The following is a 143,830-nucleotide window of genomic DNA, read 5'->3' as shown; positions in this document are numbered from 1 at the left end:
CAGCAGGAAACAGGGTCCTGACCAAGCTTGCCTCCCTGTGATTTGTATTTTGCTTTCTTGGTAGGGTCACCAGCCTCTACTCATCGCCTGAATACCTTTGCTCCATTTCAGCTGCCTTTGCAACATTGTAACAACCCAGCCCAAATGAATGTGTGTGGAAATCTTAGCTGGAGAATCCGAACTGGGTGTTGCTCAATGTGTGGAAAAAATTCAGTGTGTTTCCTCTCCGAGGAATTCAATCCACACGGGGCTCAGTCCATCAGCTGCGCTGAGGCCTGGGCAAGGGCAGGTGCTGGAGGGCTGGGCCAGGATCTGCCCACCCTGCCCCCTGACCTCTTTCCAGCTGTGGGTCACCCCACACAGACATCACGCTCCCCTGGCGATGACACCAAAGCCCCAAACGGAAGAGCCCCGTCCTGGGTGGCTACTGTGTCCAATGCAGGGCGCCCTGTCTCCTGGGGCTGAGAAGTCCTCTCCCCTGAGGCGGCCTCAGCCACTCCCACGCAACAACACAGACTTCTCTCTGAGAAGAAAGGGAAGCCCCGGCAGCAGGTGCTGGCGTGTGAAAGGTAGGGGCAGTGGGGAGGGTGAAGAAACCGATGGTCCAGAACCAAGCCAGCAGTGGCTTTATGAACCCCTTTCCTCTCGAATGCATGCATTATGGATCTGATGGCGCTGCTCAAATGTTCACTGAAGTCTCATTTCCTGTGATGGAATGAACTGTATGCTGTATAATTAGGCATATAATTAAATGCAAATTTTGGAGCTTAGGAAAGTATCGGGACGAAACTCCCTTCAGTGCTGGCATGAAAAAGTTTAATGCGTTGAACTTTTAATGTGTGTGAATCTTACCTCTACCTGGACTGACCATGGGGGAGGGACGTGTAGGATGGGGCAGTGCCAAGTATGGGTGTCCCTGGCCCCTTTGGTCTCTTCTCCCAGGCTCTGCCTCCAAGTGCGTATTGAGGCTTCTCCTGGACACTGTCTCCTCCTCCACTGGCACAACCTTCTCCTCTGGACACTGGTCACTTTTCTCCTCACTGGACGCCTCTGGCTGGAGAGCTGTAGGGGTCAGAATGGTTCTGCCACGTCTGGTGTCCCCGAGGTGCCCCAGCCAAGCTGCCTTTCAGGGATAAGCGGGAAGATGCTGGCTTCGGTGTCTACGCTTGGTTGGTGGATGGCCAGCTGCTGAGCTGGGAGGGGTGATGGCCCAGCCGGAGGCAAGCCCCGAGGTGGCGGTGGTGCAGAGGGAGTCTGCTGGAGAGACTGTGTCCAGGAGACCCTAGGGTGGCCGGGGTCTGTCCTAGGCCAGCCTGAGCCACTGTTGCAGGGAGTTCTGTGGGAGCTGAGCGGTTTGGAGAGACACAGAGGGGACTGTCACTGCTGCTTCCAGGAACGTCTTGGAGGCTGGGGCCTTTCTTTGGATGAGACTGTGCGTGGAACTGTGTGCATGAGGCTCCAGTCCCGCTTTAGAATCAGAAGGAGGACGGCTGATTGTGAGGATGGGAGCTCAGGGTCAAGAGGGAAGAGGCAGGAAGCAACGAGAAGAGAGAAAGGTTTGAAAGCTTCACCATCGCAGGCAAAGAAATAGAAATAGTATGACTTGTCTATTTCCAGAACAAGGTCTGCGATGACCTATGATAACCAAGCTAGTTCAAGGCTTCCAGGTCGAGATGATGGAGGGCCACACGCCTTTGTCTTGTCTCCAGCCTACAGCTCCAGTAAACGATAGCAAAGGGATGGCTAAAAGTTATACACTCACAAAGAAAAGGAGAACGGGAGGGGAGGCTTCAGAGGATGAGAGATTTCAACACACGTGGGGAGGGTGGAGAAGGCGGGAGGTGTCTGGTGGAGGAGCCTCAACACACTTGGGGATGGTGGAGAGGGGGGAGGTGTCTGGGGCAGGGGGCAGAGCCAAGGAGGGGGTGTCAACCCCATGGAGCCTGGAGACGCCCGGGACTCAGGGTGCCCATATGGAGAAGACCACGGCCCTGAAACAGGGGTGTTAAATGGAAGTGCACCCCTAATACCCACTCCTTGGAATACCTGGCATTTGATACTGCTCCCCTCCCAGACCAGCCCACCTCCCCCTGCAAATTCAACCAACCAACCAACCAACCAACCCATCGACCATGGGTTCTGCTCTAAGGAAATTTAATGAGTTGTTTTGGGAGAACTGAAGTTGGCATGGCCTCTGCTGGGTACCCCAGAGCCAAGCCCTGGCAATGTGACATTTACTGATCCCTCCTCCGGACCCGTTACTGAGGTCCTGAGGGAGCGTTTGCCCCAACTTGATCACCCATTGTGAAGTCTGCCAGCTGCCAGCCCCTTTCCCAAGCAGTGACTATCACCCTGTTCCAATAAATGAACACACAAGCCAGTAATTTAAGGAAAGCTGGCAACGTGAAGAAGAGGAACAAAGAAAAACACTCATAAACAAATGCAGAAGAAAAGAGCATTCAGAGACGGACGTGGCAGCCATAGAGGGGTGCCACTCTGATGCCCCCCCCGAAAGATGGCAGCTCGCCAACAACTCTGGCTGGGAGTCTTCAGGCCCTGCGCCACCTTCAAGCTGATGCTCTGTGCTTCACTGGCACCTGCAGCTGGTGAAGAACAGCGGTGGTACAAAGCTCACCGTTTCTGGCCAGTGTGGGATACCAGATGATGTCTGCCCCCGAGCTCCCTGATGGGCTGGATGAGATGTCCTCAGAGCTGCGTGGTGGTCTTGGGCTTCTCTTACCCTGTCTTCCTCCCTTCCGCTTCTCCTTTCACAAGAGCCAGACCTGCATCACCATCTGAAGGCGCTCCTGCTTCCTCCCGTTCCCTCTCCCTCTTGTTTTTCACAGGTGTGATGCCCAATAAATCTCTTGTCTGCCTTTGCTTCTGCTTTGCAGAGGATCCAAGAATTGGGACTAGATCACTCACCACCTGGCCGGCAAGGGAAACCCCATCCCAAGTTGTATGTGGGCTGTGGATAGTCCCTGGCACAGGTGGTGGCCCAGATGCCAACAATTTCAATGGTGGTGACTTTGGAGAATGTTTCCGTGAGGGGATGCCCTGACTAGTGTGATGATCCAGTCTGTTGAAAATAGGGAGGCAACTGCACATGAAGACAAAGGAAATGGCTGGTTATGACTGCCTTGCATTCAATACTACATTCCTCCCCCAACATGTCACTGAGACCCATCTATTTGGTGGTGGTATAACCAATGTGCTGGGTCCTCAGAGTGTAGAGAAAAGAGAAGACCAAGTAGAAACCTCAGAAGCTACCCCTTCCTCCACTTCAGCCAAGAGTGTGAACCAAAAACAGTGTCGCATTCATGTGAGACCAGCAGAAGAATTGCCCATCTGAGTCCAGCCTAAATTCCTGACCACAGAATTACGAGCAAATAAAATGGTTGTTTTGTTATGTTAAAAAAAAGACAAAACAAAACAAGAAAAATTAGTATCACATTGTGGAAGGCATGTAGGTTGGCATGATCAGTGCTGCCCTTGAAAATTTTAAGAACACAGGGTCGGTGGTCCCACTCATATCTGTTTATGACCCACCGAGTCATGAAGCTGGGTGTATCGAGGGTGGTCCTTTTTAACATGGAGATGGTACAGCTGGGATGGAGCGTGAGTGGGACCAGAGGGCATGAGTAAGTGGTGTGAGCAGGTGTCCGGAGCACCCACCACATAGACCAGTGCCAAGCCCCGTGGGCATCTCCGGCCATGTGACCTGCTGGAGGAGCAGGGAGAAGCCCCAGCTTCACAGATGGGTGGGTTGGCATCTGGAGGCAAGATGGAAAAGCTTCTGCATCCCTTGAGTTCGTCATCACAGGCTTTACTGCCAACAAGTCTCAGTACCTTCTAACTCCATCTTCCTCTGCTTTGCAGATGATCCAATTGACACAATCAAAGAAAAAACACAAAACACAACAGTGAGAACAAAACAAGTAAAAAGAAATAAAACAAAAACTCAAACCCAAACTCAGATTCATTAGTGTTTTCAATGAATTTTTTACAAAACAGATAATGCATCCATGAAACAGGAGCACAGGGCTATGAGAATAGAACAGTCACAGCAAGAGAGTTCTGCAAGATTAAAAATATAGGAAAACATTTAATTCAAGTGTTAGAATTAGAAGAAATGTCCTGGAAAATAGTGCAAAAGACAAGAAACAGAGATTATGGGAGAAGATCCACAAAGGATCAGTCTTGTAGCTCCGTCGCCTGATGGGCAGTTTCAGAGACCCCTAGGGGGCAGCACTTTCTGCTCCTGATGGGCCAGTCACTGTGGCCTCCTGCTTCCCAGCCTCCTCCTCTCTTTGCTGTAGTGACTCTCCTGACCAGTAAATTTGGGAGGGTCACTGGGCCGGGCAGCCCATCTTTCTCCCTCTGGGAGGGAACTGCCTGTAGGGTACCATTGTCTCTCTGTCTCATTTTAAAAAGTCTCATTTTAAGAATACGTTATTTCGTCTTATTTCTCAGAGGTTTCAAATATGGTTTCTCTAAAGATTAATTCTTCTCTCTTTATTGTTTCCTTTTTTTCTACATTTGTTGATTTTCCTTGGTCTTTGACTTTCGTGCAGGCACATATTTAAATTTGGGGCCTCGGGATCCTGGTGGAAGGTCCCTGTGTATGGGTGACCTGGAGGTCAGCAGTGTGCTGGTTAGAGACCAGCCCCCCCATCTGTCTCTGCAGCTGACCTTCCCACTCCCCAAACGGGCTCACGCCCTAACTGGACAAGGGGGCCCATGAAACCCCTTCCAAGGGCAGCTCTCTCTATTGGTTTCCTGACGCTGCTGTGACAAATCGTCACACACTTGGTGGTTTTAAAACAACAGAAATTAACTTTCTTGCAGTTCTAGAGGCTAGAAGACTGAAATCCAGGCGTCAGCAGGGATTTCCTTCCAGAGGCTCTAGGGGAGGAGACTTCCTCACTTCCACTGCTTCTGGTGGCACCAGGTGCTCCTTTGTTTGTGGCCACATCACTCTGGTCTCTGCCTCCATTTTTCTCCTCCTTCTCCCTGTGTCTCTCGTCAATCTCTTATAAGGGCACTGATCATCGCATTTAGGGTCCACGCAGGGAATCCAGGACGTTTTCCTCTCAAAATCCTTAGTAACATCTGCAAAGGCCTTTTTCCAAATAAGGTCACATTCTGAGGTCCGGGGGGTCAGGACATGGACATATCTTTTGGGGGAAACACCATTCAACCCAGTATACTCCCTAAACTTCCAACACATCCCCTTTTCCAGCCTAAATCCCTGGAGAGTGAGTTCTCTGCAGAGTCTTACAGAGGAAGGCAAGGGACACAGCCACTTGTTGCATCTCCAGGGGGCCACTCTGCTCTGTGACACTACAAGGAGGCATAATAAACTGTGTGAAAGAGGGGCATCTTTCAACTTTTATTCATTCAGCAGGTGTTTACATTCTGTGTGGCACGGAGTGGGTACAGTGGCAGACCAGCTTCTCCTGGATATACTTCTATGGCTCCCTTTGGGTGATGCTGGTGCCTGAATCCTTCTCCAGGCTTGCAGACCTGTGGCTGGACCTTGACATTGGCTTTTCTCCCTCCTGGGCTGGCCATCCTCTGGGGTTGACCAGTTGTCTGGCCATCAAGCAATGCCTTGATATCCCCATGGGTCACTCATTGAACACCCAGATCCCAGTGAGGAAGCATGGGTTCATTGCCCTTCCAAGGTGGACATTTCAACAGAGCAGAGCCTTCCTCCAGAGAAGGGGCCAGCACGATAAGTTTAGGCCATGTAGTCAGTCAAAAAGGGTCCTTTTAGGGAAGTAAGTACTCCTTAAATTATAGCAATAAAAACACATGTGAACACTTAAAAGGAATGGTAGAAATAAAAGAGCAGAAACAGGATAAAGAAAAGGGGTGGGGGAGAGTGGAGCAGAAACACTGCATTATTCCTCAGAAGTGCTGACATTTTCTGTTTGGGGCCTGTTGCTTAGTGAAATTCCACAACTGGGGCGTCATTCCTTCTGGATTCAGGCTTGTCCAGAAACCTCATGAGACCAACGGCTTCTACTATTTTAATATATGGGTCAATGGAAAACAGTTGGAAATCTGGTTGTTGGTTAAAATTTCACTGGCCAGGCCCTGTTTGAATAGACACATTTATACTTTAGTTGATGCTCAAATAAATTACACCATGAGGCAGTTATAAAATTTGTCAGAAAAAAATTTTTTTTGGGGGTGGAAGGAGTGGAAGACTCATTAACGTGGAGCTGAAGGGGCACTGGAAGACCACTGCCCCACCCCCGGCCCCACCGCGTTGCTGGTGAGGAGCCGAGAAGGGGGCCCCACGCTGAGGACTGCTGACAGAACTGAGACCCAGCCTCAGGTCTCAGGATCCCAGCCGCCCCCCTTCTGCGACAGAGGTCACAACCGGCCTGAAGCATGTGTTTCGTTTCAAAGAAAATGTGCCCCAAGCTTTAAAAATCCAGATGTCACACAGAGTGAGACCTCCAGCTTCTCCTGAAGACCTAGAAGTTCTGGCCGCATGGGGCTGGCACCCCTGTAAGGCAGTGGGATGGTCTCCTTTGGTCCCCTGGTTCCCACCTTGCCTTAACCACATGGAACTGTAGAACCGGGCTGTGGGAGAGCATTCTGGAGAGGGGTGGTGCCAGAGAGAGGGAGGCCAGCATCTAGGAACCCCAGACTTGTCCGTGGGAGGTTTGTACTGCATGTGGACATTCATACGGATACACAAGCATATATGTGTATTCATGTTTGTCTATGTGTGTGCCTATCTACCTATCCATCTATCTATCTGTCATCTATCTATCTATCCTGCAGGTATAACTGGTATATCTGGAGCCTGCCTGGGAACCTGGGCTCAGGTGTGTGGACCCCCTGGGTGAGAAGAGCTGAGGGTGATCTCCTTAACCCCCCTGGTGTGCCAGATGGAACCTGTGGGGAAGGAAGGACATGGCCAGCCCGCAGTAGCTGGGCCTTGGCCTGAAATCCTTCAGGGCTCCAGCAAGCTATGGATACCTCGACCAGCACTTCCAGAGAGGAAACATCCCAGTAAAGATTGTACAGAACTGGTTTCTGAGAAACTACTTACTATATTTAATTAAACAATAAACCGATTAATATAATAATATATATTTAACACTTATAATTGTATAATATATAGTATAAAGTTATATTGTATATGTATTGTATTATATGTTATTATGTATAATATATAATAATATAATAATTGATCATTTATATCCTGACATTTTTCCTAAAGCAATTGAGGTTCCTTAGTGTGCACACACATATCCTTTTACAGAAAGCATTTAAAATAAGAGAAAAGGCGAGATCAGCAGGAAAAAAGGGTTACAAGATAAAGACCAAGAGAGGTAATTTTTTTTGAAAATTAGTTATAGAAGGAACTAATCACATGGCTTCTGAGACAAAATTCTTGAAGTGTCAGTCTGTAGCAAGGGGTCTTAGTGATGCCTTTTTGCAGCTGGGCCCTGAAGCTGCTGAGGGCATGGTAAAGAAGGCTCTTGGTGGGGTCAGGCTGACGGAGTCCAGGAAGGTGGGTTTCTGTCCCTTGGGGTGGGGTGAAGGTGGGCTTCCAGACTGAAGAGCCACAAGTTCCGTCACCCCTCAGAAGGTGCCTCTGAAATCGTCTGATCTCAGGTGGCTTGAAGAATCACAAGAGGGGATAGCTTATCGTGCCACTGTAAGTTCCTTTTATCAGGTTGGGATAGTGAAAGTGATTTTTAAAAACCTGTACATTTCATCGCACTTTGCCATAACTCATGGCAGAGTTAATGGAATAACATACGTTAAGGTTTCACCGTCGGCCTCGTTCAGTTTTGGTTCCATACCTCCTTCTGATGCATTTCCTAACAGGATTGTCAGGAGGATGGATCGTTCCACGAAAGAAGAGCTGTGAGCTTTTCAGGAGGAAAGCTCTCTGTACCATGGAGGCTGTGATGAGGAAATCTAATCAGCAGAACAGCTGACGCTGAAAGTGTTTCGAAGTTTGAAAGTTCTTTTTTCTGCTGGCACATTCGGCTCCTCTCTGGCCAAGGGCAACGGGCAGCCCTGGTCTGGGGGGCACAGAAGGGCTCTCCCTGGATAAGGGCTGTTCTTCTTTGTTCTTCCTCCCTCTTTCCTTCCCTCCCTCCCCTACGGGTGCTGTAGTATTTTTATTTAAATAACACCATTACATGCCCATAGCATTCCGTTATGCAGATCAATTCCAATCATTCTGACATTACTAACTTAAAACAGAGATGTATGACAAAAATAACCCAAATTACAGACTCACTTTTTTGGGTCTATTCCTGTGTTTTATTATATTTTAAGTTCTGCCTGGGCTGGGGCCGTGTCATCAGCTCCGAGCCGCCACTGGCAGATAGTAAATGTCTGGTAAATACTTAAGGATTCACGACGCATCGTTCTGATGCACCTGCCTGGGCCCCTCCTCTCAAGGATCCCTCCTGCGAATGACCTCAGCAGCTGTGGTGTCTGGAGAAGGTGCCAGCTCTCTGCACTCCTTCTGAGGGACTGGGGAGGGCATGACATGCCCGCCTTGGGATGTGAGGCCTGCTTTCTTGAGGGAAGCAGCCTCCACCTTTGTCCGGCAGACACAGCCCCTCAGGCTCCTAATGGGATGAGGGAGGGCAGGGAGGGAAGCTTCTAGAAGACACCCCGAGGTCTTTGGAGTCACTGTTAGGTTCCAGTGGCCTGATGGAGATGACACGTGAGGCCTGGTCCCCCTGCAGGGCTTCATTCATTATCTCCTGGGTGATGTGGGGACAGAAGAAGACACAAGGATGAGGGACAGCTGGCAGGACGGGAGCATCCCCAGGGGCTGTGAGAGCCTCCAAGTGTGGCCGGTACAGAAGCACGGCCATCCTGGGCGCCATGAGCCACTTATTCCAGGTCCAGCTCATCCCAGGACCTGCCACCGCCCTCACGTCCCTGCTGTGCAGAAATTCTCATAGACCTCTGCACCCACCGTGCAGCTCCAGGGCCCCTGTCTGCTCGCACTGTCCCCTCCGCCTGGGATGCCCTTCTCCACACTGCCCTCCCCTTTAGAAAACTCCTACACATCCTTCCAGACCCGGTTGGGGTATCTTCTCCAGGAAAGCTTTTATGACCCCACCCCCCGGGGGCTTGTCAAGGATGCAGGTCCCAGAAATGACTGAATTAGGGGTGGCGGGTGGCCCTTGAGGGGAGCTAGCCTTTTTAATAAGTTCTCAGGTGATTCCGAGGCGCAGCCAGGTTTATTATCACTGCCCTGCTCAAAGTTGCCCGCAAAGGCCATTCGCATTTATATACTTATTTTTTGGATAGACTTAATCAGTTCTTCAAACTTTCTCCCTGGAAACGAACTTTCAACCTCAGATACTGGATAAGACACCCCCAAATGAAAATTCTGGGCATGAAAAATCGGTACCTAGCTGGTTTGACTGTGATGGTCTCTAGGAGGTGAATGGATGGACATTTGGTGTCTGCCACATGGCTCAGAGCAGGCCGCCTACATGACACAGAGTGGACATCAATGGGCACCACAAGGGCTTTCTTCAGGCAGGGGGTGTCCCAACCTTCGGGTGTGTTAACGCACACACATAATCTGTACGACACCCATGTGGACAAGTATTCCCCATCCCTACTTTACAGAGGGGGAAACAGACTTGGGGAGGGTCAAGACCTGGCCCCATGTGGCTTGGTGCAGCTGGGATTTGATACAGACATTCGGGCTCACAGCTGGTTTAGGGCTGGCTCCCTGGAAACAGAGACTGAGATGGATTCTCCTGCAAATGACTGATCAAGGGGAGGCCCAGGGGACACATGTGAGGGTGGGAGGATGGAAGCAGGGGACAGGGGAGGAAGGGAAGCCTCGGTGTGTTCAGGGACATGCAGCCCCGCGGCCTTTCACCGTCGAATCTGTCCTGTATCACTTTGCACCCCTGCCTCCATCGGTCTTTGGCTTTGGGCCTCCCCTCAGGAGTGGGGTGGAGGGGCACAACTTCCTGGCACTTCTGGGGAGGTGGCTCCCATTAATCAAGGACAGAGAGAGGTGCAGGTGAGAGAGAACCTTTCTCAGCCACACCTGCAGCCGCTGGGAGATGGGCTTCCGCAACCCGACACAGGGACCCCAGGGGCTGGGCAGGGAGCCCAAGGTGTGGCTGTAATAGCCCTTATCCCTGAGTACTGCAAAGAAGTGTCACCCATCCCAACAGGTCCAAGCCTGGCCGGCGCAGTTCTTGAGAGGGGAGCGCTTCTGGGGTTTTTTCTGGGCTCTAGCATCTTGACTGTGGCAGCCAACAATAGATCTGATCACCAGGCATCTCTCTACTGCTACCTGGAGGGAATTAGAAGGTGATGAAAGGATGTCCTGAGACTTTTCAAGCCCTTGCTCTGTGCTGAGGACCACCTTGTCTATGTTTAGTGTCTCTAGCCCTGGCAGGTCCTGGCACAGGCAAGCCCTCAGGAACAGCTTGCTTGTATGAGTGAACGAATGAGTGAATGAAGCAACGCCTCCAGGCTTGTTGCCATCAGGTCTGGCCATGCTGCTGCTGGGGGGGCAGGTCTTGATTTCTGCCCCTTCTCAGTCTTTCTGGGCAGGACTGCAGCCCGCCCACCCCGTCTCTCAGAACTCGGCTGGCAGATCCCATGTACGTCCGTGTATCTTTTCAAGTGTTCCCCGTGTGCTTCCTTAGGAGGCAGGGCTGCTGTGCGGGTGAGGAGTGGCGGGGCAGCTTTTGCATCGTCTCAGCTCACGGCTGGAGGCGTGAGGTGAGGAGAGGGCGAGGTGGGGACCCGCGGGCACGGTCACAGTGACTGTTGACAGTATCTAGGCTGTAGCAGCCAGTGGAAAAAGGATTTCACCGTTGCCTGTAAACCATGAATCAGTGGCCGCTCTGGCCAACGGCTTCCTCAGTGAGTAGCCCATTCATTCTGCCCCGGAGGGAGGGCTGAGGGGGCACTGAAACGGTGTGCCTGTGCCAGTTCTGGTGAACGGCTGTCTGTCTGTCTGTTCCGCTCCAGATGCTTCATCGACCCCAACCCGGCACTCGGCCCCTCCCGGTCTGTGGCTGCGGTGGGCGGGTGGGAGGTGAGCTGGCTCTCCTTTGCTTGCTTCCACCCTTACTCACTGCCCAGTCACCTTCCGGTGTCCCCACCCACCTGCTGACGGTCTCTTGGTCCTGCGACAGCCTCTGCAGGGGCGGGGAGCCCACCTTCCTCCCCGTGGTCTCCCATCTCTCTCCAGCCTCCCCGTAAAGGGTGCCTGGCACTCCCCGCTCCCAGCACTGTCTGTCAGCAGGGTGCTGGGTGCAGAGAGGGGAGAGCCCGTGTCCAGGGCACAGAAGTGACAACGCTGGGAGTTGAGCACAGACCCACTGGCAGCCCCCGGTTAGGGGCGGGGTGCTCTGGGGGTGCAAGGATGGCTGCCCAGAGGAAGTGACCATCAAAGGCAGAAAGGACAGTACGAGGGGCTGTGAAATGGCAAAGCTCGTTACCTGTTACATCTGCTACAACGTCCTGGGACCTTTGAAACTCTTTCATTTACCCCTCTCCACCACCCCCCACGATAACCCTGTGAGACCAGAAAGATGGGACAATTACTCTCATTTTACCAGAGAGAAAACTGGAGCTCAGATGGGGTAACTGGCTCAAAGTCCCCTGGCCAGACAGTGAAGAGCTATGTCTACCATGCAAGCCCCCTTGTTCAAGCCAGAGGTGGTGCCACTGCCCTGCGCTCTGCCCCGCACTTACTGATTGCTTGGTTGATGCACAGGATCTGTGTTATTCTGTTCTGTTCTATTCTATTCTATTCTATTCTATTCTATTCTATTCTATTCTATTCTATTCTATTCTATTCTATTCTATTCTATTCTATTCTATTCTATTCTATTCTCCTCTCCTCCCACACCTCCCCCCAGCTCTAAGCAATCACTAATATTCTTGTTTCTATAGATTTGCCTATTTGGACAACGCATATAAATGGAATCATACAATATGTGGTCTTTTGTAGGAATGGAATTGCTGGCTCATATGGTAACTCTATGTTTAACCTTTTCAGGAACTGCCAGCTGTTTTCCCAAGTGTTCAATAAATTGGTGAGTTTTACATTCTTATCAGTAGTGTATGAGGGTTCCACTTTCTCCATATTCTAACCAGTACTTATCATCTAAGCTATCCCAGTGGATGTGAAGTGATATCTCATTGTGGTTTTTTTTTTTAAAGAAGGTGAAATGCTCCAAGGAGCAATTCTTTTTTTTAAAAAATAAATTTATTTATTTATTTATTTATTTTTGGCTGTGTTGGGTCTTCGTTTCTGTGCAAGGGCTTTCTCCAGTTGCAGCGAGCAGGGGCCACCCTTCATCGCGGTGCGCGGGCCCCTCACTGTGGCGGCCTCTCCCGTTGCGGAGCACAGGCTCCAGACGCGCAGGTTGAGTAGTTGTGGCTCACGGGCCCAGTCGCTCCGCGGCATGTGAGATCCTCCTGGACCAGGGCACGAACCCGTGTCCCCTGAATTGGCAGGCAGATTCCTAACCACTGCGCCACCAGGGAAGCCCTCATTGTGGTTTTGACTTGCATTTCCCTGAAGGCTGTGATGCTGGGTATCATTTTATATACTTATTGGCTATTTGTATATCTTCCTTGGAGAAATGCCTGTTTAGATACTTTTCCCATTTCAAAATTTAGATTGTCTTTTTGTTATTGAATTTAAGAGTTCATTATATATTCTAGATACAAATTCCTCTTCATTCCTTATGATTTGCAAATATTTTCTCCCATTCTGTGGGATGTCTTTTCACTTTCTTGAAGATGTCTTTTGAAGCACAGTAATTAAAAAATTTGATGAGTCCTATTTATCTGTTTTTTTCTTTTGTTGCTTGTTCTTTTGGTCATATCTAAGGAACCACTACCTAATCCAAGTTTGTGAAGACTTACGCCTAGTCTTTCTCTAAGAGTTTTTATAGTTTTAGCTCTTGGATTAATTTTGAGTTAATTTTTGTGTATGATGTATATGATATGAGATAGGGGTCAAATTTAATTCTTTTGAATGTGGATACCCAGTTGTCCTAATACTGACGATTGGAAAGACTATTCTTTTCCCTTGGAATTGTTTTGGCACCTTTGTTAAAAATCAATTGAACATAAATGTAAGGGTTTATTTCTGGACCCCATTCTATTCCATTAATCTATATGTCTATCTTTATGCATGTCCCATACCATCTTGATTACTGTTGCTTTGTACAAAGTTTTAAAATCAGAAAGAGTGAGTCATCCAGCTTTGTACTACGTTTTCAAGATGGTTTTGGCTGATCTGTGTCCCTTGCAAATTTCTATGAATTTTGGAATGAGCTTGTTAATTGCTACGAAGAAGTCAGCCGGGATTCTGACAGGGATTGCACTAGGTTGGTTTGGAGACTAGCGCCACCTCAATAGTATTGAGTCTTCCAATCCATGAATGTGGGATATCTTTCCATTTATTTAATTCTTCCTTAATTTCTTTCAATAATATTTTGTAGTTTTCAGAGTGTAAATTTTGTACTCCTTTTGTTAAATTTATTTCTAAGTATTTTATTCTTTTTGATGCTATTGTTGATTGCTTGGGATTATCTGCTTAGATAATCATGTCATCTGTGAACAAAGACAGTTTTATTTCTTCCAGCTCAATCTGTGTATCTTTTATTTCCTTTTCTTGTCTTATTATATTAACTATGACTTCCAGTGTGATGTTGTTAGGAATGGCGAGGGAAGATATCCTTGTATTGTTCCTGATCTTAGGGGCAAAATATCCAGTTTTTCATCACTGATTATGATAGCAGTAGATTTTCTGTAGTTTCCCTCTATTCCAAATTTGCTGGGAGTTTTTTTTGTTTGTTTTTTCATGAATAGGTGTTGGATTTTATTGATTGCTTTTTCTGCATCAATTGGTATGATCATATTATTTTTCTTCTTTAGCCTATGGATTTTCAAATGTTGAACAGGCTTGCATTCTTGAAAGAAATCTCACTTGGTTATAGTGTATAACTCTTTTTATATATTGTTGGATTACATTTTTTTTTTATGCAGAACCGTTTGTCTTATTTTATTTATTTATTTATTTTTTTTCACACACATACACTGTATTTTATTTTTACAAGAGATAAATAGACTGACACCAAGCACTGTAAATGGATGACCACAACAAAAGCAACAATGATTGCAATTACCAAACACGAAACACACTCATACTATGTCATAATCCAGTAATCCTCCACTGTAACAGCTCTTTTACTTTGCAGTGAAAATTGATTTGTATATTCTTTGCCTCTGAGTCCTTGTGGGATTTTTTTTTTTTAATTCAAACAGAAAGTCACAAAAATTTTAATCATCCTCATCAGTTCACTCAGTCTGTTGGATTAAATTTGCTAATATTTTGTTGGGGACTTTTGCATGTATGTTCATGAGAGACATTGGTCTCTGGTTTTCCCTATAATGTTTTTATCTAGTTTTGGTAATAGGATCCATAGAATTGACTTAATAGAATTAGTTCTGATGTATTCTCTCTGCTTCTATTTTCTGGAAGAGATTGTGGAGAATTGGAATCATTTCTCCTTAAATGTTTGGTAGAATTCACCAGTAAAACCATTTGGGACTGGTGCTTTCTTTTTTTTGTTAAGTAATTAGCTATTGATTTCATTTCCTTAATAGATATAGGCCTATTCAGATGATCTGTTTCTCCTTGTGTAAGTTTTGGTAGCTTGTGTTTTTCAAGGAATTGGTCCATTTCATCCAAGTTACCAAATTTGTGGACATGAAGTTGTTCAAAGTATTCTTTCATTATTCTTTTAATGTCCATGGGATCAGTACTGATGATACCTCTTTCATTTCTGATAGTGGTAATTTGTGTATTCCCTCTTTTTTCCTGGTTTCCAGCTTCTAGCTGGCTAGAAGTTTATCAATTTTATTGATCTTTTCAAAGAACTAGGTTTTGTGTTGATTTTCTCTATTTTTTTCCTGTTTTCAATTTCATCAATTTCTTCTCTAATTTTTATTATTTCCTTTCTACTTAAGAAGAAAATTAAATTGCTTTTCTTTCTCTATTTTTCCAAGGTGGAAATTTAGATTATTGATTTTGGATCTTTCTTCTTTCTTGATATATGCATTTAGTGCTACAAATCTTCCTCTAAGCACTGCTTTTCACTGCATTGCACAGTTTTTTATAAATTATACTTTCATTTTTATTTAGTTTAAAATGTTTTAAATTCCTCTTGATACTTCTTTGACTCGTGTTATTTAGAAGTGTGTATAATCTCTAAATATTTGGAAATTTTCTAGCTATTTTTCTGTTATGGATTTATAGTTTAATTTTATACTTTGTATGATTTCTATTCTCTTAAATTTGCTAAGGTGTGTTTTATGGCCCAGAGTCTATCTCTCTGAATATTCCATGTGAGTTTGGGAAAAATGTTTATTCTGCTGTTGTTTGATAGAGCATGTTATAAATGTTAATTAGATCAAGTTTATTGATAGTGACATTCAGGTTACCTATATCTTCATTTATTTGATTGATTAATTAATTACTGAAGGAGGGGAATTGAAGTCTCCAACTATAGTAGGGGATTTGTCTATTTCTCCCTGCAGTTCTATCAGTTTTTGCTTAGTGTATTTTGATGCACTATTGTTAGGTACATACATGCTAAGGATTGTTACCTCTTCCTGGAGAAATGACTCCTTTATCATTATGTAATGCCTCTCTTTATTCCTAATAATATTTCTTGTTCTAAAGTCTGCTTTGCCTGAAATTAATATAGCTAACCCAACTTTCTTTTGATAAATGTTAGCATGGTATATCTTTCTCTAACCTATTACTGTCAATTTACCTGTTTTTATATTTAAGTTGGGGTTCTTATAGAAAATATATAGTTGGGTCTTTTTTAAAAATACACTCTGACAATCTTTATCTTAGCTGGATTAATATCTACCATGTTTGTAACTGTTTCCTATTTATTGCACTTGTTCTCTATTTCTCCTCCCCACCCCCATCCCCGGCCATTTTTATGCCTTCTCTGGTTTTAATTAAGAATTTTATATAATTTAATTTACTTTCTTGCTTCAGGATATCAATTACACATCTTTTTAAAAAGACTTACTGGTTCTTCTAGAGTTTACTGTACACATTTACAAATAATCTGAGTCCACTTTCAAATAACACTATACTGTTTCACAGGCAGTGCAGTTATCTTATAACAGAGTATTTCCATTTCCTCCCACCTGTCCCTTATAACATTGCTGTTATTTATTTCACATCCATATGCTATAACCACCTAATATATTGTTTCAATTATTACTTTGAGCAGTTATCTATTATATACATTAAGAATAAGAAAAATAAAATATTTTGTTTTACTTACATTTGTTCTTTCTCTGACACTCTTCCTTCCTTTATGAATAAATAAGTTGTTGATATCCTGGCCTTATTAAGCCCAAGGGATAATCTCTGGCTCGTATTGGAAGAACATTAAGAAAGCCAGGTACTATGGTAACAGAGGAATGGGGAGCAAGGGCTAGAGGTGATGGAGCACAGCAGTCTGAGGTTATGGGCTCCAATGGGGCCATGGGGCCAAGTTTGCTTTGTTGGGTGCTTCCCTCCTGGGATGTGGGTGAATTCAGGGTACTGACAACCCCCAGAGTCCTATGGGGCTGTTCAGCAGCCTTTGCTAAAAGTTCTTGCCAAGTTTGGGACAAACTCATGCTTATTTTGGGGCTAATGGAAGAGAATAATTTTGCTCCCAACTCTATACTTATTCTGACTTTAATTTTTGTACATCAGACTTGGGCTACCTACATGTTCATTACCTGGGAGACTTGTGACCCCAAACGATCTTCTTAAAAGCTGCATCAAAACTTCAAATGTCTTACTCTTGGATATGAACCCAGGGCTAGAAAGCTAGCAAGGAAAGGCAAAAAAACTCATTTCTTTTCCCAGGAGCATTGCAGGGATGTGACTCAGAGCCACTTAGGTGTTGCAGATGACATGAGGGAAAAACCAGGGTGTAGTTGTTCTGTGAAAGAAAAATCTCATCACAGTGTATCTTCTGATAAAGATTTAAATAGTGAAAAGCTGTCTACATTTGGAGGTTGAAAGTAGGCAGGATAGAGAAAAACTCAATGTTCTTTTCAGGCAGTTTGTGGTTAAGGGTGAGAGAATGTATCAGCCCACAGGGAGAACTGCAGAAAAATGAGAAAGTCATCAAGAGGAACCCTGTGACTTGCAGGGCTGGGGAGCCTGGAGCCTGCGTTCCAGGGCTGGCTCTGGAGCCAGATCTTCCTGTGGCCTGACGAGTCTTTTCTGGCCTTGGTTTCCTCACTTGTACAATGAAGAATTTGTGTTAGATGCTCTTTCAGGAGACCTTCAATTCTCAAATCCCCTAATGCTATGGATTGACACATTTTGACGTGAGGTGAGGTTTTCCTTTTTCTGTTGCACCAGTGGTTTGAACAGACTCATGGGACTAGACTGAAGAGCAAGTTGAGTGTAAGCATTTGTCTCCTTTGCTGACCGACAGCATCCAATTAAATTGCAAGGAGAAGTGGTTTTGTTTGGCAAGGCATTCGTTTGCACACCAGGAATTGAGGAAGCTTGATTTTCTTCCAGCTCTATTCCAGAACTAATCTCAGCAGACATCAGGATATTTTAAGAGGAGGGAGAAGGGAGGAGTTTTGAGAAAAAGTTATGAATGGAGGAAGAAAGCACAATGAGGGGCTCGGGCTGTGGGACTCTGTCTGTCTGATTCCCAAGCACCCTTAGGACTGAACTCTGGATCCAGTTGATGTCTTTCTTTATCTCCCCCCTTGGAGGAACGTATAGGGGCCAACTGCTTGGGTACAAATTTGTGCCCTACTATTTATTAGAAGGGTGAACTTGGGCGAATGTCTTAACTGCTCCAAGCCTCAGTTTCTTCATCGGTAGATGCCAGTTATGACAGTGGTATCTTCTGGGGTTGTCATGAGGTCAGAGGAGGCAAAGCATGTGATGCCCTTGGTGTTGGGTCTGTTCAATGCTGGTCATTATCACCTGAGGGTGCAGACATCCCCACAGATCTCTCAGACCCTATAGCAGATGAGGTTTCCTGACCTCGAGCCCCACTGTTCAGAGACTGGGCCCCCCAACAGCGACCCAGAGAGCTCAGCATATGCTGATGACTCAAGGACACAAAATTGGACATATTTAAGGAAAAGAGAAAGCACAGACTATCTTCCACCATCTTTGGAGTACATACCTGTTGCAGTCATACTACTATCCTAGTCTAGTAGTCAGCTCTGCTGTGATAACAAACAATCCCTGAATCTTAGGGCTTTCAACATTGAATGTTTAATTTTTTTGTCATGTTGCATAAAAGTGGCTATGGGTTGGCTGTAGCAGCTCTATTCCATGTGTCCTGTAGCTTGGAGAAGCAGCTCCTGTCTTGGACACACTGCTTTTGTAGCCGATGAAAAAAGAGTTAGAGGGCTGCAGAAATCTGTGAGGCGTTTCTTCTATATCATGTCCTCACACACTCCACTGGCCCAAGCTAGTCATGTGGTCTAGCTTGACAATGGGATGAGAATTATAATCTGCAAGAAGGTAGATGCTGTAAATCAATGACCATTGGAGGGAACACATACTCTTCTACTGGGGAAGAGGATGAATATTAGGGGGACAATTATATACTCTACCACACCCAGCATGTTTTCCTCTCTTTCTTGTAAACAAGGGAAAAACAGAGAATACTGGGAATTTCAGATAGACTTTAAATGGTGGAGTGGGCTGTTCATTAGATGGAACCCTTACATTTAATGCAGTACCTACTGCTTACTAAGCGGTTTGTTGAGTTAAATAATGACACAATACAGATGTACTCGAGAAAATCACTAGTAGCTGTTTTATGTGTGTTGTTTCAAATATTTTGAAACACAGAAGCTGCAGTGAATTTCAATGATAAAACAAGGTACATTTGGGGAGCAGCTCTCAAGATTACATTTTGACCTTCTTTTCTCAGCAAGGAAAATTCCTTGGAACACAGAAATGGCAGTTCATTTAGAATTAATGAAAACCAGATATTTATAGCAATGTTTAGAAGGGTTTGGAACCCTTCCCTGAATAAGCCTTTTGTCTTAGAAGAGTGATTAAAGACACTTTTTGAAGACAAAATGGCATGGCACAGCTAAAACGTCTCAGTCCATGTAAATATCAGACGTGAGTTGTAAACAGCCCTGCTCTCTTTGGCATGCCGCCATGCTCCGTATGCAGTATCCCACGCTACGCCATGAACATTCGCTTCAGATCACCAGGGAGGAGGTTTGCTATTGGCTTGTGATGAGGTTGGACTCTGTTTCACAAAACACAATGTTTTAATCATGACAGAGACTCAGTTGTAGAAGAATAGATGAGAGAAAAGCATTTTAGATGGAGGTTCTCCTTGCTTCAGCCTCCTGTAGGGCAAATCCTTGAAGCTCAGACCTCAGACACAGTGAAGTATCCTTTGGTTATGTTCAGGTTATTACTCATAATTACCTGCTAAGGCTGTTTATGAAGGGTGTTGAGTTTTGGATTTTAAGAAAGTGTGTCAACACTTCTTTTTTTAAATGATGGAAATGTGTATATAAATTTATGCCCCGAAGTTTTGAACTTTACGCCAAAAAATCCATTCCTCCAAATCAAAAAGTAGTACTTTGGGACATATAAACTTGATGCTGTTGTTAGGGATCCTGCTCAGAATTTTCTACCCTTTAATCATCTTCAGAAATTTTGGAAACCAAGTATTAAACCTAGAGCTAAGTTATTTGATTTTCTTCCTGATTTTGTTTTTCTCTCTTTTTTAAAAAGGGGAGAGAAAAAATTTTTTTTAACAAACTAAATCCAGCAACCCTTTGCCCTACCCTTCCTGAAACCATTTTAATTCTTTTTTTCTTTCTTCTGATATTTGTCTCCATCTACGTGTAATACTTGTACTGTTCGTCTCAGCTTTTTCAGTCACAGGTATCTTCTGACTTCCTTCCGTGGAAATGAGTACTCAGCTTTCTTATGTCCACCATTCCCCCGCCCTATTGATAATTTTATCATGTGTTTTGCTTAAACAGTTCTTCTGTGTTTATGTTTTTAGGAGAGTTACTAGTGACCTCTTCTTTGTTGTGCTGGTCTCCGTACCTATGCATATTTCTTCCCCAAACTCCTTTCAATAATCACCCAACACAACATGAATCTATCTGTTTCCTAAGTTCCTGGGGGCCTCCCTTTTGGACCTCACCTTTTGTTCTGGTCCTGGCCCGCTAACTTCCAAGCTGGTTTTACAAGCTCTTGTTTTACACCAACTACCTGGAAATGCCACTTTCCTGACTTTTCTGTTAGCTCCCTGTCTCCCAGAGCCCTTGTTTCCCTCTTCCTGGTTTTCTTTCTTATTTTGGTGGAGCACATCCTTTAGTAGACTCCTGAGAAAAGGTACTGGAAAATAATTTTCTGAAATCTCACCTAATGGTGTCTTTGCTCTTACCTTTGATTAGTTGGGTGTGGCATTTTAGGATGGAAATATTTATTTTTTTCCAGACTTTTTTTTTTAATTTTAAAATTTTAAAATTAATTAATTAATGAATTAATTATGGCTGAGTTGGGTCTTGCTGCGCGTGGGCTTTCTCTAGTTGCGGCGAGCAGGGGCTACTCTTTGTTGCAGTGCTCGGGCTTCTCATTGCAGTGGCTTCTCTTGTTGCGGAGCATGGGCTCTAGGCACACGGGCTTCAGTAGTTGTGGCTCGTGGGCTCAGTAGTTGTGGCTCGTGGGCTCAGTAGTTGTGGCTCGTGGGCTCTAGAGCTCAGGCTCAGTAGTTGTGGCGCACGGGCTTAGTTGCTCTGTGGCATGTGGGATCTTCCCAGACCAGGGCTCGAACCCATGTTCCCTGCATTGGCAGGCGGAGTCTTAACCACTGTGCCACCAGGGAAGTCCTTTTCCAGACTTTTGAAGGCATTTCTCCATTGTGTCCCTGTTTCTGGTATTATTTTTGAGAATGTCTGCTAGGTCTTCTGATTCCTAATCCTTTGTGTAAACCCCCAATCTTTTTTCCTTTTTGACTTTCTATAAGTTTTCAGGATCTTCTCTTGATTGTCAGTGTTTTGTGAAATGTGGCAAGGATGTGCGTTGGCAAGGATCTTTCTTCATTCATTGTTTCATTCATTGTCCAGAAACTCAGACCCTCCAATTCTGGGAAGTTTTTTCATATTATTTATTTGATAATTTCCTCCCTGCTGTTTTCTGTTCTTTCATTCTGTACTTCTATTTCTTAGATTTTGGGCCTCCTGGATGGGCCTATAATTTTCTTGTCTTTCCTGTTTTATTTTCTCTCTCTTTGATTTTTGTCATACTAGCTGAGGGATTCCCTCTTGTTAATTGTCCAAAAACTTCTATCGAATTTTTTAGTTTTGCTATGATATTATTTTGCATATTACCACAATCAAGCTAATTAACACATCCATCACCTCCCATCGTTACCATTTTTTTGTGTATGTACTGAGAACACTTAAGATCTGTTCTCTCAACAAATTTCAAGTGTCCAATACGGTTTTATTAATTATTATCACCATGGTGTTCTGATCCTCAGAACTTATTCGACTTATAACTGAATTTGTACCAATATCTCTCCAACATCTCCCCATTTCTCCCAACACCCAGTCTCTGGAAATCACCATTCTACTCTCTGCTTCTGTGAGTCAACTTTTTTAGAATCCACATATAAGTGAAATTTGCTATGGTATTTTTAACTACTAAACGCTTTCTTAGCCAGTAAATATTAAATATTCTCATTTAAAAAGTAGCATCCTTTTCTTGTTTCATGGATGCAATATCTTTTCTTGGATTTCTATGAATGCTCACCATTACTCTGTAGAAAACTTTTCTCTGCTCCCTACATTGTCTTTGTTTCCTATAAGTTTAATTAATTTATCTGTGTTCAGGTAAGGGGCTTGTTGAATAATGGGTTCCACAGTGGGGTGAAGACCTGCCTATCTTCTCAGCTTTTTTTCTTGGTCCAGTGAATTTAGTTATGGAGGAACTTTCCGGTTTTCTGTTGGGAGGGTGTAATGGGTTGAACTGTGTTTCCCAAAAAAGGGATGTCCAAGTCCTAACCCCCACTGCTTCACAATGTCACCTTATTTGGAAACAGGGTTGTTGCAGATGTCATTAGTTAAGATGAGATCACAGTGGAGAAAGGGGACTCATCCAATTTGACTGGTGTCCTTATAAGAAGACAGAAGCACACAGGGAGAAGCTGTGTGATGGCAGAGACAGAAATTGGATGGAGAAATGCCTGGGCACCAGCAGCTGGAGGAAAAAAGGGGGGATCCTCTCCTAGGGGCTTTGCAGGGACCATGGCCCTGCTGACAACTGGATTTTGCACTTCCAGCCTCTAGAACTGAGGGAGAATAAATCTCTACTGTTTTAACTTTACTTACCACGTCCCCTGATGCTAGTTCAGGGTCTCGCCCTTGCCCTATTCTGTGCCCGGTGTCCCTGGACCTGGAGTTCATTGCTCTTGGAATTAAACTTCCGGTTCCTCTTGGGGTGAGGAAGGCGTGAGTCTCAGGGGGCAGGGATCTGGGGCTGTGTCCTCCTCACTCAGACTCCCAAGTAGCCTCAACTCACTCTTGAAAAGTAACTGGAACCTCCTGTTCCTGAAGGACCTGCCTCTGCACACCAATGTCCCGTTCTCAAGGGCCGCAGCCAGAGGTCACAGCTTCTAGGAATCCCTGAACCTTCCCAGACGGAGACGAGGGCGCCCTCTCCTGGCCTCCCCAAGCATTTTCTCTGGGCTCCCTTTAGGTCTCACTTGGACCATAAGATCCTGGAGGGAAGCCTTCCTGTCAGATGCATCCCAGCTCACCTCCGCCTCCCAGCAAAGTGCTTTTCTACACAAAGGCCCCTCAGTACATGTCTGCTGAATGAATGAAGGAATGGAGATGGCCTGAAGCTAAAATGAGGAGACATTTGACTTTATGACTAAGGCTAAGATTGTTAAAGAAAGAACCAATCCACCCATTCTTTATGAATGGAAATTTATATCTCAAAGCTGGAAAAATGAGTCAAAATTGGTGTCGTCTGATAATTATAAGACCAAACATCTCCTTGCTAGAAGTTTTGAATTCCAATCAACTGCAAAAACTTTCTTGGCCACTCTCACAGTTGGGTTTGCCATCCTTAAAATGAATCAGCTGAGCATGGTTTATAGCTCACGAAGTTCTAGGAAGAGTGCTATAATTTTAACTGGGAAATTTTACACAGATTTTCCTAGAGCCGGCTCAGTGCTGGCAGATTACCTCTACTCAGTGCATCTTCTTATTCCCCCAAACGGAGCGGGTTAACATGTTCCCCCAAAGTTACTTATTCAAGGTAAGTATAAAATTCCTCCTGTTAGGCAATTCTTTGCAACAACGTGTATTGTTATGAGGTGTTTCCCGTGCACTTAAAGTTGAAAACTCTGTTTAGGATGCAAAGCCCTCCCCCATATCTTGCTGGGTGGAGGCTTTGGAGAATCCACTGAATCTCTAGTTTCCATGGCAGGCTTTTGAGTCTATGTGATACTCAGTGACAACACTTTCTGTCTGTTTGATTAGAAAAATGGCTTTAAGAAAAAGCAAAGAATTAATGGAAAAGAATCTGAAAAAGAATATTTATATATTCAGATATATATCTGAATCATTTTGTTGTAAACCTGAAACTAACAGAACATTGTAAATCGGCTATACTTTAATTTAAAAAAATCAAGGAAAATAAAGACGGGGTACATTTTTATTGCAGCAGACGTAATCATAGACTTGCCATGGTCATTATTGCAACGGTCTGACTGATCTGCTAGCCTAGGACATAAATTAGAAGGTTGCCCTGTGAACAATTTTTATTAGTGCATCAGGCAAGACTCTTTTGGTTGCAAGTCTTGAGATCCTGACTCGAATTAGGGTAAAAATGAATAAGTTTTGGCTTACATAATCAAAGAGAGAGTTGAGATGTGTAGGATGAGACCAAACAAGGGGGTAGGCTCAGTCTTGGGACATCTGGAACCAGGAAGCTGATGGTACTCATTCTCCTTCTCTCCTCTCTGCTTCCTTCCCTCTGGCTGCCTTCCTCCCCACGGCAGGAAATGCGGCAGCTTCTGGGATCCCGAGATGGGCCGGCTCTAGGTGCGAGCTGGAAACCCCGGGGAACGGCTGTTTGGACCACTTGTGTCACATGCCCATCCCTGCATCAACCAGCGGAGGTGGTGCTGGCAGGTTCGGCAGGAAGATGGCGGCTCCCTGTTGAAGCACATGATGAAAGCAGGGGAAGGGCCTTTCCCACAATAAGGGAAGTGCCCGTCTAGACAAATGACATAACAGATGTCCCTCCACGACCCGCAGATATTTTCCTTTGTAGCCTGCTATACTTCATTTATTTTTATATTTTTTATTTAAAAAAAATTTTATTGGAGTGTAGTTGATTTACAATGTTGTATTAGTTTCAAGTGTACAGCAAAGTGAATCAGTTATACATATACATATATCCACTCTTTTTTTTAGATTCTTTTCCCATATAGGCCATTACAGAGTATTGTGTTCCCTGTGCTATACAGTAGGTCCTTATTAGTTATCTATTTTATATATAATAGTGTGTATATGTCAGTCCCAATCTCCCAATTTATCCTTCCCCACCCCCCTCTCCCTTATTACCTGGTAACCATAAGTTTGTTTTCTACATCTGACTCTACTTCTGTTTTGTAAATAGGTTCATTTGTACCATTTTTAGATTCCACATATAAGCAATATCATATGATATTTGTCTTTCTGTGCCTGACTTACTTCACTCAGTATGACAATCTCTAGGTCCATCCATGTTGCTACAAATGGCATTATTTTGTTCTTTTTTATGGCTGAGTAAGTATATATGTACCACATCTTCTTTAGGTAGCCTGCTGTATTTTAGTAATTGGAGGTGAGATGTCATTTAACTTTAGACTCAAAAATTGCTGCAACAGCATTATTTGAACAGTAGACCAGAGTTATGGGAGGATTGCATCAGGGCATGTGTACCAAGTGCACGGGGAGCAGGGCGAAGGGGCAGTGAGCCCACCATGTTTTTTATCCTTGCCCCTGAGACTGGGGTTGGATGGGGCTGAATCTGGAGGTGGAGAGTCTGAGTTTGCAGCCCGGGGCCAGGGAGGAAGTAGAGGCTGGAAATCAGGCCGAGGCAAATGTGCTGGTCCAGCCCCAACTCCCCAGGGGCTGACGCTGGACCGTCCCGGACACCTTGGTGCACAGCTGCCCTTGGTCTACAGATGAGGAAGCTGAGCCGCCCTGCCCAAGACCTGCAGTTCATTAGTGGCAGAGAAGGACTAGGGCCTCGTTCCTAGCCGGGCGGCCCACTTTCCACGGTGCTGCTTATGGAGGCTGAAAACCGGCATGGGGATGGAATGAGGAATCCCAGCCGCCCTCCAGCTGCAGGGTGAGTGGAAACCTCAAAGCCTCCCCATTGGTTGGACTCACAATCCTTCTTCTCTTGAAATAGCAATGCCTCTGTGAAAATTAATGTGCGGTTGTTGACAATGTGCTTTTCCTTTTAGTTTAGGATTCGTACGATCTTTTAAGATCGGGACGTAATTATGCAGAATTGGGATGCTTCTTTTCCCACAGTGCTGTAGTCTCCATGTCTGCTTGTTATCTGCCAAAGCTGTGGTTGCCTGTTGGGAAGAGCTTTTTGGTCTCGAGCAGCATCCTGGGGGCTGAGGAGTCGGGGATGCTGGCTGTGACCCAGAACAGGCCTTTCCAGTGTGGAAGCCATTGAGGCACCTCCCGACTTGTCAAGGGACCATGAGCTCAGAGGACCAGGCCCCCGGATCACATATCTCTGAACTGGAGACCAAAGTCACAATGGCGGACTTCCGGCTCCCATCAACTCTGTTAGGGCTACCAGTGTCTATTATGGGAGGCTGGTTGTTATGACAATGGGGGTTGAGGGTGGCAGTAGGGAACTGATCTGAGGGGGGTTATTAAAGATGTAAAGTGGAAAAGGGCTCAGCTCACATGCACTTCCAGAAGCTCACTCTGGTGAGCTGGTTGTGAATCATTCAACCCCTTCCTCCCAAGGCATCTGCCAGGGAAATTTCTTAAGATTCTCATGAGCTCCCTGGGGATCCTTCTCAATGGAGATCCAAGTTACAATTTCAGGGTCGTGCGAGTTGTGGTATGTACATTCTCCTCTCCATCAGCATGGACTTATTATGTTGAATTAAAAGAAAGAGATGGCACTTGAGGAGAAGTCATTTCACATTTCTTCTAAAAATGTACTAAAATTCCATTTAAGTGTAGACTTCCACATGTACGATAGTATAGCTGAGACATGGCAATTCACTGTAAGAGTCTGTATCCGTGCAGGCTGACTCCGTGTGTTTGTTAGTGTGATGAAGTCTGCAAATGGCAGAGAGAATTTATCAGTAGTGCCAAGAGAGAAGTACAAGAAGAACAGTAAAGGCCATCTTCTTTTTTTGGTTTTCTATGGTTTTTTTTTGGCCACGCCATGCGGCATGCAGGATCTTAGTTCCCTGACCAGGGATCAAACCCGCACCCCGTGTAATGGAAGCATGATGTCTTAACCACTGGACCGCCAGGGAAGTCCCTAAAGGCTGTCTTCTAGGGAAGAGACCAAAGGCAGAGAGGCCACCAGTTACAGAATAATCTATGTATGACTGAGCCAGAGACTAATTAATACAATATTACATCTACAATCCCATTTGGGCATAGTGCTATTTTCGTTTTGTTCTGTCATATAAAATATATAAGCACAGGCTGTTGGAACTGAAAGAAGCTTTAGAGCTGATGTAATACATCTGTTCCAGTCGGGGTTCCAGGCAGGAAACAGAAACCGCTTTTGCTACTGTGAGTAGAAAGGAATTCTTCACTAGGAATTATCAGGAAGGGCCAGAGGAGTGGGTTTGAGGCGGGGCCTCCAGTAGTAATTCCCAGGGCATCCCAGCTTGATCCTCTGGCCCGTTCTGGGAGGGAGGGAAGCATGGGGCTGCACTGCAGAGCCTGAGTTTAGGATCACAGCGGCAATCCAGGGGTAAGAGAAGGAAGATGGGGGAGGGGCATTCCCCAGCCACCACCCGGATGCTGGGCTGAGGGGTCTGACTGCCGCTACTGCCTTCACAAATTCCCTTCAACTCACCCTCAGCACCTGGGAAGCTGGCGTCTCCCTTAGACCTACCACACACATCCCAGCCTCTCCAGCAGAGGCAGCTTCCAGCAGGAAAGAGCAGTCCTCCAAAAAGGGTGCTGTGTTCCAGCCTTGGAAGGGGTCTGGGAGGGGCTCCCTTAGGACCTCCGCACTATACTTGACAGGAGGGAAAAGACCAGCTAAAGTAGTAGAGAAATCTCCATGCCTCTCCCCACCTTCCTATATATCACAGCAGTGCATAGGGAAGCCCTAACTACAGTGGAGCCTGGGAAATGGTGTTTGTAACTTTCTAACTTGTGCAGAAGGAAATGGGAAGAGGTACCCAGGTTCAACACAACATTTAAGAAGAAACTGGACTGAGAGATTCTGTAAGGTCCCTTGGGTGGCCAGGCCCAGACCCAGGACCCTTGATGTTGAGGTCAGTTCTCACCTTTGAGATGGTTTCCTCTTGGGACCAGATGGCAGGAGGAACTGGTCATTTCACCGAGAATCCCAGATCCCAGTGATTAAGTGAGAAAACCATAGGAGCCATAATGCTCTCTCTGGTGAGTTCAAGGGAGGATGTGGGAGGTTTTCCACCAACGGCTGCCAGCTTCCAGAAGTTTCTGAGGCCACAGACAGTGTTGCCGAGGGTCTAGATTGTCAATGATTAGTTACAGTTAAATATTACAGAGAACCGTTCCTGCTTGAGCAGGGGTTTTTATTTCTTTAAGTCTTGTTCTAAACGATGCATCACCCTTGCCATTGAAAGAGTAGAAATTCCTAATACCAAGGAATGTGTATTCCTAGCTATTTTGAAAAGCAATAGTTGTATTGGTATTTGGGAAAAGGAACCACTGAATGGAAGTACATAGGCCACGCTTGTTCCATTAATCTCTCTGAGCAGAGCTGCTTGGAACAGAAAGTTGTAATCAATCGTTGCCTTAATTTGCAGCAGGCGATGTGCCTCGGAGAAACGGTTCTCTCCAGAGCTGAACTTGCAGATGCCAACGGATGAAGTGGCAGCACATGTCCCAGCTCCTTGGGTCCAAGTCCACGCCTGCCGCCTGGAGCAGGGACTCTGGTGGGAGACGAGCTGCCCTGCGTGAGAACATTGTCTTCCCACACGTCACACAGGCAATGTGGCTCCTTCTCAGAGCCTCTGCTCATTTCTTCTTCCTCTACAGGTGATGGACAGGGAAACCCTCAATTCAGGTCTCCATCCCCATTCTGACATTCCTCGAGCTGAACCCCCAGGGTGTAGAGAGGGGGTGAGTCTTCCTGTGGATGAGTAAGGGGGCCCTGGAGCTGCAGGAGGGGAGCAGGCACTGTCTCTCCTGTACCATCTCCCCTTCCTCCCTAAACCGGAAGGACATCGTCTGTGCAAAGGAGTTAATGATACCTTTACTCCTCAGACTTGGCTTTGGAAGGATCTCCAAGTCAAAAGCATCCTTCAGATGTCTCTCTCTTTTTTAAAATTTTTATTGGAGTCTAGTTGATTTACAACGTTGTGTTAGTTTCTGCTGCACACCAAAGTGAATCAGTTATACATATACATATATCCACTCTTTTTTAGATTCTTTTCCCATATAGATCATTATAGAGTATTGGGAAGAGTTCCCTGTGCTATACAGTAGTTCCCTGTTAGTCGTCTATTTTATATATAGTAATGTGTGTAGGTCAGTCCCAATCTCCCAATGTATCCCTCCCTCCCCCTTACCCCCTGGTAACCATAAGTTTGTTTCTTCAAATGTCTCTTGATATCTCACATGAATGGAATTTTCAAGGGGGGGCCATGTGATGGGTGAGCAGTGAGCAGTTTGGGGGTGTCCACGGTCAGGTTCTGATCTGAGCTCTGCTACGAACCCAGATTCTTCTCATATGTAAAATGAGACAATAATCTCACTTAAGAAAACACGACACATATCTCTTTAACAGGTGGAGATGTTCTTGGTGCAAGAGATAATGCATATCAAAGTGCTGTGAAAGGTACAAAGCTTTGCCAAAACACAAATTCTTTCTCAAGAATTTTCCTGTAAATCTGAGCACGATAACCATTCTTGTTCCCCTTGCATGTGTCCTGGAATTGGGACCATTAGCTTCATGATCAGAATCATTATATACAGAATTACCAAAAAAAAAAAAAAGTATTCTTTTTTTTTCCTTGTCTTCTCACCGGCAAACAGAACTTTGGTTAGCAGAACGCCAAGGCGATTTTAACGGCTGGTTTTTTATATTTGAAAGGGGAGGTTATTAGGAGAAGCCTCAATTCAGAAACTTCAAGAAGAAATGGGAGGGCGTGGTGAGGGGGGAGGCGGGAGACTGCATTTCCTGTTTTCCTTTCAGATGGTGTTGGAAAACACTGCAGCAAAACCATGGAGACCCACGGGAACATTCCAAAATTCATTCTCTTTGTGGCCAGGGACCCAGCCCCAAAGGTGATGAGTAGAAGGGGTGGATTTTTTTTTTTAAGAGTTGAGGTTTGCAGGCGTCCAGCTACGGGCTCGTAGGATGAAGACAGCCTTCCGAGGTGACATCAGCCTGTGGCTGGGCCAGAAGCAACAGAGTGAGAGTCTGGTTTTCATTTACAGTGTGGGGCAGGCCCGAGTGGGGAGGGGGAGAGGAGGGGTCGGAGGAGGGGTGGGAGGAGCGAGGAGCTGGAGGGAGCCTTGGCTGTATCCCTGGACACGGTCCAGTTTGGAGCTCAGTCCTCCACCGAAGGCCGCTCAGCTCTCCCGCTCACCAGCCCCCCGCAAGGACCACAGGGGGAGTTTTCTGCCTGCTCGGGGTCCCCTCTCCTGCAGAAGGAAAAGGAGACGCAGCCAGTGGGAAAAACATGTGTCAGATCCGCACATAATTGAATAGCGAAGCCCAGGGACACACACTTCTCCAGGTTTGCTCAGGGTAAGTGCCACTTCGCCCCTGTTCCCCCTGTGTTGGGTTTGTGGCCAGAGGGAAATGCTTTAAGCCCCGCTGACCATTTCTCAATGGCTCTCAGGTTCGCTCCCATAGAGTCTGTTTTCTGTACACGCTGCTGGTCTCTGGAAGACCCAGCCGATTTTTCTCTCTCAGTTTGTGCCACCTGGGTTTCCTTAGCTGGGCCGAGGCCCTGCTTGCCCACGAGTCGTGCCGTGCCCCCCGCTACCTCCCCCCCGCCCATCACCCTCTGATCTCCTGACTGCGGTGCTTTTCGGCTCACGGTTTATTTATTTGACATAAATAAACTGAAGCTCAGCTGGAATCTGAGAATCTGCTTTGTTCGCAGAAGTGTCTTTCCGAGGATTCGAGAGCTACCTTGGGGAGACCCTGAGTTCTCCCACGTCCCTGGGGCGTGGGCTGGTTGGGTGTATCTGTCACCTCCGGGGGATCGTGGTGACTTTGGTGTCCAGGAACGGGGCCAAGTCAAGAGTTACTCAGCTATTACCATCAGGGCTCCATCTTTTCAGGAATCTGAAGTTACTGCTGGAGCCTTAGTCCTCTGGGGCTGCTTAAAGGAGCTGCAGGGGTCAGAGGAGGAGAAGGAATTTGGTGTTTGGGCAGCACTCCCAGTGGCTAGGGCAGGGCCCCTAGGGCCACGGGCTGGCCTGTGTTGCCCAGAAGTGGAGCAAGTACCAAGCCCGGAGGCCGGGAGTCCGTTCCCCAGCCAGGAGGGTAGGGCTAGGGCCCCCTCGCCCTGGATGGAAAGTGTCCTCTGACAGTTGCCAATCTACTCTGGGGACCTGTTTCAGGGGCTACCGTGTTGGAAAATTAGGACTGAAGCAGGGGTGGGGTCCCTAGGAGGCCCCAGAGGAGTACTGGGGGGTGTAAACAGAAACTGGCATTTCACAGCCAGCCCAAGGAGCGAATTGAAAGGCTGGTCTGGACCCCAAGAACAAACTGCTGTAGACGGAGGGGAGTGCCCCCCCCCAGTGGGGACTCAGAGGAGCTGGCCCATGCCAGGCTCCACACAGCTGCCTCCACACGAGAACCGTAGGGTCCTTGAGCTGCAGGGGTGCTCAGAGCTCATGCAGATAGACTATTCTCACACTGGGGTCCCCCAACTTCCCAGGGGACCCATTCTTAATACTTCAAAAAACTGAAGTGGCTTTAAAATCAGGTATTTTTTGTTCCTAAGCAAAATGATGTTGAAAACCACCAGTTGGCTGTTGGACATTATTGAACCTTCTGAGTTCTTTGCTGGGCTAAAGATAAAGGAAGAGATTCTTGGTTAGAAGGCACTGAGGTGTGGTTCCCTGGCTTTAAAGATGAAGGCTCAGGGGCTCTGAGATGCTCAATTACTTGCTGAGGCCACAGCACCAGTAGGTGGCTCAGACAGCAGTAAAGTCTTTACCATTTCAGGAAAGCAGATGGCCCAGCACTGGAGGATCCTGAGCTAATTTACATCTAGATTTGGAACATACTGTTTGATTTGTTCTCCCAGAAGACAGCGTCCTCCTATCATATTCTATTAAAAGCGATGGGGAAATTGGATTATGCTTCCTGGGGCCTCTACCAACTAACAGGGAAAGAAGTGCCAGAGAAGAGAGCTGGTGCCCAGGGACCGACACTGGCTTTATGACCAGAGTAGCTGAACAGGCATCCCTCATCCAGGCCACCTCTGGGGATGGGGGCCTGGAGGGACGGCACCAGCGTTTTGCTTCATTCTTTCTTTTTTAAATTTAATTTAATTAATTTATTTTTTATACAGCAGGTTCTTATTAGTTATCTGTTTTATACATATTAGTGTATACATGTCAATCCCAATCTTGTATGGGCTTTGCTGAGGGTGAAGGCAGAAGGGTGGGGGGGTGAGCGATTTTGTAGGAATTCAAGCTATACGAATGGTCTTGTGGTCTTGATCTCTTCTTTGAGGAGGCAAGGGTTTTCCATTACCATAAGGTTTATTTTTCTCTTTCTCCACTCACGGCAGTGAGGAAACCATTAAGAAGATACCTGGTGGAGAGGAGGACTTGGGGAAGAATCCCATAGCAGGGTGGTGAGTGTGGGTGTCCTGCCCTTTTCCAGTGGGGTAATTGGAGGGTGTAGCTACTCCCAACTTCCTGGGAGGCAGCTGGGGAAGTCTCTAGAATGTTAGCCCTTGGCCCGGGCTCTTCCAGCACTTGGGAGGGTGTGTGCCTCACCCCACCATGCTTTGTGATCCTTAGGTGATGGGATGTATGGTGAATGTCCAAACTTGGGGTCTTAAGGATACTTCTGATGTAAGGCAAGAAGAATTCCTATCTTTCTGAATACGAATTGTTTTTATTTCTGCACCTCCCTCTATTTTCAAAGTGTTGAGGATTCACTGCATCTCATTCTGTCATCATAAGTGCCTTCTGTGATTTTGTGCCTTAGAACCTAATTCAACACTGATGGTAAAGTAGGAAGAAACCCCTCTCTTCAACTGATGATTGATGATGGATTCGTGACTCAAATGAGGCTCCCCATCTGACCTTAGTTTTAGGTTAGGTGGTTACAGATGCCGCTGCTTAAAGCCAGCTTGAAATCAGACCTCCTTCCCTTTTGAAAGTTAGTAGACTTTTGCCCTGGAGGCTTCATCTGTGCTATTGGTCAGAGTATTTAGACACCTGGTTACAGGGGTCTTTGTCATTACCCACTTTAAAAAAAAAAAAAAATTAATTAATTATTTTTTTGCCTGCGTTGGGTCTTCGTTGCTGCGCGTGGCCTTTCTCTAGTTGCGGCGAGTGGGGGCTCCTCTTTGCGGTGCGCAGGCTTCTCATTGCGGTGGCTTCTTTTGTTGTGGAGCACGGGCTCTAGGCGTGCGGGCTTCAATAGTTGTGGCTCGTGAGCTCTAGAGTGCAGGCTCAGTAGTTGTGGCGCATGGGCTTAGTTGCTCCACGGCATGTGGGATCTTCCTGGACCAGGGCTCCAACATGTGTCCCTTGCATTGGCAGGTGGATTCTTAACCACTGCGCCACCAGGGAAGCCCTCATTACCCACTTTTATGTGAAATTCCACATTTAGGATTTAAAATACACTGGCAGGTCACGAATTCTGTTGCATGAGACTGTCTTGCAGGAATGCTACTCACTTTAGGCAAAAGTTTTATTTGAAAATTAGTTCTCGTCACTGTTCTTTTTGGAAGAAACTGAGGATTTGTTATCTCTTGGAGAAGAATCGTGGGCTGGTTCCCATCTGAATGGGACTTTGTGTCTCGGGCAGCCTTTCCACGGAAATCCACAGGAGCAAACTTTTCTTGGTGTCTTAGCTGTGGAAAGCAGGCTGTAAAAACCACACCACTGTTACATAAATAGTTGACGATTTGAGGAGTGACCTGGCATTTAAAAAAATCCTATTAGTAGCTCTCACTGAGGAAAGGAAAGCTCAAAATGATTCAGGTTTTCAAGTAGGGAAGCTTTAAAAATTTCCTGCTCCTTCAGACAGCCTTGAGCGAGACAAGGAAAGGTTCTTTTCATCCGCATTTCTAGATATGGATTCCCTCTTTCCAAAAATCTGGGAGGTAATCCTGCCCTTTCAAGAAAAGACACTGCTTGTCCCCTCTAAACCATGGGTGATGACCGTCTCACACTCAGGGAGCGCCTGCAGCACCCTGATTTACAAAGAGGGGTTCTTTTCAGGAATTCATTATATTAATTTTTGAAAACGTAATTTTAGTACCTTCTGGTCTCATCAGACTATTTTAGGAAGGAGAAGAAATTGTGAAGTAGCACCTTCGTCCTGGTATAGTCTTTCCTGAAAGTGTAGAGGAAAGATGCATCGTCCTTTAGAGGACAATGCATCCCTCTGAGCTCCAGAAAAATCTCCGTGCATTGTAGGGAGTCCCTGGGGTGGGGTCGCAGGGAATCTGTTGATACACATCTCAGCAGAGCTTGTGGGTCACTCTGGGACTCACCTGGAGACTGTTTCAATACATAATTTTTAAAAATGTGACTGTAATATCTGAAGTAAGTGTACATTTAGAATTTTATTTTTTCCCTATGCTCAGGTATGCATGTATTGAGGTGAACTTCTGCTTGCAATGAAGCATTCTGCTTTCTAAAATACCTTCATGACAAGGGCATGAACCAAGTGAGGACTTTTAAAGGAAACATTTTACTGATATCTACTGAGAAAAAAGTTTAAATTAAATGAACAAAAAGGTGTTTCAGAACCAGAGCAAGGCTGCCTATTTGTGCAATGTTGTATCCCTGTAGGAGTTTTGAATTTTAGAACTGGAAGAGATGTTAAGATGAACTAATCCAGTAACTCCCAAACTTTTCCTTACCTGCCCTTGGTCTATGTGTCTCATATTCCTTTAAGCTTAATAAACCCCCTTGTGCTCCAGGGCATGGAGCTTTGCGTCAAGGGAGGGGAAAAAAATGACTAAGACTTAGGCCCTGCCCTCTGGTTGGCAAATATATGATTTCCGTTTGGCTACTGGAAATATCCCCAAATTACTACCTTGGTGGATGCTCTCCCCACACCCTTGACACCTCAGATGAAGAAATGGAACACAGGGAGGTGAATTGCTAGTTTGAGGTCCCAGTACTAGAAGGAAAGCAAAATCAGCATTTCCTGGGCGCTCCTGTACATGCTCATGTGTTCTCACAGGTAGGTGTCTAAGGCCAGGAATATCAAGGGAGTACAAGTCTTCAAGAGTATACTTTGGAGTTTCATGTGAAGAAAGGCACTCTTTGCCATCGACCAGTCTTTTATAGAGTAGCATATTTTGAGTTTGTTTAGCAGAGAGGTAATTGTTGTTTCAAAAAATCTGGAAAGAGAAAGCAAAGCAGAAAAATAGGACAAATATGAAAAGTTCTGCCAAACCCTCTCCCAAAGGCAGATTGTTAGTCTTTTGTAGGGGTCTGGCTGCATTTTGTATAGTGTAATCCTGCTGTTCTCCTGAATTTTAAGACTCATGAAGTACAGAGAAACATTTGCGAGGTAGGAATGGCTAGGGAATGGTACAATGGCAAATGTTTCTGTCAGATGCCTCTGGTTTGACCCATACCTTCAGTTTTCATGGACCCAGAGCATCGAGAATTGGCCACTGGATGGAAGAGCTCGTGGGTTGGTTGCATTTCAAAATTAAGAATTGAACAGCAGCTGGAGATGACTCAGGTCTCAAGAGAAGCCATTCCAGGAAACTGGTTTTTCTCTTCTGGAAACCTCATCAGTTGATCCAGCAGTGCAGTGCCAGCACCTAGAGCCAGCTCAGCTAAGCCCACAGACTGCCCCGCCGTGCACTGCGGGGCTCTCTGTTTCTTGTGGGGACAGCAGGAAACCCACCGGTGGTCAGAGCCTAGGGTAATAGATGGAAGAAAGCGGTCACAGAATCACTGCCGGTTAGAGCATCAGGCCATCAGCCTCATTTTACACATAAAATTAGTGAGGATGGGAGAGATTAACTGACCTTTACTGATAGAGACAGGAACTAAGTAGAATTTTCCCCAGATATTACACTAAATACAGTGTGGGTGATATTTTATCTGATGTTTCAATGTAATTTAAAAAAAAATCTCTTAAATAATTTCCTCTTCTAGACTTGATCACGAATCAGACTAGAAAACAAAATGTTTAGTTTCTCCTTACAATAGGAGGACATTTTAGCCGCTGTGTTTGAACAGTTCTACAATGGAACACCATGGTTTTGGAGAGGCCAGTAGCCCCAAAAGTCCATGGCCAAGGCAGGAAGGGAGGATTACGCTGGGATCTACCCTGGAGCCGACGGCACTGTGTGTGTCACGGGGCAGGAATGGAATGGGTGTTTGTACAATTCCTTTTGAAGCGTCTTCTAAGGCATTCTCTGCCCTAACATTAAATCTGAACTAATCTCTGCTTAATGTTTATAATTAGCAGGAAAAATGGAGGAAATGCTTTGTCTCCTGCTTTATATTTAAGGGGGTAAAATGTCTTTTACATGTGCATCGTGGTGTCTAGCTTTTCCAACTATAGCAGATATGGAACTTTCTGCTTCATGTTTATTATCTTGGACCCTAGGAATGTGTCTTTAAATAAATTTCCAAATATCTGGGCAGTTAATCTGGAGGTTCTTCAAGTTGCCTTTATGAGGAGAAGGAAGGTAACCCCGGATGGTGCACGGGACATCCTCACGTGACCTCATTCCGGGAGCAGGCTAACTTGCCAAGGCACAGCCAAACCCTCCCCTCCTGGATTGCTCTGTTCTAATGCATGAGCTGTTGAACAGACATTGTTTATTAACAAGATAGACACTTAAAAAAAGTTGAAGTATAGTTGATTTAAAATACTGTATTAGTTTCAGTTGTACAGCAAAGTGATTCAGTTATACATATGCATGTATATATTCTTTTTCAGATTCTTTTCCATTATAAGTTATTACAAGATATTGAATATAGTTCCCTGTGCTATACAGTAAATCCTTGTTGGTTATCTATTTTACATGTAGTGGTGTGTATCTGTTAATCCCAAGCTCCTAATTTATCCCCTTTCCCCTGGTAACCATAAGTTTGTTTTTTATGTCTGTGAGTCTGTTTCTGTTTTGTAAATAAGTTCATTTGTATCATTTTTTAAGATTCTACATATAAGTGATATCATAGGATATTTGTCTTTCTCTGTCTGACTTACTTCACTTAGTATGATCATCTCTAGGTCCATTTGTGTTGCTGCAAATGGCATTATTTCATTCTCTTTATGACTGAGTAATATTCCATTGTATATATATATATACACCACAACTTCTTTATTCATTCATCTGTTGATGAATACCAAAAGTCTACAAATAATAAATGCTGGAGAAGGTGTGGAGAAAAGGGACCCCTCCTATACTGTTGGTGGGAATATAAATTGGTACAGCCTCTATGGGGAACAGTGTGGAAGGTCCTTAGAAAACTAAAAATAGAACTACCATATGACCCAGCAATCCCACACCTGGGCATATATCCAGAAAAGATGAAAACTCTAATTTGAAAAGATACACGCACCCAATGTTCATAGCAACACTATCTATAATAGCCAAGACATGAACAGACACTGTTTTACTTGAGCCAAAGATCTTGGGTCCAGTACTCAGTGTCTAACAAGGATACCAGTAGGTGGCAGTGAGACCAAGTCGACACACAGGATCAGAAGACTTAAGTTTTGCTATCACAGAACACACCTTCAGAGCCTGGGTCAAGCAGATAATTGTTTACAGATGTGTACACGTGGCTGATATTTTCGTCTCTAGCACAATTTCATAGAATGGAAATGCGAGATTCAAGTTGTAAAATAAACTGTAAAAAAGCAGCTTCCGATGCATTTCTTTGGAGGAATCTTCTTAGAGTTGTTCCAAATTGTTTGCTTTTGAGGATTCCCCCAAAGCTCTTTCAAGTAGCAATAACATGTTAAATTCCGCTCTCCTCCTTCGCTAACCGGAGGAGAATAAGTCCTCTCTTAGCTTCCTCTCTGGGGACAAGAATGGGGGCTCTTTTCCCAGGATTCAGGCAAGAAAGAGAAGAAGGGTAAGAAAAAGAGAGAGAACTAGGGTGGCTGCAAGCTAGAGACCCCTAGGGTTTACTGAAATGTGACTTTTCATTTCACGGCAGGTGGACATAGTTCTGTCGCTGTGGTCTTCCAATATTTCTGCAGCTCCCACTTAAAATGGGACAGTTAGGAGTTAACAGAAGTCCTAGAACTTGTTAGGAGGACCAGCCTGATTCTAAAAAGCAGTGCTTGGAGAAGACCAAATAAATGACTTCAAAATGGGAGCTCTGGATGTATTTAAGTCTTTGTTTGAAAAAGATTGCCTTGTGTGCATGTGTGTGTCTCTGTCTTAAAAGAGATTTCCAGACATGGAAAATGAAAAAGCTTCTGAGGAGACTTAATGAAAACTAATTTCATGGAATTGCACAATGGCTGGGGAATGTCACTGGACTCTGAATACAATTTTGAGTTGAAGGCCCATGTAGAGCAGTCTTCATAATAAGAGGTATTTTTTAAGTTTCAAGCGGACAGCTACAAAAAGGAAAAAGGCACCTCAAATTCTTTTCAGAATGAGGCCGAGTAAAAAAAGGAATGACTAATGCTCAATAGAAAGATAAGAATTTAATGAAGTTCTCTGGTTGAATCTATTGCCTTTAGGATAGAATCTGTGACACAAAGCAGCTTGACACCCCACCCAACACAAGGGTCTCAAGCAGCCAATTTTGACTTTTTTCGTATTTGAAAGAACAGCAGCAGACAAACGGAGTCTGTTGATGCAGAATCTGTGGTTTGTCACCACCAAAGAAATTTAGTGTATTTTTTCCCCGAAAGATGTCGGGAGTTTCCTTGAGATTGGGGCCAAATCCGGCATATCCTCTTAGGGTTTCCTGGGGTTCTTCCCTTGGGCTTTGGAAACACAAATTTTCATTAGGATTCTGGTTCAATTTTTTTAAATTTTTAAAAAAATTTTTTAATGTGGCAGTGGGCAAAACACTTTGCCTCACCTGCTTTCAGTTTCCCAGCTATAAGATGGGGGAAAATGCAGCCATTGGGCTACTGGGAGAAGGGCATGAAATCCCACCCACGAGACAGGGGCCCAGCAAATATGACTTGTGCTCTCTTGTCTCTATTTCTTGGGGGTGGGAGGGAGAGTTAAGGAAGAGTAATGGGAGGGTGGCTTGTTCCCCCTTATTAAAATGGACAAACTGGGTGATCATTTGAGGAGATGCTATTTGACATCTTTTAAATCTAAATGAAAAAATTCTCCAAGCTTTGTTGCCAGGAACTGCAGTTTTAAAAAGTGGGATGCCATGACATGGTAAACACTAGGAGAGATTTAATTGCAAACAAAAACATTAACAAATATTCACCAGCTGGTCTAGGAATGCTTGAGCCGCATGACTGGCTCCTAAGCCCTGTGGCAGGAAAAGTGTGTGGATCTAAAGGCCTTTTCCCCACCTGGGAATTCAGCTCAACTGAATATGAGAGTTCATTAATCATCAGTGGAGCCTGGATAACTCATCATCCAACAAACATCATTTTCTGTCCTTCACTTTCAGAGTTGGAAGAGCTTCTCCCCTCTGCCCTCCTGTGCCCTCCTCTGCCTTCTCCTCCCCTCCCCTGCTTCCTCTCTCCCCTCTTTCCCTTTCCTCAACATCTGGTTAGGTTTTAGAAAAGATAATTCCAGTGCACTGAATGTTTTTTCATTACTTTGTGTCCCAATGAGAAAGAATTCATTTACGGGTCTACTCTTTTATAAGATTAAGATCTTGGAAATAAAAATCTTTACATATAATTTTCAACCAATTTAAAATTCATTTTCCTTAGAGAATAATTGAGGTAACTCCTTAATGCCTCAGAAAGACATTAAGACTTTGTTCTATCATGATTTTGATTTTATTGAGCTCTACCAAAGACTACCAGATTTTGGAATTTGTTAATAGAGATCCCACACAGGGATATAGGGATAGTATAGGGATAGTATAGGGATAGTATAGGGACAGTATAGGGATACTATAGGGTTAGTATAGGGATAGTATAGGGGCAGTATAGGGACAGTATAGGGACAGTATAGGGATAGTATAGGGATAGTAAAAACAAAACAAAACCAAAACCAAAACCAGTGAAACCTACTCATTGCACAACACACCCATGTTCTCTGTCAAGGTTGTCTGCAGAGAAGCCTGAAGCTCGTCCCATCCCACATTCAGCAGTGGTCATGTCCTATTTCTTCCACATGGATTACATTGTCCAATGCTTTGCAGTGAGGTCCTATACTATTTTTTTGCCCTCATTCCAAAACAAAAATACTACTTTAAATCCTGCCTCTTGTGCATGGATCAAATATTTAAAACAATTGAACTGGACCTCCCGGAAGAGTTGCATCAAATCTTTTTCTCGAAGGAATGGTGCTTGAACTTTAGTGGGGAGTTAGAATAGAGGTGGTTAGAATCACATGTGAACTTGGATGCTGTCCCCAGAGACTCCCACATACACAGATACAATGTTGTACACTTTTGGGGGAGGTTGACAGATCCTTTGAAATCTGTGGATCCCATATTAAAAAAAAAATCTGTGGATCCCACATTTAAAAAAAGTTCTTGACCAATTAGAATATTACAGGCTGTCTTGGAAAGGACAGTATATATTTCTGGAAAGAATCCAATAAAACTTAAATAATGTGGGCGGACAATATTCCCACAAAATAGTTTTCTAGTAGGATGCTTGTTGCTGGTAAAGAAACCTGATGTTCAATTTTAATGGAAAGAATCAAGAATAGCATATGTATGATGTACTTTTACATTACTCTAAAGTGTATATCCTCAATTAAGAAAAATAACAAAGACCACAAATACTGCGTGTGCTTTTTTTTTTTTTTTTCAAAAGGCAGATTCAGGAATAGGTCTAGCAGAGTGTGGGGAAGAAAGGTGTGACTGGATGGAAAGGCCTAGAAGATTCCTAGAGTAGAGCATGGTCTTGCAGGATTTCTAGAGAGCAATGGGGCAACATTGGGGCGGTGGCTTGGGCATTCATCCTCAGTGAAGAAAACAGACCAACCAGCCAAGCGTGGGTTTCTACACTGCCTGAGGGAACTCCCTTGAGCACTGACCAGGACTTGGGGGCGCTGTGGAACCAAAGCGCTGTGAGCTGAGGACTGCCCTCCTATATCCTACAGATCCGTGCCTAACACGTGTTGGCCATTTCAAGCCAAGAAGATTGGGCTGTGTTTTTGGAATGTCACCATTATCACCACTGGCTGTCACTTCATTGTAGGAAGAAATACGTTCTCTTGATGACTGGCCTTCTGATCATCAAAAAAACCTTTCCTTCTCACTGTTGATACATTTCCAAGAGAAAGTTGTATTGACAGGTGGTTTTGTATTACATGCTGGGGTTGTATCTTCAAGCTCTCAGAATTTGAATCACAGGGTAAATTTGTTTTATCACAGGTGATACTTCTGGTTTGACCTCCCTGGAAAATCCAAAGCAACAGTGGGTCTTGGAATCCATTCTCTTGTTTATGGTTTTGTCTTTTTCTATCCCACCAATTTGGCTGACTGGGCTGGCCTGGGGCCCACACTCTGTTGTCTTGCTGTTCCTCACAGCTGGGCCACAGGATCTGGACCCCAGCTCCTCCCTCCGGGCCTGATCTCTGGCAGGAAAAATCATGGGACTGAGCCCATTTCATCCACGTCCCTGGGTGACAGCTTCGATAAGGGGCTGCCTTTTGCTCTCCTTGGCCCTCCGTGCATCTTGCTAAGAAGTCCATCTAGACACTAGTCCCTGGCCAAGGCCAGGTTGCTAATTAGCCAGACAGATTTTCCTTTGCTGTCATTATTTCTGTTGCTCTAGATGGCAAGGTTGAGAACCTTAGACCACCCTTAACATTGTCTTCCTTAGCAATGTGGGGAAAATGGGATTCCTGAATTATATATACAATGGACAACCACAAATAGAATCACCAGGCCCATGGAAGGCCTATGGTGAGAGGAAGGTCAAGGTAGGAAGGTCAAGCAGGTACAAAAGCCTAGGCCTTAGGCGGAGCTGATTTCGTAGCTCTAATGACAGTAGTTGGGGTAGAAATAACTTTTGTACCACATCTCAGTGTTCATGTTAGATTTTTTTCACTTTCCTGGGACTGAAGTCTTCTTCCTCAAATCTTAATATTTTGCTGCCAAATACTTCTTTTCTTCTTCCTTTCCAAATATTATTTAGGAGCAAGGACAAATGTTGTGTTATTTAATTATAGGGGCACATACATATGCTTTAAGAAGATATGTGCAGTTGTATTGTTTTCCTGTTTTAGCTCTTAAAGACTCATGCCTCAAAAAAAAGATGCCACATTTATACCATTCCTGTTAAACTGATGGCTACATTTTAGGTGTATGTAGTAACCCATACTTTAAAAAATCTCAGGTAACTTTTCCTATCTTTTTAAAGATTGTAGTAAAACACACATGACATAGAATTTACATGATTCTAAACTGTATATCCTCAATTAAGAAAACTTACAAAGACCACAAATATTGCATGTGCTTTTTGTTTTTTTCAAAGGACAAACTCAAGAATAGGTCTAGCAGAGTGTGGGGAAGAAAGGTATGATTGGATGGAAAGGCCTGAAAGATTCCCAGAGTAGAGCAAGTGAGCAAATCTTAATCATTTTTTATATTTATTTTTACTTATGGCTGTGTTGGGTCTTTGTTTCTGTGCGAGGGCTTTCTCTAGTTGTGGCAAGTGGGGGCCGCTCTTCATCACGGTGCGCGGGTCTCTCACTGTCGCGGCCTCTCTTGTTGCGGAGCACAGGCTCCAGACGCGCAGGCTCAGCAGTTGTGGCTCACGGGCCTAGTCGCTCTGCGGCATGTGGGATCTTCCCAGACCAGGGCTTGAACCCGTGTCCCCTACATTGGCAGGCAGATTCTCAACCATTGCGCCACCAGGGAAGCCCCCTTAATCATTTTTAAGTGAATAGTACAGTAGTGTTATCTACATGTACCTTGTTGTGTAACTGATCTCTAGAACTTTTTCATCTTGCAGAACTGAACCTCTGTACCCTTTGGACACTAACTCTCCTTCCCACCTCCCCCTCCCTCTAGCAACTACCATTCTATTTTCTGTTTCTACTAGTTTGACTATTTCAGATCTCCCACGTAAGTGGAATCTTGTGGTACGTGTCTTTTTGCGACTGGCTCATTTCACTTATCATGATGTCCTCAAGGTTCATTCATGTTGTAGCCTATGACAGAATTTCTTTCTTTTGTTTAAGGCTGAATAATATTTCATTGTATGTATATACCACATTTTCTTTATCCATTCATCCACTGAGGGGCATTTATATTGTTTCCACGTCTTGGCTATTATGAATAATGCTGCATTAAACTTGGGTGTATATATATATATCTTCAAAATCTTGTTTTCAATTATTTTGTATACATACCCAGAAGCTGGATTGCTGGCTTATATAGTAATTCTATTTTTAATTTTTGGAGGAACCTCCATACAGTTTTCTAAGTGGTTGCAGTGTTTTACATTCACACCAACAGTGCCTAAGAGTACCAATATTTCTACATCCTCATTAGCACTTCTTGTTTACTGTTTGTTTGATAGTGGCCATCTCAGTGGATGTGAGGCAATATCTCATTGTGGGTTTTTGTTTGTTTGTTTGTTTTTGTTTTTTTTAACATCTTTATTGGAGTATAATTGCTTTACAATGGTGTGTTAGTTTCTGCTGTATAACAAAGTGAATCAGCTATATGTATACATATATCCCTATATTCCCTCCCTCTTGTGTCTCCCTCCCACCCTCCCTATCCCACCCCTCTAGGTGGACACAGAGCACCGAGCTGATCTCCCTGTGCTATGCGGCTGCTTCCCACTAGCTATCTATTTTACATTTGGTAGTGTATATATGTCAATGCTACTCTCACTTCATCCCAGCTTTCCCTTCCCCTTCCCCGTGTCCTCAAGTCCATTCTCTATGTCTGCATCTTTATTCCTGTCCTGCCCCTAGGTTCTTCAGAACCATTTTTTTTTTTAGATTCCATATATATGTGTTAGCATATGGTATTTGTTTTTCTCTTTCTGACTTCACTCTGCATGACAGACTCTAGGTCCATCCACCTCACTACAAATAACTCAGTTCCGTTTCTTTTTATGGCGGAGTAATATTCCATTGTATATATGTGCCACATGTTCTTTATCTATTCATCTGTCGATGGACACTTAAGTTGCTTCCATGTCCTGGCTATTGTAAATAGAGCTGCAATGAACATTGTGGTACATGACTCTTTTTGAATTATCTCATTGTGGTTTTGATTTTCATTTCTCTGATGCTGAGTGTTTTTTCATATGCTTATTGGCCATTCGTATGTCTTCTCTGGAGAAATGTCTATTCAAGTCCTTTACCTATTTTTAAATCAGATCTTGTTGTAAAGTTGTGGGAGTTCTTTATGTGTTCTGATATGAACCCCTTATCAGATATATGGTTTGTGAATATTTTCTCCCATTCTGTAGGTTGCCTCTTCACTCTGTTGACTGTTTCCTTTGCTGTGTAAAAGTTTTTAAGTTTGATATAGTACCATTTGTCTGTCCTTGCTTTTGTTGTCTGTGCTTTTGGTGTCATATGGAAGAAACCATTACCAAATCCAATATTATGAAGATTTTCTCCTATAGTTTCTTCTAAATGTATAATAGTTTCAGGTCTTACATTTACATTTTTAATCCATTTTGAGTTAGTTCTTTGTAAGTGGTGTAAGGTAAGTGTCCAACTTCATTTTTTGCATGTGGATATACAGTTTTTCCAGCATCATTTGTTGAAGAGACTATCCTGCCCCCATTGTGTAGCCTTGGTACACTTATAGAAGCTTATTTGACCATATACTTGAGGGTTTGTTTCTCGGATCTTTATTTTATTCCATTGGTTGACATGTTTGTCTTTATTCCAGTCCCATATTGTTTTGATTACTGTAGCTTTGTAATATGATTTGAAATCAGGAATATGAGGTCTCCAGCTCTATTGTTCCTTTCCCAAGTTTGCTTTGGCTCTTCTGGGTCCTTTGAAATTCCGTATGCATTTTAGGATTTGTTTTTCTATTTCTACCAAAAAATGCCCCAGAGAGAGAGGTTTTTGATTTTTATTTATACTGATGATGATTACTTTTTCATGCTGTAATTCCCAAGGCCGCCTTCTTAATCTTCAAACCCTAACAATGAACTGTAAATTATGATGGTAACCCAATTTCTGCAGATGAAAATATTTAGGTTTCTTAAACCAAATGGGATTTCTCGCTTGACTGTAGTCTATAGTACATAATTTTCAATATCAAATAGTACTTCTTGAAACTAAGGGCAAGAAAAAGTAACCAATAATTTTGACCAGCATGCCCCTCCTCTCTAATGCTGTTACCCAAGGCTCTGACCAGGGAACCCCTGCCAAGTCTGGGTAAGGGTAAGAATAATCGTTGATACACATGCACAGCTGTAGCCAGGACCAGCTCCAGAATCTGTGGGCTCGATTCAAAATGAACATGAAGGGTCCTTGTCCAAAAGTTATTAAGAATTTTAAGACAGCAACAACAAATCATTAAATCAAGCATGGGGTCTAGTGGGTCTGTACAGGTCATATACCCAAGACCTAAGAAAGAGTTGGGGGAAACCAGAGCCTTGGATCAAGGGGAAGAGAAAAGAGGTGATGTCCTGCAAGGGGACCTAAGCTCAGATGGAGAAGACCTAGGCCAGTTCTCTGGAGGGTCATAAGGAAGAGCCCAGACCCTCAAGCTGCTCTCACTGGAGATTGGGGGGTGAAGATGCTGACCTGAGGATTTGGTGTGGGTCAGGGTGCTTTCAGATGTGGCATGGGGAGAAGGTGGTGTTTGCTTGAAGGGAAAAGTGATGGTGACACAGCCTACTGCGCCCATCCAGACTTGAGCCAGGCTGGCTGGAAGACACAGACCTACTAGAGAATGGACTTGAGGATATGGGGAGGGGGAAGGGTAAGCTGTGACAAAGTGAGAGAGTGGCATGGACATATATACACTACCAAATGTAAAACAGATAGCTAGTGGGAAGCAGCCACATAGCACAGGGAGATCAGCTCGGTGCTTTGTGACCACCTAGAGGGGTGGGATAGGGAGGGTGGGAGGGAGGGAGACGCAAGAGGGAAGAGATATGGGAACATATGTATATGTATAACTGATTCACTTTCTTATAAAGCAGAAACTAACACACCATTGTAAAGCAATTATACTCCAGTAAAGATGTTAAAAAAAAAAAATTTGCATGGGAGACCACGCTATGTGGCCGTCAGCCCTCATGACTGGCTTCAGTCTTGCTAATTCAGTATCCCAGGGTGTGCTCCATCCTGCGATTGGAGTTGGACACACAGCAGGTTTTTGTTGGAGGGAAAGTGCTAAATATTAACAGAGAATGAGGGCAAGATTCAAAATGGTCCCAGCTGCCATGGTTGTTTTTGCACACGTTGTGATTTGGACGAAACCCGTTCCCTCCCTGAACGAAGCTTCCCTGCGGGATTCCTTTAGACACGATTGACAGTTAGGCTGGGCGTCACCAACCTGCTCCTTTGTGCCTCTGAGCACTTTCTCTCCTGACCCTTTTTCATTCTGCCATTTGTTTCGTGATATACTATTTTTGCCTGCCTCAATTTGAGAGGAAAAAATGTTGAACTGCACAATTTTTAGCTATGGCCAAAGTCCTACAATCACTAGATTCAAAGATTCTCCTGTCTATGTTTAGTCAAAACTATTTTTCATAAAAGGGATAAATCCTTGATTCATTCGTTAGTAATCGGAGAGTCAAGACCTGATCATTCTCCTTTGTCCTGTTTTCTCTTGTAGGTTCTCACTTGGTGCTTAGACAAAATCAAAATGAGGAAGCATCGGCATTTGCCTTTCGTGGTCACCTTTTGCCTTTTTTTCTCAGGCTTTTCCTTTACTCGTGCACAACAACAAGCAGGTAAGATCCAGAAACATCTCTTCATTTCATTAAAAGGAACAGTATTCTCTGATTTTAGATCTTACACATCATGTGCTGAATATAGAGCTTAGATAAGCTTTGAAGAGATAACCAAGCCATTGACTACAGGATGTTCATTTATTTTACAGACTTTTTGCTCCTCTTTATCCAGTGAGAGAGAGATTCTTTTTACTGAAACTTGGGTTTGATATCTTGGCGGTGGTTGGCAAGTGGTTGGTTTTTACCTTGGGTGTGAGCAGGAAGTTTGTGTCAAAAATATTTTACCATCTGAAGAGCTTTTCCACATTTCTCGCACTGGTTGATGTCTGAGCACATAAAACCCAGAGAAGACAATGGTTGAGAGTAAAAAATTAATTTTCCCTGACAAAAACAAACACAAATGTCACCATTTCTTTCTCACTCTGGACAGGAAAAGACATTTTTCATCTAGAATCATCAAATCTTTAAAATATCAGTTTCCCCAAACTACTTAAAAATAGATCCCCCCCCCAAAAAAAAATAGATCCCAACCAATCCTATTAAGAACTTGCTCACAGAGTTTTAGAAAAATGAGAAATGGTTCATGTATTGTGAGCTGGGAAGGATTGACTTGGGTCCCTCTCCTTTGCTTGGAGAGCTGAGCTTCTGATGGAGATTCTCCCTCCAGACCTGGTAGTTCTTAGATGGTGGCCTGGTGAGGACCACCTCAATGCCAGGGGAGCATGGGTTGGGGCATTGGGTCAGCCCCAGGTGAGTAGAGTCCAGGGGCCTGCTGTGTGCAGCCAGCCTGGCCCAGTGCAGAAGGGCACTTCCCAGCCACCCACAGCCTGGAACTTTGAGTCTCCTGCTCCTACTTTTGACAGAGAACTGGATTCATCTTTGAAAGAGATGAATACTGTTCAGCATCTAAGAGGGCTTCGATGGCTCTGAAAATGTAATGACGAGTTAGGGTACCTTTCTTCATGCTAAAAAGTCTGAAAAAAATGAGACTTTGCCTTTCCCTACAGTTATACAAGTCTTCTTCACTTAAGATGTATTTATGACATTTATTTTTAGGGCAAATTACCCAAAGCATGGGAGGTAAAACAGTAGTAGATTTAGTTCAGGTAAAACAGTAGTAGATTTCAGTATTCTATCTTGTCAGGGCCAAGTTTCAGACCCAAAGCTGAGGAAGGAATTTCTAAGATGATTCTTGGTTACCTGTGATAGGATATCCTTCCCGTCCGAGCAGGTGGGTCTTGGGGTTCAAACTACCACAAAGAATCATCTAGAGTTAAAGGACACCCCAGGGAATGTTTCTCCCCATTGTGGAACCTGCTACTGGTCCATGTATGGCAGTCATTGCATATGGAACTTGGCCCAGTGACTGGGCACCGGCAGCTGTTGGGTCCATGTGTCCAGGTCCCTGTTTCTCAGGTAAGTCAGCGTCCCCGCCTGTTTCACACATGAGGTGTAAATTATTTAGTAACAACACAGTGGAAACTGAATGAGTTGAGGAAGGCTTTGCATTGATGGGAAGTCATTTCTTGAACAGGAGAAACATCTAAACCAATGTCTTTTTTAAAAGATGTCACAAATGGCGCTGCTGCCGATATAATATTTCTAGTGGATTCCTCTTGGAGCATGGGAAAGGAACATTTCCAACTTGTTCGAGAGTTTCTATATGATGTTATAAAATCTTTAGCTGTGGGAGAAAATGATTTCCGTTTTGCTCTGGTCTGGTTCAACGGCAGCCCACATACCGAGTTCCTGTTAAATACTTATCGTTCTAAACAAGAAGTCCTCTCCCATGTTTCCAACATGTCTTATACTGGGGGAAGCAATCAGACTGGAAAAGGATTAGAATACGTAATGCAAAATCACCTCACTGAGGCTGCTGGAAGCCGGGCCAGTGATGGAGTCCCTCAGGTTATTGTAGTGTTAACCGATAGACACTCAAAGGATGCCCTTGCTCTGCCTTCAGCGGAACTTAAATCTGCTGATGTTAAAGTGTTTGCAATTGGAGTTGAGGATGCAGATGAAGGAGCGTTAAAAGAAATAGCAAGTGAACCGCTCAATATGCATATTTTCAACCTAGAGAATTTTACCCACTTCATGACATAGTAGGAAACTTAGTGGCCTGTGTGCTTTCATCCATGACTCCAGAAAGGGCTGGAGGCACAGAGACCCTTAAAGACATCACAGGTAATGGCAACATCGCCAAGCTGCTGCCTGCCTCGCTCTTCTTTGGAGATAAGCTTGGCAACCGCTGGCGTTAAGGCAATATTATGGCTAAAAGATGGTGGGCGGATTAGGGAAGAGATGCCTGTTCACAGGTCTAAAAACAAAGGTTTGAATATTCTCTGTAGTCTCCTTCCAAAACAGAGCAATTCACCTATCTTCAAGAGGAATTCTTTGCTTTTGAGACAATTAATATTCTAACTCTAAAAAAGCACATCCTGATATCATGACCCCACAAGAAGTTGCTTCTATCTTCCTTGGACAAGACAGACTCAGCGTAGCTGGGCAGGCATCTAACAAAAATCCCTTCATTGTTCCTGGGATAGAGAGCCCGTTTCCTTTAAGGAAAGCTGAAAGAGCTTGAGTGGAGGGGGAAGGGGGGGGTTCCACTTTTGGGTCCAGTGAAGCAACATGCAGAGCTCCTCTCTTTGACTCTATGGGATTTATTTCAGAGATTTGATGGAATTAGAATTGTGAGAAGCCTTAGAGATGATCCAGTCCAAATTTCTTTTGAAGAAATTGAGTTTTAGAGCTGGAGGCCCTTACATGTTGGCTCTGGAGTGGGTTTTCTCACTTCTCCTCCATGCTGTCACCATGGTTGTGCCCATAGAGATGCTTCTGATTCCAATGGTCCTTTTCAGTGCCACTCTGGAAGTATTGATGATGCAGCGACTTTACATGGATGTGTTCGTGCATGGTGACGTGCATGGAACTAATTGCCTGGCAAGTCACTTAACCAGTCACACCTATTAGCTCTCTTGCCAGTGCTAAGTGCCAAAAGACTGATAGGGAAGAAATTCCACAGGTAAATTTCAAATGTATTGCACCACAGCAATTCTGACCAGGGTTAGGCTTCCTCATCAGCGACGGGCAGGACAGAGGGACCTCCCTATGTCACAAAATGAGTCCATGTCGCCAACTGACAGTGGGTAGCAGAGAATTCTAGGAGAATGGGCAGAAAGCTAGGGTGGAGTCAAGGGCCTCAAGGGAGAGATGAGCTCCAGAAGGAGAGACGTGTGTCCCCCAAGATGAAGGGAAAGGAGGAGAAAGGGATCATATTTCTAAGATATTGAGGTGGAAAGGGGAGAGGTTGAGAGTGTTCAGGTTGAGTTGGCATCAATCATCCAATAAGAGAGGATGACAGAGGGAGAGAAGCAGTGGTGCTTGGGAGCTTGGAGGTATCGAAGTTATTTTTGAACAGCTGCAACAGGGCTATGAGGAAAGGATCAGAAAACGTTCAAGAAGCAACTGCTGACTTGCAGTGATGTTCAGTTGTTGTCAGAGACCACAGCCTGGGGTCTTGTCCATGAGCGTGGCTCCCTGGTGTTCTGAAGGTATCTCAGGCACTCTTGGAAGAAAAAAGTTACCAGGTTGGAGCTTGCAAAGAGAGGATGGTAGAGAGGCAAGAAGATCTTCTTGGGAAGGAAATTTACCATTGTTAAGATGGTAGCTAGTAAATTCCTGAAATAGCCCGCCCTGGGGACCTGGCTGGGCGGGGAAGAAGATGAGAGCTGGAAGGGGCTGGGAGACTTCTGGAAAGCCAGAGGAGCAGGGGCCAGGATGAGGGGGAAGAGACCTAGAGGCAGTTGAGGAGGAGTCCAGAGAAAGGCTTTCTGGATTATGATCAGAATAATGGTGTTTTTTAGGCAAATAGTACTAGACATCAGTTTTTCATAAGAGAGATTCAGAAAACGAGGAGTGGGGAGCAAGATGAGTAGATGTCATTAGATAGGAGCCGGGCAGGCAGATCATGGTTATGAGAAGGGTTTCAGGACTAACCAACCCCAAGGTGTTTCAGGAGATTGTTCATAAAATGGTTTCCCCAGTGGTTATCCGTGATTTCAGCTTTGATAGGGATGGGCGGGCTCATTACCCTACCAGTGGTTCTACTTCTAATAGAGAGGCGTGAGGCACAGTCTGGATTATTTGCATTAAACCTGAATAGCATTCCCTACTTCAAATGATGTGTCTCACCTCTGCATTATGACACTAGTGTCGATCCTGCCAATTACAGGAAAAGAAGCTGGACCCTGAGAGCACCCCAAACCAGGCACTGCAGTTTACAAGGAGGTTACAAGATGGCAGCTCTAATGACCTTTTCCATTTGCTACAATGTTCTCAGCATCAATAATTCACTAATCATTGCCTTTCTGAATATAGGGAGAATAACTCATCCATGTCAAAAAAATGAAAGGGATCAGGAGAGAAATGGAACATCTTCTCTTTATTGGTGTTTTGGCCAATTTAGGAAAAAGGGTGAATGAGTTTGCCATTATGTTTAACAATTATATAAATGGATAAATGATTAGATTACCATATGAATGCTAAATGAGCCTGTCAACATAGTCTGTTTCCACACAGATGACAAAACCTTTGTTTTTATGCCAAGAAAGCATCTCTGTCTTCTAGTGTCCAAGCCACTAGCAGCACCAGGGTGGAATATTAATCCATTTATGTTGTCTTTTCTAATTAACTTCACGCTGCAATTCTGCCAGTATCATGTCCCACTGCATGTTCCACAGCAAAAAAAATAAAATAATAAAAATTCTCTGCTTATAGTCGTTGGGAAAGGTAGTCAGGAAGGCATTATGGAGCTTGCTAATAAGTTAGGGCCATTTCTTTCCGTTTCCTGCCCACTAGGTAGGTAACTTTTTCCCATGAATATATATATGAGGGTCACTGTTCTAAATGAACTGTACTCAAGTAATCCCTGAAAGTTGTGTTTTTTAAAATCCCTTTTATCAATGGATATAAAATACAAAAGCTTTACTAAAGCAAAAGCTAAAGTTGACCTATATATCAGTGAGGATGAGCTTTCTTTTCTTTGCAAAATATAAAGATTTAGAAAACTCGCAAAACCTATCTGCAGTTTTGTGTTTGCATAGGAAATACAAATGTGATCTTTTAAATTTTGCTTGAAAAAAGGAAGCATCCCATGAGCTAAGGAAAGCATTGTGCCCACACCAATGTGCTCAGGAAAGTAGTGTTTCCAACGATGTTGAAGGAACCTATGATTTTTCCATGGATGTTTCGAAACTTTTCCATAGAAAATGCCACAGATGGTGTGATACGTGAGCCATAGAAGCAGAAAACCAGACAACTTCACATTTTAAATTTTAGAAAGATCTGATTCCTCTTAGAGTTAATATTGATCCCTGGTATGCCTTGCTGTACACAAGGACCGGTGTCTCTTGTGTCTGTCTGAGGCTTCGGCTCTCCTGGATAACAGCATGCCCTTGTGTGTCCCATCATTGTGTGCATAAGAGGACAACGTGGTTTTTTCAGTGATGACAAATTATCCAACATTTTTCTATGACCTGCTGCGGTTCAGCTTTTTAGAAGAGCAATAATCAAGGGTTTTCCCTCAGTGTTTGTTTATTTTATTTATTTTATTGTGAACCGTAGTCAAAAAGTAAGTAAGAAATTAATAAGGAATGAGTCATCTGTGATTTAGGGATCTTTCTTCTTTTATTGATCTTAGGTTCAGAATTAGTCCTTCCTTTAAAGGTCTCGGTTTGCTGAGTGAGGGGCAAATCTTCCTTTGTTCCTCAGGGTCATTGGTTTAGGCCTGGGAAGTGCTGAGGAATTTTGTGGTATGGTTTGCTGAGCCTGGAGCTCCCGGCACCATGTGGGCTATTTCTATGGCTTGGAACATAATTCACACTGCTGGCACCGCACCCTCCCATAAGATCCTTCAGGAACCCTATGGTTTGGTTAAAGAGTAGCAAATGCTTTGGAATTCTTAGCAAATGCTAAGTTAATATCTTATAAAACCTTATAAGATATTTTCACATTAGTATCTTTCCCTATGAAAGGAATTCCTCTGCAAAATTGTTGTTAGGGGTTTCATGTATGTAAGGGGAGAAAGAGAGCAGTTCTGATTCCAGTAATCCCAATTGCAGCCATCCTTGGCTCAGATTACCCAAGGGGAGAGCTTGGGTAAGAATATCATTTCACTATAGCAAAATTCCTTAATTTCATGAGACAAGATTTGTATCCTGTTTCCATTGTGGAAATAAAAGCAATTTTGTCGGTACCAGGAAAAATTAATTTTACATATAAAATGTTCACTGCCATTAAAAATATCAGAATGAATGATTGTTCATATAATATTACAATTATACTCCAAACATAGCTTCCTAAAATCCAGAATATAAATACCATATATGCTCACATAAAATCTCTTCCTATTCCTAACACACACTTAAGTTATTAAAATATATTTGCTAGAATAATTTTGCTTTCCATATTGTTTAAATCAGCCTGATTTAAACATTCTAGCAGATGAGCCTTTGAAATATTCCACCCAGGTTCGTAGTTTATTGATTGCCATTCCTTGCTCAGTGCTTCTGTGAAACTCCCATTCTCAGTAACAGAATGGAAGTGTCATGTTTGCCATTGTGGGGAGAAAAGAGATCTTGGTCAGCCTTTTTATGTCCATTTGTATAACTCCAGAGCTAATTCTGATTCAGGGTTTACTAGATGCCCATGGTCCTGCCAGGCACTCGGTCTAGGATGTCATAAAAATAAGGTTGGATAATTATGTCATGACTGGTTTCATATCACTCTGCTTAACATTGTTCTGCATTGTGTGATTGAATATAGAGGCAATGGCAAAAATAAATGAAGAAAACATTTAGCTGAATCCCAGACTTGCATTTGAGTTTCACGCAACTAAACGTCATTTGAGAAACGAAAATCAAACCAAAATAGATCAGAGTATTTTTGAATCAAAACTGTAAATGTTGTGTGAGTTCTTCTTTTCATATTCCCAAAGTGGTAGATACACAGCCATTTTGGTTTTTAAAGTAAAAAAGAAGGAACAACATTTGCTCAAGGAATCAAGTGTTTAACATACTGGGGTGATGAATCACCAAGCCCTAAATCTGGGATTCTGTTTTGTGCTGTGGATTTGGACAAAGAAAATTCTTATAATGACTTGAGGATTATAAGAGAAATGTCCTCAAATTAGAAATCATCTTTGGACCTTTGTTAATATACTCCTTTACTTTCTCCTGTAGGTATGGTAATGCATACTTCCATGCAACTACAGTTCCCTCCAAATTTAGTAGAAAATTTCAGAATATACCCAGAAGTTGAATATGTTTTGAAATTTGACTACAAAGATGGCACAGAAGAAAATTTGATATTAAATGCCCCTACTTAACACCATCATTTCTGTTAAGAAGTTGCCTCTTATCCATTCAGAATGCAGAACTAAAAGAGAATTTCACATTCCTTAATCAACATGTGTTTTGTTTGTCCATATTTCGTGTTTCTTATTGGTTTCCCAAGAAACATGTCAGATCACTGAACGGTGCATGTGGTCACTTGTTCTAATGCTTTCACATTTTTTGCATTTCTCTCTTTTAAAGCACAAGACTCTGCTGACATTATTTTCCTAATTGATGGATCAAACAACACCGGAAGTGTCAATTTCGCAGTCATTCGCGACTTCCTTGTAAATCTCCTTGAGAGACTCTCAGTTGGAACTCAGCAGATCCAAGTGGGGGTGGTCCAGTATAGCGATGAGCCCAGAACCATGTTCTCCTTAAACAGCTATTCCACCAAGGCTCAGGTTCTGGACGCAGTGCAAGCCCTGGGGTTCATCGGTGGGGAGTTGGCCAATGTCGGCCTTGCCCTTGATTTTGTGGTGGAGAATCACTTCACCGGGGCAGGGGGCAGCCGAGTGGAGGAAGGGGTTCCCCAGGTGCTGGTCCTCATAAGTGCTGGGCCTTCTAGTGATGAAATCCGAGACGCGGTCATAGCACTGAAGCAGGCTAGTGTTTTCTCGTTTGGCCTCGGAGCCCTGGCCGCCTCCAAGGCAGAGCTTCAGCACATAGCTACCAATGACAACTTGGTGTTTACTGTCCCGGAATTCCGTAGCTTTGGGGACGTCCAGGAGCAATTACTGCCGTACATTGTTGGCGTGGCCCAAAGGCACATTGTCTTGCAACCGCCAACCATTGTCACCCAAGGTACGTATGCTTTTCTCACCATCTGTGTGGTAGTGGGGTGTCTGTGTGTGGTTTTGTAGAAGTCAGGGGGGCACCTTGCAGAATGATTTGCCTCGGGAGAACCTGTAAGTACCCACAGCCGAGTCCTTCCAAGATGAGCTAGTTATTGGATGTGGTGTCTGTGACGGTTGCAGTGTTCCAAAAAACCCAGAGATCTGAGATGGAGTGGAAAGTTCTTGTTAGAGCATGAGTTGTCAAGAAGTGTGCTTTTAAGGCTAATTCAACAAACCTGGTACGTTGAGGTTATTAAACATCGTCGTATGACCTACTTATAATGCAGTCATCCTAAAAATGGATCTCAGGGGATCATTACGGTTCCGAGACAGTTACTCCAGGATAATGGCATTGAGCTCTAAAAATCAGCCCGTTAGAGTGTGCTGACATGTGAGAACTGTCTCCCCAAAATCAGTTTTGTGATGCGAAGCAGGAGTGGCATTTCTGGAGGTAAGAAATAACACAGCACTCACTTGGGGGGATGTTTATGAAAACCTTGTTTCCTGTGTTTACTGAATTGTAGGGTAGCTCTGTTGACGGAGCGATTATACACTCAGATGGGAGGCCTTTGGCAAAAGAGCCCGACTGGAGTCATTTTAAAAAAACAGATAAAACTAATCAAGTCACATAAGAAAATACATTTCATGGACATGGGAGGTGGGAAGAGTATTTAAAAATTTAAGTAAGAACCCAGTGGTGCTTGATGCTGTGGCAGGTAAAAATCTGGCAGATCCAGGTGGACCAGGTTACATCACTGGTGATCTCACCCATCCGTCAGGGATTTTATTATTAATGGTTTTAGGCATATTGCTGGGTGGGGTAAATTAAGAATTGACGCAAAATTACATCCGGAAAATTCTCTTGATATTTCCAGACTTCCCTCTGATTGGAATACAATCTATCAATATTAAGGTTTCTCTGGGCTTGCATGCTTTTGGAAACAAAAGAATGACTTCCATAGGTTTTGTAAACACTCAGGAAGCGCCACGGCTGCTGTCCGAAGAGCGGGCCTTTGGTCCTAGGTCTTATGTTAACCAGCTGTGTGATCCTGGGCAGCCCACACAGACTTTCTGGGCTCCAGTTTTTTGAAGTGATGACAAAGGATGAAAGGATATTTCTGTTCCAGGAGAAGTTTCAAGTTCATTTTTATCTATGGCAGTCCAGGCCCTTATTTCAGCTTTCCCCAGCTAACTTTCACTCCTCACTTACAAAACCGTCTTTAATCTTTGTGCTTCGTCTGTAAATATTCAACAGATATTCTTAGCTATCAGGTATGTGCTGGACACCTTGCCAAGCACTGGGGACCCAGTGCTGGTGGACCAGACTGATGTGGCCGCTGGCTCGTTGCAGTATAATGGGAAGATAGATCACAAAAACGTGAACCAACGACCAGAAAACTACTCCCAGAGCGTGACAGATGAGGACGATAAAGGGGGCTGTCGTGGAAAGAAGGGGCAAAGAGAGCTATAGGTCAGGTGGCCAGGGAAGGCTGGTGTGAGGAGCTGCAGGGCAGAAGCAGACGAGGAGTAGAAGGAACAAGGTACCAGGCGTGGCGGTCAGTCGTGCAGCACGAGGGAGCCTGGCCGCACCCAGAACTGTCGGGGGAGGCGGGGCTGGAGCTCACTGATGCCCGGAAGCCTGGAGAAGCCTCTGGTTTAGGGTGCGAGCATCACCAGCTTGGGTGAAGTCCTCCAGTGGCTTCTATTTTTTTCAGTGAAGCTGGGGGGATAGGAAGACCTGCTTTATTGGAGGTCAGAGTCCCCAAGTCACTGAGAAGAATCACCTAAGAGTAGCCTTGAGTCACCCTAAGAGGAAGGTGCAGACAGCACCAAGGAAGGGCGATGGGGGCTGGACGTTTGCTGGAGGAGATTTTGCTTGGCAACAGGAGCGTGAGAGAGAGAGGACTGCCATGGACCTGGGCTTGCCAGGGCTGCAGGGGACTTGGCATCCTGTGGGTCAATAGGGAGGTGAGGGCTGAAGTCGACTGGTTACAGGACCTTCAGGGTCCCCTTGGTAAGGGGGTTTCACACCGAGCCCCAGCAGAGCCGTGTGAAAGAGGGGAGACGGCTCTGTTGGCATCTCACAGCAGGAAGAGGAGGACTCTTACTGGAGGGGGAGGGAGGAGACAAGGTGGGGGTGAGTCAGCCCAGTGACCAGGGGATGAAAGGGATCTGCCTTCCTCTCCATCTATCCATGTGTTGCATACATCTTATTGAATTCAGGAAGCTCTGCATTTATCGTTTCAACTCCTACATCCACGGTATGGAAGGAGCGTGTGTGAGAGTGGGTGTTTCCAGGTGTGCTCGCTGTCTTTGTATGTGTCTAGAAAGCACACATGTGGTTAACTGCACAGCTGTATATATGGCTTTTAGGTGTATATGGAGAGAGGGAGAGGGAGGAAGCAGGGGGTGTGGCTCTCAGGGTCTCTCAGCCCCCCCGTGTAGGGAGAATCCACGTGTCTGCAGGCCTCGATGGAGAGTTGGAGGACTTGGAATTCACTGTTTACACCACGACTTAATGCCAAAGCAGTGGTCCCCACGCGCCTGTCCCTGAATGCTTTGTATCTATGGTACCTTAACATGTTTTCTCTTAAAGAGGAGAGTTTGGACCCATGCTGTCAATATAATCAAACGTCAAGTGAACTAAAGTGTTACGTGCCGTCCATCTGACTGCAGGGAGTAATGAGGCCTCCTCATATCCAGATGATCACTTAATAAATTGCAAACACTCCTGCCTCTGCTTGAACCATTTACGATCTTACGAGTCTTGGAAGCCTTCTCCGTTTTCTGGATGGGGTGCTGTGGTCCGATATGAGCCTCGGTTCCCGAGACTCAGGTGTGCTGCCTGGGTGTCGATACAGCAGGTGGACACAAGTTCATAGTCACTTGGAGGCAGTGATCTTGTTAAGGTGTTTTTGCTTTGTGGTTTGTCTTTGGATTATCATAACCTTAACATGTAACGTGGGACCTGCACAATGCCTCTCTCTTAAATACAAATACTTCTGGGCCACTTGCTAGTTTTGACATCAATTTCCTTTTTATAAGTTTATGATGCCAAATAATTGGTGTTTTTTCCCCCTTGCCTGAAAAAATCAAGGCATGGACAAGAGTACCAAAAGGAACAGAGGTGCTTATGCTTTTTCAAGTTTTGCACTTGGCAATAGGTGTTCATGAAGTCAGGATTGTGAAGCACAGGGCTCTCCGAGCAGACACTGATCGCTTCTTTAATTATTTGAGCTACGGCTTCGTTCTCACCTCTAAAACCCAAGCTATGGATTTTATGGTAGAAAAGAGCTTTCTGACATTTTTAGTGACAATATGGTAAATAAGCGGCAAATAAACCTACATTGATTTTTGTGCAACTATTTTGTAAAAAGTACTAAGAGAGGGTGGGGATTTGGGGAGTGCCACTTGCCAGCCGTAGGGAAGCTATAACTAACGCAGCTATAACTAATGGGTGTGTTAGGACAAATTCCTCAGGGGCTCCCATGGACTTGACATTGGCCAGGGCAAAGGGAACTCTCCTTGGGTGGTGTTAGCTGTGTAGAGAGTCATACTGAATGTGATGCGTAAGGTTATTCTACTCACCTTGTCACGTTGCTACCTACAGTCATTGAAATCAACAAGAGAGACATAGTTTTCCTGGTGGATGGCTCTTCTGCCCTGGGACTGGTCAGCTTCAATGCAATCCGCGACTTCGTTGCCAAGGTCATCCAGAGGCTGGAGATCGGACAGGATTATATCCAAGTGGCAGTGGCTCAGTATGCAGACACAGTGAGGCCGGAGTTTTACTTCAATACCTACCCCACCAAGAGGGAGGTCATGACCGCCGTGAGGAAAATGAAGCCCATGGATGGCTCGGCCTTGTACACAGGCTCTGCTCTGGACTTTGTTCGGAACAACCTGTTCACGGAGGCGGCCGGCTATCGGGCCGCCGAGGGGGTCCCTAAGCTTTTGGTGCTGATTACAGGTGGTAAGTCCTTAGATGAAGTCAGCCAGCCTGCCCAGGAGCTGAAGAGAAGTGGCACCATGGCCTTTGCCGTCGGGAACAAGGCGGCCGACCGGGCTGAGCTGGAAGAGATCGCTTTCGATTCCTCCCTGGTGTTCATTCCTGCTGAGTTCCGAGCCGCCCCTTTGCAGGGTGTGCTGCCTGGCTTGCTGGCGCCTCTCAGGACCCTCTCTGGAACCACTGAAGGTGCGGTGTGGAGGGTGTCAGACATATAAGAGGGCTGTCTCCAGGCAGAGTCTTTGGGGAAAAAACAAACCCAAGTTTTATTTGTGTTCAGCTGAGAGACACCTTTTAAATGATGGAAACCATAGCAGCAAACAAGATTTATTTCGGGTTTCCTTTTACCCTGACTTGGGAAATATATGACTTAAAACACCATGTGATACAACTGTATGTCTTAAAATGTCATAAAATAAGAATCGTGTGACTTAGGCTATAGGACCAGAGACCACCTGTCTTTGAAGCTTCTGGCAGAGGAGATCATCTCTCTGTTCTGATTCCTCTTGAGGTCCCAGTGTTCTGTCTCTACTGGTGACTCCTGTCCAGCCCCCTCCCCCCTCCACCAAGATGAAGCCTGGCTCTTCCTTTCCCAAGTAGACAGTCCACTTCTAAATGGTCCAAACCTGAGCAGCATAGAGCATTCATCCTCTGTCCTCTCTCTTTAAGGGATTTCCTTCAATGGGGAAGCATAGTGAGGGGATGCGTGTGCAGATAAAAACCCAGTGGTTCTCCAAACCCCTCATTTATTATGGTTATCACTGAACAGTTATTTTTAAAGACAGGATAACGGTCAGTGAGCTTACGAATTGAATCAGTGCAATTCACCGTCCTTAAAGAAGATGGATATCACAGAAACAAGCTTTTCCGCCTCACAAACTTCACCACTGGAAGAATGTTCGGTGCATGACCCACAGTGCATGGATGCATGCTTTCTCCTCAAGCTCTCTGGTCTTCTAAAATCCTCTCTCTCTCTCTCTTTTATTTCCTTAAGACTTCTAATCCACACTTTCAGAGCCAAAGTTCAATTTGATAGAACATAGGATATAAGTAGTTGTTAGGCTTCAATTTTAGTGAAACCTCAGGGAAGAGATGGGGAAGAATTTGGTGACATGTGTTGGGGAAAACACTCTGATTTGAGAATTGTACTTTCGATTCTTTATGAGCACAACCTCAGCCAAGCATAGCAAAGAGTCTCTTTGCATTTTAATGTGTTTCCATGATCCTGTGATCTCACTCAGGAGGAATCCCCATGGACACTTGTTGGATTATTGCCTGGCAATGCCGTGACTCTCCTATAGAAGAGTCTCAGTAGAGAATGACAAGTGGGCCTCCCTAGGAATATTTCAAGATGAGAACAGCCTAATTTTGTTGATTTTTTTAGCCTTAGGGAACTCATGTTCTCAGGTTAACTTGGACTAACCCTTCTAATCTATCTGTAAGTGGAAATTTCTCTGTAAATGTGCAGAGGGAAACCCAGGGGGACCCAGTCTCGCCCAGGTAAACCTGGCTCTGACCGTGGTCATAAGCCGAGTGATGCAGAAAGGAGCAACACCCTTGCAGAATTCATTTCCAGGGAAGGAATGTTCTGTTTCAAGGATTCTGATCACCTTTGTTGGTTGTAAACATTCTAGCTTTTGGCACTGTATCTCTCTGTGAGCCAACTTGGTTTCGTAATGTCAGCTATCAATACTCCTCACAAACACCAGCCCCCACTGGAGGAAAATATGCAGCTTTCTGCCATATTTTACGAGATGGACGTGCTTGGCCTCACTGATGTTCTCTGTGTTCTACATGTTGGCATGTGTGTCTGGGCTGTGGGCACACATGAGGAAGCCCTCTGCGGTTGTGTATGTCTCACTTTGTTTTCTGTGCTCCACTGCAGTTCACGTAAACAAAAGGGATATCATCTTTCTTTTGGATGGATCGTTCAACGTTGGAAAGACCAATTTCCCTTACGTGCGGGACTTTGTCATGAACGTAGTTAACAGCCTTGATGTTGGAAGCGACCATATTCGTGTCGGTTTAGTGCAATTTAGTGACACTCCGGTGACGGAGTTCTCTCTAAACACCTACCAGACCAAGTCAGATTTGCTAGCTCACGTGAGACAGCTGCAGCTCAAGGGGGGTTTGGGCCGGAACACGGGCGCAGCCCTAAGCTATGTCCACGACAACCACTTCACCGAAGCTGGCGGCAGCAGGATCCGGGACCAGGTGCCGCAACTCCTGCTCCTGCTCACAGCCGGGCAGTCTGAGGACTCCTATTTGCAAGCTGCCAACGCCCTAGCACGTGCAGGCATCCTGACCTTTTGTGTGGGCACTAGCCAGGCCAATAAGGCAGAGCTTGAGCAGATTGCTTTTAACCCGAGCCTGGTGTATCTCATGGATGATTTCAGCTCCCTGCCTGCTTTGCCTCAGCAGCTGATTCAGCCCCTAACCACTTATGTTAGTGGAGGTGTGGAGGAAGTGCCACTCGCCCAGCCAGGTAACGCTCTCCGACTGCTCCGGGCTCCCTCTTCCCCCCTGACACCACTTTGGCAGGCAGATGGCCCGATCTGAACTCCAGAGCGTGGCAATAAGCTGTAGAAAGATGATGGGCTCTCTTCGGTTGAAGGATTTTGAAGGGGGGTTTGAGACACTGTACCAGCAAGCTTAGATGCTCTGTCTAAAGGGTGTTGGTTCATGAAAGAAAGTCTAGAAAATCCAGCTTATGTTCTGTCCAGGTTATCCCACTCTTGATTCAGAAGCTTTACTTATTTATTTATTTTGCCCCAATGCCTCTGAAGATTCTGGTGAGCAAATCCAGATGGAAATGGGAGAAAAACAGAGAAAGACAGAGAGAGATGGATTCTCTTTCATACATGAGTATGCATTGGGAGCATTTAAAAATGGAAAGGATTTTCCTGATATGATATTTTTATGTTCCAAATCTGCTGTATCTAGAAAGTTATTTGTCATAAACCCAATGAAGGCTGTATCTTTATGTGATGGCAAAATGGCTTCCAAAGGAAGTCTGGATGGTGATGATGACTGCAGATTACTAGGGTGATGAGATACAGACTCTTAGCTCTACCAGTGGCTGACATCACACAGATGGGTAGCAAGATAGATCCCGCTGAAACATAATCAAAATAGTTCTAAGAACCGTTTGTGCTGAAAATAATGTTCACATGACATGCTGTAGCCCCCTATGTCCGTGTTTTCTGTTGTCTGATCACAGCAGATTGGAAATCACTAACAGAGATCCTGACCCACAGACCGATAATGGACACTATTTTGGGTTCTAACCCATAAGCTCAAATTTAATGAAAAGAGAATCTAATTAGAGCATGTCTATGTGTCAGGTGGATAACCCATATCAGCCTTTGTCACTAGAGACAGATCAATTTTTAAGCAGAAGAACAACAGGACCATATTTTCCATAGTTCTGTTTGTAACAATTTGAAAACACTGTCTGTTCTCCTAGAGTGGTTGCCACATGATATAAGAACAGGACCCTCTGGGCTTTTCTTTGGCCTGCTTTGTTGAGGAAGCATGATGTAAGGTTGGGCAGACCAATCTAGTTGTCCTAATCCTGTGCATAGATGAAAGGGGGCATTTGAAAGACACCTGGTGTGGGTTTTCTCTTCCCTTGCTGGTGCAGTGATCATCAGATGAATTTTGTGAACTCCCCTTACCAAAAGCTGGTGGTTCTGGGCTCAGGTCAGTTTGGTGCCTGTTGTGTTCTTGCCCCTCACTGTGTCCTAACTCACTTCCACTGTAGAGAGCAAGCGAGACATCCTGTTCCTCTTTGATGGCTCAGCCAATCTCGTGGGCCAGTTCCCTGCCGTCCGCGACTTCCTCTACAAGGTCATTGATGAGCTGGATGTGAAAACTGACAGGACCCGGATTGCGGTGGCTCAGTACAGCGACGATGTCAGGGTGGAGTCCCGTTTTGATGAGCACCAGAACAAGCCCGAGATCCTGAATCTCGTGAAGAGAATGAAGATCAAGACAGGCAAAGCCCTCAACCTGGGCTACGCCCTGGACTACGCGCAGAGGTACATCTTTGTGAAGTCCACTGGAAGCCGGGTCGAGGACGGAGTGCTTCAGTTCCTGGTGCTGCTGGTGGCGGGAAGGTCGTCCGATCGTGTGGACAGGCCAGCTCTCAACCTGAAACAGACTGGGGTGGTGCCCTTCATCCTCCAGGCCAAGAACGCAGACCCTGCTGAGTTGGAGCAGATAGTACCATCCCCCGCCTTTATCCTGGCTGCGGAGTCACTTCCCAAGATTGGAGACCTTCAACCACAGATCGTAAACCTCTTAAAATCGGTGCAAAATGGGGCGCCAACACCAGGTAAGGCATAGAACTTCTGGTTGCTTCTGCAGCCCAATTGTCCCATGCTTGAGTTGATGGTAGGCCGCTGGCTCCTGGTCTCAGGGTAGAAGCCCTCCTTGGGTTTCCAAGAAAGATAGGTGATTTCTGCAAGAACAATGGAATATGACTTTTCTTTCCCTGAGATGACTCTCTAACTGCTCTCTAGGGCAAAACAGGAGAATCAGGGTGATTATTTTTAAGGACACTAGAATGTTTTGTAGTAAGATACATTATAAAGATTTAGCTATATCAGTGGTTAAAAATAATCCTTTTTTTTAAAAAAAACACAGTTTTTACTATATATATAATAAAAGCCATATAACACGGTTACATTAGAGCTAAAACGGTCTTCATCTTCATATATTTCCCTGATTTCTTATTTTAAGTGGGTATCACTGGTCATAATTCATTCTCTGCATTCATGAAAACCATAAAGCATGAAGAGAGAAAGGCATGTTCCCGTTATAAACGCTGCATTAAAGTTTTTCAGTACTAATCTTTGTTACCATGACTTCATGCTTAACCACTTTGCATTTGGTGATAAAACTGCAGCAAAAAGAGTAATTAATTTCACATATAATCCCTTTGATTGAAAATAGAGAATATAGAGCTTCTCTACATTGACTATTGAGCACGTTCGCTGTTGGTTTTGGGTTGTAACCTGGACATCTGGGTTACATTTTCCCCCATTGATCCGCTGTGACTTGCAGTACATCATTTGAAACCTCTCATCTATAAAGTGCTAATGGTTGTGCAGACTCCGCCGACCATGTCTCTCTCCCTGCCCCCAACATTTCTTCTTGAGTACAATGTTGAAAGTTAACAATACTGTTCAAACATGGAAAAGTTCTAAAATAAAAGGGCTATCTGTATGTATTGGTGCATCAGTTTCCTAATCCTGCTTTAATAAATTATGATAAATTTAGTGGCTTGAAGCAAAATGAATTTACTATCTTAAGTTTTAGAGGTCAGAAATCCAAAACCTGTTTTACTGGGCTAAAATCAAGGCGTCAACATGCTTGCTTTCCTTCTGGAGGTTCTGGCCAATTACCCACTTCCTTATCTTTTCCAGTGTCTAGGGGCTGCCTGCATCTTTGGTCCATGGCCCCCTCCTCCATCTTCAAAGCCGGCAGATCTTCAAAGCAGATCTTCTCGTATCTCTGGCCTCTTGTTTCCATCCTTACCTCTTCTCCCTCTAACTCTAATCCTCTTATCTCCCTTTTATAAGGACACATGATTGATTACACTGGATCTACCTGGATAATCCAGGGCAATCTCCCCATCCCTCTAATCCTTAATTTAATCACACCTGCAGATTTTCTTCCATATAAATTCCAGGGATTAGGAGTTGGATATCTTAGGAGTTATTTGGTCCACCACAAATTGGTATGAAATTATCCCTATTGTGTCCCATGTGAGTCACAGAGGCTGTCTTCCTTCTAGTTTCAGGTGAAAAGGATGTGGTGTTTCTGATTGACGGCTCCGAGGGTGTCAGGAGCGGCTTCCCGCTGTTGAAAGAGTTTGTCCAGAGAGTGGTGGAGAGCCTGGACGTGGGTGCGGACCGGGTGCGCGTAGCTGTGGTGCAGTACAGCGACCGGACCAGGCCCGAGTTCTACCTGAATTCCTACATGGACCAGCAGAGCATCGTCGGTGCCATCCGCGGGATGACCCTGCTGGGCGGGCCAACCCCCAACACCGGGGCCGCCCTGGACTTTGTCCTGAGGAACATCCTGATTGCTTCCGCCGGGAGCCGCATAGCGGAAGGCGTCCCCCAGCTCCTGATCGTCCTCACGGCCGACAGGTCTGGGGATGATGTGAGCGGCCCCTCGGTGGTCCTGAAGAGGGGAGGGGCCGTGCCCATCGGCATCGGCATCGGGAATGCTGACATCACCGAGATGCAGACCATCTCCCTCATCCCAGACTTCGCAGTGGCCATTCCCACCTTCCGGCAGCTGGGGACCGTCCAACAGGTCATCTCCGACAGAGTGACCCAGCTCAGCCGCGAGGAGCTGGGCAGGTTGAGGGCATCTCTGGTCCCTGTAACGAGCCCGGGTAAGGAGCAGATTCTTTGGCTCTTCATTCCTTGAAATATCTGGGGCTACTTGTTTGGACTGTGAGTTACAAAGTATTCTCAGTTTTGTTTCCTCAGCTGTAGGGAGTGAAAACCAGAGTTACGCGGAGAATCAGGAACCACGTGGGCTCGGTGTCAGAAATGGCTTGGGGAGATGCTAAGGTTCATGTTTTTGGCCAAATTCAAGTCTCAAAGATGGGTGTAGGCTTGGCTTTCAGCTCAGACCCCTAATTCTGCATAAAGGCTCTGTATAGCTAACTGAAGGGACAGGCCATCTAATTGATAGTTCCAGTTCAATGCCGGGTCCAGGCTTCCCCTGGTCGGTCGGTCCCGCTGGCAGCCTCCTGTGATCGAGGAGGGAGTTTGACCACAGGTGGTCTATCAAGCTGGAGCACAGTCTCTGAAATATTGTTATTTCCAGAGCCAATGTGTGAAGATTGCTTTTGAATTTGCTTGGTGCAGAGAAGTAAGTGTCTTAACTGGCAGGAAGGCCACCTGGCTGTTATGACCTCGGCTTATTCTATTTCCTCCTTCCTGTTCCCCTTTCCTAGGCCTGATACAATGAACTGGAAAGTGGAGGGAACCTCACTTGCTCAGAAGGAAGGGGGCTCAGATAGACCTACCCTTCCAAAAATGCCCACAGAGGGCCTGCCCTCCCTGGACACTCGGGTGGGGAGGGTGCAGTGGTGAACAGGCACATGCTTCCTCGCTCCTGTGTGGTTCACATTCTACAGAACCATCCGCATCAAGGCTTGGGGAGGGGAAAATAGGAAGGGCTGGTGGGGAAGGGGGAGGGAAGAGTAAAAGCAAGTGAGAGAAAAGTCGATGCAGGACACAGTGCTGTCTGGGCGGGTGAGGGAGGGAGGGTGAGTGGCACGGTGCTGCAGAGAGGGATTGCTTCCCCTCACTCATGTCCACGCAGAGTGCAGCACGCCCTGCAAGCCTTCCCTGGAATATTCTAGAGGGCTTGCCATCAAATAAATTTGGGAAGGCAGTGGGATAAATGAAGTGAGGGTCTTTTTGGTTTTGGTTTTGCCCTAATTGATATGTTTTGTGTATCCCCAGTACAATAAGCGAACACAACATTTCCAAAACTTGTTTGGCTACAGGAGTCCTTTTTCTTTTCTTTTCTTTTTTTTTAGTTTTTACTTTATACTGGAGTCTAGTTGATTTACAATGTTGTGTTTGTTTCAGGTGTGCAGCAAAGTGATTCAGTTATACATGTACATATATCTATTATTTTTAAAATTCTTTTCCCATTTAAGTTATTACAGAATATTGAGTAGAGTTCCCTGTGCTATACAGTAGGTCCTTGTTGGTTATCTATTTTAAATATAGTAATGTGTCTATGTCAATCCCAAACTCCCAATTTATCCCCCCTCCATCTTTTTTTTTTAACATCTTTATTGAAGTATAATTGCTTTACAATGGTGTGTTAGTTTCTGCTTTAAAACAAAGTGAATCAGTTATACATATACATATGTTCCCATATCTCTTCCCTTTTGCATCTCCCTCCCTCCCACCCTCCCTATCCCACCCCTCTAGTTGGTCACAAAACACCGAGCTGATCTCCCTGTGCTATGCGGCTGCTTCCCACTAGCTATCTATTTTACATTTGGTAGTGTATATATGTCCATGACACTCTCTCACCCTGTCACATCTCACCCCTCCCCTTTCCCATATCCTCAAGTCCATTCTTTAGTAGGTCTGTGTCTTTATTCCCATCTTGCCACTAGGTTCTTCATGACCTTTTTTTTTTTTTTAGATTCCATATATATGTGTTAGCATACTGTATTTGTTTTTCTCTTTCTGACTTACTTCACTCTGTATGACAGACTCTAACTCCATCCACCTCATTACAAAAACCTCCATTTCATTTCTTTTTATGGCTGAGTAATATTCCATTGTATATATGTGCCACATCTTCTTTATCCATTCATCCGATGATGGACACTTTGGTTGCTTCCATGTCCTGGTTATTGTAAATAGAGCTGCAATGAACATTTTGGTACATGACTCTTTTTGAATTACGGTTTTCTCAGGGTATATGCCCAGTAGTGGGATTGCTGGGTCGTATGGTAGTTCTATTTTTAGTTTTTTAAGGAACCCCCATACTGTTCTCCATAGTGGCTGTATCAATTTACATTCCCACCAACAGTGCAAGAGTGTTCCCTTTTCTCCACACCCTCTCCAGCATTTATTGTTTCTAGATTTTTTGATGATGGCCATTCTGACCGGAGTGAGATGATACCTCATTGTAGTTTTGATTTGCATTTCTCTAATGATTAAGGATGTTGAGCATTCTTTCATGTGTCTGTTGGCCATCTGTATATCTTCTTTGGAGAAATGTCTATTTAGGTCTTCTCCCCACTTTTGGATTGGGTTGTTTGTTTTTTTGTTATTGAGCTGCATGAGCTGCTTGTAAATCTTGGAGATTAATCCTTTGTCAGTTGCTTCATTTGCAAATATTTTCTCCCATTCTGAGGGTTGTCTTTTGGTCTTGTTTATGGTTTCCTTTGCTGTGCAAAAGCGTTTAAGTTTCATTAGGTCCCATTTGTTTATTTGTGTTTTTATTTCCATTTCTCTAGGAGCTGGGTCAAAAAGGATCTTGCTGTGATTTATGTCATAGAGTGTTCTGCCTATGTTTTCCTCTAAGAGTTTGATAGTGTCTGGCTTTACACTTAGGTCTTTAATCCATTTTGAGTTTATTTTTGTGTATGGTGTCAGGGAGTGTTCTAATTTCATACTTTTACATGTACCTGTCCAATTTTCCCAGCACCACTTATTGAAGAGACTGTCTTTTCTCCACTGTATATGCTTGCCTCCTTTATCAAAGATAAGGTGACCATATGTGCGTGGGTTTATCTCTGGGCTTTCTATCCTGTTCCATTGATCTATATTTCTGTTTTTATGCCAGTACCAAACTGTCTTGATTACTGTAGCTTTGTAATATAGTCTGAAGTCAGGGAGCCTGATTCCTCCAGCTCCATTTTTCGTTCTCAAGATTGCTTTGCCTATTCGGGGTCTTTTGTGTCTCCATACAAATTGTGAAATTTTTTGTTCTAGTTCTGTGAAAAATGCCTGTGGTAGTTTGATAGGGATTGCATTGAATCTGTAGATTGCTTTGGGTAGTAGAGTCATTTTCACAATGTTGATTCTTCCAATCCAAGAACATGGTATATCTCTCCATCTATTTGTATCATCTTTAATTTCTTTCATCAGTGTCCTATAATTTTCTGCATACAGGTCTTTTGTCTCCTTAGGTAGGTTTATTCCTAGATATTTTATTCTTTTTGTTGCAATTGTAAATGGGAGTGTTTTCTTAACTTCACTTTCAGATTTTTCATCATTAGTATATAGGAATGCAAGAGATTTCTGTGCATTAATTTTGTATCCTGCTACTTTACCAAATTCATTGATTAGCTCTAGGAGTTTTCTGGTGGCAGTTTTAGGATTCTCTATGTATAGTATCATGTCATCTGCAAACAGTGACAGCTTTACTTCTTCTTTTCTGATTTGGATTCCTTTTATTTCTTTTTCTTCTCTGATTGCTGTGGCTAACACTTCCAAAACTATGTTGAATAATAGTGGTGAGAGTGGGCAACCTTGTCTTGTTCCTGACCTTAGTGGAAATGGTTTCAGTTTTTCACCATTGAGGACAATGTTCGCTATGAGTTTGTCATATATGGCCTTTATTATGTTGAGGAAAGTTCCCTCTATGCCTACTTTCTGCAGGGCTTTTATCATAAATGGGTGTTGAATTTTGTTGAAAGCTTTCTCTGCATCTATTGAGATGATCATATGGTTTTTCTCCTTCAATTTGTTAATATGGTTTATCACATTGATTGATTTGTGTATATTGAAGAATCCTTGCATTCCTGGAATAAACCCCACTTGATCATGGTGTATAATCCTTTTAATGTGCTATTGGATTCTGTTTGCTAGTATTTTGTTGAGGATTTTTGCATCTATGTTCATCAGTGATATTGGCCTGTAGTTTTCTTTCTTTGTGACATCTTTGTCTGGTTTTGGTATCAGGGCGATGGTGGCCTCGTAGAATGAGTTGGGGAGTGCTCCTCCCTCTGCAATATTTTGGAAGAGTTTGAGAAGGATAGGTGTTAGCTCTTCTCTAAATGTTTGATAGAATTCGCCAGTGAAGCCATCTGGTCCTGGGCTTTTGTTTGTTGGAAGATTTTTAATCACAGTTTCAATTTCAGTGCTTGTGATTTGTCTGTTCATATTTTCTATTTCTCCCTGGTTCAGTCTCGGTAGGTTGTGCATTTCTAAGAATCTGTCCATTTCTTCCAAGTTGTCCATTTTATTGGCATAGAGTTGCTTGTAGTAATCTCTCATGATCGTTTGTATTTCTGCAGTGTCAGTGGTTACTTCTCCTTTTTCATTTCTAATTCTATTGATTTGAGTCTTCTCCCTTTTTCTCTTGATGAGTCTGGCTAATGGTTTATCAATTTTGTTTATCTTCTCGAAGAACCAGCTTTTAGTTTCATTGATTTTTGCTATTGTTTCCTTCATTTCTTTTTCATTTATTTCTGATCTGATCTTTATGATTTCTTTCCTTCTGCTAGCTTTGGGGTTTTTTTGCTCTTCTTTCTCTAATTGCTTTAGGTGCAAGGTTAGGTTGTTTATTCGAGATGTTTCCTGTTTCTTGATGTAGGATTGTATTGCTATAAACTTCCCTCTTAGAACTGCTTTTGCTGCATCCCATAGGTTTTGGGTCGTCGTGTCTCCATTGTCATTTGTTTCTAGGTATTTTTTGATTTTCCCTTTGATTTCTTCAGTGATCACTTCGTTATTAAGTAGTGTATTGTGTAGCCTCCATGTGTTTGTATTTTTTACAGATCTTTTCCTGTAATTGATATCTAGTCTCATAGCGTTGTGGTCGGAAAAGATACTTGATACGATTTCAATTTTCTTAAATTTACCAAGGCTTGATTTGTGACCCAAGATATGATCTATCCTGGAGAATGTTCCATGAGCACTTGAGAAAAATGTGTATTCTGTTGTTTTTGGGTGGAATGTCCTATAAATATCAATTAAGTCCATCTTGTTTAATGTATCATTTAAAGCTTGTGTTTCCTTATTTATTTTCATTTTGGATGATCTGTCCATTGGTGAAAGTGGGGTGTTAAAGTCCCCTACTATGATTGTGTTACTGTCAATTTCCCCTTTTATGGCTGTTAGTATTTGCCTTATGTATTGAGGTGCTCCTATGTTGGGTGCATAAATATTTACAATTGTTATACCTTCCTCTTGGATCGATCCCTTGATCATTATATAGTGTCCTTCTTTGTCTCTTGTAATAGTCTTTATTTTAAAGTCTATTTTGTCTGATATGAGAATTGCTACTCCAGCCTTCTTTTGATTTCCATTTGCATGGAATATCTTTTTCCATCCCCTCACTTTCAGTCTGTATGTGTCTCTAGGTCTGAAGTGGGTCTCTTGTAGACAGCATATATATGGGTCTTGTTTTTGTATCCATTCAGCAAGTCTATGTCTTTTGGTTGGAGCATTTAATCTATCTACATTTAAGGTAATTATAGATATGTATGTTCCTATTACCATTTTCTTAATTGTTTTGTGTTTGTTATTGTAGGTCTTTTCCTTCTCTTGTGTTTCCTGCCTAGAGAAGTTCCTTTAGCATTTGTTGTAAAGCTGGTTTGGTGGTGCTGAACTCTCTCAGCTTTTGCTAGTCTGTAAAGGTTTTAATTTCTCCATCAAATCTGAATGAGATCCTTGCTGGGTAGAGTAACCTTGGTTGTAGGTTTTTCTCCTTCATGACTTTAAGTATATCCTGCCACTCCCTTCTGGCTTGCAGAGTTTCTGCTGAAAGATCAGCTGTTAACCTTATGGGGATTCCCTTGTGTGTTATTTGTTGTTTTTCCCTTGCTGCTTTTAATATGTTTTCTTTATATTTAATTTTTGATAGTTTGATTAATATGTGTCTTGGCGTGTTTATCCTTGGATTTATCCTGTATGGGACTCTCTGTGCTTCCAGGACTTGATTAACTATTTCCTTTCCCATATTAGGGAAGTTTTCAACTGTAATCTCTTCTAATATTTTCTCAGTCCCTTTCTTTTTCTCTTCTTCCTCTGGGACCCCTATAATTCGAATGTTGGTGCGTTTAATGTCATCCCAGAGGTCTCTGAGACTGTCCTCAATTCTTTTCATTCTTTTTTCTTTATTCTGCTCTGCAGTAGTTATTTCCACTATTTTATCTTCCAGGTCACTTATCCGTTCTTCTGCCTCAGTTATTCTGCTATTGATCCCGTCTAGAGTATTTTTAATTTCATTTATTGTGTTTTTCATTGTTGCTTGGTTCCTCTTTAGTTCTTCTACATCCCTGTTAAATGTTTCTTGAATTTTGTCTATTCTATTTCCAAGATTTTGGGTCATCCTTACTATCATTATTCTGAATTCTTTTTCAGGTAGACTGCCTATTTCCTCTTCATTTGTTAGGTCTGGTGTGTTTTGACCCTGCTCCTTCACCTGCTGTGTGTTTTTTTGTCTTCTCATTTTGCTTATCTTACTGTGTTTGGGGTCTCCTTTTCACAGGCTGCAGGTTCGTAGTTCCCGTTGTTTTTGGTATCTGTCCCCAGTGGCTAAGGTTGGTTCAGTGGGTTGTGTAGGCTTCCTGGTGGAGGGGACTAGTGCCTGTGTTCTGGTGGATGAGGTTGGATCTTGTCTTTCTGGTGGGCACGTCCACGTCTGGTGGTGTGTTTTGGGGTGTCTGTGGCCTTATTATGATTTTAGGCAGCCTCTCTGCTAATGGATGGGGCTGTGTTCCTGTCTTGCTAGTTGTTTGGCATAGGGTGTCCAGCACTGTAGCTTGCTGGTCGTTGAGTGAAGCTGGGTCTTGATGTTGAGATGGAGACCTCTGAGAGATTTTCGCCGTTTGGTATTATGTGGAGCTTGGAGGTCTCTTGTGGACCAGTGTCCTGAAGTTGGCTCTCCCACCTCAGAGGCACAGCCCTGATGCCTGGCTGGAGCACCAAGAGCCTTTCATCCACACAGCTCAGAATATAAGGGAGAAAAAAATAGAAAGAAAGAAAGAAAGAGGATAAAATAAAATAAAATAATGCTATTATAATAAAAAATAAGAAAAAAAATTATTAAGAGTAAATGTATTCAGAAAAAATTTTTTTAATTTTAAAAAATAGATTTATTAATTTTTTATAATAAAAAATAAGAAAAACAATTATTAAGAAAAAAATTTATTAAGAAAAAAGTTTTAATTTTTTAAAATAAAAAATATGAAAAAACTTATTAAAAATTTTTTTTAATTTCTAAAAATAGAAAATAAGGAAAAAATTATTAAGAAAACATTTATTAGGAAAAAAAAATTTTTTTTAAGTAAAAAAAAAAACAAAAAAAAAACGGACGGCCCTAACCCTAGGACTAATGGTGAAAGCAAAGCTATACAGACAAAATCTCACCAAGAAGCATACACATATACACTCACAAAAAAAGAAAAAGGGGAAAAATTAATATATCCTGGTCCCAAAGTCCACCTCTTGAATTTGGGATGATTCGTTGTCTATTCAGGTATTCAACAGATGCAGGAACATCAAGTTGTTTGTGGAGCTTTAATCCGCTGCCCCTGAGGCTGCTGGGAGAGATTTCCCTTTCTCTTCTTTGTTCGTATAGCTCCCGGGGTTCAGCTTTGGATTTGGACCCGCCTCTGCGTGTAGGTCGCCTGAGGGCATCTGTTCTTTGCTCAGACAGAACGGGGTTAAAGGAGCAGCTGCTTCGGGGGCTCTGGCTCACTCAGGCCGGGGGGAGGGAGCGGTACGGAGGAGGCGGGGCGAGCCTGCGGCGTCAGAGGCGTCGTGACGTTGCACCAGCCCGAGGCGCGCCGTGCGTTCTCCCGGGGAAGTTGTCCCCGGATCACGGGACCCTGGCCATGCCGGGCTGCACCGGCTCCCGGGAGGGGCGGTGTGGAGAGTGACCTGTGCTCGCACACAGGCTTCTTGGTGGCGGCAGCAGCAGCCCCAGCGTCTCACGCCCGTCTCTGGGGTCCGCGCTGATCGCCGCGGCTCGCGCCCTTCTCTGGAGCTCGTTTAGGCGGCGCTCTGAATCCCCTCTCCTCGCGCACCCTGAAACAGTGGTCTCTTGCCTCTTCGGCAGCTGCAGACTTTTTCCCGGACTCCCTCCCGGGTAGCTGTGGCACACTAGTCCCTTCAGGCTGTGTTCACGCTGCCAACCCCAGTCCTCTCCCTGCGATCCGACCAAAGCCCGAGCCTCAGCTCCCAGCCCCGCCCGCCCCGGCGGGGGAGCAGACGAGCCTCTCGGGCTGGTGAGTGCTGCTCAGCACTGAGCCTCCGTGCGGGAATCTCTCCGCTGTGCCCTCCGCACCCCTGTGGCTGCGCTCTCCTCCGTGGCTCCAAAGCTTCCTCCTCCGCCACCCACAGTCTCCGCCCACGAAGGGGCTCCTAGTGTGTGGACACCTTTCCTCCTTCACGGCTCCCTCCCACTGGTGCGGGTTCCGTCCCTATTCTTTTGTCTCTGTTATTTCTTTTTTCTTTTGCCCTACCCAAGTACGTGGGGATTTTCTTGCCTTTTGGGAGGTCTGACATCTTCTGCCAGCGTTCAGTGGGTGTTCTGTAGGAGCAGTTCCACGTGTAGATGTATTTCTACTGTATCTGTGGGAAGGAAGGTGATCTCCGCGTCTTACTCTTCCGCCATCTTGCCCCTCTCATCCCCTCCATCTTTTTTACGGTGCATTGGTACTCCCAAGAAGGCACTTTGGAAATGTTGTCATCGTGTGTGTGCAGCTTACTTATACACAAGCCTATGTTTCTACAACCGTACAACTCCTGGTCCATCGGCTCTCCCACTCTTCAAGATGACTGTTTTCTACCTTCTCCTTCTCCTGCTTCTTCTACACTTCTCCTCCCTCAGCTTACTCTGAGCTGGTGATCTTGATTCCCATTTCACTGAGAAAATATAAGTAAATCGAAAAAGAACTTCCAGAAGCCATACTCAGTCTGTCCCAGCATCAGTGTCCATGTCTCGGCTTCCCTCCTGTTACTTGGATGAAGTGTCCCTGCTTCCCTGGGCAGCCTCACCGCTTCCCTACTCAAGGGTGTCACCTGCAACTCTCCTTCTCTCTCCTGCATCATCAGTTCTCTGACGTACTGGGTGATTCCTTTCACGATACAAACGCAATGCTTTTTCTTTTCTCGTAAAAACTCTCCCTGGATGCCCTGCTCCCCCCTGCAGGAGTGCTCCAGGCTCCTTTATAAAGTGTTGCTGTCTACAATTCTTCTCTGAACACACCCTAACCTGTTGTTTGCTCTCCCTGCTCCACAGAAAGTGCTCTGGTCAAGGTCCCTCCATCTGGCAAATCCCAGTAGTCAGTTGTCGGGCACTGTCCCACTTGACCTATGAGTGTCATCTGTCACAGGTTCGATCCCCTCCTTCCCGAAACCCCATCCCCACTCGGTCTAGACCTGGCTCCTGTGTGTCTAGGTTCTTCCTCCTGCTGACTTACTTTTCCTTGCCCTTTGCTGGTTCCTCCTCTTCTCTCTGACTTGTAATCACTGAAATGCCCAGGACTCTCTCCTGGGACTGGTATTCTAACTCAAATAGTCTGAATTAGGATACCTTACCGGTCAGGTGGCAATTCTGTGACAAATTGGGAGGCTGTTCATTAACACTAAGAATTTGGTGTCCATGAAGCTGAAGCCCTATGATAACATTTGATTCACAGGTGTCGGCGGCAAGAGGGATGTGGTCTTTCTCATCGATGGGTCCCAAAGCGCCAGCCCCGAGTTTCAGTACATCCGTACCCTCATCGAGAGGCTGGTTGACTACCTGGATGTGGGCTTCGACATGACCCGGGTGGCGGTCATCCAGTTCAGCGAGGACCCCAGGGTGGAGTTCCTGCTGAACGCCCACTCCAGCAAAGACGAGGTGCAGAACGCGGTGAGGCGGCTGCGGCCCAAAGGCGGGAGGCAGATCAACATTGGGGGCGCCCTGGAGTACGTGTCAAGGAATATCTTCAAGAGGCCTCTGGGGAGCCGGATTGAAGAGGGTGTCCCTCAGTTCTTGGTCCTCATTTCTTCCGGGAAGTCTGATGATGAGGTAGATGAATCGGCAGCAGAGCTCAAGCAGTTTGGCGTGGCGCCACTTATAATCGCAAGGAGCGCAGACCAGGAGCAGTTGGTGAAGATCTCCCTGAGCCCTGAATACGTGTTCTCAGTGAGTACCTTCCGGGAGCTGCCCAGCCTGGAGCAGAAACTGCTGACACCCATCACAACCCTAACCTCCGAGCAGGTTCAGCAGCTCCTGGCCAGCACGCGCTACCCTCCTCCAGGTAAGACTGGGCGTTTCTTGTTCTTTGTTGTGTCTTCTCAAAAAAATATAAAAAATGACAGGCTCTAAGGCCATGGTGCTCACAGGTAAAATTAAAATAACGGGACACCTGAGATTGAACAAGTTGGGTCTATTGCTTGTGGCAGGGAGGAAGGACACACACGCTGGTGAACCACAGGGCATCTCAGCCAGAGGGTGTTAGGAAGGGCTTATGATAGGATTTGAACTTATCATAGATGATTTTGTGGAAGGCTTGAGGAAATGGGACTTTGCCCCGGATCGAATGCTGTCGAGAAGGAGTAATTTTATGATTGGATATCTTACCAAAGCTCACGGCTAAAGCTGAAATTGATACAGAAGCAGTGGTCACGTCTATGATCCAGGATGAGGAGTGTCTGGTGATTTTTGTTTTCTTCTTGTCAGTGTTCAGATATGATCAGGGCGTGGCTGTCTCTGATACTGATGTTCTGTGAAATCTTTTATGTGCCACTGGAGAATCCAAGTCCTGGCTGTGTGTGCCTGGCCAGCTTTTCTCTTTCTCAAGATAAATGGTTCAATTCCATGACCTGCTCAGCTTTTGCTGTGCTATGTTTCCACTATAAGTAGCCAGTGATTTATGAGGCAAATGTTGAATTTGTTGAGAGGCAAGATATGAGCTATTTAATAAATGGCATCCAAGAAGTACCTAGAATTCTAATTAATAGGAAGCCATTGTTCATCTTTCCTAGGACTTTTGATTAATTTTATAGTTAAAAATGGATTCATGCAAAGAAAATAGGGGCATAATAGTGAAAATAAAAACTTTGTATAAATGCTAGAGATATGTGAGAAAAAGAAATACTATGAATCAAACACCAGGAACGATGGTGTGGCCTGCTGGAGCGAGTTGGGATTCTCCGGGCTGTCACTAGCTAAGTGGTGGCCTTGGATGAAGTGAGGGCCTTTGTCCTCAGCTATCTCTCTTTTCTTGCACAACAAAGATGTTGATCCTGGTGATCTCAATCCCTTCTGGTAGTAACAGTTCATGATTCATAGATTATGGTAACCCAGGATTCGTTTCTAAGTGCTGTTTATATTTTTGAAATGAGTTGTAACCCAGACCCCAAAGCCAAAATTAAAATCGAATAAACTCAGAAAGAGAAAGTTTTGGAGAACTTAAAATATTTCAAGAAGCAGAAATTGTTTTGATGCAAAAGGCCCAATTTGTAATGATTGATTAAAAAAAGCCCAAGAGATAAACACATGCACATTGGCTTATAATTTTCATGTTAATTGATGTTATGGTGCAACATAGAGCAAAATTCAGAAACGAAACCAGATGAGTGCCAGTCTTGTACTGAGTTTTCTTTTTTCCTTTTCATCCACAGCCGTGGAGAGTGAGGCTGCAGACATCGTCTTCCTAATCGACAGCTCTGACAGCGTGAAGCCGGACGGCATTGCACACATCCGGGACTTTGTTAGCAGGATCGTGCGGAGACTTAACATTGGCCCTAATAAAGTGAGAATTGGGGTCGTGCAGTTCAGCAATGATGTCTTCCCAGAGTTTTACCTGAAGACCTATAAATCCCAGGCCAGTGTGCTGGATGCCATACGTCGCCTGAGGTTCAAAGGGGGGTCTCCGCTGAACACTGGCAAAGCTCTGGAATTCGTGGCAAGGAATTTCTTTGTCAAGTCTGCCGGGAGCCGGATAGAAGACGGGGTGCCCCAACACCTGGTTCTGTTTCTGGGTGGCAAATCCCAGGACGATGTTACCAGGTATTCCCAGGTGATAAGCTCCTCGGGGATTGTGAGTTTAGGGATAGGAGACCGAAACATTGACAGAATGGAGCTGCAGGCCATCACCAACGACTCCAGACTAGTCTTCACGGTTCGGGAGTTCAGAGAGCTCCCCAACATAGAAGAAAGGGTCATGAACTCCTTTGGACCCTCCAAGGTCACCCCTGCACCTCCGGGAGTGGACACGCCCTCTCCCTCACGGCCAGGTATGAGCTGTGGGACCCATGACTACAGAGCGGGGCACCAATTATTTTTTTTAATTGAAAAAGAGCAATTAGCATTCATTTTAATAGTTTTCTTCTCTCAGGGTTGTGGCTGCCATACGATTAGAAACTAAATACGGGAAAAATAATTCAGTTGAAATTGTAGGAGGAATAGAAGGAAACGCATCTCAGAAAGCATATGGTCATTGATTCTTCCATGAGTTTCCATGAGGCTAATCGTAGCCCCATTGAAAGGTTCTATAAAAGTGCATTGAGGGTTAGCCACAGACTCATTGGCTCTCAGAATAAAATGGCATCTTTGAAGTTGTTCAATCCACACCCCTCCGAACATGACTGGAAGTCAGCCTCTCTCCTAGGTGGGGTCATGGTCCACTCAACCCTCTTTCTTTGGACTGGTATCACCGGGAATTTAGAGCTGTCCGCCTGTAGCTTTGACCTCATGCTCCTGGGTCTGACCTTTGGGGCTGCCAAGAGCGAACTGAGTCCCTCCACCAGCCCACGTCTTTCTTCGCTCCTACCCCAGGTGATAGCCCCTCAGACATCTGGAGCAAATGATTAGGGTTGGTTTTCCATGGGGCATCTGCACTCCACTTAGCTCTTTCACATCTTCCTTCTGTGCTGGTGGTGGAACATCTCACACTGCTCTGGATTCCCCTTCTCTCTACTCCAGGCTTGATCCCTTGATTGGAATTAGGGAATTTTCTCCAATGTCATTGAGTTTCACAGGCTCCAACAAAGCTCTCGGCATGCTGGCTGGTGATCCTCCAAAGGTGCACGGAGTCTGCTTCCCATTTTCCAACCTGTTTCTCCCAGCCCTCCCTTTCCCTGCCTCTAGCACACCTCCCCCAACTCCTTCCAGACACTATCATTTATTTTTGACCAGGAGGAAAGTGTGTAGTGGCATTTCCTAAAACCCCTCATATCACGGACTGTTGAATCCATGGCATAATCTCATTTTGCATGGGACAACTGGGACTCAGTTCCGCTGAGTTTTCACATCTCCTTTCCTTTTGTTTAGGTGATTTATCATTTATCACCTAAACATGTTTTGAGGACTGTGAATTCAGGAACTCTAGAGGCATGGAATAGAGCCCAAGGTGTCCACTGTGAATGAATTACAGGAATGCCTTATTTTAATCATTTTACATTTTGTGTTTTTGTTCTGGATATAAAAACCAAATTTCTCTTTTTTTTTTTCATTGTAATCATCTTTAGAGAAAAAGAAAGCAGACATCGTGTTCCTGTTGGATGGTTCCATCAATTTCCGGAGGGACAGTTTCCAGGAAGTGCTCCGTTTCGTGTCTGAAATTGTGGACACGGTTTATGAAGGGGGAGATTCCATCCAAGTGGGGCTGGTCCAGTACAACTCTGACCCCACTGACGAATTCTTCCTGAAGGACTTTTCCACCAAGGAGCAGATTATCGATGCCATCAACAAGGTGGTCTACAAAGGGGGGAGGCACGCAAACACCAAGGTGGGCCTGGAGCACCTGCGGCTGAATCACTTCGTGCCAGAGGCAGGCAGCCGCCTGGATCAGAGAGTCCCGCAGATCGCCTTTGTGATCACCGGAGGAAGGTCGGTGGAGGATGCCCAGGACGCGAGCCTGGCACTCACCCAGAGAGGCGTCAAAGTGTTCGCGGTGGGCGTGAGGAACATCGACTCAGAGGAGGTTGGGAAGGTCGCGTCCAACAGTGCCACGGCGTTCCGAGTGGGGAACGTCCAGGAGCTGTCGGAATTGAGCGAGCAGGTTTTGGAAACTCTGCATGACGCGATGCATGAAACCTTATGTCCTGGTGTGCCTGATGTTTCCAAAGGTAATGCCCTTTAGGTGCATATTTTCAACCATGTCCTGTCGATGTTGGTGAGTTACCTGGTTACCCAGATCCCCAGCGCTGGCCTCTGGGCTCCTATAGCATCTGGTGTGTCAGGCATTGACTGACATCCACGTGGGTTGGGTCCTGGTTGTCACCTACTACTGTGATCGGATGTGGTTCCAGGATAGGAGTGGATGTCTCTCTTTTCTTGCTCTTACCACATTTACTCCCCACCCCCTACTCTTTAATCCCCTAAATAATTCAGACTGATTGATGCCTGTTTCTGTTTGTAGGTTTATTAGATCAATTATTTGAGATCAGAGTGTTTGCGTTCTCAAGTGTGTTTAGTCTAAAGCACAAACTCGGGATGCATTTAGATAGACACTGACTGTATACCATGCCAAAGTTGATGAATATCAGCAAAGCAAACATACTGAATGGCCAACAATTTTGGCTCCTAAGAGTCAGCATGAGTTTTCCCAGTGAGAGAGGCAGAGGTAATTGCTTCTCAGCGCTCATACACAGAAGGTCCCATTTTGCACTTGAGTGTGGTGTCCTGGTCCACGTCCCGAGCTGTGCCTGTAGGTTGAACACATCTCGGCAGCTCGACTTCGAGCTCATGGCCTGCTTTTCCCTTTACAGTCTGTAACCTGGATGTGATTCTGGGCTTTGATGGTTCAAGAGATCAGAACGTATTTGTGGCTCAGAGGGGCTTTGAGTCCAAGATGGACACCATCCTGAATAGAATCAGCCAGATGCAAAGAATCAGCTGCAGCGGCAGCCAGCTGCCCACGGTGCGGGTGTCCGTGGTGGCCAACACGCCCTCAGGCCCCGTGGAGGCCTTTGACTTCGCTGAGTACCAGCCAGAGCTGTTTGAGAAGTTCCAGAACATGCGCACCGAGCACCCCTACGTCCTCACTGCGGACACGCTGAAGCTCTACCAGAACAAGTTCCGGCAGGCCTCGCCAGACAGTGTGAAGGTGAGGACGGCTGCCTCGTTTCCGCTTCCTGTGCCATCTCTGGGTTTTACTGGGCAGGGGCAAACCTTGATGCCTGGAAGCCCCCTCCCCAAACTGTTCTCCTATAGATGCTCTTCATGTTTGATGGGGTTGGTTGTGCCTATATGTAAGAGTCCTTTATTATCAACTGGGCTGAAATGGGATATCTTCTTCTAGTTTTACTAAAGCTCTAAAAAAAATCTTGGAAATCAGTAATTAAGCTTGAATGCATTGAATTTGTGGGTAATTCATGTTTAATCATAGTCCTGCCCATTAAATGCATTATGTTCTCTATTTGTATTTACTTTTCTCTCTCTCTTTCTCTGTATTGGTTCATACAAACACACACACACACACACACACACACACACACACACACACACACACACACACAATCAGTTTGCTAGGACTGCCATAACAAAGTTCCACAGGTTGGGTGGCTTAAACAACAGGAATTTATTCTCTCACAGTCCTGGAGGCTGGAAGTCTGAGATCAGAGCGGTGTCAGGGTTGTTTTTTTGGAGGTCTCTCAACTTGGCTTGGAAATGGCGTCTTCTCCTTCTGTCTGCATGTGGTTTTACCTCTGTGTGTGTCTGTGTCCTAATCGCCTCGTCTTAGAAGGACACCAGTCGTATTGGATGAGGACCCACTCTAATGACCTCAGTTAACTTAATTGCCTCTTTAAAAGTCCTTTTGCCAAACATGGTCACACTCTGAGGCACTGAGGGTTAGGACTTCAAAATATGAATTTTGGAGCCTATAGCACGGGCACACAAACACACACGCACGCATGCACACGCATACACATACGCATGATTTCTAGAAACTACATCCCCTAAATAAGAGAATGAGATAAACTTTTTATTTCCATTGTTGATTGTGCTTTTTAATAAATCAAGTCCTACCCTATACCCATTTATTTTATACCTCATTTATTGCACAGTATCAAGGAACTGTGAACATGGGGTGATTGTTTCTCAACCTTGGCCCCCAGTTTCCTCTGCTGTAAGGTGGAGGCTTTGGACTGGCTAACCCTTCTCTCAAGGGTCTGTGATGTTTCTTTTACTTTTGGCTGGCGCTTGACGTATCTTTTATCTTCAGGTGGTCATTCATTTTACTGATGGGGTGGATGGAGGTCTGGCTGAGTTACAAAGAGCGTCAGAGGAACTCCGACAAGAAGGTGGGTTCTGGGGCTTTCTATGGGAGAAGTAAACCTGGGGGAGGCAGGCGCACTGCTGGGCTGGAGAGAAACGACTCCACTAAGGGACCCTCTGGGAGAGCGGCTTCTCTTGGAGGATACCTCATCCCAGCATTTTGGTCCTCTGTCGCCTGCCTGGGGCTACAGGATGGGGCAGCAAGGATCCCATACTTACACAGACAGCTCTATTACCAAGTCCTGGCACAGACCCCATGGGGTCTCAGGCTCATTCCTGTGGTAGAACATCTAGAAAGCATGATGCTTTTGTAAAAGAACGTGAAGTTTTGATTCATTGGGCTGTATTATATAAGCTAGGAATTAATTTTATAGCAAAAAATCTTGCTGTATTTTCCGTTTGCTGTTATCACAGCTCAAAAATACTCCAATGTTAAGAAAAGATACACTTTCACATAAAATTTGGAAATTTAAGGTGACTGGTTTGCAAGGATACCTGTTATCAGGTGTACTATTTGACTGTTCAACTGCTTTGGAATTTGGTAGCACTGGCTATCAAAAAAGTGGATGCTAACACTAGAGGTTTAAGAAGAATTTGTTGAAGCATAATTTATCATAGGAATGTTCTATTTATTAGCTTGCTTTTCCAGAGCAATGGAGATGAGACCTGCTATCATCTGATTTTGGAGATGTGGGATTTCAATTCTTCCTACAGGATACCTGTGTTACGTAAGACCAGAGCTTGAGAACTTATGTATGAATAAACTTCATGGTGTCGTTTCCTAGAGTTACATTAATCCATTTACTTACTGACAGATCAGAAACAATTGCTCAGAGGAGTCCAGAGTTCCAGTATTCCAACTCTTCGGAGCAGCTAATTAGTGTGATTAAGCATGTTTCAGTTAAAGGCCAAATTTTATACTGAAGTTTTCTTTAAAAAATAAAAGAGAGTCAGGAGGAAAAGTGCTGTGGCTCTTGAATGCGTAGGTGAGGCTTCTTAAGTGTACCTGTGCCCCCAGGCGTCCGAGCTCTGATCTTGGTGGGCCTTGAACGTGTCGCCAACTTGGAGCAGCTGATGCAACTGGAGTTTGGGCGAGGATTCATGTACAACCGGCCCCTGAGACTGAACTTGCTGGACCTAGACTATGAACTAGCGGAGCAACTTGTGAGTGTTTTATGTATCTACACACAAACTGGTTTAGATAGCGCAATATTGGGCATCTCAGGATAACGCAGTCCGCTATCACCAGGCAAATGGAGGAGAGACCACTGGGTGGGCAATTTAATTCATGTAATTTACTTGGGACCTACTTTATTGCCATAACATGAGTCACGGAAACAGAGCTATCTGAGAACTGGAAAGACGGCCACCCGGGCATGGGTGTCGAGGTAGCTGTCGCCTTAGAGTTTCCTCTGCTCCCTTTAATGAGACTTCTTTTCATTTATAAGACTGTTGAGAAGCCATAACATTGAGATTGACCCTTCCCTCTGTAAACAGGAAACAGGGAAAACAAGAATATGCAGGAAATGAAAGACTATTTCTGGGTGGAAATGGGCTTCCATTGCCTTCTCTTCTAGTTTCCTTTGGAGCAAATGAGGGCACCCCATGAGGCTTCCTAATCCTCTTGGGTTCAGCCTCTCAGCAGGTGGGGTTAATGCCTGGGTTTGGGGGTGAGGCTGGGGGCTTTGGGGACATGAGGGGGCTGAGTGTTCAACTCAGAGGTTCTTTGGCGGAGGCAGCGGTGCCCTATGGGACAAGCTGACTCCTTCCTGCCCTCCGACCTTCTTCCCAGGGCTGCAATTCGGATTTTTTTATTGAGTGTAAGGAAGTTGAGTTAATTGACAAACCTAGGACATGGGAGAAAGTGAAAACTCTAGGAAATTCACAGCAAGAAAAGGCATTGACCATCATGAGTTTAGCGGGTGGAAATGTACTTTGGGTGTGCGCTTTCCCGTATAAGGCCAGGGGCTGGGATGGGAGGGAATGTCCAGGGTGTCTGATGGGCGCTGGAGTCATTGGTGACGGGCGGTGCGGTGCTTGTGGCTCAGAGGCAGGGATCCCGCCCCACAGCTGCTCCCAGGCCTCCTCCAGGCTGGCGCCGTGTTCCGTGACTCTGACCAGGGTTCTGGGGAAGGGCATATGGTCTCTGCTCTGAAACCACCTTCCATCCTGGCCATCTGCAACGGTTTGTCAGGTTTTGCCTTCTGAAGCTTAAAAATATGTAAGCTATACTTAATATCTGAAGCTTGAATATCTATGTTGGAAACTTCTAGAAATAAGGCCCAGCCAGAGGTGACATCGTGAATAAGACGCATTATCTTTGGTGGCTCTTCAGAGTCCATTTGTGACACCCTACTACCCACCAATGGCTAAGCCTTCAAGAGAGTGCCATAGGAGGTGACTTTATCTCTTGCTGTGGATGCCACAGTCCTCAGACGGCACACTTATGCCTTTTTTCTAGGTATTTATTGAGATCTAAGCTTCGTTTTTTGTCTTGGTAGGACAACATTGCCGAGAAAGCCTGCTGTGGGGTTCCTTGCAAATGTTCTGGACAAAGAGGAGACCGAGGGCCCATTGGCAGCATTGGGCCAAAGGTATGGTGGTTTTACCCTTTTCTTACACCTGAGACTAGATTTCAGAGCTGTCATTACTTTGGCTGGGGAATTTCTCTGCTATGATGGTGGGGAGATGGAAAAGGGAGGAGAAGGAACTAGCTGTGCTGTAGGACAGATCTGAGGGGCAGACCCTGTCCCTGTGTCTGCTCCCTCCTCCCTTTCCACTGGGTTCTTTTATGCGTTGGTTCTTCATTTTATAAAATTATGTTAAGACCAGTGGCATCATTGACTGGCAGCCTCTCTAGGACGGCCAGCAGGGATTCTTCACATTTGCCTCTAAGTTATAGGAAATGCACAGGATTTCTTGGTAGATCAAGAGCCTTAAAGATCCTGATAGAACAATTGCACTGAAATAATGAGTAGGAAACTGTCACGTTCCAGGGACACCGAAAGCACCGCTCTACCAAATGCAGGGGGGGTGAAGAGATGCTTAAGTAGGAAACAGAGAAAGCCACAGCATTTAACCAAGGAAACGATTTACTTTGTTCTAGGGTATTCCTGGAGAAGATGGCTACCGAGGTTATCCTGGTGATGAGGGTGGACCTGTAAGTAAAAGTTGTTTTATTCCTTAAATCTTTGTTCCCTCCTTGTTCTTTACATGTTGGGATTGAATTGTGGGGTTCTTCATCTGTTCTGTTTCCAGTCTTTTCCACCAGAAAAAAATTACTTTCTAACTTTTGTAACAACTTGACTCAGATTTCTACACTACGGAAACTAGTCTGAGGATGACAAATGTGGGTAGGAAGTGCAGGTTCTTACGTGTTCCATCTCAGAGGGAGGGACTAAATGGCTTCTGAGACAGAGGGCCACTGAGGATGGCAAACCCAGCATCTACCAAATTCAGACATCCAGGCAGAGATGAGAGGCTGCTGGAGCTGGGGGTGCAGGGGAAACCCAGTCAGGATTTTAGCGGTGACGCCCTTTGAGGGCAGCCTCCCAGAGGGCGGTTGCCGGAATGGGTTATCAGTCACCAAGGGGTCCATTTGGGGGTGGGTAGAGCCTGAAGCAGGGCCTTCGGGAAGCAGAATCCTGCCCAGAAGTGGTTTGAGAACTTTTGAGACACTAGAACAAGGCCCAGCCCTGGGATGGGGAGAGAGGGACCCAGGGGGAGGAGTTGAAGCCCCCAAGGTCCTATCTGGCAGTGCCGGGTGTCAGGGCTGAGCCTGGACCCCATAGAAGAGCTGGGAGCCCAGGACCATGGCCAGCACTGGGATGGGGAGAGAGGGCCCCAGCGGGAGGAGTTGAAGCCACCAAGGTCCCGTCCGGCAGTGCCGGGTGTCAGGGCTGGGCCCGGACCCCACTGGAGAGCTGGGAGCCCAGGACCATATCGAGGAGAGCCAGCCTGAGGGTTCTCCACGGGGCCCAGCCTCCACCCAGACCCAGTACCCTGAGGCCTGCTTATCCTCCGCCCACCAGGAAGTGCCCTCTGTGCTGCAGACACTCCCAGACCCCACCGCCTCCAGGGGAGGGAACTGCAGGTTCAAGGCCCTGTGCAGAGGTCGGCCTGCGGGGGCCGCGGGCGGGGATGCTGGAGGCCCCGCCTGGCACATCAGCCCGCCAGCCAGTGGACCGCTTCCTAACGCACGCCTTTCACAGGGCTCCCTACTCAGTGGAGACACGTGACAAGAAGCTCTAACTTGCAAAATGCCTCTGTTTCTCCTGACAGGGTGAGCGCGGCCCACCTGGTGTGAACGGCACGCAAGGTTTCCAGGGCTGCCCCGGGCAGAGAGGCATAAAGGTACAGTGCGGTGGCCCCCATGTGTGGGGAGGGGACCATGGCACCAGGCCCCAGCGGGGAGAGGGCGGTCGGTGGCGCGTGCAGAAGGGGGACACTTTCTCCAGTGCCTCCTGGGGAAGCAAGATGCCTGCCCCGGCTTCTCTGCTCAGTGCTGGCAGCCAGTGGCCTCGCACAGAGGCAGCCCAGGGTGTGGCGGGTTCAGGAGCGCACACCATGCCGAGAAGGGAGCCTGAGGTTGGAGAAACAGTTTCGTATGGCAATGTGAAGCAGTCAGGACACACTGATGAGGACAGACAGAATGTGGGCCAGGGAAGAGAGAAGGCCAGTGCCCGGCAGCTTCAGCCCCTGGACCTGGGAGGAGTGAGGGAAGTGGAGGGGGGCGGAGACAGAGGGAAAGGACTCATGTGCTGGAAGGTTCTGTGTGTGAAATACTTGGAGTCAAGGGCTGATGAACTTTCTCCTCAATTTGCTGCAGTTTGAGAGACAGGCCACTGCAATGTTATAAAGGGGCCTCCTTGGAGCCCCTGTCCCTGGCCTTCAGGGCCCAGCCCTCCTGCCCGGAGAGCCAACACTCCCCAAGTGCTCAGGTCCAGGCCAGTTAGTTTTATGATCCCCTCGTGATAGAGAGAGAGCTAGCCAAACAGACGAATCTCTAACAGTGAGTGAATTTTCAGACACTGACTTTTTTTTAATATAAATTTATTTTATTGATTTTATTTTTGGCTGCGTTGGGTTTTTGCTGCTGCGCGCGGGCTTTTCTCTTGTTGTGGTTTGCGGGGCTGCTCTTCGATGTGGTGCGCGGGCTTCTCACTGTGGTGGCTTCTCTTGTTGCAGAGCACGGGCTCTAGGCGCTCATGCTTCAGTAGTTGTGGCACACGGGCTCAGTAGTTGTGGCTTGCAGGCTCTAGAGCTCAGGCTCAGTAGTTGTGGTGCACGGGCTTAGTTGCTCTGCGGCACATGGGATCTTCCTGGACCAGGGATCGAACCCGTGTCCCCTGCATTGGCAGGTGGATTCTTAACCAGTGAGCCAGAGGGAAGCCTCAGACACTGATTTTTAAGTTGGGGACGGGGAGGGGGGAGCCCTTAGCCTATTCTAGCCTATTCTATTCAGCCTCCGGGAAGGAGCTAATGTTTCCTCTTTCCCTTCCCTTTCAGGGCTCTCGTGGATTCCCAGGAGAGAAGGTACTTAAGCTTGCTCTTCTTTTTATATTTAAAACTTTCCCAGTGTTTTGCCATATTTTACACTCACCTGTGTGTCTTGTCCCCTCACAGGGTGAACTAGGAGAAATTGGTCTGGATGGTCTTGACGGTGAAGATGTAAGTGATTTTACACTCTAAGTGCAAATTGCTTTTGGTCCTGAAGATTCCAGTGACTAACACCTCAGTCTGTGGTAGAAGTTGTGCCAGGAATGACATTTTATCATTGTCTTTGGCAGGGAGACAAAGGATTGCCTGGTATTTCTGGAGAGAAAGGGAATCCAGGAAGAAGGGTAAGTATATTTCTGCAGTGTTACTGTCATGGAAAAACTATGAACATTTCACTTAGGGATTATTTCTTTTACTTGTGTATGTTAAGACCGCTTCCTCCAGGCAGCCTTCCCTGACCTCCTGGGGTGCATCCTTGGCATCTCCTATGTCCCTTGTCAGCTGTGACATATTTACATTATATTTTCTTGTTTGGAGAGTATGTCCCATTGGGCAAGGACTGAGTGTGTTTTGTTGAAATAAATCCCCAGCGCCTGGCACAGAGTGGGTCCCCAATAAATACTTGTGGGTTGCCTGAAGTATCTGGAAATAATTTTACCTTCATGGCAAATGAATAAATGGTAAATGCTGAAACACTGTTCTTTTTAACATTTGTGATTGGAAGAACACAATTTTGAGGGTGAGATAAATATGTGAAACTCATCTAATTCTCAGTCTCTGCTTGTGGTTTTTATTTAGGGTGACAAAGGACCCAAAGGAGGCAAAGGAGAAAGAGGAGATGTTGGGATCAGAGGTGACCCGGTAAGGGGAAATCCTTGTCACCGATTTGAGACTTGAGTCCGGGGAAGGGATTTGTGGGGAGAAGTGGGTTGAAAGGAAGAATTTTACTCTTGAAATTGCTTTAAAACATGTTGGCAAAATATGTGGTTTGCCCTTTTCTTAGAATTTTGGGGTGGCTGGAGATGTCTTTGCTCTCTCGCTGCAAAGATAAGTCTTTGCAAAGCCTCTTACGTGAAGACCTGAGAAGTTTCCCTAAAATGTGGTCTCAGGACACTTTAAGTTTGCTTTAGGAAAAGGGAAGAGTTTGCAGCTTTTCTTGCTTTATGGGTCTATAAAGCCTGTCAACAAGTGACCATGGCTGGGACAGCCTCTTCTGGTCCAGACCGGGACAAGGCAAGAGTCAGCCTGGCCACCATCCTCCTGGGGGAGCAAGAGCCAGCTCCCCCTGTTTGGGGCTCAGAGTGATTGCTGACCCCACAACAGGCTCTGTCAGGGTGGGATGGGCGTTATCTGGATCGGATGTGGCCAAAGTGACTGGCATTCAAACCATCAGTAATATTTTCCTGGTCACTGATCCAGCAGCAGCGGCTTTCCCTGCACACGTGGCTTATTCCCGGACCTGTTCTCTTTTCAGGGTAACTCAGGACAGGACAGCCAGCAGAGAGGACCCAAAGGAGAAACCGGAGACATCGGCCCCATGGTACAGCACTCTGTGTACCTAGACTCCCCCTGTGCCGAGAGCCCGAGAAACTAAACTCAAGCTGGTTCACTGCCAGCCCCGGAGGCCGCGACGTGGTCTTTAAGGCTGTGGATGTACAAGGCTGAGGTTGGGAGCAGCAAGCCCCGGGAAGCCAGCGTGCACGCTCGCAAAGGGGTCTCCAAGAGGGACAGAAACGGTCCCTCCCAAGAGGGGCTTCCTCTCGGCAGAGTTGTGCCCCATAGATATTTCCAGAAAGTGCTCATCAAGCCTAAGCCTTGTGGGGGGGCAGAGTGCACCTGGGTCTAAGGCACCCCCAGAGTGTGCGACTGGCCCTGTGTGTATCCATTCCTTTTCCCCAGCATCTTGTGCGATATTTGAGTTACAAGTTCTTCTTTGCAGACGAGAATCTTACGTTAATTTTCTTTCCCATGACAGGGTCTCCCTGGGGCAGATGGGGTGTCTGGAGGGCCTGGAGAACCTGGGAAAAGCGTGAGTACCTCTTGGGGTTTGCGGGGGCTCCGTGGTGATATTTACTTAACTCTGCTAGACACTGTTTGGGGCAGAGCTGCTCAGCAACTTTATTTAGGGAATTTAAGGCGATTTCGGAAACCCTTGTCCCCCACGTGTTGCTGCTTCTGCAGACCTTTCATTCTTATCATTCACTCTGGGCTCCCCCAGCCTGCTTCCCTCCCCTTCCAGAACATACTGAATAGACACTTTTAAAAGTAATATCTTTGCTGCTTTCAAATATTTGGCCGGGCTTTATCCCACTGAATGTTTAAAAAAATCTAAACAGAAACACAAATACAGAGGGAGTGAGGGGATAAAGGGCGGGGAGGCTGATGAGGTGTATATTTGTTTTGTGTGATAGTTGTTTTTCTCGTACTGCTGTAACTCCAGCAGTGAAACCAGAGTCAATTTTCTAGTGAATTGCATCTCGCAATTGCTTTTTCAAGACGTTTCAGAAATGCCTGCTGTAGACCGCTCAGTGCGTGCCTCGTCTTTGAGTCTTGTTGAAGAATTGCTGAAGCCAAAGGGAGATGAATGATCTTTGGGGAGCTGTTTGAATGCTTCCAGGGCCCAGGGTTACACAGAGCTCAGACCTCCTAGCTGGGAGAAGATGTGTCTGGACGTCTGTAAATTCTCAGGGCTAGTTCAGAGCTAGTTCAGGGTGCTGGTGGGTGCCTGAGACAGGTGTCGCTGCTCAGCATCTGGCTGGGGATGGGGGCCAGATCGGGGCCCCCTCAGCCCTTTCCCCCGTGGCAGTCACATGGTTAAGGATCCGTAGTTGACGATCAGAGGGTGTGCGCTGACAAGGGCTTTTAAAAGAAACACTCTCGCCCCTCGGCAAATGATACACTATGGGCATAACCTTGCTTTTAAAATTCAGAAGAAAACTTAAATTTTGAAAATGCTATCTTAAAAGCTTTTGAGTATTATTTTTGAATAATGCTGTTGATTTCTACAATGAAAAAAAAACATGAGGAAAACACTCCATTGTTATGATGTGCTGAACAACTTAGTTCGTGAGTAGAGCCAAAGCTTGTTTCCATGAAGAGACTTAAAATACAGTCAAGCATACGGTTCGTGTTAATTCTATGCACAGGGTATCAATTTGGGTTTGAAATCAGTGGGGTCAAGTTAGGGCTGTCTTCCCTTAGGGCATCACTAAGCCAGGCTCACGCCCAGATGAAAGGCATCCTTCCCCTGGGCTACCTCACTCCTCATGTGGCCTGAGCTCAGGTGGCCTCTGGTCATACTCTGTGAGGTCCCCTTTGGAAGGGGCCGGCAGATTGCTACTCTGTGGAGACTGGCCTGGCCACGCCCCTCCCCCTCTTGTCCATGTGTCATCCCTGGAAGGAGGCCAAGGTCTTCCATTAAAGAAGCTGCCATTATAGTGAATCAGGGCAGAATGGTGTCCCCAGAAGATCATGGGGCTTTTTCACTGGGAGCAGAGAAGGTGGTTCTTGGGTGGATGCAGAAGATAGGCCAAGCCTGTAACAGGCTGGTGTGTCACAGGCTCCAGAATTCAACCCCTAACCTTGCAAAGATATATCCAGGATGGTTTCCCACCCCAAACCTTTCCACTGAAGAGGAAGCCATCTTGAGGTGGGAACTAATGGATTACTTAAGAGCAGCGAGCCCACGTTTATTTGAACTAAGTTTCACTTCTGGAGCATCGGGGAAGACGTTGCCAAGTCATGAGCCCAAACCAAGTACAGCCGGGCTTTTAGGTTCACGTACGCCCACGCTGAATACTTTACTTAACCGAGTGTGTGTTATATTTGGCCGGGACAGTGTGGAGAGTCTGGGACTCCCTTCCATTATAATTAATGTCTTACCTCTCCCTCCAGTTAGGAAAATGGAAGAAAAATAGACAGATCGACATTCCTGTTTCACATTCCTTACTTGGAACTGTCTGGGGCCGTGCAGTCCGAGGGGTCCTTATTTTGGTTGGCAGGTCTGAAGTCATCCTCAAAACTTCTATGTGGATAACTGACAAGGGCAGCGTGGAAGAAAAACTTTGGCGAGGGGAGGGCAGGAGAAAAGGTGTCCCTTCATGAGAGTTTCCTCTGGGCTGGGTAGGCACAGTGTCTGGGGCCCAGTGGGTGTCGTGAAGGTGCGGGTTAAGTCCCAGGGAGCCTGGCCTCCCCCAGCCTCCCTGCCTCCCTTTCACCATTTGTGTGATTTCTTCCTCAGGGAGGCTTTGGCCGAAGGGGACCAGCAGGAGCTAAGGTAAGCCTCAAAGTCACCATCTCTTTGCTGTCATCACAATGTCAGTCACTGTGTGCTCTCGGGAGATGGTCCCCACCCCACCCACAAATTAAAAATTACTCTCTCCTTCGCCATCAAAGCTTGTAGCTCCCATCTTTTCTACCATCTCCTTAAATTTAGCCTCTTCTATAAGACTTGCAAAAACGATGATGGCGGTGGAAATGATTATCGAAATGAAAGTGACAGTGGGGAGGGGAGAAGGGAAGGGAGATGACTGGGGAGGCAGCGTCCTGGGGGCCTCTTGCCCGCAACGTGCCCACTTACCTGGTCATCAGCAAGTCACATGTCTTGGTGGCTCTGTCCTCTCACCTGTGCAAGACAGGTTTGGGTCCAAGATAGCTTCATGTCATGAAGTCATCTTGAGGAAAAGGTGACGGAAGAGTGAGAGTCGATCCTAAGAGTGAAAAGTGGCTCCAAGTATTGAATGTCTCTCCCTGGAGTTATGGTGCTCTCACTTCTGACCCCTGGTACAGCTGTGACTCTCTCCCTGCACCCTTGTGCAGATGTGACTGTAGAACAGAAGGCTGACCCTTCCCTACATCTTCTCTTGTTTCAAAGGGCAACAAGGGCGGTCCCGGCCAGCAGGGCTCTGTGGGAGAGCAGGGGACCAGAGGTGCACAGGTCAGTACCCCCAGTGTGGTTGCGTGCCTTGTGACATGTTCCCAGATGCCCTGCCATTTTTAAAAAATTGAGGTGACCATTGCTTTTACAAAATTGAACACAAAATTAATCTTTTAAAGTGGCGTTTAGTACATCCCCAATGTTGCACGACTATCATCTCTATCTAGTTTCAAAACATTTTCATCGTCCCCCAAAGGAGACCCTGTACCCATTAAGCAGTCACGCCCCCTCCCCCCAGCTCCTGACAACCAACTAATTTCCTTTCTGTCTTTGTGGATTTGCATATTCTGGACCTTTCATATGAATGGAATCATTTAATAGGTTTTGTGTCTGGCTTTTTCACTTAGCACCATGTTTCTGCGGTTTATCTGTGCCGTAGCCGGTGTCAGTGTTTTGTTCCTTTCCATGGTGGAATAATATTCCGTTGTGTGGATATTATGGCGGTCATGGTGTGTCACCTCCACACAGCACTTACGTTGGCATTTGACTTTTTCAGGGTCCTCCTGGTCTCACCGGTCCTCCAGGCCTGATCGGTGAACAAGGCATTCCTGGACCTCGGGTAAGTCTGTCTTGATCCCACCCCTCTCTTTAGCTAAATGGATAGCATGTTGCCCCAGCAGGCTGAGAGTTCCATGTTTCGTGAAGGGTGGAACAGGAGACAGACCCCTCAGCCCGACTCTTTGGCAGCACAGACCTGGGGCCAACCTCAGTCCTCAGAGCAACTGGCTCGTTCACCCTGAGGAAGTTAGAGGGCGTTTTTCTTGATGCTCCAGGGGCTAAGTCCCAATGCTGCCCCTTCCAAACACAGGCCACCTGGGAGGTGAGCAAAGGAAGGAGGGGCCTCATTGCAGAAGTCTTAGGGTGGGTCTGCAGGAAATCAGATGAATCGACCAAAATTCTCAGATTACTCTGTATTATTTCATATTTGGCCCCTGGAAATTGCCCCTGTGGTTTGGTATTTGTGTAAGGAGTTCCCCATCCTCAAGTTCGACATGGAAGGTGTTCCTTAAACTCGCTGTCACTGCAAACATCAACATCTATCTTGGCTGTTATCGATGATGGGCAGAAACATGGTGTAGCTGAGCTAGGACCGGGTGCCCATACTCTGGTGTCCCTTGGGTCTGCCAGGGACAGGGAGCCATCTTATAACTTGTTACAGAAATTAGTAATGACTAATAAACTGGCAATGAACTGGCCTGAGGCTACATAAATTCACAAAAATGTTTTACAGGGGAAGGAGGAACTTTGTGAGAGCCCCTATTTGCTTGGAAAGTCCTTCCCAAGCTTGAAATCTGATAAATACCTATTTTGTTTTAAATATTTATTTAAGCTCTGATTAGTCAAGAATTTAAGATGGTGCAGGGGTGAGTTGAAGCTCTTCAAATAGTTAACAGTACAAACAGCTGCCACCATCTGGATTTGCCGCATCTGTCAGGGTCATTTCTGGGCTCTGTAGGCTGCACTGCATTTTAAGAGCTATGTTCCTTTGTTGACTTATTCACTCACTCGATGAGAAAGTGTGTATAGGTTTCCACACCTGTAAAGTCAGGTGCTCGTTGTGGAGGTGTGGAAAGGGAGAGGAGGTAAAGCCATATACATCCGGGTGTTTGTCCCCTAGTCGGTAACTTAGGAGGTGAACGTTAATTACTGAGATGTGTGCACACCTGTGAAAACTGGTCACACTCATATTTTAGGTTTGCACAAGCCATCTCCATGCACGTTTGCACTGGGGTCTCCAGGGCTGAGAGTGGCAGAGAGCTGCAGGATCTGACCTCCACACGGGGGCAGCAGGGGGTGGGGTGGGGCTTGCGGGAGGTGGGCTTTGGACGCTTTGGCTTGGAGGGCGAACGTTTCACTGACTCTCTCCTCTCCTCGTGCTCCAGGGAAGCGGGGGGACCGCAGGTGCTCCTGGAGAACGTGGCAGAACCGGGCCCCTGGGAAGAAAGGTTTGTCTGGAGCCCGTGTTTCCCCAGGCCGGGGCCTGGCCAGACACCATGTCACCGCTCCCTCGTTTGTCAGTCTGTCCAGCTGCTTGGTTTGCACATCCCTTCCTCTCCCCTCTGGTCTTTTCCACCAGGCGTCCCCTGTTGACAGTGGCTGGGCCAGTGGGATGAGTGTCCCCGCCTTGAGGGCACGCACGGGCTGTGGGCAGTGGGTTGGCCTGCGTTCTCATAACCAGCACTGCCAGCCGCTGCTGAACTGCCGTATCTTTTCGCGCCCAGGCTTGTGAGGACAGTTCAGCATCCTCAGGGCCCTTGGAGCACACGAGCGGCACTAGGACCACTTCCGTATTGCGCTGAATATTCTCCGGATATTGACGCTGTGCACAGCAGCCCCGCTGGTCACATGCAGCTAATCCAAGGGTCCCAGAGCCCGGCTGCTTTGGATAACAGCAGCTTGCTCTGTGCAGGCTGCCTTTCTATGAGCCTTGAGAACAGCGACTATTCGTCATAACCGGTCTGAGAAGCAGCGTTTTCTCGGGGAAAGCCGTGTGTTCATGTGACTCCAGCCTTGCCTCTCTGCCCCTCGTGGGGCCACTGGCTTTCACTGCCGACTCCACGCCTTCCTCTTTCCCGTCTCTCTCTCTCCTCCCCGTCGGCACGTCCCCGTGCCATGATGATGAAAAGAACAAACACAAGCCTTCCTGGATTCTCTTCCAGGAGTCCACACGGGGACGTTGCAATTTAAAAAATCATTAACATCAACATCTAAAAGGTGAAGTTAGCAGCTTGTGGCAACCCTACCGATGATGTCACCCAGAACAAGGGCAGGGCTTGGAATCGCATTTTAAATCGTCCCAGACCCACAGGTGTCTCAGCCCTGTTTCTTATGTCTAGGGCGAGCCCGGAGATCCAGGACCCAAGGGAAGCATCGGGAACCGGGGCCCTCGTGGGGAGACGGTAAGATCAACACGTGCACGGGGCCCAGGCTGCCGCTGACTCTGCTGAGGTGCTCAGGAAGCAGGGAGATGTGGCCTGTGCTGGGCTGGCCTTTGTCATTGCAACTTGGGTTGGTTCCACAAAGAGACAGCTTGATAGCTGCTTCTTATGTTACTGGGGATGTGATTGAACATAGTGAAACCTGCTGCTTATAAGTTTCAAAATAATTTTTATTTCACTGGAGGGGGAGTGAATAGAGACATTTTTTCTTGATTTCTTTCTGAGAAGTGAATGTGGTGGTTTACTGACCCTTGAACCACCTTCATTTCAGGTCTTGCAAATGCTTTTGGAGCTCAACTAGATGGAGCTTTTCTGCAAAGAAATAAATGTCCTTGGTTTAAAATGGAATGGGCTTTGATAAGATCTCAATTCAGATTGAAACGGTTTGTTTTGAATGAGACATCCCAGCAACGGAAATTCTAACTTTGAGAATTCATTTTTAAAAAGTTATTTAAAAATACCCTAACTGCTCTCTTGCAATAATGTTGTAACATACGTTTCTATCCAGTAAAAGGAAATCTCCAGTACATTGGGAATTTTTCTGTAAAATGAGTCATTACACCTAAAAACTACATAAGTGGACCAGGTTGATCTGATTCACAATCCCAAAGCTTGAAAATACTTTTCTTGTGTTTGTAATTTCTCTACAGCTAACTGAAATTTAAAAATCCATTGCTATTACTGTCTCAGAAGCAGAGGGGAAAAAAAATCAGACTTTAAAATCTACTCAAACCATTGAATGAAATCTCTTCCTGATTCTGTTTCAATAAATTTGGGGCCACAGCTCTTTAGCTGTTTAAAACTGTAAATTAACTAAGGAGCATGTTCTGTGCATGTTTTAGAGATATTAATGTATATTTCATGAAAATTCTTTTGATTCTTTTGAAATAATCAACAGTGTCCAGTTCGGAAAGCCCCCAGGAGAGAGTGGTAGGGACAGATCTCCAAGTACAGGGAAGTGGGTTTGGGGAAGGAAGGCAGTCTAGAGGCATGACCTGGAAGGAAGGGAAGGGGCACCGGGGAGAGGGGAGTAAGGGCTGAGCACAGAAGACTCAGGAGGGTGTGAGACTGAGTCCTGCATTCTTGCTTTGAAGTAGAATCAAAGACTCATATATGCATAGACCACGGTGGCCTTCAAGAGTCCTATCAACTCTACGATTCCCTGGTTCCATGCGTCTTTGATTCTACATCCAAACAGCATCTCTACCAATAGCTCGTAGTAGTTCTTTAGTACAGACACGGTCTTGTTTGCACTGTAAGGTGGGATAGGACTAGGGACTCTTCCTTGAGCTGTACCTTGATCTGGGAACATTCCAGGGATGCAAAGACCCACTGCTCAGGGCTTTAGAAAAAGAAGGTCATGGTGTGCCTGACAGGGGCACCTGCAGTAACGCTGTCTTTCCACTCTTAGGGAGATGACGGACGAGATGGAGTTGGCAGTGAAGGACGCAGAGGCAAAAAAGTATGTGTCTGCTGAGGATTCTTGAACATCTGACATGCTGTATTTTTAAAGAATTATCTCTCAAAATTGAATTGTAATGTAGTGAATTTTTTCTCTTGGTGACGCTACGGATATATTTTTTCTGCTAGAAAGTAATTTATGTTAGATGACTTTAAGTTGGGACCAAACACTGAGTCATTTATTTTTTATAGGGAGAAAGAGGATTCCCCGGATACCCAGGACCAAAGGTAAATATTCCCCTAGGGGGTAAACAGCAGCATTGTTTTAGGGTGAGTCTGATGTGACCATGGACTGAAGGTCGCCATATCTTGGGTCTAGTCTTCAGTCAGACACTTACTAATCAAGTGACCTTGGGAAAGGCCCACCCTCTCCAAGACACTCCCTCATCAGTCACATGGAGATGACAATGTGCCCTTGTCATGGTGCTCGTGAGAATTAAATGAAGTGGCACTGCAATAAAATACTTTATAAACCTTAAGATGCCAGTATAATCTGTATGATGTTATCATTAATGTAAGTTCTAAGGCCAAGTTCAGTAAGCTTAGACTGAGTCTGCAAATGCCACAGCTGTGCCGGTAACTTGGTGGAAAATCCATCAAAATTAGCCATTTGGCCGCTCTGGGAAGTGTGGTCCAGAGGCCCCCAGGGACCCTCAGCTAGACCTGCCTCTCCGAGCTTAATGTGCTGCTTCCTGGCTCTCTTCCCAGGGCAATCCTGGTGAGCCGGGGACAGACGGAGCACTGGGACCCAAAGGCATCAGAGGCCGAAGGGTAAGTTTGCCTGCACCTTCCTGGTAGCGGGTCTGAACACTGAAGACTCCACTGCTTCTTTGAAAGTTACCCTTCTTCACTTGCAACCTGGCCAGAGATCATATGAGGTGGGAGTACAGGAATCCTAAGCCTTAGACGGATGTACTCAGGACACCCTGCAGTTGTGTCTGTGCTGTCTTCCTTTGGTCACGCTCCCTTTAGAGGGAGGTCTGGAGGGCCCCCTCGTCTAATACGTCTCAAAGGTCACTAGCCCATGGTCCACTCCTCGCCTGGTGCCGGGGGACTCAAGTCTCACAATGAATGACATCAGAAGTCTGCGCAGACATATTTGGCCATGCCCACCAGACGGTGCGGAGACAGGATTTCATGAGCTGCACAAAGTGCTTACCAGGGTTCCAAGTTCAGGGGCGAGCCAGGCTGAGACCATGTATTCTCTCGCCTCCCCACCATGAAAAGACTCCTCTTTCTTAAGCTACTTTTCATTCTGGATTATTCTAGAATAAAAAATCCACATTCTAGTGGATGTTTACTCATCCTTTTAAGATTGCCCTGAGTCTTGAATTAGCAACTTGTGGCCTAGAATTGGGTAAAGGCTTCTAACAGTTATTTTTAGCTTAAAATATAGTTAAATTCATTGTAATTATCCTGTTAATTTTCTCAGTGAGGACATTCAAACTAGATCATTTATTATTCATGGTAGAGTTTTAAAACATTGGATTGGTTATCTACATCGAAAAGTGAGCTAATTAATTGTCAGTTACTCCTTTTTATGCATCCATAGTGGTCTTTTTAAAGGTTCTCAGGCAAGCATCTATCTCACCTTGACCTGCCAGAGAACAGAGTTGTGGGAGATGCACATCAGTTTTGTTAGGGCCACTTGTCCCTATACCTGAATTTTGGAGACACTTAAGGTCTCTTAAAGTGAGAGATTCCTTGTGGTGATGGGGGACATTAGACGAGATCACCTCCACCACCCCTTCCAGCTGCAGAAGCTGAGAATGCTCCATCTTCTGCCACAACTGAGCAATGTTTGTTCTGCTTCTAGGGAAATTCAGGACCTCCAGGGATAGCTGGCCAGAAGGGAGACCCTGGTTACCCAGGGCCATCTGTAAGTACCTACCCATTTCCAATCAAGCTGCCCGAGGCCTGGGTGCCTTACACATGGTCCTCCTTGAAAACTTTCCACTATCTGTTTTCCTCACAAAAGACCTGTCTGCATTTTTGTTGTTGTGGTTTGTTTGTTTGTTTTTTAACCACTTCCCTTCTGATACCACAGTGGAGAAAATAGCTTTTGAGTTTTAGAGTACCAAGAAAATTTTAAAGCAAGTTTCACATGGAGCTCTATAATCTAGGGTGTATCGTGATTTGCCTTTACAATTTCCTGGTGTAGGTTTGTTTGAGGTTTGTGTTGAGGACAAACTAAAGAGAACACGTTTGAATACCTCTTGATTGCATCTTGTGGAAGGAGTATAGTATAGACCTTGGTTTGGGGAAGATACCCTTTGGTCTATAAAATCCCCAAGGGAGCTATTGATTAGTGGTTGAAACCCCACTAGTGATCTAGAGCCAGGAGGGCACCTTTCTCCAGTCCTTCCATATCCTTCATCATGAATGTCTTTGTTTCCTTGCTTGCATTTCTTCCTGTACTGTCTCCTGACATTGAAATGGATGAGGTTCACAGAAGAATGGAAAAGATAACTCAGGAAGTGGGAAAATCATCCTTAGAAAGAAAGGTTAGAGGGTTGGGTTGGTTGAACCCAGAAGAAGATGGTAGAGTCAGGTGTTTAATCTGGAGAGGAGCTTTTAACGGGAGATGGTTAGTCCAGTTGCAGCGGGGGATGGACGAACAGGAGCAGCTGGATGGAAAGACGTTGGCTAGCCCACGAGGTGACAGCTTGACCCTCAGTGGCCACACACTGGGATGAGATGCCGAGGGCAGCCATGAGCGTATCCCTGGGGTGGAATCCCGGGATGCTTAGACCTGGAGCCTCAGGGTAGGTAAGTGACTCCTGGGTGTCCCTCCTGCGACAGGATGTAGGAAGCCAGCAGGGGAACGGCAGCTCTTCTCTCGGGAGAAGCAGCATTTAGACTCAAGTTCAAATGTGTGATTTACGTTGATTTGCAATGAGGATCCTGGATTCCAGGGCATGGAGCTATTTATCTTACAGGGGAAACACTTCTGTCCTCAAAGTCTCTCCTTTGCTCTTCGAGCAGTTAAATCAAATTTATAAGGAGAGCCTGTAAATGATCAAGGTCAGCCAGGGCCCACCTTGTTCCCTCTGTCATGCGTCTGTGGGCCCCGGGCTGTTCCTTGGCGGGAAGCTCCACAGCCCTCACGTCTGCGAGGTCTTAGCCCCCGTCTTTGTTTTGCAGGGTTACAAAGGCAGCAGAGGTGACTCGATGGACGTAAGTTGCATGTGTGCCTCACGAACCCTTGCCCTGTGAGCTTTCTCTATCTGTTCTCTTACATCTTCTTTCCTTTTCCAGCAATGTGCCCTGGTCCAGAGCATCAAAGATAAATGTCGTAAGTACACGATTTTCTGCCGTCTATGCCTCATTTTTATCCTTATGTGTGAAATTCGCACCCGGTGGACCAGGCTTTCACTCTCCTCTCTGTTCTCTTCTAGCTTGCTGCTACGGTAAGTCATTTCAGTAATTGGACTTCCTTCCGAGGAAAGCAGAAGACCCCTTTTCCAGGAAGTAGTTTGTCTGTGAAAACCCTCCCCCTTCCCACAGGGCCCCTGGAATGCCCCGTCTTCCCGACGGAGCTGGCCTTCGCCTTGGACACCTCCGAGGGGGTCACCCAGGACACCTTCAGCCGGATGAGGGATGTGGTCCTGAAGGTCGTGCACGACCTGACCATCGCCGAGAGCAACTGCCCACGGGGGGCCCGCGTGGCTGTGGTCACCTACAACAATGAGGTCACCACGGAGATCCGCTTTGCTGACTCCAAGAAGAAGTCCGTTCTCCAGGACAAGATCAAGAACCTCCAGGTGGCTCTGACGTCCAAGCAACAGAGCCTGGAAACTGCCATGTCCTTCGTGGCCAGAAACACGTTTAAGCGGGTGCGGAATGGATTCCTGATGAGGAAGGTGGCTGTTTTCTTCAGCAATAAACCCACGAGGGAGTCCCCGCAGCTCAGGGAGGCCGTGCTCAAGCTCTCGGATGCTGGGATCACACCGTTGTTCCTCACGAGCCAGGAGGACCGGCAGCTGGTCAACGCCCTGCAGGTCTGTGCTCTGGGCATCTCTGACTCTGAGAAGGTGCTCGGGTGCAACTGTACCCTCCCTGATGGGTTTGCACCCCATAGCTTCTAGATGAGGCTGATCTCACTTGTGAGACTTCCAGAACAGCCTGATGGCTCTGGCACTAGATGGACATCCAAATGCCCATGACTTATTCCCACCAGGTCCCTCTTCGCTTCTTGGAGGAGACTCTCCCAGGCTGATCCTGGAGGCCTACAGTCTCCTAGCGAGGTTCTCCAGCCATCAGCGAGCCCAACACCCAAGCTGCATCCCTGTTCAAACATTTCTCAGCCAGGCTGGCATCTAACAATTAAACAAGTTATTTAAGCATAGGACAAGGAAGCATTAGCTTTAGCCTATGAAGCAGCTAAGTGTTTCCTTATTCTTTGCTTGAATGACTTGTATAATTGTCATACTAATAATATATATATATATAAAAAGATTAATTAGTCAATTAATATTTACTCAATGCTGATTCTGGTTTTGCAGTCCAGGATGGGTGGATGATGGGCAGGAAGGGCCACAGCGGGACCAGGAGTGAGGAGGCCTTGCCTCTAGTGTTAGTACGATCACCTTCTAGCTTTAAGTCACCGAAAGTAACATGGCTCTGTCACTTACCCTCTCTGTGTCTCAGATTTCTCACCTGTAACAGAGGCTGGTGGATGAGATGGTCCCTAACGTCTTCCTTTCCAATCTGGATATTCTATGGTTTTATCACTGCCACGTCAGCAAGAGACAATTGGGTCACTGGCACCATCTCTTAGGGTTTATTCTGCCAAACTCCAGGCCAATTTGAGAACACAGTATTGGGCTTTCAACTCCAGCTTGGGCTACCAGCCTTACGTTCCTATTAGGGGATCGTGTATACATCTCCCCTTGTGAGGGCTGAGTGATCCAGAACCACGCACGTTTCCTAAAAAGCATAGTTTCAGCAAGTTCAAAAAGTCAAATATTCATTCATTTATTCAATTTAATGATGATGTGCCAGGGGCTGTGATGGGCAGGACATTCTGAGTCTTCTGGAAGTGATTTCATAACTTGCTTTGTTGTTAAATCCCTTTCTAGACCTGGGCCCATGGGAGAGGGACGGAGTGAATATTTGTTAGTTGCTATTATTATTGCTAGATAACAATGACATTTAGGTCCCTGCTGTCTGGTAGAGGCTATACCAGGTACTTTACATACATTATCCAATTTAATCTTCCAAATAACTTCATGGGAATTTACCATTATCTCCACTTTGCAGCTAAGGAAACTGAATTCCAGAGAAGTTAAATAATTGTGCTTCAGGTCCAGCAGAAAGTGCAGGAGTGGGATTTGAGCTCTGGTTCATCTCATTGGAAGAAAACCTATGTTTTCCTGTCATAATCAGTGCCTTCCTTCCTAACCCCGCTTCCCAAGAAAGAGAAGATATTGATCTATTGGGGGGTTTATTTAATTGATGTGACTCTAATGTATTCTTCGGCTACATTTTCAAATGGGAACTTATCCTGTGTACTCCTACTAAGGATTTCCTTTTGTTTAAACCAGATCAATAACACAGCGGTGGGTCATGCCCTTATCCTACCAGCTAGCGGAGACCTCACGGACTTCTTGAAGAACGTCCTGACTTGTCACGTTTGCTTGGGTAAGGTGCTTCTCTAAGAGAAAAAATCTGTCCGGCTGCAATTGCGAAACATACTATCCACAGAGGGACATTTGAGTGAATAATCATCATCTGTACAAAGAGCTTGAGTTAAATGAAGATTCACATAGCCTTGTATTTACCAGTGTGTATGCTGCGTAAGTAGTTTCCATGCTTAAAGCTGACTGCCCCCAAACAGAGCCTCTCTTTGTTAAGAGAATGATTAGTTCTGTAGGTAACAAAGGAGGAAGTGGGCTCTGCTTATGTTTTGACCTTGGAGTCCAGAATTTTATTACCTGGTTTTGTTTTATTTTCTGGTAATGTGTTTCTGGAACACATTTCTTCAAGGAGTGGCAAAGAAGTAAGGTAGTTTTCTTTTCTTTTCTTTTCTTTCATTATGCCAATGCCATAGTCTATTAACAAGGATTTCAGCTTGATTTGTTTCCTCTAGTAAGTGCCAGGTGATGAAAACTGAAATCTGGCCACGATATTGTCAGCAAGGTATACATAGGTTTCTACATTATGTGACAATTCTAATGACCCCAGACTCCCTGCAGACTGATGTGCAGTATCTCGCCAGGAGAGTCACAGAGTAAACGTGCTGCCATGCTTCTTTCTAGACATCTGCAACATCGACCCATCCTGTGGATTCGGCAGCTGGAGGCCTTCCTTCAGGGACCGGAGAGCAGCGGGCAGTGACGTGGATATCGACATGGCTTTCATCTTAGATAGCTCCGAGTCCACCACTCTGTTCCAGTTCAATGAGATGAGGAAGTACATAGAGTACCTGGTCCAACAGCTGGACGTGAGCCCGGACCCCAAGGCCTCCCAGCACTTCGCCAGAGTGGCGGTCATGCAGCACGCACCCTATGAGTACGTGGGCAACGCCAGCGTGCCGCCCGTGAAGGTGGAATTCTCCCTGACTGACTACGGCTCCAAGGAGAAGCTCCTGGCCTTCCTCGGCAGCAGGATGACACAGCTCCAGGGGACCAGGGCTTTGGGCAGTGCCATCGACTATACCATCGAGAACATCTTTGAAAGTGCACCCAACCCACGGGACCTGAAGCTCGTGGTCCTGATGCTGACGGGCGAGGTGCAGAACCAGCAGCTGGAGGAGGCCCAGAGAGCCATCCTGCAGGCCAAATGCAAGGGTTACTTCTTCGTGATCCTGGGCATTGGTAGGAAGGTGAACGTCAGGGAGCTGTACAGCTTCGCCAGTGAACCAAACGACGTCTTCTTCAAACACATGGACAAGTCTACTGAGCTCAACGAAGAGCCTCTGATGCGCTTTGGGAGGCTGTTGCCATCTTTCATCAGCAGTAAGTCCTGCACACGCTTGGCTCCCAGGGATGGGGCCGCGGGCATGGGAATGATAGCTAGTGTGCCCGTGTTGACCCGTCCATTCATTCAACAAGTGTATACTGGCACCTACCACATCCCAGACACACTGTTAGGAGCTGGGGTTGGCAGTTGACACAGATGGGAATCCTGCCCTTGTTCACTCGTTTATTCAACCAGACTTGACTAGACCCCTCCCAGCCATGGACTGTGTCCCTGGGAGTTTATAGTCTAGGTGGGTGAAGGGGTCAAGTGCACATTTATTAGGCATGACATAATACGCTATTATGTCACATTGAGTGTGCCCTGATGGGGATCAGGGAAGCTTCTAGAAGGAGCAGCATTGATCTGGGCTTAGCCCCCAACCCTACACTTGGATACCTCTGAGCCTTTACCCAATATGGGTCTCCCTCCGCTAAATGATCTCCACCCTTGCTTCAGCAACAAACCCGCATTCGTCTTCAAAAATTATCTCCAGAGCCCCTGCTCACTGCGATGGTCCCTACTCCCAAGGCTTGGGCATTGTTAATCTGGATGTTGTACTTACCGCATCTATTACATGGCCCGTTGGTCATTCATTTATGGGTATGTGGTCCCAGTAGACTGCACATCCTGGAGGAGGCGTATCATTCATCACTGCCTTGATGGAGTCAGGCACAGGAAAGCATCTAACAAATGAGGGAGATTTATAAAGTATGACCCGTCCCCCTAAAGTTTTAGGGGAAAAATGTGAAGCAAGGGTAGGCCAGCAAGTTCACCCAGGAGCCGCTATTAACGTCTTCGGAAAATTAAAACAGAAGTTCTGTTAAACAGCATTGAGAAAATGCTCAAAGTAATTCTATTATAATGTGATGTTCAAGAGCTTGGAACTTGGTAAATTCTGCACTTGATTTTTCTTCTATTCCTGTCTTCCCTCACATTGAGTAAGCGTTACCTTTAACCTAATCACCCAAATATTGCCAAATAGGAGATACAGGCTTAAGATGTTTTATGGATCAAGTACCATTATGCTTCATGTTTCAAATCACTGGACTTAGATTGTCTGGAAGAATGAATTAATTCAACAAATATTCACGGACTACCTATACGTGATCCATTTAACTCCTTAGCAGATTGATTTTAATTTGCATGTGGTTCACATGCCCTTAAATATTTCTTTCTCTCTTTTTCTCTAGGTAAAAATGCTTTTTACCTGTCCCCAGATATCAGGAAACAGTGTGATTGGTTCCAAGGGGACCAACCGGCAAAGAATCTTGTGCAGTTTGGTTACAAACAAATGTAAGTGATTATAATAACTGCCTCAGAAATTAGAGCGCTAGAGGGAATGCAGAGGTCCTTCAGCCAACACCTAACTTTATGGGGTGAGGATGTTGAAATCCAGAAAACGTGACTTCCCAAATGTCACGTGGGGCATTTCAGGGGAAGAGTCTGTTGTATCCGTTAGCTTTTGCTGTGTAACAAATTACCTGAAACTTAGCGGCTTACAGTAACAACTGTTTATGTAGTTTGAGATTCTGTGGGCTGGTGGGTTTTGCTTGGGCTCAGCTGGGCAGTTCTTCTGGCCTCTACGGAGCTCATTTTCATGTTTGTGGTCAGCTGCTGGTCAGCTGTGGACTGGTGGTCTAGGGTGGTCTCATGTGGGTGGCTCATCTGGGATCCATGTGGCAAGCCTGGGTTTGTGCACAAGGAGACTGGGAGGGTTCCGAGAGAGAAGGTGGAGGTGAGCAAGGCCTCCTGAGGTCTAGGCTAGAGCTGGCACACTGTTACCTGTGCCCTATCCTATTGGCCAAAGCGTGTCCAAAGCTGGCCTCTCTAGATTCAAGAGTGGGGAGCTGGGCTTGTTGGGGGGGACCTGCCACATCACATTGCAAAGGGCATGGGTACAGAGAAAATGGGCCACTGGGGCCATATGTCCCAACAGTCTACTATAACTGGTGTGCAATGATTTCATACAGAAAGATTGGATACATTAAGCAAAAAATGGACTCCCCATCTCTCAAAATGATTAATGCTGTAATGACACAGGTGGTGGTGTCAGCAAAGGGAGGTGACACGCAAGGTCTCCTAGGAAGACCGATGAGATGGTTGGGAGGTGGGTGGGGCTGCAGTGCCCATGGTGATGCTGGCTGCTCGGCACATGCTCCGTGGCCTTATGTCCAGCGCCATCGTTGGTGCCAACTGCAGGAGTAGAGAGGAGGGCACTGTGGCTGTGTGACAGAGGGCTGGGCAAGGGGGACATGGTGGCAGGAACTGAGGTCAGGCACTGTACCAGCAATTTGTGCCCCTCAAGAGAAGGCCACAGAGGATCATGCTTTGGGAGAAGGGGAGGTTTTGTCTGTTGCATCCAGACGAGATGCAGATTCGAATTATCCTTGTAAAGTGACTACCTGCCTTACTCCTGGCTGAGCCCCAGGGTGACCTCTTCCAACTGCCCATACTTCTCCCTATACCCCTTAACTCCTTCAGCTTTTGCCTTTGTCCTCAGAGGGAACGCTTCACATTTCAGCCTAGTAAGTTGAAAATCATTCCCGAGGCAGTGGTGACCCTTCTCTGGTGCTATCATGCTCATTCTGCTTGATCTAGCTTCACAGGTTCTGTTTTTCTAGCCTTGTATTATCTGTATAATTTCCCTCGAACATTCCGTCAAGTTGGCTCAACTTTATCTTTAGGAAAACAGAATGAACAAAGCAACCTAGTATCTGAAGTTTTATGATAGCAACTTGAAAATATACTGCCTATGCCATATAGCATGACATTTCTATAAAATAATGAATGTTCATCTCAGGGCAAGTAATGAACAAAATTGGGTCTGTGCTACCATGTCTGATGGTTATGTTGCTGTTCTCTTTAGAGATTCATAGTAAATCGAGAAATTGTGAGAAAAACAACCACATACACAAAAATTAATACAAACAAAAATATACAACATGCCCTAGGAATGAAAGCGTATGCCGACTTGATCATTTTCCAGCTCAACACAGCATCTTGCTTATTTTTTTATTTAAACTTTTTAATGGAAGTATAGTTAATTTACAATGTTGTGTTAATTTCTGCTGTACAGTAAAGTGATTCAGTTATACATATATACATTCTTTTTTTAATATTCTTTTCCATTATGGTTTATCACAGGTTATTGACTATGGTTCTCTGTGCTATACAGTAGGACCTTGTTATATATCCATCCTGTATATGACAGCTTACATCTGATAACACCCAACCTCCCACTCCATCCCTCCCCCAACCGCCCCCCGCCCCCACTGCCGGGGCAACCACAAGTCTGTTCTCTATGTCTATTTCATAGATAGCTTCATTTAACACAGCATCTTGTTGAGTGGCTACTTTCTTATAACGAGCGTAGCTATTAACTGATCTTAGTTTTTGGTGTATGTGTTTCAGTTGGTCAATTTTTATAATTAGAGCATTATTTAAATATTTTATTTTTACTATTTATTATTAACAATAAGTATTATTATTATGACAATATTTATTTCTATTTCTTTACCCTCTTCCAGCTTTTATAAATTGAAAATAAGATTTCAGGTGTATTTACAGTACAATAGAGGCTTCCTTTTTAATAATTCTATTTTTTATATGCTGCTCAATGTCTTTTCTGTGGCACAGATCCTAAAAGGAAGGAATTTAGTATATGCAATGCTATATATAATATATAAAAGCTACTGCGTGCATTTTGGTGAGATAGCAAATTTTGCATAGAGCATGGAGTTATGTCTTTGTCTATTTTAGATAGCAGGAGAAAATATGTATGAGTTGAAATAATATTTAATATGTTTTAACAGAAATGTTCCGAATAATGTTACTTCAAGTCCTACATCTAAACCAGTGACCACAGCAAAGCCAGTGACCACAGCAAAGCCAGTGACCAACACCACCAAACCAATAACAGTGGTAAACCTGCCGGCCTCAAAGCCAGCTGCCATGAGACCTGTGGCCGAGACACCCGTGGCTGGGAGACCCATGGCCACCAAGCCTGAGGCTGCCAAGTCCATGGCCACCAAGCCTGAGGCTGCCAAGTCCATGGCCACCAAGCCTGAGGCCACCAAGCCCAAGGCCGCCAAGCCCTTGGCCAAGCCTGTGGCCACCAAGCCCGAGGTCGTCAAGCCTGTGACCACCAAGCTCGTGCCCACCAAGCCCGAGGCCACCAAACCTGAAGTTGCCAAGCCCATGGCCACCAAGCCTGACGCCACCAAGCCTGAGGTTTCGAAGACGGCCACAGTTAGACCTGCAGTGGCTGCGAGGCCCGCAGAAGCAAAGCCGGCCCCTGCCAGACCCCCTGCTGCTGCCAAACCCATGGCCGCAAAGCCCGAGGCCCCCAGGCCCCAGGCAGCCAAACTGTCCGCCACCAGGCCAGCCACTGCTAAGCCCATGGGTAAGAAAGCCATCTACCTGGGATGTCTCATTTACTGTGTCCAGGGCTTGTCCCTTGAAGCCTGTTTACAAAGCAATCCAGACACGGTCCTTGATCTGCAATCTGACATCTAGACGATGTATTTTGAAAGGTGCTGGTTTGAGCATGGAATTATCAAAACATCCCTTTTTTTCTATATTAGAAAGCAATCTTTCTCTTCCCCCCCGTGAGGCTGGTGAGTTCCAAGCAAAGAGCAGGTGAAATACCCACCCCTCCGCCGCCTCTGCTGCCCGTTTTCCCACTCCCCGCTCCAGCCCCGAACCCCCATCGGGGCGAGCATGGGAGCGGCACATTCTCTCAGGGATGTCCGTGGGCGGCCACCACCCAGCTCTCCTGGAAATGCAGTTGTCTTCAGTTAAAGGGATGAGCTCTAAGTAGACGTAGGGTTTTAGACCCCATCGAGGGAGTGAGAGAGAGAAAGAAGAAGCCTGTTGTCAGCTCTTAAATGGTGACGTTTATGTTTCTATGCTTTAGTTCTGGAGCCAGACCCGCCTCCCTTAGAATATGACTCCCGAAGATCTGGATGGAGCTTTGTAATTGCAAGTCTTGTCCCCTCTGTGAAGCATGTACCCATAGAGGAGAGGCCCAAGCCTTGTGCTGTGGCAACACTGGGGCGTTTCGTTTAGCAAATTGAAAAGTTAGAGCCCAGACGATCGTTCTGTCCCAACAGACTGAACTACGTGCTGGTACTGTCCCTGGGAAGAATGCATTCCAGGCTGGATTAGATACGGGTGGGGGGTTGGTGGGCTTAATGGGACTCAGACTGTGTTATTTTATTTTTCCTGCAAAGAAGATGCTAGAAGTTCCTATAGAGTCACAAACTGTATAGAAAAGGGAAGGCAGGATGTATGTGCTCCTGAAAAAATAGAGATTGTCTTCATTTTATGAAGAGAGAGAAGCAGGGATTCCTTGAAAGAATTTCATGTCATACCCTAAAGTTCCATGATGTATATTTAACGTATTTTAAATTAGGGGCCTCATTCTGTCTTGAACGCTTCAAACGTGACCACACGTTTTCAAAGTATTTCCTTAATAAGAGAGATTTTCAACAGAAAAAAAAGGTAGTTGTGTACCTGGCCGATGAACAATGAGATTTTTGATTACTGTGAATTTCACGTTTCACATATGCTGGTAGGTTACAAGATCAATATTTCTCAGGAGCTTGAAAGAGAAACTAGTTGTCTGCTTCACCTAAATTTCAGATCGACCGTCTACTGGTACATCTCTTTAAGAGTTCATCTCTGGCCTGTGTGTTACAGTCATTTAGGGTTTTATTTTTTGTCTCATGCTCTCAGCACTCTATCTTGCAGTTAAGGCAGCCCGAGAGGTCCACGCGTCTGAAATCACAGGGAACAGCGCCAAACTCCACTGGGAGAGGCCCGAGCCCCCCAGCCCTTATTTGTACAACCTCACCATCACCTCGGCCCACGATCAGTCCCTGGTTCTGAAGCAGAACCTCACGGTCACGGAGCACGTCATCGGGGACCTGCTCCCTGGGCAGACGTACCATGTCACGGTGATCTGTTACCTAAGGTCTCAGGTCAGAGCCATCTACCAAGGCAGTTTCAGCACAAGTAAGTGCGCTTTTGGTTTAAGGAAAGTTGGTACCTATCTCTGCGTGGGATATCCAACGGGGCCATAAAGGGAACCATGCTTATTCACTGACCTTTTTCTGAAACAGCAACGAGGTTAAAACGAAATCCTGTGTGTTTCGGTTGCACCCAACTTGATAACTTAACAGAATGGAAAATGGGTTCCTTGCGAACTGTTGTCCTGCTGTGGGGGTCCTGGGCTACTTGATGCAGGAAACCAGATGCATGTGGCCTGAGTGCAGCCCCTCCCCGGGGACGAAGAAATATGGCCACGGAGGCTGGCGGGGTCTCAGCTGCCCGCCATGTCCCGTGTCGGAAGCATGTTTCCATGCTCAGTGAACAGGAAACACCACTGAGTCATGGCTCCTTAGGGAGTCTCATCCCAGGGGCCACGGGATGTCCACAGGCGCTGTAGAAAGGGCACCAGCGTTTCCCTCCCCTGGTCTCACCGTGCTCAGGCTCTGCGCTCTGCTGTGTCGGCCCTGTGGCTCCTTTGCTGTCCCGAGGCCTGGCCTGCATGATTTCCCAGCCCCCTCCCCAAGTTCTCCTGGATCCTCACCCCCACCCCTGACTCTTCTCGACCCCTGCTGTTCCTGGGATGTGGAGGGGAGGCTCCCATTCTTTTCTCTTGGGCCAGAGTTATTCATATCCAGGAACTATGATTGAGGAAAGGCAATTCCCATCAGTTACCATACAACCCATGAAGATTTGAGTCCAAAGACCATTCAACCCCAGGGCTCTACTTCCTTGGAAGGAAGCAGAAGATGTTATGTGGAAAAATGAGAGGATCTCTTCCAGGTTCAGAAATTTCCTCCGTTTGCTTGTTGAGATGAATGAAACATGCAGACAACAGACATAAGCAGTGTGTGTAGAGACCTCTTGGGTCTCTACGTTTCAGTGGCCCCTCCTTACATAAGACATGACCCAGAACGGCAAGCCTGCCTCAGTCCCATAGGGTTCCTAAGCCTTTCATTTTCTGAGTTACCTATTAGTGGTGTATCTTTTTCTTTTATAGAGAAAATTCAGCCTCCACTTCCGCAAATGGCGAGGTCAGCTTCTAGTTCAACCATCAATCTAGTGGTGAGCGCAGAACGGCTGGCTGGGAGTAAAACAGGTGAGCTGTGAAACTATCAGGTCCACTGCAGCACTAAGAAAGCATTCTTCTGAACAGTTTAATCTGCTGGGGTTCTAATTCTCAGACCAGGAGTGACTTGTATGGAGAAAGTTTCAAAGTGGCTCTGTGTGGCCCCTCCTGGGCTTATTCTGCACATTCCAAGTTGCCTGTCCCCAGGATCTTAGAAAAAGTTGAATGAGGGCTGCTTTGGGGGCCGTAGCCAGGAACTCATGTGTCCCTTAGTCATTTCCCTGGTGCCTCATCTTGGGACTCGAGTTGATTTGTGGTCTGTGATGCAACGAAGCATAGGATTTCATCCACTTGGTGATTTAATCTAATAAAAAACTGCTTAGAAGAATACAAGACAATTCAGACTGGAATCCATGAAATAAATGGGTTTGGAAGTGACCCATGGGATCAATGTTCTGGTCCCAATTTCCTAAGCACACACCCTGGCTTAGTCTAGCCTGCCATTCTCTATGTGTCTGAGCCCAAGCATGTGCACATTTTATGTGAAATACATGATGAGTTAGACGTGTTTCTGGAAGTGACAGTTGTGACTTGCTTTTGTCCTGGGCAGTGGAACTCTGGGGGACCAGTAACCTCTCCTTCAGGGGAACATGAGCTATGATTGTTCATCTGTGGGAAACTGGTTATTGAAATAGCCGATATGCTTTGCTTAAGAGTAATTCTGCAAAAGATATTGGTACTAATTCCACAGTCAAGGGTATTTAGATGTCTTATTGGTTTACAGACCCCAAAGCAAAGGGTTTCCACTAATTATAGGGACAGCTCATTAGTTTTTGATATATTGGCCACAGTCAGGAGAAGGAAGGCATATCTCTTTACGTTGTTAATTTCTGTAACGGATTATGACGAAAGCCATATATCGAGTGCCCAGCTGCTTTCCTACAGCGCTAGATTTAAAAGCAGCTGTGCTTTCTCAATATGCCCTGCATTGTCAGAAGCAGCAACAAGTTATTTTTTGAGCTGTTGGCAAGGATTCCCTGTTTTACTCTTTCCAGTTTAAGTTTTAAAGTGACCCTTGTTTCTCCACCTTATCCTTTTTGTAGAGTTTGCATCGTATCTCATCTGTGTTTAAATGAAATTGGGTGGTTTCCGACTCCACACACCCATCTCTTTGGGGCCACTTGGAAATACAGGGCTCTCGATTCTTTTAGTTGTTTCTAGAGGGAATCTTCTCTATTACTAGAATAGTATTTTTTTTTAAACATCTTTATTGGAGTATAATTGCTTTACAATGTTGTGTTAGTTGCTGCTGTGTAACAAAGTGAATCAGCTATACATATACATATATCCCCATATACCCTCCCTCTTGCGTCTCCCTCCCACCCTCCTTATCCCACCTCTCTAGGTGGTCACAAAGCACCAAGCTGATCTCCCTGTGCTGTGCTGCTGCTTCCAACTAGCTATCTATTTTACATTTGGTAGTGTGTATGTGTCAATGCCACTCTCTCACTTCGTTCCAGCTTACCCTTCCCCCTCCCCGTGTCCTCAAATCCATTCCCTACATCTGCGTCTGTATTGCTGTCCAGCCCCTAGGTTCATCAGAACAATTTTTTTTTAGATTCCATATATATGTGTTAGCATATGATATTTGTTTTTCTCTTTCTGACTTACTTCACTCTGTATGACAGACTCTAGGTCCATCCACCTCACTACAAATAACTCAATTTCGTTTCTTTTTATGGCTGAGTAATATTCCATTGTATATATGTGCCACATCTTCTTTATCCATTCATCTGTCGATGGACACCTAGGTTGCGTCCATGTCCTGGCTATTGTAAATACTGCTTCAGTGAATATTGTGGTACATGACTCTTTTTGAATTATGGTTTTCTCAGGGTATATGCCCAGTAGTGAGATTGCTGGGTCATCTGGTAGTTCTATTTTTAGTTTTTTAAGGAACCTCCATACTGTTCTCCATAGTGTCTGGAATAGTATTTTATTCCATTGATGGACTTTCCCTGTGTCTATGTATACATGGTATATCTATATCTGTACATCTACATTTATCTATCTATCTATCTATCATCTCTTAATTCATCCACAACCCATACTGACATGTGGCATCAGGAGTTACTAGAAAGAAGATGATGAGTCAATGCAGGAATTATGAAACTATTACGTACACAGATGTGTGATAAGGGTCAAAAAACCAACTACCTATAGAGCTGCAAAATGTTTTAAAATAGTTTACTTTTAGAAACAAGTTTAGGAATTGGTCTTTGTTAGAGACAGCCATGTGTTTTTCAGACTCCTTTTGCCTTTCCAATGGAAAGATTGACAGAAAAACAAGAAATTCTCTCCTCTTGACATAAATTTATGGGAACAATTCAAGAATTCATGGTAGATTGGGTAATTAAGTTTTAACTTAAGAGTTGTATAAAAAGATTTTATAAAAACTTTTAATGCTATGATTTTTAACTCAAACTAAAAAAATGGCAGTAAGGATGTGGCATGGTGGTTTGGGATGGAGAAGAAAACAAGTCTCAACCCCTTTGATTTCTTTTTTTTTTTAATTGAAGTATAGTCAATTTACAATGTTGTGTTAGTTTCTGGTGTACAGCAAAGTGACTCAGTTATAAATACATATATATTCTTTTTCATATTCTTTTCCATTATGGGTTATTACAGGATATTGAATATAGTTCCCCGTGCTATACAGAAGGATTTTGTGTTTATCTATTTTGTATATAGTAGTTTGTATCTGCTAATCCCAAACTCCTAATTTATCCCTCCCCTGCCCGTTTTCCCCTTTGGTACCCGTAGGTTTGTTTTCTATGTCTGTCAGTGAGTCTGTTTCTGTTTTGTAAATAAGTTCATTTGTGTCATATTTTAGATTCCACATATAAGTGATATCATAGGGTATTTGTATTTCTCTGACTTACTTCACTTAGTATGATAATCTCCAGGTCCATCCATGTTGCTGCACATGACATTATTTCATTCTTTTTTATGGCTGAGTAGTATTCCATTATATATATGTACCACGTCTTCCTTATCTATTCATCTGTTGATGGACACTTAGGTTGCTTCCATGTCTTGGCTATTGTAAATAGTGCTGCTATGAACATGGGTGCATGTATCTTTTCTAATTAGAGTTTTCTCAACTCCTTTGATTTCTGCTCATAATCAAGGGGCAATGGATAAGCCTTTGTCCCCTGCACTGGGGGTTCCCTGCAGGCCCTAGCACACCCCAGCTACCTTCCTGAGTCACCTCCCAACATGATGCTTGAGCTCAGAGAAGCCACAATGGACCTACTAGGTCCACCAAAGATATGGGTCAGGACAGATGACATTCTGACTTCGAAGTCCCTGAAATCTGTGCATATTATTTGCCACTTGTTGGTAACTTCACCCCTCACAGAGTGTGGGAAAAGTAAAACTTCTAGCAAATTCAGTGCTTCACTGAGAGAAAGTGATTAGGAATAAATTACACAGTGAGATTTGGGGATGTTTTTGGTTCTCTTATGTATGGTCCAGAGGGGATAAGAATATATAAACAGTGTTGAGTTAATATAAACAACACAATCTTTAAACAAGAATCTGGCTGGGCTGTCTTGTTTTTTAAGACTAAGTCACAGATTCAGACGTACGAAGGTGTTTTCAATCTAGACCTTCAACACTTAGGTCTCCTCTCTTCATGTGACAGACAGAAAAGAGATTTTGAGACTGGGGCTTTTGTGTCCTTCAAGGCGATGGGTGGTAGTTAGATACAAATGAGTCCAAAACCTTTCTCCTTCCTTCTGATCAGTACAGAGCCCTCAAACCCAGGACTTGAATGTTCTTTCACCCTTTCACGTGTGTGTGCGCACACACGTGTGTGTATTTCCCCCCTAGTGATTCAAGTCAGCCTGAAAATATAAATTACTTACTCTTCTTTTTTTTAAAATTTTTGTTTATTTAATTAATTAATTAATTTTTATTTTTGGCTGCGTCGGGTCTTAGTTGTGGCACGTGGGCTTCTCTCTAGTTGAGGCGTGTGGGCTCAGTAATTGTGGCGGCACGTGGGATCTTAGTTCCCCGACCAGGGATCAAACCTGTGGAAGGTGGATTCTTAGCCACTGGACCACCAGGGAAGTCCCTTACTTGCTCTTCTTAAGAACAAGTTTCTGCATAATTCATCTCTAGCCTTCAAGTAACAAAACAGCGCTTTGAAAAAAAGAAAAACCCAGCACTTTGCCTAGATAAGTCGCTTAATAAACATTTGCTAAATGAGCATATGTAGGTGTACACACACACCATTTTGAAAGCTCTTCTTGAATGAAATTAATTGGATATTTACTTTAAAATGTATAAATTGAAAATGGGTAAACAGAATTAGGAGATGGAAGCTTGTTTCCCCTCCTCCCTCCCAACCCCTCCCCCATATAATCAAGGCATCTTAGAAATTTTTTCCAGGGGGTGAAACATTTTAATATAGTCATATTTTTGCAGATAGAAAAAGGAGTAACAACAAATCATTGTTTATATGAAACTTAAAAAAATATACTAACGATATTATTCCTCAGTAGTTTCATGTATATTTCACATCTAAATATCAATTGCCACAATATGCATTATTTCTCCAAAGATGTATTTTCTAGACAATTCAGGCAAAAATAAGTTTTAAAACTAGCTTTTATATGTGGACGTGAATGTAGTTTAATTCCAGCACCAGTTCATTACAGTTCATCTCTGTAAGCACAAACACGGTTTGTGCTTACAGAGATGTGTTCCTTTCTTAGTTTTAAATGCTAGATACTATTTTTGTTTTTTGGCCTCGGCACGCGGCTTGCGGGATCTTAGTTCCCCAACCAGGGATTGAACCTGGACCCACAGCAGTGAAAGCGCCGAGTCCTAACCACTGGACCGCCAGGGAATTCCCTAGACACTTCTCTTTGCTTTTTTACCTCTATGAATAAAAGATTTACTGGGTTTTGATTCTGTCTTTAGGAACTGAATTTTGTCATAGTTTACCACTTGGGGTTTAGGAAACATGGTGACCAGTGTTTGAATCTATGCAGGAATTTGTGGGCAAAAGTCCTGTGAAATGAAAAGGTCTTTGGTTCATGGCATCCAATGAGGGGGGAGAAGATTGAGCAGTACTAATATTTGAGTTTTCATATGTTAATATTTGCCCCTTTTGAAATTCACATTTAATAGGTACTTCTTTACCAGAAATTTGACACAGGCATGTAATGGGAGGATAGCCTAGTGAGGGGATTCTTTGTCCCCCAGCTGAGGCCTGGCCCTGTGTCACACGGAGTGTGAGGTGTGGCAGTAAGGCCTCAGCTTGAGATGAAGGTTGATTACAACAGCAAACCAATAGCATCATTACTAACCATTCAGGATTCCAGACTTTGAAATACTACATGATTCCATTTTAAATGGTTAATACTTGTATTTTCCTCAACAAAACAAGCCCTGCAAAAAGAAAAATCCCACCCCACTTTTTGCTTTCCTCAGCACCTAAGGGAATCACACCCACTTTTCTGAGATACATTTGCTGCCTGAAAATGGCAGTTAGCAGCAATTAAACAAATCTTTCAGTGCTTATCACAGTCTTAAAAAAGCATTGACTGTGCTAGGCATTTTTGCAGTATGTTTTGTGACTGCTAGTTTTGAGGATGCTGTGTTGTTGCTAATGTTGGTTTTAGGTTTTTGTTACCATTTCTCTCGTCCTCCTTCTCATTTTTGGCCAAAGAAGACTTGAATGAATATTTTACATGCATATGATTAGTAAAGCTAAGACTCTGAAGTTTCTAAACAGCAAAAAAAAAAAAAAAAAATCTAACTCAGAAAATTTACTTTTTACAATATTAGAGAATGAATCCTAAATTATTGGCCCACCCATGTGTGAAGAAATGTTTCAGTGCAGAAGAGAATAAAAATAACTAACACAACATGTAACATTCTTTTTTACTTACCCTAGAAATTAGCAATCTGTAGAAATGACCATATTTTGTCTGATCAGGCATTCCTGGGTCAGTTACACAGCTCGGAAGGAAATAAGTTCACCAATGTTTTACTTACTTTATCGATTCTAAGATGTACAATTTTCCCCATTGTAGTACCTCTGAAATTGAAATGTGACTTGAAGTTGATGACATGTCATGGCTTACTGGCAGCATTTTCTCTTACTTAGTGGATTATAAAACAATAGTACATTATAAAATTAAGATATCTTAGATTTGATGAAATCCAATATTTGCTTGGCTGTGTTCCGCCATGAATATACAGCATTGGCTGCCACAAAATGATGTGATGGGGCAAATATATGACTTTATGTTGATAATAATTTAAAGAACTAACTTAACCCCACAAGTTGAGGTACATTAAATGGCTACAAATATTTTCTCTACTTTGAAGAGACATAGCCATCTTCAAGGCTGTGTGTTTATTGCTGCATGAGAATGTAGCTAAGTCGGCTACCATGTTTGGGTTATGACGGGTCTCCAAGGGCATTTGGTATTTTTTTATTGTGAAGTATAAAAATCTTATGAAATAAAACTCTATTGGTCAAGACCTGAAACTACATTTAAAATGCAACTACAGCTACATTTAAAATAAAGTTAAAAGTACAAAAAAAGTTTCTTTGGTACCTTTTGAGCCAATCCACATGCAAAATGTAGACACAGGAAAGTTTTATTCATTCCTGACAATTGTATCTGCTTCAGAGGTTTGGAAGCACTTTATATCATGTCAACAATGTCTGATCCTAAGGCAATTAAACCTTCTTCTTATTTTGAAACCATTAAACTAATGAGGAACATATTTACACATATTCACAACTGCAGCCTAAACCCTTTCCCCTCCTCTCAGCTCCCACGATTTTGCTTAAGAAAGAACTTAAATATTGATAACTTGCTGGTTTGGAAAATGTCAAATTGATGCCTTTAAAAATGCTGCTTTGAAATAGAGACACAGACATAGAGAATAAACGTATGGACACCAAGGGGGGAAAGGGGGTGGGTGGGATGAACTGGGAGATTGGGATTGGCATATATACACTAACTAATATGTGTAAAATAGATAACAATGAGAAACTACTACATAGCACAGGGAACTCTACTTCACTTCGCTGTACAGTAGAAACTAACACAACATTGTAAAACTACTATACCCCAATTAAAAAAAGAAGTTTAAAGAAATAAATAATGAATGATAATTTTAGAATCACAGAACTAAAAAAAAATATGCTGCTTTTAGACACTATACAAATCTCAACTGATAAAAAAGGCAAGATTTTCCAATTCAACACGTTTTTGGTTTCAAACACTTTTTCTAGTAATAAAATAATAGATATTCATTGTGAAGAATTCAGAACATACAGAAAAATGTAAGAAAAATATGATTCCCATAATCAAAGTATTGATGGCCATTTATGACCACCATTAATGATCCAATGCATATCTTTCCTGTTTTTTTCCCATGAATATTACATGTGCACACACACACGTCTTTATTACAAAAGTAGGCTGTGTTTCTTTGGGTGCCTTCCACCCCATGGCTGTTGTTCCAGGATGTAGGTTGGCTCCTGTGGTTTCTGTGAACATGGGATTCCTTGGAGGGGGCTTTTCCAGACATCACGCTTACATCAGTTTCCTCTCATATTTGGAAGCTCACTGAAGACCAGTAACCGTTGACTATTTCACCAGGAAGTTTCACCAGATGGGGATCTGAATCAGGCAGCCTTTCAAGTGTCTCTTTTAAAATGAAACATTATTATTATTATTTTTTATAAATTTATTTATTTATTTTTGGCTGCGTTGGGTCTTCGTTGTTGCGCGCGGGCTTTCTCTAGTTGCGGCGAGTGGGGGCTACTCTTTGTTGCAGTGTGCAGGCTTCTCATTGCAGTGGCTTCTGTTGTTTTGGAGCACTGGCTCTAGGAACGTGGGCTTCAGTAGTTGTGGCGCACCGGCTTAGTTGCTCCACGGCATATGGGATCTCCCTGGACCAGGGCTCGAACCAGTGTCCCCTGCGTTGGCAGGCAGGTTCTTAACCACTGCGCCACCAGGGAAGCCCTAAACTGAAACTTATTAAAAAAATAAAAAAATAAAAAATAAATAAAATGAAACTTATTTACATTGTTATTCTAGGCAAAAGTGAACCAGGAAAGGTTGGTGATAATTTTCACTCCCCATGGTCTCTTAGGCTCTGGTTGGGTTCTCAGTATGAGGAGGAGAAAATCAATGAATGTGTAGCCAGACACTTCTCTTGGATCAAGGACCCCAGGCTCCCCCAGGGCTGGGCCCCGAGGGGAAAACTCTTTCTGGAGGGAAACATAAATAGCTGTCATGTCCAAAGACTTGTTCTAGGGAAAAACTCAATGAGATCCAACCATCCTTCCTTGGACTATAGGACATTTTAATTTTGTAGACTTTGAAACCGTTGTTTTGGCATATGTAGACATAGCTTGGGTGAGCCCAGCCTGCATGGGTCTCAGAAATCAAATGATGGGAGTTTAAAACTTTCTCTTCTTAAGAACATAAAACCTCCCATTTTGATGCTTTAAAAATGGAGGGGCTTCCCTGGTGGCGCAGTGGTTGAGAGTCTGCCTGCCAATGCAGGCGACGCGGGTTCGAGCCCTGGTCTGGGAGGATCCCACATGCCACGGAGCAACTGGGCCCGTGAGCCACAACTACTGAGCCTGCGCGTCTGGAGCCTGTGCTCCGCAACAAGAGAGGCCGCAATAGTGAGAGGCCCGTGCACCGCGATGAAGAGTGGCCCCTGCTCGCCGCAACTGGAGAAAGCCCTTGCACAGAAACGAAGACCCAATACAGCCGTAAATAAATAAATAAATTAAATTAAATTTAAAAAAAAGGAGAACCCCAGGCTTTTGTCTTTGCATAAAGTTGAGGCCCACATTAACATATTTCTCTTGGTTCTCCAAGAATTTACGTGTCCAGAGTAGTAGCGTCCTTATATTGCATTAGTAAACCTTAAAGGTCTTGGCAGTGACTCCTGCTGGAATAAAGGAGGTAGAATGCAAGAGCCGTAGTTTGGTGCCGGAGGTTGAAGGTGAAAGTCAAGGGAAGTTGGAAAAGCCAGTTGGTCAGGGAGCAGTGTCCTGCTGCTGGGCTGCCTCCAGGCTGGGTGCCCTTGGGTCTGGGGAGACTTCTGTTGCTTCAGAAGAGCACAGGGGAGTAGGACCCAAAGCGCTAAACACAGATGGCCAGGACTGGGTGCACTTGGAACAAAGTGGAAGCAACCTGGGCCACTGTGGGATGCTCTGGGGAAGAAAGGGGAGGGGATGAGGCGACCATTTGGCCAAGTTCCCGTGCTAACAGGGGACCCACCGGTAAACACGGGATGTGTGTTGGTGCTTGAATGATCTTGCCTTGCTCAGTCCCCTCATTCCTTCAAACCAGGCCTTCTCCTCTAGCGTTGGCACATCTGAGAGGAAGAAAGTTGTTTTTGTAAGTTGTCATCATTTTATCCTGGCCTCATTTGGGTCTTCAAAAGCTCTTGGTAGCACTGCTGGCCTTCTGGGCCTCTGAAACTGTCTGCAACTCGGAGATGCTGTAGGTGTGGGGTCACCTTCCTCCTGGAGGTGGGGGTGACAGCCTCCCCAGAGCCACCAGGTAGCGTCTTAGACCAATTCTGAGCCTCAATCCTGTGCCTGGAAGTCTGGTCCATTATGGTTGACCTGAGCTTTGGTTTTAGACCTGAAGACCTAGATTTTCCTTTTACTTCTTGGTACCAACCATCCCTGAAGATGCCTACCACCCCTGCCATCCATGGAGCTGGGGGAAAGGCCCCAGGAAATGTCAGCCCTGTGTGGGGAGGGCCGGTGATTCACGGGTGTTAGTTACGCATGTAGACATGTAACACTGTCCACTCCAGGGGTTTGTTTTACGTTTTTTCAAACTTTCAGATAACAGTTGATATTAATGTTTCTCTTTTCCAGCCAGATCTAAAGTTTGCCAGAAAACACTGTAAACAGAAGTTTTACTGTGTGTGAACTGTAAACTTTTCTTTCTTTACAGGCGTGGTGGAGAACGTAGTTTTTACTCTGCAGCTGGGCTGCATCAGAAGCATGCATTTAAAACATAAACTTCCTTAACTGGAAAAATAATGCTTCTCTGTCTTCAAAATAGCTTTGCTATGTGACATTTTTGCTTCTGTGAATTTTGCATCAGTGTTAGCATTTCTTTTGGCTTGTTATATTTGACTGGCCACAAAGGTAGTAGCTACACACACACAGACACAACACATGTGTGCATATACACACATTTAAAAAAAATTATTTATTTATTTATTTTTGGCTGCATTGGGTCTTCGTTGCTGTGTGCGGGCTTTCTCTAGTTGTGACAAGCGGGGGCTACTCTTCGCTGTGGTGCGTGGGCTCTAGGCACTCGGGCTTCAGTAGTTGTGGCACGTGGGCTCAGTAGTTGTGGCTCGCGGGCTCTAGAGCGCAGGCTCAGTAGTTGTGGCGCACGGGCTTAGTTGCTCCGCGGCATGTGGGATCTTCCCAGACCAGGGCTTGAACCCGTGTCCCCTGCATTGGCAGGTGGATTCTTGACCACTGTGCCTCCAGGGAAGTCCCTACACACATATTCATAAAGGATTTTCTTTTTGCACTTTGACTTTTGTTTTTAATCTACCTGGCTTGTAGTGAAATGGAGAGTCTTGTTTTTGAATGACATTCTAACAGAACTTAATTGCTATTTTGCCAAGGAGTAGAAAACTCCAAGGTTTTAAAATTAGGTTTCTTCTCTGGGGGTTGAGCATTGAAAGAACTGGAGACTAAGTGACCCAGTGATTGGAAAGGGGAAAACACAGTTCATTTAATCTGAAATCATCCAATAATAATTGCCAACATTTGGGATTCCAAATGTAGTTTATGAAGTCCTTTCATTGATAAGATTGTATTTATTGCTCTCAGATCTGTAGGTGATTATTATGTCCATTTGACAGTAAGGAAACTGAAGCTTGTGGAGGTAAAGGAAGTTTTCCTCCTGGAAACTCTTCTGTTTTCTCTCTCTGACAGCACTGTGATGAGACCTTCAGCCCCTCACGCTGGGAGCACAGTAACTTGCACGTTCTCATTAACCCTCTTTCCCCATCTTGTTCTTCAAGATATATGTAAGTTGCCAAAAGAAGAAGGAACTTGCAGGGACTTTATATTAAAATGGTACTATGATTCCGTTACTGAAAGCTGCGCCAGATTCTGGTACGGAGGTTGTGGTGGAAATGAAAACAGATTTGATTCGCAGGATGAATGTGAAAAGGTTTGCCCTCCTGGTAAGTGATTCTTCTTTTGTGTTGGTGGTTTTTGCAGGTAAGGGATCCAGGCCAATAATTCACCTTTTAAAGATATTTGAATGATAATGATGATGATAGATTTGAAAAAGAAGATAAATTGGATTTTCAGATGAGGAAGGTGTACAAATAAAACACGTGGGGTTAATTTTCTGAGTTATTATGGTTTCCTAAAAACATACTTGTATACTTGTATTTTTGCCAATGAAGAAACATATGGTGGACCACTCCTCACCCTTCAGAAATATTACTAAGTTTCTGTTATTCATAAAATATTGTAACAGACATGGTTATTAGGAAAATAATATAATGAACAATTAATAATAACTGCTATATAGTCTATTCATCTTTAAATAATCTTGCTTCCTCTAAATAATAATGTTGACCGCCAGGCCATGCGATAACTCCATTATGCTGGGCAACGTGATTGGTAATAAAATCAGAGCAGCTATACAGAGAGTCTGGGGCCAGTGCGGAATGGGAGCCCTGGGTTTGCTTAAAGGCCAGGCAGGTGATGCCAGGGGAGAGAAAGGGCTCAGATGGCACAGAGAGCCCCAAACCCCAGGCCAAGAAGCTCCAGGGGAGCCATTGAAGGAAGTGAACTGAAAAGTGAGATTGGTGATGGAAGCCAGAGGCCATGGGTATTTTCATGAGAAATACAGTGTCCTTTTGGGTCAGTAATGTGACTTTCCCCCTCCTCTTCCTTTCCACCCTCACCCGCCTCCCAGTGTTTATCAAGCCCGGAGTCATTGCTGCGATTGGGACCTAAGCGTGGCCGACCAGTGACACATACCTCTTGAAGAAGAAGGAGTCAGCCATCGCCAGTCATCTTTGTAGAAGCTCTGGGTATAGATTCCCTTGCACTGTACCATTTCATGCTTTGATTTACACTCGAACTTGGGAGGAAACGTCTGCTGCATGACCTATCAATATGGTGCTAAATGTGTCTGTGGAGTCAACCCTCTTTGTCTCGGGGCAATTACATCGTATACTTTGAACGTTGTGTAATAGTTATCCACTGCTGGTGTTTATGTGAACATTCCTATAAATTCAAATTCCCTCTGGAGTTTCATGTTATGCCTGTTACAGGCAAGTGTAAGATCTAGAAAATAACCCCCGATTTCACAGCTACTCTATATACTTCTGCTTGGTTCATTTTTTTCCCCTCTTAATTAAGCATGACTTTAGATGGAAAGCCTATGTATGGAGAAAAAACAAGAGTCTAACTTTTCCATTTCCCCCCCAATTTCCTGGATTAGATTTTGAGCTAATTTCCTTTTTCTAGAGCTTCTAACAAACAATCTAGTTAGAAGGAAGCAAAATCCCGTAATCTTTGTGCACTGTTGTGGGACCAATGCCTTAATTAAAGAATGAAAAGAAAGTCACAATAGAGAAGATTTTTTTGGCATTCCTCTAATGTTGTGTCTGTGTTGTTTTTTTTGGGGGGGGTTAATTTTAATTTTAAAATTTTTAGGAAATTTATACAAAGAAACTTTTTAATAAAGTATATTGAAAGTGTTGTGGGTTTGGTGTTCTTGGCTGTGTCGTTTCCCTAGCAACTGTTGTCAGAATCACCCCAGGACAGGGGAATTGGAGTCCGTTCAGGCCCACAGTCTTGGGTACCACCCTTTGATTTCCAGTGAAGGGGCAAGGGCGCTCTATCGACAGTGGGAAACCCGGTGGATCCAGCTCTCCATGGCTGGGTGGGTCACGTTCCTTGCTTAGGGCCTCTGGAGTCTTCCTAGTCTTAAGAACCAGGCTGGCTTTCATGCTCTCCTTTAACTTCTAGCTGTGTCCCAGAGATGTGGCCTCCTTCCCTGCCTCTTTAAGATAATTGTTTCCTTGGGGTTCCCTTTGCTCTTGCCTACAGTGGCTGAGAGGTGGGATGTCATTGGCCCAGGACTCCCCAGTCCCCTTTCTGGAGTCTCAAAGATGAAGCATAAAGTTTCTTTTTTCTTTAAAGACCCTTTTGCTCCTGTCTTCAGAAATAACACAAGAAACAAATAAATACATATTTAGGTGGTACCTGAATTCCACTTGGGAAGGAAACTGAATTTGTTTGATAAAACACATCTACTCTGACAAGTGCTTCTGGCCGAGCTCTAGGGACCTTGGGCGTGGACAGAACTGTTTTATGTAAGATGGGGAAGGATCTGTCAGTCAATCTATTGATCAGAGGGAGAGGGTGTGTAGAGCCATGGAGATGATGGGTGGGGAGAGTCTGGGTAGTCACAGAGACCACTCCTTGTGATTTCCACCCAGATCTTTGGGTGCAATTTCTAAATTCACAAATGCGCTCAAAGCAAGCACATCTGCATAGCAATTGGAGGAAGAACTGAGCTTTGTCCCTGAGTTGGTGTGTCAGAGAATGTAGCCAAAGGCAGAGATGGAAGGAAGATGCTGTGGGCAGAGGACCCCTCTGCTGGAATCTGCAGGAATCTGGGGGAAGACTCAGCATTTCACAATCCAAGGCGTTGGGGATTTGAGCTTACTGGCACCTTGTAGGGATGGAGAGACTGGTTGAATATCAGGGCAGCCCGGGGTAGATTGCATGGCTTTGAGGACTCCTGAGAAGCTCTCACAGTCAGGGGGCTCCTGGACCACGTCTGCCCTCTAGGTCATGCTGACTGCCTCCCCACCTTTGAAAGGCCCCCTTTTTAGCATGAGGCCAAGCCAATGGAACTACCAAGAGCCCCGTGATGGTCATGAAGTCCTTTCAAACAGGTACTCAGCCTGGGCGGGAAATGTGCCTTCTGTGACTTTCTTAGAGATTTTTCTCTCCAGCCCCACAGGAACAGCCCCCTTCCACAGAAACAGGCCTGCGTGCCTCCCCTCAGGCTGTGGGTAGTCAAGCCAAGTGCATCCCATCCCATTGGAGCAGAGAAACATTTGCAGGGGGATTAGGAAAGGCAGCTTCACTGGTGTAGTGTATGGGACAGTCTGTGTGCATTTGTCCTGGGGCTGCCATAACCAAGCGCCACAATCCAGGTGGCTTAAAACAATAGAAATTTATTCTCTCACAGCTCAGGAGGCTGGAAGTCCAAAATCAAGGTGTTGGCAGTGCCATGCTGCCTTGGAAACCCGTAGGGCAATCCTTCCTTGCTTCTTCCTACTTTCTTGTGACTCCTTGACTTGTAGGCAAGTGATTCCAATCTCTGCCTCTGTCTTCACATGGTCATCTTCTTATAAGGACACCAGTCAAACTGGATTAGGGACCCACCCTGCTCTGGTATAACCTCATCTTATCTAACTATATCTGCAACGACCCTATTTCCAAATAAGGTCACATCCTGAGGTCCTGGGGGTTAAGACTTCAGCATATCTTTTGGGGGGGAGGGGCACAATTCAACCCATAACACAGTCTTAGGGTTTCCAATACCAGTTCCCAACTCTGATCTGTTGATCCACTGTTAACAGCAAGGTAGCAGCTGTAGTTAAGAGATTTCAACTGAATGTTGTCACTTCCTCGTCGGCATTGGTTATTGAACCATCACTACTGGATCTTCAGGCTGGGTCCTATTCATTTCAAAATTTAAATCCCAGATGCTGTGCAGAGCCTTTTCCCTGTAGACCAGCGCAGGTACTGGATGATTAGAGTGGAGAAGCCCATGGCTTGTTCCCTCCCACCTTCCTTTTTACTCCCCAAGCCTGTGGAGTTCTGGGCTGGAGCTCCTTCCCAGGCTCCAGAGGTGAACTTGGAGCTGACTTTCTGTTGGCTTCTGTTCTCTCCTTGACTCCTTTCTGTGGCAGGGTCCCATGCTGACTCTCTCGGGGTGTATGTCGGTCCTCTGGCGGAACCTGGGGGGCCCGAGCCTGGCAGTTCTGTGCACCTCTTCCTCCCCTCACAGCCCCCTACTGGGAGTCGTCCTCCTCGTAGAGCCTCGGGGCTGGTGTCTTTGCGCAGGAGAGCATCCTCTTGGAGAGCAGTGTAAGCCAGTTGGCTCAAGTCCAGCCACCTTCTCGGGTCACTTAATCCATAGGAAACACTCATGACCTTGCCACATCAACTGTCACATCCCTCTTTCCACTCAACCAGGGGTCAGGGGTCCTGCGGGTTCAGGAGTCAGGAACATGGTCAGTTGAGAGCTGGTCTCCAGCCCCTGACTTGGTGGTGGTGGGAAGGAATGATTCAGACCATCATCTCCAACTCTTGAGTGTTTCTTTGTCTTCAGGGACAGGGTCCAGTGGACGCCCCTTCCTGACGCCGCAGGGAGTGAATCCCTTCCTCCCCACTCCCACCAGGGGGTGAGGGAAGAGCGTGGTCTCTTCATAAGCACTTCGTTGCTCTCGAAAGGCCCCGGCAACCTCTCCCTTGGCCCTGTTCTACCTCATTAGTGACTGGTTACTGTGCTCTAAGCTGGGGCCCTTGGCCATCAACTCTGGGAAAACAGGACCCACCAGGCACCCACCACCAGCCTCGTGTAGGAACTTGATGAGTGGAGAGCTCTGAACCCCAGATCTCTAGTGCAGGCTGAACACTGCTTTTCCTCCTGCCCCTCAATTTCCTAGAAGTGAGCCTTGGCACCCCAAGGCACCCCACTAGTGTGTGTGAGTCTGCCTCACCACACGTTAGTGACTGAAGGCTCCTCGAGGGGATGGGGGAGAAGACTCATCACATGTCCATGGTTTGACTTCATACACACACCCTTTAACAAGCTGTCTCAGCCCCAAAGTTCCTCTCCCCCAACAGCGACCTCAAGTTTCCCCTCCTCTTCCTTCCCCCTGCTGCTTAAGATTCCCTCCATCCTTGCAGCAGTTTTCAGGTCTTCCCCTCGGTGGGGGCACTTCGACTTGGAAAACCAAAGCCCGAGAGAGGGCGGAATGGTGGGCATCTTGCTTCCTGCACCGTTCACGTGGGGTCGGTTCACCCCATCACATTTAAACTTTACGTACAATAAAATGCATCCACTTCTGTGTGCTGCTTGATGAGTTTTGACAAATGAATACACGCACAGAACCCTCACCACACCCATGATGGTCATCATTCCCATAACCCCATCCAGCAGTGTGCGCAAATGAACAGCATTTAAAGTTATCATGACTTTTCTCCCAGTAAATGTATCCTAAGGAAACAATCGGAGATGCACAAAAATTTATGTTTAAGGATATGGCTTTATTTGCAATGACAAAAATGAATTCGAGATCATCAGAATGGCCAGCAAGAAAAGGATGCTTACATATATCCTGCTTCACCAACAAAAGAAAAACATAGCCACTAATGTGATTGATATATATACACTACTATATAAATATAGTACACTACTATAAAATAGGTAACTAATGAGAACCTACTGTACAGCACAGGGAACTCTGCTCAGTGCTCTGTGGTGACCTAAATGGGAAGGAAAACTAAAAAAGAGGATATATGTATACAGATAGCTGATTCACTTTGTTGTACAGTAGAAACTAACACAAAATTGTAAAGCAATTATACTCCAATAAAATTTAATTAAAAAATACATCATAATGCTGGTAAATGGTCGATGCCATTAATCAGTTGATATATATGATATGATGTTAAAAAGATACAAATCTGTATATTTAATATGATAGTTTCATATATAGGTGCACATGCACACACACATATTTCCCTTTTGTGAAGGAAAATAACAAAAGCAAATACAACAAAATTTAAGCAGTGGTTGTTTCTGGCGTGGTGATTTAAACGTTCTTTAAATGTTCCTACACTTAAATTTGTTTTCTAAAATAAACCCGTGTGTTACCCTTATCAAACAGTTATTTTCAACTTGAAGATATTTTTATATACGAATTGCACTATTCATAAATTTTAATTGTTTTATAATCTGTGTCATGTGGATGCACTTAACCACTCATCCTTCCTTCCTTCCTTCCTTTGTTCCACAAGTGTTTACTGAACATGTGTCATGTGCTAGATCCAGGTCTAGGCTCCGGAAATGCATTTCTGCTGGAACTGACCTACTGGGGGAACCAGACAACACAAAAGCATCTATAAAGCATGAAGACGTGGGGAGAGCTGAGGAGAAAAATAACCGCAGCCGCCTTTCCAATTCCCTTGGTTTCTTACCCTGCCCTTGTGCAGTTAGCATGTGCTGGTCCCCAGGAAGAGAAAACGTGGACTTTAGGAGAGCTTGAGGCACACATGTCACCTGTGGTCACAGCTTACATCCACACCCAGGGATGCTCAGATGTGCAGAATCAAACACCACTGGAGGGAGGGCTGTGGTCCTAGAAACCCCATTTGGCCACCAGACATGTCCCCTACCCAGCTACAGCACTTTCCCTTGCCAGTGTCTAGACCCTAATCTTGAAGTTGCATTTTACCCCAATGTTAGTTATAAAATAGAGTGGAGGAGTCATTAATGGGTTCATTCCACCCCTGGAAAATCAGGCTGATTTTGCATCTCACACTAAGATCCCATTTCCACATAATTCTGCCTTGTTCAATGGACACAATTGGTTACACTAATTCATTTGACACCTGAACACATTATATGTGTTCCTCTGGGCTTTTAGGATAAAGTCTTGAACAAACCATACAGGATCCCTGCCCCCGAGGGGCTTACATTCTGCTGGTGGGAGACAGAGAGAATGTAAGGACCGTGAAGAAGCAGCAAATGGTGGACGTGCTTTTGCAGGAGGCGGCGAGGCTCTGGGGCAGGGAAGGTGGGGTAGAGGAGGTGGGGTAGGGGAGGCGGGGCAGGGGAGGCGGGGCAGGGAAGGCGGGGCAGGGAAGGCGGGGCAGGGGACAGGCAGTGCTGTGCTGGGCCAGCCACCACGTTTCAGTAGCGCGATCACCGTGGGCCTCGCTGAGAAGGAGTGTTTGAAAAACACCTGAAGATGGTGAGGGAGGAGCCAAGAGGGAAACTGAGGAGAGAGCTCGGGGCAGATGGGACCCCTACAGCAAAGAGTGTTCATCAGATGGAGAAGAAGGCCATGGGCTGGGTTCTGTCAAGTGAGAGCAGGGACCCAGGGGCCATTGGTGGCCCGGGTCGATCTACCGGCTTTTACTCAGTGACATGGAGCCATCGTTCAGCAGCTCCATCAAGGGACCGACAGGAACGTCCTTGAACTCTACAGGATCCACTAGCTGCTCTGTGTGGACAAGACCTCAGAGCAATGAGGCGGTGACACCAGTGATGGGGTGGTGACATCGGTGGTGAGGCCATGGAAGAAATTCAGGCGATGGTGACCAAGACCAGAGCAACAGCAGAGGAAATGAAGTGTGGACTCTGGGTACCTTTTGGTCTAAAATGTGCAAGAATTGATGTAACGTCTGTGTACAGTTTTTTACACATTATTTCCACAAAGGAACTAGAACCAAACAGATGTTAGGTCATCTGTCCTGACTTTGTGTTCAGCAAAGCATGGTCTGAGTGCACTCCTGACCTGAGACAGCTGTGGACCTCTTTCTGAGACCTGTTCTTTGTCAGACGGTGCCACTGTCTCCACATCTTTGCCTGCGCTGTGGCATGCCCCTGACCCGAGGGTCCACCCGGTGCTTTATGGGGCAACCTTGGACAGCTTCCAGCCTGGCTGTGTGCATGGAAGTAGCTTGCCAGAAAAGAACACCTGTTTTGAATTTTGTGAGCAAGAACTAAACTTCCCCTGGGGTAATGCACTGAGGTTTTGGGCTGTTCTAGAAGATGGTGGAATCTTAACACAATTTACCTCTACCCAGTAGCAGTTGTGTGTCAGGCACTGTACTAGCTGCTTCACCCACATTATCTCAGGCAGTGCTGTCTGGTAGCGGTCACTATATTAGTCCTTTAGATGATGAAACAGAGGGTCAGAGTGGTCCAGTTCACCCAGTTACGACCTAATGGAGGCTGTATCTGAGAAAGTCACCATGACCCAGAAGCTCTCCCTGAGCTCCCAAATGTGTACTGGTTCCTGTGGGACCCTCACTGTCGTTCCCCAGGGGCTGTTTCCCCTGGAAGTTGGATCTAATCTCAAGCTCCGTATCTTCTTGCAGCACAAAACACGCCCTACCCAGTCCCTTTCTAAGACCTTCTGAAACTCTCAGCGGGCAGAAAGTCCCTCTCTCCTTTCCTTTTCCTTTAACGACAGTTTTCCCATCTCTTTTTCATTATCCGGAGCTGCTCAGGGGAGGACTTAGAAAAGCTAGCCATTCTGGGCTTGTGCCTGGTTCTCCGAGGCCAGGTCATTGAGACATCTGTTTGGACTGTACTATTAGCACATTTCGATCCTTTCATCAGCTTTGCTGGATTTGTGAATATAAGTGCTTTCTACTCCTCCCCCCCCCCCCCCCCCCCCTTTACAACTTTCTACATAATTAAAAAAAAATCATAAGGAGTGTGAATGGGCACCAGTCTTTCTATAGGAAGCCAATATCCTGAACCCTCAAGATCAGTTTGATATTTCTCCCCCACGGTGATTCATTTTTAGGGAATGGTTCAGATTTCGCTGCCAGATTTCCCTAGTTGTCAGATTTCCAGCTGGACCTGGCTGTTGGTCAGGTTCTCGGAGTCCAGCCTTCTGGGTGTGGCTTCCGGAGAAATTGGGGTCTGCTGATGGTGCTGAGCTGCTAGGCCCCGGTCCAGGGGCTGCCCAGGGGTCTGCTCCTTCTCCGATTTTAGTTCAGGGTTCTGACCCTTGATGCTGCGTGTGCCTCCTGTCTCTCCCTGGTGCTGAAGTGCTATTCTTAGTGCCATCGGATTCCCAGGGGGTCTTCCTGTTTGTTTGGAGTCAGGACTTCAGAGCTGGACAGTCCTCCAGAGGTCCTGAGGCCCAGCATGAACCAGTTCAGAGATCCCTTTTCACACTATTCCTGATTCTGCGACTCACGTGGCGGGCATAAAATTGCCCAAGGGTGAAACACTGAAGAAGGAGTGTTTAAAAATCCAGTTGTTCCAGCCCAAGGACACCTGGTAGAGGGTAATGGGAAACAAAGAAGGAAGGGTCTCTGTGCATAAGGGTGACAGTTTCCAAGTAAGACTCAACCTGGAAAGTACATAGAATTTTCCTGCCTTAAATCAGAGGTGTCTATGAAAACCTTCAGGCTACTGGTACAAAAAGTCATCTAGTGGAAGGGATTCGGGGAGCTGCAGAGAGAACCAGCCAAGCATGTTTGAATTCAAGAGGAATGCCGAAGTTCCAGTATCTGCACAAATTTTCCAGGAGAGGTTAGACAAAGAAATAGTGAGACAATACGAAAAAACGGGTGGAGCCTCTATATATTCGAGGGAAAAAAAAAGTCTATTTATTTATTTAGTTATTAGTTCAAACAAGTTATTTTTTAAACATCTTTATTGGAGTATAATTGCTTTACAATGGTGTGTTAATTTCTGCTTTATAACAAAGTGAATCAGCTATACATATACATATATCCCCATATCTCCTCCCTCTTGCGTCTCCCTCCCACCCTCCCTATCCCACCCCTCTAGGTGGTCACAAAGCACACAGCTGATCTCCCTGTACTATGCGGCTGCTTCCCACTAGCTATCTATGTTACTTTTGGCAGTGTATATAAGTCCGTGCCACTCTCTCACTTCGTCCCAGCTTACCCTTCCCCCTCCCCGTGTCCTCAAGACCATTCTCTACATGTGTGTCTTTATTCCTCTCCTGCCCCTAGGTTCTTCAAAACCATTTTTTTGGTTGTTTTTAGATTCCATATATATGTGTTAGCATACGGTATTTATTTTTCTCTTTCTGACTTACTTCACTCTGTATGACAGACTCTAGGTCCATCCACCTCACTACAAATAACTCAGTTTCGCTTCTTTTTATGGCTGAGTAATATTCCATTGTATATATGCGCCACATCTTCTTTATCCATTCATCTGTTGATGGACACTTAGGTTGCTTCCATGTCCTGGCTGTTGTAAATAGTACTGCAGTGAACACTGTGGTACATGACTCTTTTTGAATTAAGGTTTTCTCAAGGTGTATGCCCAGTAGTGGGATTGCTGGGCAGTGTGGTAGTTCTATTTTTAGTTTTTTAAGGAACCTTCATACTGTTCTCCATAGTGGCTGTATCAATTTAAATTCCCACCAAGAGTGCAAGAGGGTTCCCTTTTCTCCACACCCTCTCCAGGATTTATTGTTTGTAGATTTTTTGATGATGGCCATTCTGACCAGTGTGAGGTGTTATCTCATTGTAGTTTTGATTTGCATTTCTCTAATGATTAGTGATGCTGAGCATCCTTTCATGTGTTTGTTGGCAATCTGTATATCTTCTTTGGAGAAATGTCTATTTAGGTCTTCTGCCCATTTTTGGATTCGATTGTTTGTTTTTTTGATATTGAGCTGCATGAGGTGCTTATACATTTTGGAGATTAACCCTTTGTCAGTTACTTCATTTACAAATATTTTCTCCCATTCTGAGGGTTGTCTTTTCACCTTGTTTATGGTTTCCTTTGCTGTGCAAAAGCTTTTAAGTTTCATTAGGTCCCATTTGTTTATTTTTGTTTTTATTTCCATTTCTCTAGGAGCTGGGTCAAAAAGGATCTTGCTGTGATTTATGTCAAAGGGTGTTCTGCCTATGTTTTCCTCTAAGAGTTTGATAGTGTCTGGTCTTACATTTAGGTCTTTAATCCATTTTGAGTTTATGTTTGGGTATGGTGTTAGGGAGTGTTCTAATTTCATTCTTTTACATGTAGCTGTCCAGTTTTCCCAGCACCACTTATTGAAGAGGTTGTCTTTTCTCCATTGTATGTTCTTGCCTCCTTTATCAAAGATAAGGTGACCATATGTGTGTGGGTTTATCTCTGGGCTTTCTATCCTGTTCCATTGATCTATATTTCTGTTTTTGTGCCAGTACCATACCATACCATACTGTCTTGATTACTGTAGCTTTGTAGTATAGTCTGAAGTCAGGGAGCCTGATTCCTCCAGCTCCATTTTTCTTTCTCAAGATTGCTTTGGCTATTCAGGATCTTTTGTGTTTCCATACAAATTGTGAAATTTTTTGTTCTAGTTCTGTGAAAAATGCCACTGGTAGTTTGATAGGGATTGCATTGAATCTGTAGATTGCTTTGGGTAGTATAGTCATTTTCACAATGCTGATTCTTCCAATCCAAGAACATGGTATATCTCTCCATCTGTTTGTATCGTCTTTAATTTGTTTCATCAGTGTCTTATAGTTTTCTGCATACAGGTCTTTTTTCTCCTTAGGTAGGTTTATTCCTAGGTATTTTATTCTTTTTGTTGCAGTGGTAAATGGGACTGTTTCCTTAATTTCTCTTTCAGATTTTTCATCATTAGTGTATAGGAATGCGAGAGATTTCTGTGCATTAATTTTGTATCCTGCTACTTTACCAAATTCATTGATTAGTTCTAGTCATTTTCTGGTAGCATCTTTAGGATTCTCTATGTATAGTATCATATCATCTGCAAACAGTGACAGCTTTATTTCTTCTTTTCCAATTTGGATTCCTTTTATTTCTTTTTCTTCTCTGATTGCTGTGGCTAAAACTTCCAAAACTATGTTGAATAATAGTGGTGAGAGTGGACAACCTTGTCTCGTTCCTGATTGTAGAGGAAATGGTTTCAGTTTTTCACCACTGAGAAAAATGTTGGCTGTGGGTTTGTCATATAAGGCCTTTATTATGCTGAGGTAAGTTCCCTCTATGCCTACTTTCTGGAGGGTTTTTGTCATAAATGGGTGTTGAATTTTGTTGAAATCTTTTTCTGCATCTATTGAGATGATCATATGGTTTTTCTCCTTCAGTTTGTTAATATGGTTTATCACATTGATTGATTTGCATATATTGAAGAATTCTTGTATTCCTGGGATAAACCCCACTTGATCACGGTGTACGATGCTTTTAATGTGCTGTTGGATTCTGTTTGTTAGTATTTTGTTGACAAGTTTTCATCTATGTTCATCAGTGATATTGGCCAGTAGTTTACTTTTTTTGAGACATCTTTGTCTGGTATCAGGGTGATGGTGGCTTCGTAGAATGAGTTTGGGTGTGTTCCTCCCTCTGCTATATTTTGGAAGAGTTTGAGAAGGATAGGTGTTAGCTCTTCTCTAAATGTTTGATAGAATTTGCCTGTGAAGCCATCTGGTCCTGGGTTTTTGTTTGTTGGAAGATTTTAAATCACAGTTTCAATTTCAGTGCTTGTGATTGGTCTGTTTATATTTTCTATTTCTTCCTGGTTCAGTCTCAGAACGTTGTGCTTTTCTAAGAATTTGTCCATTTCTTCCAGGTTGTCCATCTTATTGGCATTTAGTTGCTTGTAGTAATCTCTCATGATCCTTTGTATTTCTGCTGTGTCAGTTGTTACTTCTCCTTTTTCATTTCTATTAGAAATGAATTTCAATTCTATTGATTTGAATCTTCTCCCTTTTTTTCTTGATGAGTCTGGCTAATGGTTTATCAATTTTGTTTACCTTCTCAAAGAACAAGCTTTTAGTTTTATTGATGTTTGCTATTGCTTCCTTCATTTCTTTTTCATTTATTTCTGCTCTGATGTTTATGATTTCTTTCCTTCTGCTGACTTTCGGGTTCTTTTGTTCTTCTTTCTCTAATTTCTTTAGGTGTAAGGTTAGGTTGTTTATTTGAGATTTTTCTTGTTTCTTGAGGTAGGATTGTATTGCTATAAACTTCCTTCTTAGAACTGCTTTTGCTGCATCCCATAGGTTTTGGGTCATTGTGATTTCATTGTCATTTGTTCCTAGGTATTTTTTGATTTCCTCTTTGATTTCTTCAGTGATCTCTTGGTTATTTAGTAGTGTATTGTGTAGCCTCCATGTGTTTGTATTTTTTACAGTTTTTTTCCTGTAATTGATATCTAGTCTCAGAGTGTTGTGGTTGGAAAAGATACTTGATATGATTTCAATTGTCTTAAATTTACCAAGGTTTGATTTGTGACCCAAGATATGGTCTGTCCTGGAGAATGTTCCATGAGCACTTGAGAAGAAAATGTATTCTGTTGTTTTTGGATGGAATGTTCTCTAAATATCATAAGTCCATCTTGTTTAATGTGTCATTTAAGGCTTGTGTTTACATATTTATTTTCATTTTGGATGATCTGTCCATTGGTGAAAGTGGGGTGTTAAAGTCCCCTACTATTATTGTGTTACTGTTTATTTCCCATTTTATGGCTGTTAGCATTTGCCTTATGTATGGAGGTGCTCCTATGTTGGGTGCATAAATATTTACAATTGTTATATCTTCTTCTTGGATTGATCCCTTGATCACTATGTAGTGTCCTTCTTTGTCTCTTGTAATAGTCTTTATTTGAAAGTCTATTTTGTCTGATATGAGAATTGCTGCTGAAGCTTTCTTTTGATTTACATTTGCATGGAATATCTTTTTCCATCCCCTCACTTTCAATCTGTATGTGTCCCTAGGTCTGAAGTGGGTCTCTTGTAGACAGCATATGTACGGGTCTTGTTTTTGTGTCCATTCAGCCAGTCTATGTCTTTTGGTTGGAGCATTTAATCCATTTACACTTAAGGTAATTATCAATATGTATGTTCGTATTACCATTTTCTTAATTGTTTTGTGTTTGTTATTGTAGGTCTTTTCCTTCTCTTGTGTTTCCTGCCAGAGAAGTTCCTTTAGCATTTGTTGTAAAGCTGGTTTGGTGGTGCTGAATTCTCTTAACTTTTGCTTATCTGTAAAGGTTGTAATCTCCATCAAATCTGAATGGGATCCTTGCTGGGTGGAGTAATCTTGGTTGTAGTTTCTTCCCTTGCATCACTTTAAATATGTCCTGCCACTCCCTTCTAGCTTGCAGAGTTTCTGCTGAAAAATCAGCTGTTAACCTTATGGGGATTCCCTTGTATGTTATTTGTTGCTTTTCCCTTGCTACTTTTAATATTTTTTCTTTGTATTTAATTTTTGATAGTTTGATTAATATGTGTCTCGGCATGTTTCTCTTTGGATTTATCCTGTATGATACTCTCCGTGCTTCCTGGACTTGACTATTTCCTTTCCCATGTTAGGGAGGTTTTCGACTATAATCTCTTCAAATATTTTCTCAGACCCTTTCTTTTTCTCTTCTTCTTCTGGGACCCCTATAATTCGAATGTTGGTGCATTTAATATTGTCCCAGAGGTCTCTGAGACTGTCCTCAATTCTTTTCATTCTTTTTTCTTTATTCTGCTCCCTGGCAGTTATATCCACCATTTTATCTTCCAGCTCTCTTATCCATTCTTCTGCCTCAGTTATTCTGTTATTGATTCCTTCTAGAGTATTTTTAATTTCAGTAATTGTGTTGTTCATCACTGTTTGTTTGCTCTTTAGTTCTTCTAGATCCTTGTTAAATGTTTCTTGTATTTTCTCCATTCTGTTTCTGAGATTTTGGATCATCTTTACTATCATTACTCTGAAGTCTTTTTCAGGCAGGTTGCCTATTTCATCTTCATTTATTTGGTCTTGTAGATTTTTACCTTGCTCCTTCGTCTGTAATATATTTTTTTGTTGGTTCATGCTTTTTTTGATGGGTGGTGTTATATTCCTGTGTCACTCGTTGTTTGGCCTGAGATGTCCATCACTGGAGTTTGCAGGCAGTTGGATAGAGCTGGGTCTTGGTGCTGAGATGAGGACCTCTGGGATGCCTCATTCCGATTGATATTCTCTGAGGTCTGAGGTTCTCTGTTAGTCCAGTGGTTTAGACTCAGAGCTCCCACCACAGGAGCTTGGGCCCGACTTCCAGCCTGGGAACCAAGATCTCACAAGCTGGTCGCTGGGGGTTCGTCCCGTCCCCTTAGGTGTCCGTGGTCCCCCACTGGTGCCTGGTACGTGCCTTAGTTGCGAGGAGACGTGAATTCCACATCCTCCTAGTACGCCCTCTGGACTCCGCCCCCTGAAGAGTTGATTTATAAGTTAAAACCCCAAAGGCAAGAGGGAGCCAGGCACAGGGAGACCTGAGGGAGGAGGATTCTGGGTTGGGAGTAGAGCTGGGTCTTCTGAGTCTGACACGTTGAGTCTGGCATGTTGGAGAATGAGCAAGATGGCTAGTGGGGCTGGAGCACACCGGGGAGGGGTGGTTCGGAATTGCAGTCCTGGTTGGAGAAGACAGAGGACATGGAGAAGAGAGGGTGGGTTTGGACTTATTTTGGGAGCAGAGTCAATAAGACTTACTTACAAATTAGACACACAGGGAAGGAAAGGGAGTTAAATGGTTGATGAGATGCCTTTTACTGTGATGAGGGCAAATGAGGGAGAAATGGTGTTTTTGGTGTGCCATTTGCTTCTTTTTAGAAACGGGTGGTAAAAATCAAGAATTCCCTTACGTGCATCGTAATTTGGGATGCCAGTTGAACTTTTGAGTCAAAATGTCAAGAAGGCAGTTGAAGTTCAGAGCAGTGACTGGGACTAAGGGTATAGAGCTGGCACTTTGGGAGAGCATATGATATTCTAAGCCACGGGTCCAAAGGAGATAACCCAGTTTGCGAGCATAGGTAGAGAAGGGAAAGGAGGTTAGAATAGACCTCTCAGCACACTGACAGTTAGACGGTGAGCAGAGGAGATGGGCCCAGGCAGAGTCTGAGAAGGAACATCTGCAGCAAATAGAAGAGAACCAGGAGAGAATGGTATCTTGGAAAGTATGAAAAGAAACTATTTCAAGAAAATAAGCATGTTCAGCTGTGTTGAGTGCTACTGAAATGAAGGCAGGGGAAATCTCGAGAAGATTCGTGCAGATGTTGACACGTGTATTAGGTGGCCTCAGCAGCCAGGAACAGTATCCCCATATCATATTAGCTTTGCCTATAAAGATATTTTTTATCCCCACCTCACAGGAAATCCAGAGCATGGGCTGTAGGGTCGGTCAATTAGATGGTTGAATGATGTCATCAAAGACCAGGTTCTCTTCATCTCTCTGTGTTATTTGCAGTGTGGGCTCCACCCTCAGGTTGGTAATGAGATGGTCCTCCCTTGGATGCGGCAATATTTAATGGAAAAGGAAGACCATCTCTTTCTGTGGCTCTCTCGGGAGTGACAGCGTGTTTCCCAGCAGCTCCCCAGTAGACGCCCCCGCCCCCCCGAATTCCAATGTTTAGAATTGGCTGAGGTGGCCTTCCTTGAGCCAATCATTTGCAAGATGACTGACATTACTCCCAGACAAACAAGCCCACCTCCCTTAGGCCCAGGACGTGAAGGTCAGTGGGCCTCTGGTCAGGGGGATGGGGGCTGAGTGTATTCATTGCTGTGCGTGCATAGGTTTGTGTGTGTGCGTCCACGACATAGCGATGTGCCATTTAACAAACCGTGTGTACTTCACCCAATGCTGTAAGCTTTATTCTTCTAAATTCACTCTTGATATTTTCCAAAGCAAAATAGAACAGCAGAAACAAAGCTATATAGTTTTCGTTAAAGGAAGCACTTGAACTAATGGCGCTCACTGACATTTCCTGTCTATTGTGGTTCCCTCACTGTGGTCCAGGAAAAGTCATGACTGTCAACTTAACTGTATCAGCAAGGCAGCTGCTTCACTGCATCTCTCAACGTGGATGTCAGTGGTCCGTGCCCGACACTCCAGCCCACGCCTAATTCCCCACCTTCTGAATTTTTTTGGTGGCCTTAACTCATCCCTGCGCCAGACCTAATGCTTGTGACCCATGGTAATGCTTGGAAAACAGTAGGTGAAAAAAGACTTCAAACATTTCTCCATCTTTGTTTTTCTCTACTTCAGTGGGGCAAAAGAGGGATTCGGTGTTAGAGTGTTTGGCCCTTATTTATATACAATAAATAGTTTGTTAGATTTCCCACCTCATCAAGGGAATTTATGCTACTCATGATAAGACACAATTTCAGGATAATAAAAATAAGTATTAACCATTTCCAGAAACAAAAACTTATGCACGCTTTATACTATTCAGAATAAAGGTCCTAAATTAGAATATATTCTAATTCTGTTCTATTATCTTCTACTTTACTCTATTCATTTTATTCTATAATAGAATATATTCAGAAAACTGTTTCCTTCTGTGGGATTGCCCTGGGAAAGTCTTGAGCTGAGACTGGGTCTGTTTAGCATCCAAATGGCCCAACAGCTTTGATTTGTAAAGTAAGTGTCTGAAGGGAATTTATATGAGCGGCTCTCAAGTTCCTGCCACAAATGAATCACACAGGGATAGTCTTTCCTTGGACGACCAGAATGCAACATATATCTGCTCAAATCCTCATCCTTATTTCAGTTTCAAAATGAAAAGCCGTCTTCGCTGAAAGGACACTCGCACGCAGGCTCTTGTTAGTTTGCTGGTCCCCAAAGAGCTCTCTAGGATGGAAATTCACCGTCCGCTTGGAGTCCGCGCTCCTGCCCCTGTAGCCGTCGGATTTGACATTCTCATGCCTTTTAAGGGAACACTCGGCCGCTGGAAGTGGTCCAGTCTGCACACATGGATCCCATTCCCTGCCATGTGGCAGCACGGCCTCGCCAGCATGGCAGAGAGAGGGCTAAAAATAGCAGGCGGGGTGAAGCAGGCTTCGCTGCGACAGCCATTCTCAGCTGCTGTGAAAATATAGGAACAGCTGCTGGGTCTCGCTGGGGCTCTGTGATTCCCTTGTTTGGCAGAAGTTGCTACTCCAACCCCACCCCAAATTAATTTTTGCTTTTCAGAGAAGAGCTTCACCAGCATGGGGCTCTCAGGCCACGCCCTCCTGTAATCGCAGTGACAGTGAGGCTCACGCCTTCCTAGGCTTCTGGGCCCTGGGGTCCCCACCCTTCAAAGTGGACAGAATGGGACAGTGCGGAGGAAAGGTGTCCTTTCAAAGCAGCCAAAGCAGCCACCGTGATGCATCAGAGACCTACCCTCAGTCCCAGCCCCCATATCTGTTTGCAACTCCTTCAGTATGTGGGGTGGGTGGCCTCATGGACACACGTACCTTCAAGGCCTGGCAGGTTTCATAGGTGAGCAAGGCCAGGGGAGGGACTGCTAGGGCTTGGGGTATGGAGGGGGGAAGGTCCATCTTACGGGCATTCAGATTTACAGGTTTAATACGCTGCTACCAAGTCAACTCGGGCCACCACTTTGCAGTCTCCCGTTTAGAGGCACTGAGTTAAAATTCATTGTTGCTGTGTCTGCTCTGCTGTATACGACTATGCAAAATGTTAGCTGTGGCTTGGAAATACACCCCAACTTGACCTCAGAGTCATTGGATGTGACCCCAAGAGAAGGACAGAGCAGATGCCAAGGTCTGCAGGTCTAGTGGTAAATGCGTGCCTGACTGTGAGAGTTGCCAGAATCGTCTGAAGATTCGTTATGTTCAGCAAGGCTGTTCTCACAGAGAATAAACAGAGTACACGATACAGTGCAGGGAGTGTCCTGGAAGGCATTCAGGGTCGCGAGGAAAGAGGAGGCCGACCTGTCACATGAGCCAAATGCTCAAGATGTTATCATAAACGAAGTGCCTGCAGGAAGAAGCTTCTGGAAGGGAAGCTCAGACCTGCTCCTCCTTCTCACTCCAGCCTTGGGGATTTCGCCCCTACTGGTCATCATTATACCTGGTCATTACAAAATCCAAACAGCTCTAAGAACAGTCCTGCTGGCATGCATGCGGGTACGTGTGAGTCTAACAGCTGTTTTGGTGCGTGGTGTGAGACCCTCAGCGCTGGGGCTGTGTGTGCATCTCTCAGCTGGACTCTGTGTTGATGGCAGTGGAAACGCTGGAGTCGTCTTCTGTCTGGTCATGTAGGGGAGACAGACATGCACACAGAAACCGCAGTGCAGATGAACTTATCTACAAAACAGAAGTAGAGTTACAGATGTAGAAAATAAACTTATGGTTCCCGGGGGGTAAGGGCGGGGAGGGGTAAATTGGGAAATTGGGATTGACGCATACACACTACTATGTATAAAATAGATAACTAATAAGGACCTACAGTATAGCACAGGGAACTCTACTCAATACTCTGTAATGGCCTATTTGGGAAAAGAATCTAAGAAATAGTGGATATATGTTTATGTATAACAGATTCAATGTCCTGTACACCTGAAACTAACACAACATTGTAAATCAACTATACCCCAATAAAAAATTAAAAAAAAAAATTCTCAGTGCAATATGGCAAAAGCTTTTTTTTTTTACTGTACAGCAAAGTGAATCAATTATATGTATACGTATATCCCCTCTGTTTTGGGTTTCCTTCCCATTGAGGTCACCACGGAGCACTGAGTAGAGTTCCCTGTGGGCAAGAGCTTTGATAAAGGCACGTACACGATGGACACACCGCTGCCATCGGGCCCTGAGAAAGGCGGTAGGACGAGAAAAAGAAACACCTTGGCCCTGGCTCTTAAATAGCATTTAGAGGCCAATGTACAGACAAGATACAAGATATTTGTTCCAATGGAGGTAAGAATGCTGTGTGTCCCTGAACACGTGCAAACACTTGATGGCTTTGGAGAGAAGTGAGTGTTCAGGGGACGTGAACTTTGTTATTGCTGGACCTTCCTGAGATGGTAGAGATGAGGCTGGACTGAAAGCCAGCTAGTTAGTCTTCAAGGGCCCTGCTGTCACTCAAAAGAGTGTGTGTTTAATACCTTCAGTGTCCTCTGAAGGCAGAGGACACTGTCTTGAAATGTAAGCAGGGAAATGACACGATTATATCTCAGCACAGCCGGACAATCTCCTCCCACTTTCTGTTGTTGCGAACTGTTAGGTTTATGTCACGGGGAGCAGGGACGACGTAGGAAAGGAGCCTATTAACAGCGTTTCTTTTTGTAGGCAGGGCAATGGAGGCTCAGAGAGGGTCTGTGATCACCCTTAGCCACACAGCTGCTAGTGGACAAATTGGCTTTTGAATTCAACATGGTCTGAAAGTCTGTCTTGACTTCTTGTCCTCTTTGCCTATTTTCCTTTTGGCCTATTTATTGTTCTATTTGAAAGACTTCTTTACTTCTTAAGCGACTTTCACAAATATCGCCAATTTTTAAAGTACTCACCATTTTCCTTTTATTTATGAGGCTCTACATTTTTCTGAGCTCATATCTATTTTTATTTTCCCTTATAAACTTCATCTTTGCTACCATGCTTATAAGTGAAATCTCTATTTCAGGTTATAAAACTGTGTGTTAGATGCTGCTTGGCCATCCGCCCAGGCCCTGGGCCCCTTCTATGACAACTGTTCCGTGACCTGATGCCCCCAGCCCCAGGGTCAGAAGCCATATCTCACTCAAGGAACCACAGCAAAGGGCAAAATCCCCAGATCAACTGTTAATCAGTAGAAGCAAAGTGGTTTTGATTGTCACATTAGGCAGTCAGGGGCTTGAGAATGGCTGGCTCAGAGATGTCATGCCGTGGCACAGACATCACGGGTACCACAAGCTGAAGCTGAGAGGCAGCTCACCAAGGTTCTGTAGCCAGGGAAACCCAGGGGTCGTGAACAGAGGCCTTAGGTTGCTCAGCGTCTCGGTCATCCCTGGGCCCAAGAACCGAGTGTCTGACCCCCGGCTCTAAGTGGCCTGCATGTGGAGAAAGAGAGTCCTCTGGAAATGGGGGCACAGCAGTAGTAACACCGTGGCATCACGTGGCAACAAGTGGCACCTGTCCCCAGCCTCACCCCTCTCCTGGCAGGATGCCCAGACCAGGAGCACATCTTCCTCTTTGCTTGATGCAGGGTATGGCAGAAGTGGTGCCTCTTCCATCTTCTGTTTCTTGACTCTGACACCCCAGAGTGTTGGTTTCTTTTCCTTTTGGCAGGGTCTGGAAGAGTGCCTTATTTGGTTGAAACATGCAGGGTGAGGAGCATTGAATTAGGCTGCTTGTAAGTTCCACAAGCAGCCCAGAAGCCTTTCTGCAGACGCTCCGGACCAGCTAGCGTGAAGCTATCTTATCGCTTGTTCATGAGCGGTTTTCTCATTCATCACTGCGCACAGTCTCCTCCCACACGCTCTTTACATCGTCCAATACATCGTCCAACTAGACTCTCAATCCTCCACTTCTTCCCTGCTTCCCAAACCTTTCCCCTGTGTCTTCTGAATCACGGCTATCATCAGCAAACTCCCCTTGTATCGTCAATAAATTTTTCAGAGTGATTTTTTTTTTCTCCTATTCGCCTTACTTGAAAACTGGTTTTCTGCCCTGGGGAATGCTCTCTGCCTCCACTCTTTTTTTTTTTTTAACATCTTTATTGGAGTATAATTGCTTTACAATGGTGTGTTAGTTTCTGCTTTATAACAAAGTGAATCAGTTATACATATGTTCCCATATCTCTTCCCTCTTGCATCTCCCTCCCTCCCGCCCTCCCTATCCCACCCCTCTAGGTGGTCACAAAGCACCGAGCTGATCTCCCTGTGCTAAGCGACTGCTTCCCACTAGCTCTCTGTTTTACATTTGGTAGTGTATATATGTCCATGCCACTCTCTCACTGTGCCTCCACTCTTTAAAGGTTTTTTTTTTTTGAATCCCATCAATGCCGGTGCCGGAGGATGGGTTTGCTGCCTTTGCTCCCCATCACCACCTCCCAGAGCTGTTAATGCCCCTCCCCCAACCTCACGAGAACTCCTCCCCTCCATCTGATTGCTGTCATCTGCCCACCTCTTTATCACTGTCTTCACTGCAGTCTCCTCCGTCCTAATAACTGTGACCATTCTGAGAGATGGCAGAGTTGATGCTCAAAGCATGTCCCAATAAATAACCTTTCTGCTGGCAAATCTCCATCTCAGATACCGGTTTGGGGTCCCTGACCCGTGGCAGTCAGGAAGCACCCAGTGGTCGGGTACCAGGAAAGAGATCTGGTGAGTAGGTGTCTGACTTTTTCAGTGAAATGCCCTGTATGTAATGCATTACCTCTTATGAGCCAAAAAAATTTGAGTAAAACTATAAAATAGGAACATCAGTTCAAAGTTGGTGTGGACCCAAAGCAAAGTCCCTTTTCCCATGCAGATGGGAAAAGATCAAGGCCGGAGGTCAGTGGGGGTGAAGAAAACAGACATTTGGGTTCCAGTAATTTTTGTGTATAACTCTTGTTCCTAATTATTCCACGAGTCTTTGGGAGTGAGGATTTGGATTAGCTCATGTGTGCGTCCCTCGTGACCCACAGGACCTCTTACTCAACGCGTATGCATGGAATGGAGAATGAATGTGTGCATGCCGGCTGCTTGGCAGTGAAGGCTATTAGGACTTCTCTTGGGACACATGCGGCTATGTGCCAATGTCCCATTGAGGGCAAAACTGCCTCAACCACCAAGGCTTCCAGCTTCCAAACCCTTGCTTATTCAAAGGCAGGGAGCCAAGTGTT

At 45.0% G+C, this 143,830-nt stretch overlaps 1 protein-coding gene across 10 annotated transcripts; it reads left to right on the top strand.

The window, feature by feature from the left end:
- Positions 1–29,772: 29,772 nt before the first annotated feature.
- COL6A3 (collagen type VI alpha 3 chain) lies at positions 29,773–123,218 on the top strand. 10 transcript variants are annotated; one of them, XM_036858483.1, is made up of 45 exons: positions 29,850–30,067; positions 32,073–32,138; positions 46,396–46,513; positions 48,659–48,697; positions 54,109–54,711; positions 58,354–58,938; positions 60,635–61,234; positions 62,513–63,085; positions 64,550–65,158; positions 74,906–75,511; positions 76,878–77,492; positions 78,726–79,325; positions 79,968–80,305; positions 81,425–81,503; positions 82,496–82,641; positions 83,979–84,071; positions 84,584–84,637; positions 85,759–85,830; positions 86,986–87,012; positions 87,103–87,147; positions 87,267–87,320; positions 87,775–87,837; positions 88,451–88,516; positions 88,952–89,005; positions 91,217–91,252; positions 91,850–91,912; positions 92,409–92,471; positions 93,796–93,858; positions 94,750–94,812; positions 96,263–96,313; positions 96,505–96,540; positions 97,021–97,083; positions 98,129–98,191; positions 99,457–99,489; positions 99,571–99,607; positions 99,711–99,722; positions 99,820–100,313; positions 101,859–101,955; positions 102,573–103,271; positions 104,466–104,568; positions 107,088–107,677; positions 109,012–109,290; positions 110,324–110,422; positions 121,511–121,675; positions 122,422–123,213. In XM_036858483.1, exons 3-45 carry the CDS (start codon positions 46,426–46,428, stop codon positions 122,460–122,462), a joined length of 9,159 nt encoding a protein of 3,052 aa, XP_036714378.1. In that variant the 5' UTR covers positions 29,850–30,067; positions 32,073–32,138; positions 46,396–46,425; the 3' UTR covers positions 122,463–123,213. The 10 variants fall into 10 exon arrangements, with proteins under 10 accessions (XP_036714387.1, XP_036714384.1, XP_036714378.1 ...); XM_036858485.1 differs by lacking the exon at positions 32,073–32,138 and having other exon boundaries at positions 109,027–109,290; positions 122,422–123,218; XM_036858482.1 differs by lacking the exon at positions 32,073–32,138.
- The last annotated feature ends 20,612 nt before the right edge of the window (positions 123,219–143,830 follow it).

The sequence above is a fragment of the Balaenoptera musculus genome, chromosome 7 (assembly GCF_009873245.2).
Source record: "Balaenoptera musculus isolate JJ_BM4_2016_0621 chromosome 7, mBalMus1.pri.v3, whole genome shotgun sequence".
NCBI lineage: Eukaryota > Metazoa > Chordata > Mammalia > Artiodactyla > Balaenopteridae > Balaenoptera > Balaenoptera musculus.
Note: the sequence above shows the minus strand (reverse complement) of the source record. Positions and strands in the feature narration are given on the sequence as shown.

Coding starts and splice junctions, on each gene's coding strand:
- COL6A3 (XM_036858482.1), top strand. CDS start 46,426: ATGAGGAAGCATCGGCATTTGCCTTTCGTGGTCACCTTTTGCCTTTTT. Junction 87,148..87,266: donor ATGGTCTTGACGGTGAAGAT/GTAAGTGATTTT, acceptor TGTCTTTGGCAG/GGAGACAAAGGATTGCCTGG. Junction 88,517..88,951: donor CCGGAGACATCGGCCCCATG/GTACAGCACTCT, acceptor TTCCCATGACAG/GGTCTCCCTGGGGCAGATGG.